General features: G+C 39.2%; 2 protein-coding genes across 2 annotated transcripts in view; one reads left to right on the top strand and one right to left on the bottom strand.

The window, feature by feature from the left end:
- Positions 1-1,858: 1,858 nt before the first annotated feature.
- LRRC47 (leucine rich repeat containing 47) lies at positions 1,859-96,032 on the top strand. The gene is made up of 7 exons (XM_053690409.1): positions 1,859-2,440; positions 11,157-11,624; positions 16,637-16,753; positions 30,868-30,983; positions 52,006-52,108; positions 68,187-68,276; positions 95,567-96,032. Exons 1-7 carry the CDS (start codon positions 1,871-1,873, stop codon positions 95,810-95,812), a joined length of 1,710 nt encoding a protein of 569 aa, XP_053546384.1. The 5' UTR covers positions 1,859-1,870; the 3' UTR covers positions 95,813-96,032.
- Positions 96,033-142,749: 46,717 nt separating this feature from the next.
- SMIM1 (small integral membrane protein 1 (Vel blood group)) overlaps positions 142,750-144,179 on the bottom strand; it is a 78,503-nt gene continuing 77,073 nt past the window's right edge. The window contains exon 4 of the mRNA XM_053689881.1: positions 142,750-143,238. Within this exon, the coding sequence (XP_053545856.1) occupies positions 143,109-143,238 (130 nt within the window). The 3' untranslated portion in view covers positions 142,750-143,108. The remainder of the gene's footprint in view (positions 143,239-144,179) is intronic.

Consider the following 144,179-nt stretch of genomic DNA (forward strand, 5'->3'; position numbering starts at 1 on the left):
TAAAAACAAAAAACTTTTTTGACTGTGAAACATCAGTCTGCTAGTGTAATCTAATAGCAGTTGCCTGCCTGCCAGCGTGTGTGCCAGGCCCACTTGCCAACTAGTGCCACCACTCATATCTGTTGTAACAGTAGTGTAAATTTAAAAAAACAAACACTTTTTTGACTGTGAAACATCAGTCTGCTAGTGTAATCTAATTGCAGTTGCCTGCCTGCCAGCGTGTGTGCCAGGCCCACTTGCCAACTAGTGCCACCACTCATATCTGTTGTAACAGTAGTGTAAATTTTAAAAAAACAACACTTTTTTGACTGTGAAACATCAGTCTGCTAGTGTAATCTAATTGCAGTTGCCTGCTAGTGTAATCTAATTGCAGTGCACGAGAAGTTATCTGGGAGCAGGCACTGATTGGCTGGACTGCAAGTCTGTCAAAAGAACTGAAAAAAGGGGCAGTTTGCAGAGGCTTAGATACAAGATAATCACAGAGGTTAAAAGTATATTATTATAAATGTGTTAGTTATGCAAAACTGGGAAATGGGTAATAAAGGGATTATCTATCTTTTAAAACAATAAAAATTCTGGTGTAGACTGTACCTTTAAACGGGGAGTTTGGTCTGTCACTGTGAAGCGGGCGTAACCCTTACACTACCTGATCGATACAACATCATACCTGATGTTTTAAAGCACGTTATTCCAAACAATTTAGGAATGTTAGGTGATTTATGCCCTTTATGGCTTAAAACCAGACTCTGCATCAACTATGTAATTTTGCATGGGAGTTTTGCCATGGATCCCCCTCCGGCATGCTACAGTCCAGGTGTTAGTCCCCTTGAAACAACTTTTCCATCACTATTGTGGCCAGAAAGAGTCCCTGTTGGTTTTAAAGTTCGCCTGCCTATTGAAGTCAATGGCGGTTCGCCCGTTCGCGAACAGTTGCGGAAGTTTGAGTCCGCCGTTCGCGAACCGAAATTTTTAGGTTCGCAACATCACTAGTGCTAACTCCTAAATAACTCCCCGGGCATCAGCACAATGTTATCTATTTGGCTCACATGAACTAGCTTGTTGGTTGTTCAAAGCTGTGGAATGGGTAGTAAGGCATTATCTATATGTTTAAACAAACACAATGTTAGTGTAGACTTTGCCTTTAAAGGATCAGTCAACACAGTAGATTGGCATAATCAACAAATGCAAGATAACAAGACAATGCAATAGCACTTAGTCTGAACTTCAAACGAGTAGTAGATTTTTTTTACGACAATTTTAAAAGTTGTGTCTTTTTCCACTCCCCCTGTACCATGTGACATCCATCAGTCATTCACAAATGCATACATACTTATTCTTGCACATGCTCAGTAGGAGCTGGTGACTCAAAAAGTTTAAATATAACACAAATGTGCACATTTTGTTAATGGAAGTAAATTGGAAAGTTGTTTAAAATGGCATGCTCTATCTGAATAATGAAAGTTTAATGTTGATTGAGTGTCCCTTTAAGAGAGTGGATAATTATTGCGAAACTAATACAGAGCAAAAATGCCAAAATTGCCTTTGTCCTTATGAAACTGTTGATTTATTTGCACTATGGTTTAAAATGTCAGAACAAACATCTTAATACAGTTTCACCAAACTCACAAATTATTTTTTCATTGAATAAAGTGCTCAAAAATTATGTCACTGAATGTTGTAAAACTAAAAAAAATCCACTGCGAGGCGCTGTAGCGCAATGATATTGAATTGGCATCCTTGATAAAGCTGATTTAGTTATAGCTGGGTCTGTACCGGTACACAGCGCCCCCTAGTGGATTGTGTAGTAGCTCCTAAAATATGATTGGCTGATTCTCCTGTTCCGGGAGTGCACGTGTAACTGGTACTAAATATGGCTGCGGAACTAACAGAATGGCCCGAGATCCAAAAGGTTGAGAGCGAGAAGCGGCGCGAGCTGGTGTTGCAGGGTCTGGATGAGAAGCTCCGCAAGAGCGATGGGCAGCTCCCCCAGCGTTTATTTAACCTGACCCTCCTCAACTACCTGGAGGTGAGCGGCTGTTCAGAGCTGCGGGAAATCCAGGCAGGGTTGGGCCTTTTGATTAACCTGCAAAGCCTGGTGCTGTGCCGCAATAAGCTAAGAAGCCTTTCCCCAGCTCTGTGCTCGCTGCGCGCCCTGAAGCTACTTGATGTGTCCGGGAACGAGCTGGAGGAGCTGCCGGCTGAGCTGTGTCAGCTGTCCGAGCTCTGCACATTAAATATCAGCTGGAACCGTCTGCGGGAGCTGCCCCAAGGCCTGGAGCGCTGCACTAAACTAGCCGTACTGAATATGTCCCGCAACCTCATCACCGCATTCCCCCAGGGGCTCCTGTGCCCCCAACTCGCTCTACTGGCGACCATCTCTGCTGCAGACAACCATATCCAGGAGCTGGGAGTGGAGATCAGCCACCTGACGGGGCTCAAGGTACAAAACTAATAATGTGTCAGGGACCCTAATGTCAAGTACTGCTGGGCGTGTCATTAACAGACAATTAGACCATGGGGACATATATGGGCTCGATTTATCAAGCCCCTACTGCTGCAAGTTCTCATAAGAACTTGCTCGCCGTAATTTATCAAGCAGCGGTCACCAGACCCCTGCTTCCCATAGCTCTTCGCCACCTCTAAGGTGGCGAAATTCAATCTCAGTGGTCGAATCCGACCGAGGAGATTGACAGCTCCTGCCCGCGCGTGATTGGCTGTGCGCGGACAGGGGGCGGGATTGCACGCCAGCGTAAAATTGCGCTCGTGTGCAATGTTAATTAACTACGGATAATTTCGCCCCACCACAGGCGAGCTGAGGCGTACAGGGGCGCGTATACGTGCCCCTGTACGCCTCAGCTTTGATAAATCTAGCCCATAGAGCTCGATGTATCAAAGGCTTCGCCTGCCTAAGACTGCAGAGAACCTGCAGTCCTTATTTATCAAGCAGCGGTCATCAGCTTCCTAGACTCTTCTTCACCTCTTAGCTCGTGATTGGCAGGGGGCGGTATTGCATGCGAGTGAAAAATAGCGCTCGGGTGCAATGTTAAATTCCGCCAGAGGCGGGCTGCGGCTGACAGAGGTCGAATATGTATGCCCCTGTCTGCCGTAGCTTGATAAATCTACTCCATAGAGCTATATTTGTTAAGCACGGGTGGACAGGGGCGTACATGTTCGCCCTTGGCTTTTACCACTGCACACGAGCGCTCCTGTGTGCTCGCGTGCAACCCTGCCCGCGCACAGCCAATCACATGCGGGTAGGAGCTGTCAATCTCCCCGGTCGAGAGGGAGAACAGGGCAGGGAAGTTTGTGCGAACCTGCAGTCAAAGGGGAGAGAAGGGCTTGATAAATGGAGCCCATTAAGTGACATTGTTTGCCAAGGAGCTTTATCATCCACAGGCGTACATATTTGCCGCTGTCTACCTGGCTTCCCCTATGGCGGGCAGCAAATTGCTGCCTGCATTTACCATTGCATATGAGTGTGCAGCCCCGCTCCCTGCTGTGCACAACCAATCACATGCGGGCAGGAGCTGCCAGTCTCTTCCGACCTAAGAGGCTTGATAAATCCTGACTGCAGGTCCGTTTGTGCGAACCTGCAGTCAAAGGGGAGAGAAGGGCTTGATAAATCGAGCCCAATTGTGTTAGTGCCTTATATTTTTTTCAAGGGACACTCAAAGCCAATATTAAATGCTGTAATATTGTATTGATTAATTATTGCATGAGCCCTTGTTGGCTATTGTGTTGGATTCTTACAAAGGAATAAAACATAATAATAACAATAATCTGAATGCATTTGATAGTTTTTCACAGCTAGAGGGCATTAGTTCATGTGTACCATATATTTAACATTGTGCTCACACCTGTGTAGTTACTTTTGAGAGGGCACCAATTTGCCAAAATGCAAGTCTGTCAAAAGAACTGAGATAAGGGGGCAGTCTGCAGAGGCTTTGATACAAGGTAATTATAGAGGTAAAAAGTATATTAATATAACCATGTTGGTTTATCTATCTTTTTAAACTATAAGCTTATTGCTTATAGTATATTGCTGTAAACAAGATTATTAGTTCAACTCAGCTTGGTTTTATGAGCAATAGATCATATCAAACTAATCTAGTAAACTGTAATTAGATTCTATGAGGAAGTAAGTAGGAATATAGATAAATGGGATCAGTTGGTGTGATACTTTTAGATTTTCCAAAGGCTTAGATTGGACAAAGGTAATTATTGAAGTCCCCAGGGATCATTATTATGGCCTGTTATTTTCCTTATTTTTATTAAAGGGACAGTCTACTCCAGAATTTTTGTTTAAAAACATAGATAATCCCTTTATTCCCCATAAACAACACTTTTTACCTCTGTGATTACCTTGTATCTAAGCCTCTGCAGACTGCCCCCTTATCTCAGTTCTTTTGACAGATTTGCATTCTAGCCAATCAGTGCCCTTTCAGAAGTAACTCCACGGGCGTGAGCACAATATTATCTATATGGAACACATGAACTAACGCTCTAGCTGTGAAAAACTGCCAAATGCATTGAGATGAGAGGTGGCCTTCAAAGGCTTAGAAATTAGCATATGAGCCTACCTAGGTTTAGCTTTCAACAAAGAATATAAAGAGAACAAAACAAATTTGATGATAAAAGTAAATTGGAAAGTTGTTTAAAATTGCATACCCTATCTGAATCATGAAAGTTTAATTTTTACTAGGCTGTCCCTTTTAATGTGTGTGTGTATATGTATGTATGTATATGTGTGTGTGTGTGTGTATATGTATGTGTGTGTGTATATATATATATATATATATATATATATATATATATATATATATATATATATATATATATATATATATATATATATATATTCTTTCATGTAATTAGCAAGAGTCCATGAGCTAGTGACGTATGGGATATACATTCCTACCAGGAGGGGCAAAGTTTCCCAAACCTCAAAATGCCTATAAATACACCCCTCACCACACCCACAATTCAGTTTTACAAACTTTGCCTCCCATGGAGGTGGTGAAGTAAGTTTGATATGCGCTTTGCAGCAGGCTGAAGCCCGGTTTTCCTCTCAGAGTGCAGTGAATGTCAGAGGGATGTGAAGAGAGTATTGCCTATTTGAATACAATGGTCTTCCTCTAGGGGATCTATTTCATAGGTTCTCTGTTATCGGTCGTAGAGATTTCTTCTCCTACCTCCCTTTTCAGATCGACGATATACTCTTATATATACCATTACCTCTACTGAATCTCGTTTCAGTACTGGTTTGGCTATCTACTATATGTAGATGAGTGTCTTAGGGTAAGTAAGTCTTATTTAATTTATGACACTCTAAGCTATGGTTGGGCACTTTATATATATATATGTGTTTAAACTTATATTTGCCATGATTCAGGATAATCAGTATTCCTTCATTCAGACTGTCAGTTTCATTATTTGGGATAATGCATATGAATAATTTTTTCTTACCTTAAAAATTTTCAATTGACTTTTTTTCCTGCGGGCTGTTAGGCTTGCGGGGGCAGAAAATGCTTCAATTTATTGCGTCATTCTTGGCGCAAACTTTTTTTGGCGCAAAATGTTGTCATTTCCGGCGCCATAGTTGACGCTGGAAGTTTGTTCGTAGTTGCGTCCTTTTTTTACGTATGTGTGTTACAGACGGTTTTTTTGCGCCAAAAAATGTGGGCATCGTTTTTGACGTCAGAGGATGTTGCGTCATACTTGGCGTAAAAAAATATGGGCATTGTACTTGGCGCCAATAATGTGGGCGTCATACTTGGCGCCAAAAAATGTGGGCGTCATACTAGTCTCCACCTTTTTTCACATTATTTCAGTCTCACTTTTTTATTGCTTCTTGTTGCTAGAGGCTTGTTTATTTTGCATCTTTTCCCATTCCTAAAACTGTCATTTAAGGAATTTGATAATTTGCTTTATATGTTGTTTTTTCTATTACATATTGCAAGATGTCACAACCTGACCCTGGATCAGAATCTACTTCTGGAAAGACGCTGCCTGATGCTGGTTCTACCAAAGTTAAGTGCATCTGTTGTAAACTTTTGGTAACTGTTCCTCCGGCTGTAGTTTGTGTTAGTTGTCATGATAAGCTTTCTAACGCAGATAGTGTCTCCATTAGTAATAATCCTTTACCTGTTGTTTTTCTTTCAACATCTAATGTTCAGGATGTCCCTATTAATGTAAAATAATTTGTTTCTAATTCTATTAGGAAGGCTCTGTCTGTTATTCCTCCTTCCAGTAAACGTAAAAGGTCTTTTAAAACTTCTCATATTTCAGATTAATTTTTAAGTGACCGCCATTATTCTGACTTATCTGTTTCTGATGAGGATCTATCTGGTTCAGAAGATTCTGCTTCAGATATTGACACTGATAAATCTTCATATTTTTTTAAGATGGAGTTTATTCGTTCTTTACTTAAAGAAGTGTTGATTGCATTAGATATGGAGGAGTCTAGTCCTCTTGATACTAAATCTACTAAGCGTTTAAATTCGTTTTTTAAACCTCATGTAGTTATTCCAGCAGTTTTTCCAGTTCCTGATGCTATTTCAGAAGTAATTTCTAGGGAATGGAATAGTCTGGGTACTTCATTTACTCCTTCTCCAAGGTTTAAGAAATTGTACCCTGTGCCATCTGATAGATTAGAATTTTGGGACAAAATCCCTAAAGTTGATGGGGCTATCTCTACTCTTGCTAAACGTACTACTATTCCTACAGCGTATAGTACTTCCTTTAAGGATCCTTTAGATAGGAAGCTTGAATCCTTTCTAAGGAGAGCTTATTTATGTTCAGGTAATCTTCTTAGACCTGCTATTTCTTTGGCTGATGTTGCTGCAGCTTCCATTTTCTGGTTGGAGGCTTTAGCGCAACAAGTGTCAGACCATAATGCTTATAGCATTGTTAAACTTCTTCAACATGCTAATAACTTTATTTGTGATGCCATTTTTGATATCATTAGAATTGATGTCAGGTATATGTCTTTAGCTATTTTAGCTAGAAGAGCTTTATAGCTTAAATCTTGGAATGCAGATATGACTTCTCAACTTTGCTTTCTCTTTCTTTCCAAGGTAATAAATTATTTGGTTCACAGTTGGATTCTATAATTTCAACTGTTACTGGGGGGGAAAGCAACCTTTTTGCCTCAGGACAAAAAATCTAAAGGTAAATACAGGGCTGCAAATCGTTTTCGTTCCTTTCGTCAGAATAAGGAACAGAAGACTGACCCTTCCCCTAAAGGAACGGTTTCCGCTTGGAAACCTTCTCCAGTCTGGAATAAATCCAAGCCTTTTAGAAAGTCAAAACCAGCTCCCAAATCCGCATGAAGGTGCGGCCCTCATTCCAGCACAGCTGGTAGGGGGCAAGTTACGATTTTTCAAAGATATTTGGATCAATTCGATTCACAGTCTTTGGATTCAGAACATTGTTTCACAAGGGTACAGAATATGTTTCAAGGTAAGGCCGCCTGTGAGAAGATTTTTTCTCTCACGCATTCCAGTAAACCCAGTGAAGGCTCAGGCGTTTCTGAAATGTGTTTCAGACCTAGAGTTGGCTGGGGTAATTGTGCCAGTTCCAGTTCTGGAACGGGGTCTGGGGTTTTACTCAAATCTATTCATTGTACCAAAGAAGGAGAATTCCTTCAGACCAGTTCTGGATCTAAAAATATTGAATCGTTATGCAAGGATACCAACATTCAAAATGGTGACTATAAGGACTATTCTGCCTTTTGTTCAGCAAGGGCATTATATGTCTACAATAGATTTACAGGATGCATATCTTCATATTCCAATTCATCCAGATCACTATCAGTTCCTGAGATTCTCTTTTCTAGACAAGCATTACCAGTTTGTTGCCCTTCCGTTTGGCCTAGCAACAGCTCCAAGGATCTTTTCAAAGGTTCTCGGTGCCCTTCTCTCTGTAATCAGAGAACAGGGTATTGCGGTATTTCCTTATTTGGACGATATCTTGGTACTTGCTCAGTCTTTACATTCTGTAGAATCTCATACGAATCAACTTGTGTTGTTTCTTCAAAGACATGGTTGGAGGATCAATTTACCAAAGAGTTCATTGATTCCTCACACAAAGGTAACCTTTTTGGGCTTTCTAATAGATTCAGTGTCCATGACTTTGTCTCTAACAGAAAAGAGACGTCTGAAGTTGGTTTCAGCTTGTCGAAACCTTCAGTCTCAATCATTCCCTTCGGTAGCTTTGTGCATGGAAATTCTAGGTCTCATGACTGCTGCATCGGACGTGATCCCCTTTGCTCGCTTTCACATGAGACCTCTCCAGCTTTGTATGCTGAACCAGTGGTGCAGGGATTATACAAAGATATCACAATTAATATCCTTAAATCCCAATGTTCGATCTTCTCTGACTTGGTGGTTGAATCACCATCGTCTAATTCAAGCGGCCTCTTTTGTTCGTCCAACCTGGACTGTGATCTCAACAGATGCGAGTCTTTCAGGTTGGGGAGCTGTATGGGGATCTCTGACAGCGCAGGGGGTTTGGGAATTTCAGGAGGCGAAATTACCAATCAACATTTTGGAACTCCGTGCAATTTTCAGAGCTCTTCAGTTCTGGCCTCTTCTGAAGAGAGAATCGTTTATTTGTTTTCAGACAGACAATGTCACAACCGTGGCGTATGTCAATCATCAAGGTGGGACTCACAGTCCTCAGGCTATGAAAGAAGTATCTCGGATACTTGTATGGGCGGATCCAGCTCCTGTCTAATCTCTGCGGTTCATATCCCAGGTGTAGACAATTGGGAAGCGGATTATCTCAGTCGCCAGACATTACATCCGGGCGAATGGTCTCTTCACCCAGAGGTATTTCTTCAGATTGTGGGGACTTCCAGAAATAGATCTGATGGCCTCTCATCTAAACAAGAAACTTCCCAGGTATCTGTCCAGATCCAGGGATCCTCAGGCGGAAGCAGTGGACGCGTTGTGGCTTCCTTGGAATTATCAACCTGCTTATATCTTTCCGCCTCTAGTTCTTCTTCCAAAAGTGATTTCCAAAATTCTATTGGAACGTTCGTTTGTATTGCTGGTGGCTCCAGCATGGCCTCACAGGTTTTGGTATGCGGATCTCGTTCGGATGGCAAGTTGCCAACCTTGGACACTTCCGTTAAGGCCAGAACTTCTATCTCAAGGCCCATTTTTCCATCAGGATCTCAAATCATTAAATTTGAAGGTATGGAGATTGAACGCTTGATTCTTAGTCATAGAGGTTTCTCTGACTCAGTGATTAATACTATGATACAGGCTCGTAAATCTGTGTCTAGAAAGATTTATTATCGAGTCTGGAAGACTTACATTTCTTGGTGTTCTTCTCATAAATTCTCTTGGCATTCTTTTAGAATTCCTAGAATTTTACAGTTTCTTCAGGATGGTTTGGATAAGGGTTTGTCTGCAAGCTCTTTGAAAGGTCAAATCTCTGCTCTTTCTGTTCTTTTTCACAGAAAGATTGCTAATCATCCTGATATTCATTGTTTTGTACAGGCTTTGGTTCGTATCAAGCCTGTCATTAAGTCAATCTCTCCTCCTTGGAGTCTTAATTTGGTTCTGAGGGCTTTACAGGCTCCTCTGTTTGAACCTATGCATTCTCTGGATATTAAATTACTTTCTTGGAAAGTGTTGTTCCTTTTAGCCATCTCTTCTGCTAGAAGAGTTTCTGAGTTATCTGCTCTTTCTTGTGAATCTCCTTTTCTGATTTTTCATCAGGATAAGGCAGTGTTGCGGACTTCATTTAAATTTTTACCTAAGGTTGTGAATTCTAACAACATTAGTAGAGAAATTGTTGTCCCTTCATTGTGTCCTAATCCTAAGAATTCTCTGGAGAGATCTTTACATTCTTTGGATGTAGTAAGAGCTTTGAAATATTATGTTGAAGCTACTAAAGGTTTTAGAAAGACTTCTAGTCTATTTGTTATCTTTTCTGGTTCCAGGAAAGGTCTGAAGGCTTCTGCCATTTCTTTGGCATCTTGGTTAAAATCTTAGATTCATCATGCTTATGTAGAGTTGGGTAAGTCCCCGCCTCAAAGGATTGCAGCTCATTCTACTAGGTCAGTTTCTACTTCCTGGGCTTTTAGGAATGAAGCTTCTGTTGATCAAATTTGCAAAGCAGCAACTTGGTGGTCTTTGCATACTTTTACTAAATTCTACCATTTTGATGTTTTCTCTTCTTCAGAATCAGTTTTTGGTAGAAAAGTACTTCAGGCAGCTGTTTCAGTTTGATTCTGCTGCTTATTATTTAATTTTTTTGATTTGGGTTGTGGATTATTTTTTCAGCGGAATTGGCTGCCTTTATTTTATCCCTCCCTCTCTAGTGACTCTTGCGTGGAAGTTCCACATCTTGGGTATCTGCTATCCCATACGTCACTAGCTCATGGACTCTTGCTAATTGCATGAAAGAAAACATAATTTATGTAAGAACTTACCTGATAAATTAATTTCTTTCATATTAGCAAGAGTCCATGAGGCCCACCCTTTTTTGTGGTAGTTATGATTTTTCTGTATAAAGCACAATTATTCCAATTCCTTATATTTGATGCTTTCGCTCCTTTCTTATCACCCCACTTCTTGGCTATTCGTTAAACTGAATTGTGGGTGTGGTGAGGGGTGTATTTATAGGCATTTTGAGGTTGGGAAACTTTGCCCCTCCTGGTAGGAATGTATCCCATACGTCACTAGCTCATGGACTCTTGCTAATATGAAAGAAATGAATTTATCAGGTAAGTTCTTACATAGATAGATATAGATAGATATATATACAATACTGGTAATTGTAAGATTCTATATTTTGGTTGTAGAAATATGCAGGCAACATTATTTAAATGTGATTAGACTTTGCAAAACAGGAGAAAAGGAATTTGGGCGTACTTATAGATAACAAGCTATGAATCAATGCACAATGCAAGCTTGTAAGGCTAATAAGATATTCAGCATTGATGTTAGGAAGGAAAGTATAATTATATCCCTATATACAGCATACATTTAAAAACAAATTCTGTAAGAATTTAGAGTATTTTATTATCTTACTACAGTGTCTTCTAAAACCTGCAGCCATGGTTTAAATGGACAAATTATTGAACCTAAACTGCATAGTTTTATTCTGTAATAAGTAATTCTATATTTATTTTTTATTTTCAGACTATTGACCTTTCTAACAACCAACTCACTGAAATCCCATGTGAACTTGCAGATTGCTCAAAGCTTAAAGAAATCAACTTCAAAGGCAATAAGCTGAAAGATAAACGCCTGGAAAAAATGGTCAACGGTTGCCAGACAAAATCTGTACTGGAGTATCTACGAGTTGGTGGCCGTGGGGGCGGTAAAGGTAAGGCAAAGACAGAAAACTCGGCAAAAGAGGAAATGAAAGACAAAAAGAAAAAGAAGGAAAGAAAACCGAAAGGTTCCGGAGGTCGAGATGATGAGGAAGAGGTAGAAGAGGTGGATAAAATGATGCTTAAAATCCTTCACATTTCCGAGAACCCAGCTCCACTCACTGTTAAAGTGAGCACCACTGTAAAAGATGTACGTCCGTATATAGTGTGCTGTGTGGTGAAAGGAATGAACATGAAACCAGGAAACTCGCTGAAAAGGTTTTTAATGGCGCAGGTAATTTTTTTTTTTTTTTCTGATTATTTTTTTCTATGAAAATGTGACTCTTACATGCACAGATTTTCACGTACACACGTATATGTATACTAAAAGAAAACATTCCATATTGTGCATAGTGTGTACAGAGTACTGTAGCGTATAGGATGGCAGTTTCTTTAGTTGCTCTGCTGATTATAAAGTGAGAGCACCGTGCAAAAGAGAGAGAGAACAAAGTTACATTCTAAGCTATATCATTGAATTGCGCTACTCAGTACTCCATAGGTGCAGCAGTGTGTAAGGTTAAAGGGACACTAAACCGTGTTTTTTTTCTTTCTTTCTTTCATGATTTAGATAGAGCATGCAATTTTAAGCAACTTTCTAATTTACTCCTATTATCAATTTTTCTTCGTTCTCTTGCTATCTTTATTTGAAAAAGCAGGAAATTAAGGATAGGAGCTGGCCCAGTTTTGGTTCAGCACCTGGGTAGTGCTTGCTGATTGGTTTCCTACATTTAGCTACCAATCGGCAAGCGCTACCCAGGTGCTGATCCAAAAATAAGCTGGCTCTTAAAGTGAAGGTAAACTTTCAAGAATGAGTGCCCGGTTTTTAAAAATACTATTAAAAACGGGCACTTTCATTCATGAAAGTTTACATTTCACCCGTTTTCTTAAAATATTCTTACCTTTTCTTCTTGAAGCCGCTCCAGGGCTTCACCATCCCATCGCAAGCCTCTTCGTACGTCAGCAATGACTATTCCGGCATCCTCCAATGACGGCTCTTCCCCCCCCCTCATTGCCTGAGGCAACGCCTGTAATTGGAGGAAGCCAGTTTTGTCATTGCTAGGTAAGTTAACCAGGAAGAAGCAGGCGGGGCATCGTTTCAGAACGCCGATCCAGCGTTTCAGAAGAAAAAGCCAAGTATTTTTAAAATCCGGTGCAATGTCAATTTTCATGAATGAAAGTGCCCCTGTTTTTAATAGTTTTTTTTTTTTTTTTTTTTAAATTTGGGCACTTTCACAAAAATTGAACTTCACTTTAAGCATAGATTCCTGCTTTTTCAAATAAAGATAGCAAGAGAATAAAGAAAATTTGATTACAGGAGTAAATTAGAAAGTTGCTTAAAATTGCATGCTCTATCTGAATCGTGAGAAAAAAAAAATGTGGGTTTAGTGTCCCTTTAACAGAAGGCTGATGTTCACATATTGATATTTAATCTGTTCAGATCATTTCACAACCTTGTGCAAGAGTTGTTTTTAGCCCTTTGACTCGTTGCATTTACACACAAATTTCAGTATTTTATGTGTGAAGCGCCTACACATTCCATTCCTTGTTTATTTTTCGCAGACCAATCATATTTTAGGAAATAACTTTAGCATTTTTTTTTATTTGAAAGTGCATAATCCTTTCCTTATGTAAAGGGTATTTTGTGTAGGGTTGCAACCTCGGCCATGTTTTTCTAGAAACTTATGAGTTACACATGCTGCAGGGTAAGTGGGGCGGAACATGTATTGTGCCTTTGGACATCACATGAATGATAATGAACAGCACAATACATGTTCCTCCCTGCTTACCCTGCAGCATGTATAACTCATAAGTGTCCAGAAAACATGGCCGAAGTGGCAACCCTTATTGTGTGTGTTTTGTTAGCATTTTTGGGGGATAAGGAATTCTCAAGTCACTGCCTCCAATACAGTAAATGCATTAAGGGATTTTTTTTGAGAATCGCCTATTAATGAGTGGAGTTATGCGACTCCTCTCCTCATATGACAAAATAAAGTTAAAGAAGTTTATTTGTAAAAATGTAATACACTCCAGCAGGAAAAAAAAAAAAGTAACTTGTTTTTGTTTTTGTTAAAAATTGCAGGCCATTTTGTAGTTATCAGTTTTACCACAACTAGTTCAGTAGAATGGTGAGTAGCTGGACTTGCAATATTGTTCTGTCCACCAGGTGGCAGTATGTATGTATCTGTGGTAGGTTTTGATCAATAACTTGTTGACAAAAAATTTTGAACAAAATAATCCTGTTACCGAAACTCTAGACGGTTGTAATTTTATATATTATTTTTTAAAGAAACATTCAAGTATTTATTTTTCTTCATATATCCATAGATTATACCAGCAAATAGTACTGAATTGCTACAGACCTACATACAAGAGAGATCTTTTTTTTTTTTTTTTTAACACTACTTAAAACGCTGAGTTTATATCCTCTCCTTTAAAGGAACATAAAACCCAATCTTTTTTTCTTTAGTGATTCAGATAGATCATACAGTTTTAAACAACATACCAATTCACTTATCTAATTAGTTTCATTCTCTAGTATCCTTTTGTTGAAGGAGCAGCAATGCACACCTGTGAACTATCTGAAAGCCAAACACAAGAGGCATATAAGTGCAGCCACCAATCTGCAGCTCCTGAGCCCACCTAGGTTTACTTTTCAACAAAGGACACAAAGAGAATGAAACAAATTAGAAACTAGAAATACATTGAAATGTTGTTTAAAACTGCATACGCTATTTGAATCATAAAAGGAAAAAAAGAGTGGGTTTCATGTCCCTTTAACTGTGTCCAATTAAGGCAATCTGTAAATTAGTTTGTCAACTGCTCTAATAAATCATAGTTTAGTTTATGCAATTTGCAACATTTTGCAGGAATTTGCTTTTCAGTCTCTCTAAGGAATGTGGGACACGCACAGTATTTACATGAAAGTAGACAAAATAAATAATGAATTGTAAAAATTTTTTTTTTACGATACATAATTAAATATTTACCGTATATTAATATTTCAAAATGTTTAAAAGGACAGCAAATACCTTGAGATTTTAAAGGGACAGAAAACCCCCAAAATGTATTTTACGGTTTGGATAGAACATACAATTTTAAACAAATTTCCAATTTACTTCTATTATCAAATTTGCTTCATTCTCTTGTTATCCTTTGCTGAATGAACAGCATTGCACTACTGGCAGCTAGCTGAACACATCTAGTTAGCCAATCACTAGAGACAAATGTGTGCAGGCACCAATCAGCAGCCAGTTCCCACTAGTGTAGGATATGTGCATATTCTTTTTCAAAGAGGAATACCAAGAGAACGAAGCACATTTGAAAATAGAAGTAAATATAAAAGTGTCTTCAAATTATTTGCTCTATCTAAATCATGCAAGTTTAATTTTGACTTTCCTAACCCTTTGAGTGCTAAACACTTTCCCACCTGGGTGCTAAGATTTTTTTTTTTTTACTTTTTTTTTTTTTTTTTTTTTTTTTTTTTAGACCCCCAAGACTTACACTGTTGGAAAGGTTAGGCGATTACCTTTCCAATGATGCCTGAGATACAGACTTCTAAGCAGCATGCCCCCTGCTCCTATACTTAACATTGTTAAGTATAAATAAAGTTGCGCTGTGACGTCATCACGCAAAACGGGAAGCCCCGGCGTTGCCTGTCACTATGCAGGCCTGATCGCCGGGGTAGGAGCGGGTGGGAGCCCCCAGATCTCCCTCAAGGCGGGAGAGTGCTAGTGACGGCTCTGAGCCGTCATTTAGCACCAGAGTGGGAAACTCTGTGACAACTCAGAGCCGTCATTAGCACTCAAAGGGTTAATATAAAAATGTTTTGTTATGCATAGTTATACATTATTTGATACCTTATATGGTTAACTGCTTACACAGTTACAGGCATCATTTCCCAATAAAGGCACAATAAACACAGATTTTTTCTTTCATCATTCATATAAACCATGCATTTTCAAACAACTTTCTAATTTACTTATTTTATCACATTTTCTTCGTTCTTTTGGTCTCTTCTGTTGAAAAGCAGGAGCACTATATGTGTTTTTTTTGTTTTTTTTTACAAGAATGTTATCCATGTGCAAGAGCACTAGAGGGCAGCATTATTTCCTACCTTTCGGTACTGCAGACGCCTAACTAGGCATCTCTTCAACAAAGAATACCATGTGAACAAACAAAGCAAATTTGATAATAGAAAATTGGAAACTTTTTTTTTTTTATGCATGCTCTGTCAAAATTCATATTTTTTTTGGGCTTCATATGCCTTTAATTATTCAGGTTTATTTAATGTCAATAAAAGTAAGGAACGTTTTTGAAAATGTAAAATATATCTCTAGTATCTGGAAAATAAACACACACTAACCATACCGTGCAAAGCACAATACCATTTTTCTTATGTTTGTTTTATTTTAAAGATTATTTTTATTAAAGTTATGATAATTACAACCAATAAAATGAATAATATAAAAGATATAAAATACAGTTTCTACAGTTCAAACCAGCTTATCGACATATTGGTTCTGAAAGTCCAGTAACTATACATTTATATGAGCCTGCACAGGTCCAAAGGGCTAAATCCTCAGCATTATCAAACCTAGCTGATTCGTAAACAACCTTGTCAATATAAGAAAACAATGAGAAAAAAAAAACGCTCCAAAATGATACTTTATCTACCTTTAATGTTATTAAATACAGAACTAGGGCATGGGCATTCATTTTGTTACAAATGCAATTTCGTCAATGAAACACTGATATTTGTTTAGTTTTCACGAAACGAGTATCTGAAGAAATGCACCACGTAATTTTAAAGAAAATAAATAAATACTGACAATTTGTCAGTATTCATTTGTTTCCATTAAATTACCTTAGGGGTTAAACGTACCTATAGCGCGCTGGAGAGTTCGGGCTTTGTGAAGAAGTGTTAGGATTAGCGCGGCTCTCCAGCGCACTATAGGTAAATATATGCTGTATGTGAACTTTATCGCCTGTAGCAAAGGATCATTTACATTTGTTTACCGAATATAATCGGTAAACTAATTTTTCTGAATATTCGTCCCAAAAGATTTGGCCAAATCTAATTTTTTGCCCTTGCACATATCTAACACAAACGTTGCCAATTTACGAACAGGTTGTTGCAGCTTAGGTGACTGCATGCACAGGGCGCATAGGGAACAAGAGAGGATATGGGGTGGAAATTAAATCACTAATGGTTTTTATATATTTTTTTTATTGTTTCATTATTTTTAGACCAAAATGCACGACGATCTCTGTGAGAAAAGGACTTTAGCAACTATTGCCACCCATGACTTGCGCACGGTGAGAGGACCTTTGTCGTATGACGCCCGCCCTCCTAACGAATTTAAGGTACGTTAAACATTTAATAAACATATAGCAGCGTTTGCTAGATTTGTTAGAAATTGGGAACCATTTTGAAAAAAAAAAGTGATGATATTTTAAATAGGAGTGTTAGAAAAGATCCCAAAAATCGCTGAATATAACAACTTTTAAAGGGACACTAAAGCGAAGTTCTATGATTTATATAAAGCCTACAATTAAAAAAAAAAAAAAAAAAAACTTTCATTATCAAAATATGCACTTTTTTTTTTCTTATGTACACTTACTAAGACTCCAGCTCCTACTAATCAAAAAGTGCATAGTATATACATATATGCATTCTGTTATTGGCTGATGCTGTCACATGATACAGGGGAAGGAAAAATTGGATTGACTTTGAAATTTGCCAGAGAATATTCTACTGCTCATTTCAAATTCAAAGTAAGTGCTATTGCTTTGTCAGTTATTCAATTCTATTGTATTTCATGGTCCTTTTAAAGAAAAGTCCTTTTTTAATAAAATATTTATTCTAGTTTTTTTTTCTTATCCACAATTATTATTTGCTGGACAGAAATGTCAGAAAAAACTAGCTGATTTTTTTTTTTCCCTCCTGAAACCTTCCAATAGTCATTGTGTGTATCTTTTAGTGCACCAAAATTATTTCACAGCTCCCAGCCATCCTTTGTTTTATGGGTTTGTTATAGTTTGAGCTCACCAGGATCTTTATACAACTCGCCGTTGGCCGACGACAACCTAGCCACGCCTCATTCCCATGTGCTCTGCAAGCTTCTTCTAAACTCTGCCCCTAATATAATGAGATTCTGTACCAAGCTTGCTAGAACGCGAACCCTAGATGACCATATCTAAACCACCAGCGTCTCCAAAAATGTTGGGTGGTTTGCTATTGGCCGAACCCATGAGCTCAGAAAACCGCTCTGTAATGAGTCTGAATCTATATGGTAATTAAAGAGTTACCTGATTTAAGGACTGGAACCACTGAAGCAGGAGATGCGTTGCAGGCACCAAATAGAGTTAGGCTGGAGGTTACTCCTGAGCAGGTCATGGAATACACAGGTATACTCGGGTAGATCAGAAGAGTAGTCAATAAGAAGTCAGCACCAGGTAATGAGTCAGTAGCTGTGCATCACAACAGGAGATGGGAAAATCCTAAACCAGAGTACAGTTCCAAAGGTAAAAGAAGCCAAATAACTTGCAAGGGTCGAGAACAAGATGTCCAAGACCCCCCATACAAAATAACCAAGAACTGAATCGGAGACTGAGATAACCTCCCATTCAGACTTGGTGACCAAGACACTGCAGGGTTCACTTCAGATGAAGAATACATATAGAGCTATCATAGTGAACAAAAAGTTGCATAGATGGGTCTCCTGGACTAAACTAAAGGCTTTTTAGTGCCACCCAAGCCTTGAGTGCCACAGTCTTTCCAAGGATTGGGTGGCTACCAGCACTGCCAGTGACTACGGCTCCTAACGAGCTCCTGACACCTGGTTGTAGCACGGTCATTACCGCACCTCTGGGGCCTGATACAAACCCCCATGACCCTAGAATTACCTATTATTATTATTATTATTTAATTTGCCTACAAAACCCTGCTTCTCTAGCTACTATAATCCTACTCCTCACTTTATTTTCTCTACAGAGAGATGTTTTGGTGCATTATTTTTCAATCACTCTTCAATCACACACAATTGAAGAGCAGAGGATCTTCCTTTGTGTAGACCCTGTTCACTTCTTAAGGCTAACTCTGCTACAACTCTCCCTAATTGGCTTTAATTAACGACTACAAAACAATGTACTTTATACTAATTTAATGATCATGGCTAGCCTTGTCTGCTGACTCAAGCCCAGATTGGCTCCACCAACTAAAGCAAATGGCTGCTGGAGTTTGGCTGATGAAAAACAATTGCAGCAAACAAGTTTATTTTAAAAAATTATTTGGAATTGGAAGATATAATATTCTATACAAAGAAAACATAATTTTTTAATTTGTTTTTAAATTAGTTCAGAAGATGAATTTTATTTAACCCCTTAGTGACCGAGGACGTGCAGGGTACGTCTGAAAAAAAAAGGCAGTTAACGCCTGACGACGTACCCTGCACGTCCTCGGCTAAAGTGAGTGCTGGAAGCGATCAAGATCGCTTCCAGGCACTATTACAGTACTGCAGGGATGCCTCGATGTCTGGGCATCCCTGCAGTGCTGTTACGGAGTGCCGGGACCGGAGCGATCACTCCCCCTTGAGTGATCACTTCCGGTTTTGCTCCACGTGGAGCCCGGCAGTGCAGCAGAGCATCGGAAGCGATCGGACACGCTTCCGATGCTCTGCTAGTGTGCTAAGTGCCTCGGTGGGTCGAGGCACTTAGTTAGTGTATAAATTAAATAAAAAATGGGAATAAATAAATAAAATTTAAAATAAAAAAGCCCCACATATAGCGCCCCCCCCCTCCCCCATGAGGCTTCCAAAATGGCGATGCCCGGTGCATCATGGGGCATCTGGGGGTGTCCCTAGCCTGTCTCACCATAGGGGCAAGCTAGGGTCACCCAATCTGAGCCTTCTTAGAAAAAAAAAAAAATAATAATAAAATACCCCATTTGTCTGATCATGTCAATATTTGTAAATATTGACTCTGATCAGTGTGGATCTCCCTCCCTCTCCTCACTTGCCATTTTGTTGGAGAAAGAGAGAGACCTGTATTTTAGCAGAGAGATTTATTTCTTTTATTTGTTAAAAAAAATTAAAATCCAAAGGCTCTTTTCAGAGCCATTAACCCCTAGCTTGCCAGTGATCACTATAAATCACTGGCAGTAGCACAGCTGCACTTTTTTTTGCTGTCTGTGCATTTTTTTAGGGGTTAATTTTTGTTGTATTTTTTTTTAAAAACTCAAAGGCTCCTTTCAGAGCCATTTAGCTAATTTAATTTAATTTAAAGACTATTTAACCCCTAGCTTGCCAGTGATCGCTATACATCACTGGCATTAGCATAGCTGTAATTTTTTGCTGTCTGTGCATTTTTTTAGGGGTTAATTTTTGTTGTATTTTTTTTTAAAAACTCAAAGGCTCCTTTCAGAGCCATTTAGCTAATTTAATTTAATTTAAAGACTATTTAACCCCTAGCTTGCCAGTGATCGCTATACATCACTGGCATTAGCATAGCTGTAATTTTTTGCTGTCTGTGCATTTTTTAGGGGTTAATTTTTGTTGTTGTAATTTTTTAAAAACCTAAACGCTCCTTTCAGAGCCATTTAGCTAATTTAATTTAAATAGTATTTAACCCCTAGCTTGCCAGTGATCGCTATACATCACTGGCATTAGCATAGCCGTACTTTTTTGCTGTCTGTGAATTTTTTTAGGGGTTAATTTGTGTTGTTGTAATTTTTTAAAAAACCAAAGGCTCCTTTCAGAGCCATTTAGCTAATTTAATTTAATTTAAAGAGTATTTAACCCCTAGCTTGCCAGTGATCGCTATAAATCACTGGCATTAGCATAGCTCTACATTTTTGCTGTCTGTGCATTTTTTTAGGGGTTAATTTTTGTTGTTGTAATTTTTTAAAAACCTAAACGCTCCTTTCAGAGCCATTTAGCTAATTTAATTTGATTTAAAGAGTATTTAACCCCTAGCTTGCCAGTGATCGCTATAAATCACTGGCATTAGCATAGCTGTACTTTTTTTTTAAAAAACCCAAAGGCCATTTAGTTAATTTAATTTAAAGAGTATTTAACCCCTAGCTTGCCAGTGATCGCTATAAATCACTGGCATTAGCATAGCTGTACTTTTTTTTAAAAAAACCCAAAGGCCATTTAGTTAATTTAATTTAAAGAGTATTTAACCCCTAGCTTGCCAGTGATCGCTATAAATCACTGGCATTAGCATAGCTGTACTTTTTTTAAAAAAAACCCAAAGGCCATTTAGTTAATTAATTAATTTTGGTTTTCTGTGACAGATACAAAAATGTCACAGAAAAGATATAGTGTTGAGGAGGCGTATGCCATCCTTGCGTCAGAGTCAGATGCCTCTATGTCTGACTCAGACCCCAATTTTGACCCTGCCATATGCTCAGATACATCATTAGATGCAGTCTCAACTGATAGTGATGTATCTGTGGCTGCTAGCCCCCCTGCTAGAAGGAGGCGTGTTGCTGCCATTGCCGCTGAAGAGTGGGTAACGCCTCATCTCCAGAGGCCAGATATCCCACCCTTCACAGCAAATGCTGGCATAAATATAGATGTGGCAGGTTTTAGCCCCCAACAGTTTCTGGAGTTGTTTCTGGGTGATGATGTATTGGGGAACATTGTCGCCCAAACTAATTTATATGCCCATCAGTACCGTGCTGCAAAGCCTGAAACATATTTGGCAAAGCAGCAATGGGCCCCCATCAATGTGCCAGAATTTAAAAAATTCTGGGCATTGACTATGCTGATGGGCATCATAAAGAAACCCTCCGTTCGCTCCTACTGGAGCAGTAGCCCCATCTGCTCTACCCCCATTTTCTCCCAGAGTATGTCGAGGCAGAGATATGAAATGATTCTTCATTTCATGCACTTCAGCGACAACAGCCTGTGCCCCCCTAGGGAGCATCCCCAATTTGACAGGCTGTATAAAATCCGCCCCCTGATTACCCACTTTTCTGCCAGGTTTGCAGAGGCTTATACACCTGGAAGGAATATATGCGTTGATGAATCCCTGATGAAGTATAAGGGAAGGCTGGGATTCAAGCAGTATATTCCTTCCAAGCGCTCCAGGTATGGGGTAAAGGTGTATAAGCTCTGTGAGAGCGAGACTGGGTATACTCAGGCCTTCCGGGTGTATGAGGGAAAGGATAGCCACCTTGACCCTCCAGGTTGCCCAGAACATATGGGAACCACTGGCAAGATTGTCTGGGACCTGATATTACCCCTAATGAACAAAGGGTATCACTTGTACTTAGACAATTTTTATACAAGTGTCCTTTTGTTCAAGCTACTGTATTGCTTTGATACAGTAGCTTGCGGTACTATATTAAAAAGAACCGCAAAGGTTTCCCAGGACAACTTGTACGCACCCGGCTACGAAGGGGGGAGACCTCTGCTCTGCGCCAAGAGGAGCTGTTGGCACTGAAGTACAGAGACAAGAAGGATGTATACCTTCTTACCACCATCCACACAGAGAGGACGGTGGCGGTCTCTGTACGTGGCAGAGCTGAGATCATAAGGAAGCCAGTGTGCATCAAATCTTATAACCGGCATATGGGTGGGGTTGATCTGGCAGATCAGCTGCTGCAGCCCTACCTAATTATGCGGAAGACAAGGGCCTGGTACAAAAAGGTTGCAATTTACCTAATGCAGATTGCAACCCACAACGCTTTTTTGTTGTTCAAAAAAGCAAACCCCGGAATGAAACTGACTTTTTTACAATTTCAGCTCCAGATCATTTCGGGGATTTTGTACCATGATGCACCTGCTCTCCGGGCGGTGATGGGAGAGAGCAGAGTTGGGGCTACTCATTTTATTTTTAAAATCCCCCCTACTGCCGCAAAGCAGAGACCACACAAAAAAATGCAGAGTCTGTACCAAGAGGGGGCAGAGAAGGGACACTGTATATCACTGTCCTGATTGCCCTGGACAGCCTGGACTCTGCATTGGGGACTGCTTCAAGCGGTACCATACAATGGTCAATTTTTAAAAAATAAATAAATTTGCTGTTATTTTTTTTTTGTTATGTTTACTGTTAAATTTTTTGTTATTTTTTTACTTTTAATGTGCCAGATTTTTACATTTCACTAATATATTTTTTTTTCTAAAATGGGGCTGTTCTTTTTTTTTTTTTTTTACAAAAACCCCTGTCAAACCTATGCATGGGGGACATAGGTGTACTCAGGGTGCCTAGCAGAAAACAACCTGTAGTATTTTTTTGGCACTAACTTACAACAGTCTCTCCTAAATCATAGTCAAAAAGCAATGTGTGTGTAAAAATGAAAATTGAAAAAATGCCACCATACACTTTCTCCAATTTTTTTAGCTAAAACAGTTACTTCAAATGCATCAAAGCACACCATATACAATACCTTGGGGTGTCAACATTTCAAAAATATGCACATTCATGGCAATAAATAAAAGTGGGGTTTACAATAGGCCCCAAACTAAAGATAGGCCTATCAGAAGAAATACTCTCACTTAATAACTAAAATCACAAGTCATAAAATTGTAACATAACCTTCCCAAAATCCTGGCAAACCTATGCATGGGGGGCATAGGTGTACTCAGGGTGCCTAGCAGAAAACAACCTGAAGTATTTTTTTGCACTAACTTACAACAGTCTCTCCTAAATCATAGTCAAAAAGCAATGTGTGTGTAAAAATGAAAATTGAAAAAATGCCACCATACACTTTCTCCAATTTTTTTAGCTAAAACAGTTACTTCAAATGCATCAAAGCACACCATATACAATACCTTGGGGTGTCAACATTTCAAAAATATGCACATTCATGGAAACAAATAAATTGGGGTATGTTAAAATACCCCCAAAAAGACAATAGGCAAAGAAAATATGTTAAATGTGAAAAAAAAATCACAAACGCATGTTGGACATTTGGCATTACACCCCCCGAACAAGCCAAGAAACTTATGCATAGGTGGTATCACTGTACTCAGGAGATGTTGGTGAACACATATTGGGGTCTTCTTTGGCAGTAACACATAACAGGAGCTGAGAATTCATGTCTAAAGTACAATGTGTGTGAAAAATAACACACAAAAAATGACTGCCTAATAGTTTGACAAAGAATTAGTGCATGGAAAGTGTTAAAATACCAGCATTTGAAATACCCTAGGGTGTCTACTTTTCAAAAATATATGGTTTGATGGGGGTAATTTACATTGGCCGGCTTCAGAAATGTCCTACATAGGACATGGGTGCATGGGATGTGAAAATTCCAAGTTGAAAAACTGGAATGCGCCCCCTAAAATTAAGGCCTTTTAGCCCCCAGAGAACCCGACACACCTATACATGGGGGGTATCACTGTACTCAGGAGATGTTGTTGAATACATATTGAGGTTTTTTGGCAGTAACACATAACAGGGACTGAGAATATATGCCTAAAGTACAATGTGTGTGAAAAATAATGCAAAAAAATGACTACCTAAAAGTTTGACAAAGACTAGTGGTTGAATTAGTGCATGGAAAGTGTTAAAATACCAGCATTTGAAATACCCTAGGGTGTCTACTTTTCAAAAATATATGGTTTGATGGGGGTAATTTACATTGGCCGGCTTCAGAAATGTCCCAAATAGGACATGGGTGCATGATGACAGATGTGAAAATTCCAAGTTGAAAAACTGGAATGCGCCCCCTAAAATTAAGGCCTTTTAGCCCCCAGAGAACCCGACACACCTATACATGGGGGGTATCACTGTACTCAGGAGATGTTGTTGAATACATATTGAGGTTTTTTTTGGCAGTAACACATAACAGGGACTGAGAATATATGCCTAAAGTACAATGTGTGTGAAAAATAATGCAAAAAAATGACTACCTAAAAGTTTGACAAAGACTAGTGGTTGAATTAGTGCATGGAAAGTGTTAAAATACCAGCATTTGAAATACCCTAGGGTGTCTACTTTTCAAAAATATATGGTTTGATGGGGGTAATTTGCATTGTCCGGCTTCAGAAATGTCCCAAATAGGACATGGGTGCATGATGACAGATGTGAAAATTCCAAGTTGAAAAACTGGAATGCCCCCCCTAAAATTAAGGCCTTTTAGCCCCCAGAGAACCCGACACACCTATACATGGGGGGTATCACTGTACTCAGGAGATGTTGTTGAATACATATTGAGGTTTTTTTTGGCAGTAACACATAACAAGGACTGAGAATATATGCCTAAAGTACAATGTGTGTGAAAAATAATGCAAAAAAATGACTACCTAAAAGTTTGACAAAGACTAGTGGTTGAATTAGTGCATGGAAAGTGTTAAAATACCAGCATTTGAAATACCCTAGGGTGTCTACTTTTCAAAAATATATGGTTTGATGGGGGTAATTTACATTGGCCGGCTTCAGAAATGTCCCAAATAGGACATGGGTGCATGATGACAGATATGAAAATTCCAAGTTGAAAAACTGGAATGCGCCCCCTAAAATTAAGGCCTTTTAGCCCCCAGAGAACCCGACACACCTATACATGGGGGGTATCACTGTACTCAGAAGTTGTTGTTGAACACATATTGAGGTGTTTTTGGTCAGTAACATATAACAGGAACTGAGAATCCATGCCTAAAGTACAATGCGTGTGAAAAATAACACACCAAAATGACTACCCAAAAGTTTGACAAAGACTGGTGGTTGAATTAGTGCATGCAAAGTGTTAAAATACCAGCATTTGAAATACCCTAGGGTGTCTACTTTTTAAAAATATATGGTTTGATGGGGGTAATTTACATTGTCCGGCTTCAGAAATGTCCCAAATAGGACATGGGTGCATGTCGACAGATGTGAAAATTCCAAATTAAAAAACTGGAATGCGCCCCCTAAAAATAAGGCCTTTTAGCCCCCAGAGAACCCAACAGACCTATACATGGGTGGTATCACTGTACTCAGGAGATGCTGCTGAAGACATATTGGGGTGTTATTTGGCAGTAACCCTTAACGTTCTCAGTAAATGTATTCTTGAATTGCTATTTTGTCAAAAAATCACCATTTTTTTTTTTTTTTTTTCAAACTTTGGCATAGATTGGTGGTAAAATAGTTGCATGGAAAGAGTCAAAATACTCCATGTTTAATACCTTAGGTTGTGTTCTTTTAAAAAATATATATATGTGAAGGGTTAATCAGGGATTCCTGACAGATATCAGTGTTCCAATGTAACTATCGCTAATTTTTTTAAAATTTTTTTGGAAATAGCAAAGTGCTACTTGTACTTATTGCCCTATAACTTGCAAAAAAAGCAAAGAACATGTAAACATTGAGTATTTCTAAACTCAGGACAAAATTTAGAAACTATTTAGCATGGGAGTTTTTTGGTAGTTGTTGAAGTGTAGGAGATTTTGAGGGTCAAAGTTAAAAAAGTGTGTTTTTTTTCAATTTTTTCCTCATATTTTATAATTTTTTTTATAGTAAATTATAAGATATGATGAAAATAATGGTATCTTTAGAAAGTCCATTTAATGGCGAGAAAAACGGTATATAATATGTGTGGGTACAGTAAATGAGTAAGAGGAAAATTACAGCTAAACACAAACACCGCAGAAATGTAAAAATAGCCTTTGTCCCAAACGGACAGAAAATGGAAAAGTGCTGCGGTCATTAAGGGGTTAAAGGTATAGTAAATACCAAAATCGTTATTGTTTAAAAAAGATAGATAAACCCTGTATTTACCATTCCCCAGTTTTGCATAACCAACACTGTTATAGAAATATATACTTTTTACCTCTGTAATTACCTTGTATCTAAGCCTCTGCTGACTGCCTCCTTATCTCAGATCATTTGACAGACTTGCATTTCAGGCAATTAGTGCGGACTCTTAAGTAACTCCATGTGAGTGAGCACAATGTTATCTATATGAAACACATTAACTAATGCCCTCTAGCTGTGAAAAACTGTCAAATGCATACAAATTAGAGGCGGCCTTTAAGGGCTTAGAAATTAGCATATGAGCCTACATAGTATTAGCCTTCAACTAAGAATAGCAAGAGTACAATGCAAATTAGAAAGTTGTTCAAAATGATATGCCCTATCTGAAACATGAAAGTTTAATTTGGACTTTACTATCCCTTTAATGCTGCTATTTAGGCTAATTTGCAGGGTAGATTTGTTTTAAATCACTAATCGGTAAGGCTGATTTAAAGGGACACTGAACCCAAATTCTTTCTTCAGTTACTCAGAGCATGCAATTTTTAAGCAAGTTTCTAATATACTCCTATTATCAATTTTTCTTTGTTCTCTTGCTATCTTTAATTGAAAAAAAAGGAATCTAAACTAAGGAGCCAGCAATTTTTTAGTTCAGAACCATGGACAGCACTTGTTTATTGGTGCTGTCCAATCAGCAAGGACAAATCCGTTTGTTCACCAAAAATGGGCCGGCATCTAAACTTACATTCTTGCATTTCAAATAAACATACCAAGAGAATGAAGAAAATTTGATAATAGGAGTAAATTAGAAAGTTGCTTAAAATTGCCGGCGCTATCTGAATCACAAAAGAAAAAAATTTGGGTTCAGTGTCCCTTTAAGTCAATTTAAATTATGGTTGTTATTACTGATTTGGTTATATATCATTAGAAAGGGATAGTTAGATCATTGAAATAAATGAATGTAATTATTGGGAGGTGAACTATCTCCAGTTTAATAGGTTAATCGTTCATATTTGATCAACTTTTCAGCTGTACTTTATTGGAAGGAGAAAAATAAAGATTACCTTTTTAATAATAACAATTTAAATAGTTTTATTTAACTAAAGAAAAATAACTTACCTTAATAATAACAAATTAAATTGTTTTATTGAACTAAAACCATAACATTATATTTAATTTTAATGCTTACCCCTCCCACCTCACACTTAGGTCCTTGTGCAGATCTATTCCACATCAAACAATCTTCTATTCAGGGAGCTTCTTGATACATAGGAGCCGATTAATCAAGCTCCTTCCGCGCGAGCCTTCAGACTCGCTGGAAACAGGAGTTAAGAAGCAGTGGTCTTAAGACCGCTGCTCCTTAACTCGTCCGCCACCTCTGCGGCAGACAGCAATGCGATTGGGTGGATTGACACCCCGTGCTAGCGGCAGATTGGCCGTGAATCTGCAGTGGTCGGCATTACACAATTAGTTTACCAGAACTGCTTGTGCAATGGCATTTATTGATGTGCGGCAGACATGATCGCTACAGCGGATCATGTCCGTCCACACTTTCATAAATCGACCCCATAGTATGGGTTGATTCTGTGTACATAGATTTGCAGGGGATCAATGGCGTTAAAGTGATAGTAGTCAAAATTAACCTTTCATGATTCAGAAAGAACATGCAATTTTTAACAATTTTTTTTCAATGTATTTCTATGATTTGCTTTGTTCTCTTGTTATCCATTGCTTAAAAGCATACATAGGTAGGCGCCGAAGCAATGCACTACTGTGAGCTAGCTGCTTGTTACTACTGTCTCACCCAATGTGTTAGGCCCCAGTAGAGCATTGCTCTCCTTCAACAAAGGATACCTAGTGAATTAAGCAAATTTGATAATACTGTATAAGTAAATCTGAAAATTGTATGGTGTCTGAAACCCAAATTTCTTCTTTCATGATTATGTCCAATTAAGGTCTATTTTTTCATCTCTTTTTGCTTTGAAGCAGAGCCATGTTATTTCTAAGGACAAATGTTCACAGTTTTGACAACTACAGAACTAATATATGATCATATATTCAGGATGCATTCAGATTAGAGGCGGCCTTCAATGTCTAAGAAATTAGCATATGTGCCTACCTAGGTTTAGCTTTCAACAAGAATACCAAGAGAACAAAGCAAAATTGTTGATAAAAGTAAATTGGAAAGTTGTTTAAAATGACATGCCCTATTTGAATCATGAAAGTTTATTTTGGTCTTGACTGTCCCTTTTAAGATTGCAGGCGAGCACTATTTTGCGCTCATGTGCAATTCCGCCCCCTGCACAAGCATAGCCAGTCACGCGTGGGCAGGTGCTGTCAATCTCCCTGGTCGGACGAGATCAGGGAGATTTAAATTCTCCACAGAAGAGGCTTAGGAAGCAGCGGTCTGATGACCTCTGCTTGATGAATAGGGACTGCAGGTTCTCTTGTGAGAACCAGCAGTCGTAGCGAGGCGAAGCGAAGGGCTTGATAAATCGAGCCCAAAGTGTAACACAATTTTGGGACACCTATAAAACTATTTGCAAAGGTCATATCTCACATGATAAAGAGCTGTTATAGCTCTAAAGACCCAGTGATCTAAAACTCTCAGCTCTGGCGAGTAGATCTAAGTCTGGTCAGTACAGTAAGGTCACTCAAAGAATTTTACAAACAAATTTTGCAGTGAGAGATTTTTATCTCACTATGCAGGGTTCTGTATGTAAAGAAGAGACTCCTATTTTGCTATATACATTCTAAAAAAAATCTCAGATTTTGTGTAATTTCTCTCCATGCCAGCGAGTTTTTGATAATGCCTTAAAGGGACACAAAAGCCATATTCTTTCGTGATTTAAAGAGCATGCAATTTTAAACAACTTCCCAATGTATTTATTTTATCTTATTTACTTCATTCTCTTGATATCCTTTGTTTAAAAGTATATCTAGATATGCTCAGTAGATGCAGTTTGGTGGCTGCACATAGATGCCTCGTGTAATTGGCTCACCCATGTGCATTGCTATTTCGTCAACAAAGGATATCTATAGAATGAAGCAAATTAGATAGTAGAAATAAATTGAAATGTTGTTTTTAAAATTGTATTCTCTATCTGAATCATTAAAGCAAAAATTTGGCTTTCATGTCCCTTTAAGACACATGCTGTATATATAAATATCCTAGGCAAACTCAAACTTCTTCAAAAGATATTTTATTCCACCTAGCATTATATATATATATATATATATATATATATATATATATATATATATATATATATATATATATATATATATATACACATACATACATACATACATATACATATATATATATATATATATATATATATATATATATATATATATATATATATATATATATATATATATATATATATATATATATATACACATACATACACATACATACATACATACATACATACATACATACATACATATATACACACACACACACACACACATATACACACACACACACCATCCAAGGACTTTTATTTCAGCTTCTAAACTCACTCTAGAAAAGTTCATGGTTTTTAACACCGTTGTAAGCGATTTTCATTAAAATTTTAAAATTGTCAACAAATAACACTTTTTAACTATTAAACATTTTACTAAATAAATTATTAAAGGAATATGTTTTTCAGACAGAGCAAACAATTTTTTTAAGTTTCCAATTTACATCTATTTCTATTATCTAATTTCCTTGGTCCTATGATATTCTGTGTTGAAGAGGTACCTAGGTAGGCATCTGGATCGCTACATAGCAGGGAATACTGCTGCCATCTAGTGCTCTTGATAACATTCTTTTAAAACTGCCGCTATATAGTGCTCCAGGCATGGGCTTTTTAACTAAAGATCAGAAGTGAACAAAGAAAAATTGATAATTGAAGTGAATTAGAGCATGCAATTTTAAACAACCTTCTATCTGAATCTCAAAAGAATATCTTTGGGTTTCATATCCCTTTAACATTTTTAAAAAAATGTGTCATAAAGGGACATAAATTGGAAATATTATTTTATTTAATGTGAACATTTAATTAATCGCACTATTACTTGAATAGAACTGTGTGATCAACCACCGTTTGCTTGAGATTCTGTCTTGCCAGGAAGGTTCCGCAAATTGTTTAGTCTAACAAATAAAATGTATTTTTTAACAGAATTTGTTTGATCTCCGTGTTTTTCTTTTGTTTTGTTTACTGCTTTTGTTTTTGTTTGGTAAGTGCTAGTAGGGTAAGCCAGGATAAACAATTTAATACTTACTGTCATTTCCAATATCTTGGCAACATTTCTCAGTGTGGTATAAAGTTAGTAAAGAGGAATCTTATACCTGCCCACATTTTTTTTTAAAAGAGCTATGTGTTGGTGAGTGCTTCATAGGAAACTGAGCCGTGAAAATTACGTTAAGTTCAATTTAATTTTCATTGTGAAGCAGTATTTTTATAGGCTATGATTGTGTCTTTCTTGTGCCAGTGATGAGATTAGTACCCATTTTACAAATAGAACCTAAATACTATTCCAATGTTTTGAGATGCACTCACTAAATGTTGAATCAGAGCTTATGAAAGTCATGTACCTGCCAACCAAGCACAATCAAAATGAAAATCCAAATGTATACAAAGCTTATTAGTTTTATTATGTCATCTGGTAGTTTTTATTTAACAAGTAATTCCACAACGCGGTTTGTTTTATATAGACAGACTTGTATTGTTATGTATCCATAATCACATTTGCAGGAATAATACATAACTGAGATTTATGTCCTTGTTCAAATATGTATATAGGTGGTACCATTGGGTCGCAATGAGATAAAGGCAAATGAACTTGTTCGGCAACTTCAGTTTGAGGCAGAGGAGCAAAGGAAACAGAAAAAACGTCAAAATGTGTCTGGCCTACACAAGTTAGTAGTTTTGTTTTTTTATGTCTTGGAAGGAAAAAACATAGCTAAAATATTTATATGCAAATGGAACATAAAACAACCCCCCCCCCATATCATTTAAACAAATTCTGTTAGCAATTTTGCATTATTCTTTTGGAATCCTTTTATTGAAGAAGCAGCAATGCACTACTGGGAGCTAGCTTAAACACATTGGTAAGCCAATGACAAGAGGCATATATGTGCAGCTACCAATCAGTAGCTCCCAGCTCCCGAGCCTACCTAGCTATGCTTTTCCAGAAAGGACACCAAAAGAATGAAGCAAATTATATAATAGAAGTATGTTGGAATTTTTTTTTTTTAATTCCACGCTCTCTGAATCATGAGAGAAAATGTTGGTGTCTCATGAACCTTTAAAGCGACAGTCAACACCAGAATTTTTGTTGTTTAAAAAGAAAGATAATCCCTTTATTACCCATTCCCCAGTTTTGCAAAACCAACACTGTGTTATTAATATACTTTTTACCTCTGTAATTACCTTGTATCTAAGCTTCTGCTGACTGCCCCCTTAATTCAGTTCTTTTGACAGACATGCAGTTTAGCCAATCAGTGCTCAGTCCTAGGTCACTTTACGTGCACGAGCTCAATGTTTTCTATATGAAACACATGAACTAATGCCCTCTAGTGGTCAAAATGTATTCAGGTTAGAGGCAGTCTTCAAGGTCTAAGAAATTAGCATATAAACTTCCTAGTTTTAGCTTTCAACTAAGAATACCAAGAGAACAAAGCAAAATTGGTAATAAAAGTAAATTGGAAGTTGTTTAAAATTGCATGCCCTATTTAAAACATGAAAGAGATTTTTTTGGACTTGACTGTCCCTTTTAACACATGCTGAAAAATGAGCTCTTGGTAGGTTTCATATTTCACTGATTTATGGTTACATTTTTTTTTTTTTGTCTATTTTGTGTGTGTGTATACGTTATATGGAATGTATAAACGTAACAGAAAAAAAATTGTGTAGGTGGGGGAATTACAGTACATCGGGCTTTACCAACAGCCGCTTGGGTAATGTCAACACTGAGCAGTTTTATCTCCAAATACAGTGTGTATACAGATTTTATATATATATATATATATATATATATATATATATATATATATATATATATATATATATATATATATATATATATATATATATATATATATATATATATATATATATATATATATATATATATATATATATATATATATATATATATACACACACACACACAACCTTGTAGAGGTAAATAATTGCAATAATTACAATAAGTGGCTTTCCAAGCAAGTAAGCAGAGAACAGAGTATATAACTGGCTGTCCACAGTAATGTTCGATTATTTCAATATGTGACAGTTACCAAAAAAAAGCCTGCACTCTCGGCTGCTTCATCCAAGGTGGGATTATCCTCTTCAAAGAAAAAGATCCTCTCCAATTGATTACTGAAAAAGATAGAGGGTGGACAAGCGCACAAGAAGGCACTCCTAGTGCAGATCGTTAAGGTGAATTAAATCACTATATGAAGATATACAGATTGCACACTCACATGATATAACCTCAATTTATGAGGTATCAATAGGGCACAGGTGTTAAAGTTGGTCACCGGTCCTTGTAGCTGCTGCTCCAGACTTGTATCCTCCTGTTGGAACTCCTTCAGATAAAACTGCATGTGCTGCAAACCTTTTTAGGGAATAATCCAGGAGGTGTATAGGGACCAAGTGGAGTCATATATAGGTGCAAAAAGTAATTGGGTATACACAATATACCAATATAATAAAAGAACACAGCTGCATTCATATAAAAGTTACCATAACAATAGTAAAAAACACTAAAATAGAAGCACAGGCAGCAGTAAAAACGATTCTCTTATAGGTTTGGGTTATCTATTTCTGCCTAACAATGGAACCGTTTTACTCTTTGCTGGTAGTGCTTGTGTATTAAACACTGTGTGGAAGCAGATGCAGTTACTTTATTTCACTGATGGCACTGTTTGCTGTGCGATCCTGTCTTTCACCTGCTCTGCTTATATTCACAGTAATGTGTTGCAGGGGGCGGATACTGACGCGTTTCGCAGTGCTATTGGCTGCTTCATCAGTGGTAGGGGCCGCCCCCTCCTATCTGATTTAAATAGCATTATGTCTTATTGGTTTAACAGTTTGGTCCTCCATATTGGAACCTGGCAAGTGCCCTTCTTATGCTGGTTTTACATTAGTAAAAAACGGATTTGCATAAATCTTTGTACAATTTGCTATTTATTTTTTGCTTTATGAGCTAAAAGTTTGCTAGCAGTCTAAGAGTGAATATATGTAAGTTGTTAAACTTTTTACACAGGTTTATTCAGGAATATGTACTAATACTAATGTAAAACCAGCATAAGAAGGGCACTTGCCAGGTTCCAATATGGAGGACCAAACCGTTAAACCAATAAGACATAATGCTATTTAAATCAGATAGGAGGGGGGCGGCCCCTACCTCTGATGAAGCAGCCAATAGCGCTGCGAAACGCGTCAGGCTCCGCCCCCGCAACACATTACTGTGAATATAGCAGAGCAGGTGAAACCACTTAATTTATTAAGTGGTCTTAATAAATAAGAATTATTTTATCCAAATCCAGTGAGTGCAGTCCCTGCTTGAAGAAGAATCTATGGATATACTGACTTTGAACCCTGGTCGATGACCTACCTGAATTGCGAGTGCAAATACACATGGAGGATAGGAGATAATGGGTTAACATTATCATTCTCTACATTATAATTTGTCCTTTTTTTTTTTTTTTTAAGTGGGATCTGATTCTGTGTAGCTATGGATCAATTTAATTCCATGGATAAATCTTTACTTTTTTTAGAGGCCCAAATTGTCCTTCCTATGCAATTCTGTTCCTCATGTTTATCTAAAACTTTAAAATTTATAGACAAGTTACTCCCTTCTGAGCCAAGTGTGTCTCTCAGAATGCTGTGCGTGACATGCCTCAGCTTTCTCCTCAAATGTCCCAAGCCTTAGTAGTTTCTCATACTGTGTCTTCTGTGTCCTCTCAACCTCCTGGGGGTGTTTATTTACCTGGGTATTTTGCCGATCTGATTACTTCTGCAGTATCTGCGGCTTTGTCTGCTTTCCCTACTTCGGGTAAGCGTAAGAGGAAATCTAAACATTTGTCTGCTAGCAAGGCTTCTGACTCTAGATCTGTGCTGTTCAACCTTTCACTGATTTCTGAGGAGGAGGATACTTCAGCATCAGACTCTGAGACTATGGGAGAAAAATCTTGTGAATCTGAAGAAATTAATTTCATATATAAGCTTCAACATCTCCGGTTACTACTGAACGAGTTTCTAGCTACTTTAGATGACTCTGCACCTTCAGTTTCTGTCACAGCTAAACGGTCATCTAAGCTTAACAGAATTTATCATACTTCCTCTTCTAAAGATGTTTTTCCTGTTCCAGACAAGATGTTTGAAATTATAGCTCAGGAACAGGAAAAACATCTTTAGAAGAGGGAGAATCATAAATTCTGTTAAGCTTAGAAGACTGTTTAGGGTAAGCCAGGGGTTCCTTTTTCCCCTTCCCCTGTTTTTAAAAAGATGTTTCCTGTTGCTGACTCCATTCATGGCGCACTGTGCCTAAAGTAGAAGAAGCTATCTCCACTCTAGCTAAGAGAACTACCATTCCTATAGAGGATAATTGTTCCTTTATGGATCCAATGGATAAGAAGCTGAAGGCTTACTTAAAGAAGGTGTACATCCATCAATGATTACAGTGGCAACATGCGGCAAGTATTGCTACGGTTGCGGGTGCAGCAACTTATTGGTGCGATGCCCTGTCTGATCTGACTGATCTCAGAGGAGACTACGATTGAGGAGATCCAAGATAGGATCAAGGCTCTTAAATTAGCCTATACCTTTATCTGCGATGCAGACATGCAGGTAATTAGACTGGGAGCTAAGATATCTAGCTTCAGTGTCTTAGCTCGTAGAGCTCTGTGGTTAATATCTTGGTCGGCTGATGTTTCTTCAAAGGCCAAGCTTTTGGCTTTAACTTATAAAGGTAAAACTCTATTCGGTCCTGGTCTGGTGGAAATCATTTCAGAGTTTACGGGTGGAAAGGGACCTAAGGGTCATCAGACTTCTAATTTTTTTCCTTTCGCAACTTTAAGGGACAGAAGTCTTTTTCTTTTTCTTCCAAACCAGACCAATTCAAGTCCTCTTGGAAGTCTAGCCAGCCTTGGAATAAGGGAAAACAAAACAAGAAACCTTCCACTGACTCTAAATCGGCATGAAGGATCTGCCCCTGATCCAATTTTGGATCAGGTGGGGGCAGACTTTCCTTGTTTTGCCAGGCTTGGATATGCGATGTCCCAGATCCGTGGGCTGTGGACATAGCATCCCAGGGTTACAAAATAGGATTCAAGTCTTGCCCTCCAAGGTACAGATTTCTCCTATCAAGACTATGCTCAAACTAGGTAAAGAGGGAGGCCTTCTTAAATTGTGTAGAGGACCTTTCCTCCCTGGGAGTTATTGTACCAGTCCTTCTATTGGAACAAGGTCTAGGATTCTATTCAAATCTATTTCTGGTTCGCAAAAAAGAGGGAACTTTTCATCCAATCCTAGACTTAAAGTGCCTAAACAAATTCCTCAGGGTCTCGTCCTTCAAGATGGAAACTATTCGTTCTATTCTTCCATTGGTTCAGGAAGGTCAGTTCATGACGACTATAAACCTGAAGGATGCATATTTACACGTTTCCATTCACAGGGATCATCACCAATTTCTAAGGTTTGCCTTTCTGGACAAGCATTTCCAATTTGTTGCACTTCTGTTTGGTCTTGCCACGGCTCCCAGAATATTCACAAAGGTTCTGGGAGCTCTATTGGCTGTGATCAGATCCCAGGGAATTGCTGTGGCGCCTTATCTAGACGACATCTTGGTTCAGGCATCATCATTTCTACTAGCAAAATCTCATACAGAGATGTTATTGTCTTTTCTACGTTCCCACGGGTGGAAAGTGAATCTGGAAAAGAGTTCTCTAGTTCCAGCAACAAGAGTTTCATAGGGACAATCATAGATTCCCTGTCCATGAAGATTTTCCTGAAAGACATCAGAAAAGCCTTTCTCTCCAGTCTGCTATTCGTCCATCAGTGGCTCAATGCATGGGGGTGATTGGTCTGATGGTGGCTTCCATGGACATCATTCCTTTTGCTCTGTTCCATCTGAGACCTCTGCAACTATGCATGCTCAGTCAGTGGAACTGAGACCATTCAGATTTTTTGCAGGGGGTAGGTCTGGATCCCCTAACAAGGTTCTCTCTCGTGGTGGATTTCTTAGGAAAACCTGGCTCGGGACACTTACTTCCTGATACCCTCCTGGGTGATTGTGACTATGGATGCCAGCCTATTAGGTTGGGGAGCAGTTTGGGGCTCTCTAAAAGCTCAGAGCCTGTGGACTCGGGAGGAGTCTTCTCTCCCCATAAACATCTTGGAGTTGAGAGCAATCTTCAATGCCTTGGTAACTTGGCCTCAATTATCTTTAGTCTGGTTTATCAGATTCCAATTGGACAGCATCACCTCAGTGGCTTACTTTAACCACCAGGGAGAAACTCAGAGTTCCTTGGCTATAAAGGAGGTGACTCGCATTCTGCAGTGGGCGGAAGCTCACGATTGTCTCATCTGCCATCCACATTCCAGGAGTGGACAACTGGGAGGCGGATTTTCTGAGCAAACAGACTTTTCATCCCAGGGAGTGGGCTCTCCATCCGGAAGTGTTCTCTCAGATAACCCTCAGGTGGGGGGTTCCAGAGTTGGATCTGATGGCGTCCCCTCAAAACGCCAAGGTTCCAAAGTACGGTTCAAGGTCAAGAGATCCTCAGGCCGCTCTGATAGATGCTCTAGCGGCTCCTTGGATCTTCTCTCTGGCATATGTTTCCTCCGCTTGCTTTCCTTCCACAAGTCATTGCTCGTATCAAACAGGAGAGAGCATCGGTAATTCTAATAGCTCCTGCATGACCTCGCAGGATTTGGTTCGCGGATCTAGTAAGGATGTCATCTCTACCTCCTTGGAGGTTATCTCTGAGGAAGGACCTTCTAATTCAGGGTCCATTCCTCCATCCATACCTGAATTCTCTGAAGCTGACTGCTTGGAAATTGAACACCTAGTTCTTTCTAGACGTGGTTTTTCTGAAGCGGTCATTGATACTATGCTCGCAAACCTGTTACTTGCAAGATTTACCATAAGATATGGCATAAATATCTTTATTGGTGCGAATCTAAGGGTTTCTCCTGGAGCCGGATGAGGATTCCTCGTATTTTAACTTTTCTTCAGGATGGCCTGGAGAAAGGTTTGTCAGACATTACTCTGAAGGGTCAGATTTATGCACTGTCTATTCTTTTGCACAAACGTCTGGCAGATTTACCAGATGTTCAAGCTTTTGTTCAGGCCCTGATCAGAATCCGTCCTGTGTTTAAACCTGTGGCTCCTCCTTGGAGCCTTAATCTTGTTCTAAATGTTTTGCAGCCGGCTCCGTTTGAGCCGATGCATGTTGTTGATATAAAATTGTTATCTTGGAAGGTTTTGTTTCTTCTTGCCATTTCTTCCACTCACCGAGTTTCTGAGCTTTCAGCTCTGCAGTGTGATTTCCCCGTACCTTATTTTTCATGCTAAGGCAGTCATTCGTACTAAATTGGGTTTTCTCCCTAAGGTGGTGTCGGCTTGAAACATTAATCAGGAAATTGTTGTTCCTTTTTGTCCTAATCCTCCTCCCCATAAGGATCGTCTTTTGTATAACTTGAATGTGGTGCATGCTCTAAAAATTTACCTACAAGCTACTAAAGATTTTCGGCAATCTTCTGCCCTGTTTGTGACTTTCTCTGGAAAGCGTAAGGGTCAGAAAGCCACTTCTGCTACCCTTTTCCTCTAGTATGATTTCGTTTGCTTATGAGACAGCTGGACAGCAGCCTCCTGAGAGAATTGCGGCTCATTCCACAAGGGCTGTCTCCTTGACTTAGGCTTTCAAAAATGAAGCTTCTGTGGAACAGATTTGCAAGGCAGCAACATGGTCCTCTTTGCATACCTTTTCTAAATACTACAAATTTGATACTTTTGCCATGGCTGAGGCCTCTTTTGGGAGAATGGTTCTTCCAGCGGTGGTACCTTCTGTTTAGGTCCTCCTGCCTTGTCCTGCCTCCCTTTTCATTCCGTGTCCTCTAGCTTGAGTATTGTTTCCCACTAGTAATTGGAATAACGTCGTGGATTCTCCATGCCATAGGGGAAAAAAAAAATGCTTACCTAATAAATTTCTTTCCGGGCATGGAGAGTTCACGACCCCGCCCTCCTTTTTTTTTTTTTTTTTTTTTTTTTTTTAATAATTCAGCAGTTTATTTTTGTTTTTTAAAGTAACCGCAGGCACCTCTATAACCTTGTTTCTTTTTCCATTTTCCTCGGCTGAATGACTGGGGATTATGGGTAAGGGAAGTTACACTTAACAAATTTGTGGGGTGCTCTTTGCCTCCTGCTGGCTAAGAGTTGAATATCCCACTAGTAATTGTAATGACACTGTGGACTCTCCATGCCCGGAAAGAAAGACATTTATCAGGTAAGCATGCATTTTTGTTTTTTACCTCTGTGATTACCTTTTTATCTAAGCCTCTGCAGACTGCCCCCTTATTTCAGTTATTTTGACAGACTGGCATTTTAGCCAATCTGTGCTTACTCATAACATTGTGCTCACTCCTGTGGAGCTATTTATATATATATATATATATATATATATATATGTCACACATGAACTAGCAGTGTTTAACTTTGAAAAACTGTCAAAATGTACTGAGATAAGAGGCAGCCTTCAAGGGCTAAGAAATTAGCATATGAGCCTACCTAGGTTTAGCTTTCAACTAAGAATACCAAAAGAGCAAAGCAAATTTGATGATAAAAGTAAATAGGTAAGATGCTTAAAGTTTGCATGCCCTATTGGAATCATGAAAGTTTAATTTTGACTAGACTGTCCCTTTTTAGGATACATATAAACAAGTTTTTTTTTTAAACTTGGTCCAACTTGTTCTGGAGATCTTATGAGTTAATGATTGTGTAATTTTCTGGGATTCATTTAACTGTTCTCAGTTAGGAACATACATAACATTTTGACTGTCTGGGGGTCCCAAGTTGCAAGGTTAACAAACCTTCATTAAAGTGAAATGTCAATTTTGATGCTTAACCCCTTGAGTGCTAACGACGGCTCAGAGCCGTCGCTAGCACTCAACTACCTTTTTGGTGAGCTGGGGGCTCCCACCCGCTCCTACCCCGGCGATCAGGCCTGCATAGTGACAGGCATCACCGGGGCTTCCCGTTACGTGTGGTGACTTCATGCGTAATGACGTGATGACGTCACCGCGTAACTTTATTTAAAATTGACAATACAAAGTATAGGGAAAGGGGGCATGCTGCTTAGAAACCTGTATCTCAGGGATCTGAGCAGCTACAAACCCCCAAGACCCACCATCGGAAAGGTAATCGCCTAACCTTTCCAATGGTACAAGTCTTGGGGATCTGGGGGGGGGAGTCAAAACATTTTTTTTGTTAAAAATAGTAAAAATCAGAAAAAAAAAAATTGTGATTCAGATAGAGCATGCAATTTTAAGCAACTTTCTAATGTACTCCTATTATCAATTTTTCTTTGTTCTCTTGCTATCTTCATTTGAAAAAGAAGGCATCTAAGTTTTGTTTTTGTTTCAGAACTGTGGACAGCACTTTTTTATTGGTGGATGAATTTATCCACCAATCAGCAAGGACAACCCAGGTTGTTCACTAAAAATGGGTCTGCATCTAAACTTACATTCTTGCAGTTCAAATAAAGATACCAAGAGAATGAAGAAAATTTGATAATAGGAGTAAATTACAAAGTTGCTTAAAATGGCATGCTCTATCTGAATCACGAAAGAAAAAATTTGGGTTCAGTGTCCCTTTAAGTGCCCGTTTTTTGAAAACTTTGATTAAAAACACGGGCACTTAATTCATCAATTTACATTTCACTCCTGTTCAGAATCTTCACAGCAGCTCCAGCTTCCTGCACCCGTTGCAAAGCCTCTTCCTGGGTCTAAAATGAGGAATCCGGCTTCCTCCAATCACGGCGTTGAATCAGACACTGATTCCCCCGGGGGGGGGGAGCTGTGATTGGAGGATGACCTATCCATCATTTCTGACGTCCGAAATGGCTTGCGACGACCGGAGGAAGCTGGAGCTGCTGTGAAGATTTAAAGGTAAGTTTTTTTTTTTTGTTTTTTTTCCATAACAGGAGTGAAATGTAAATTTTGATGAATTAAAGTGCCCCTGTTTATAATCAAATTTTTAAAAACCAGGCACTTTAGCATCAAAATTGACATTCACTTTAATTTACTAAAGGGCCATGATTGTTAAAAAGATACCTGCTCTAATCTATTGGTGCATGTCCTTTTAAGACTATCGACCCAAGAGTACTGTGTGTTTAACCAAAGCAAAGGATTAAACACACAGTGGAAATACCACTTGGGACTCACAGAGCACTGCTGGTCCTGCGCAGAAAACAACTGCTGAATGGGTTAGAGCATGTAATTGTTTTTTATTTGACTATCCTGTCCCCTTAAAAGCTGCCTCGGTCATTTGATCTATTTGCATTCTATTTCTGTGAGCAGAAACCTTATACATTCTCTGGTGTAATGGTATTTAGTTATGGTAAAACAGACAATGCTATCGTCTAGTGCGATCTTGCTACTGGGGAGGCAAAACGCGCACCTTTTTACAAAACGGACACTTTTTATTGATAGTTTATTAAAGGTTTTCGGGTTACTTCTATTAACAAATTTGCTTCATTCCCATGATATGTGTTGAAGAGATACCTAGGTAGGTGTTGCGATCTAGTGCTCTTGCGAATGGCTAACATTCTAGCAAAGCTGCTGTCATATAGTGTTCCAGAAATAGGTCGGCTCCTGAGCATACGTCCCTTTTCAACAAAAGATACCAAGAGAATGAAGAAAATGTGATTAATAGAAGTAAACTAGAGAGTTGTTTAAAAGTCATGAAATCATTTTTTTTTGGTTTCACATCCCTTTACTTTGGGAAATTAAAGTCTCAGCAATGTGCTAGAATTTGCAGAGAACGTTGTCAAGGAAGCGACAATATAAATTTGTCTTTAAACACTCAATAAAACTTTGTTACGTAACGGACCACCAGGAACACCCTGTCTGAATTCCTGCTGCATGACGCAGGGTTCCCTCTACATTCTTTCTGGTAAATCTGCGTGGGGTGAAGCAGAAGACCAAACATAAGTACATTACCTGCTTAAGCTAATATGACCCACTTGATAAAAATAATACAAGTTGCAGCACAGCAATAATCCGTTAAGTAAATGTGGTTCTTGGCATTTCTAGAATAAGCATTTCAATGCTCATTGTGCTCTTACTGTAAACTTGTTGTAGAAGATCATAAGATAATTGTGCAGACGGTAAGATGTTCTACATTATTCTTTGTGCCAGTTTATTATAGGGGCATTATCATATCTTACTAAAAGCGTGCTTATTAACTCCTTAGCTGCTAAGCTTTTTTCATAGCCCTGTGTTGAGCCTTTTCTCTTGTTAAGTGTATCCAGTCCATGGATCATCCATTACTTATGGGATATTCTCCTTCCCAACAGGAAGTTGCAAGAGGATCACCCACAGCAGAGCTGCTATATAGCTCCTCCCCTCACTGCCATATCCAGCCATTCTCTTGCAACTCTCAACAAAGATGGAGGTAGTAAGAGGAGAGTGGTGTATTATAGTTAGTTTTTTAACTTCAATCAAAAGTTTGTTATTTTTAAATGGTACCGGAGTGTACTATTTTATCTCAGGCAGCATTAGAAGAAGAATCTGCCTGCGGTTTCTATGATCTTAGCAGAAGTAACTAAGATCCACTGCCGTTCTCACATATTCTGAGGAGTGAGGTAACTTCAGAGGGGGAATGGCGTGCAGGTTATCCTGCAATAAGGTATGTGCAGTTAACATATTTCTAGGGATGGAATTTGCAAGAAAAATGCTGCTGATACCGGATTAATGTAAGTTAAGCCTAAATACAGTGATTTTAATAGCGACTGGTATCAGGCTTATTGCCAGAGATACATACTCTTTTATAAAAGTGCAATATAAAACGTTTGCTGGCATGTTTAATCGTTTTTATATATGCTTGGTGATAAAACTTATTGGGGCCTAGTTTTTTTCCACATGGCTGGCTTGATTTTTGCCTAGAAACAGTTTCCTGAGGCTTTCAATTGTTGTAATATGAGTGGGAGGGGCCTATTTTAGCGTTTTTCTGCACTGCTAAAATTACAGACAGAGACACTCTGCTTCCCTCTGCATGATACAGGACATCTCTGAAGGGCTCAAAAGGCTTCAAAAGTAGTGTTTGAGGAGGGTAACAACCACAGTAGACCTGTGGCAGTTGTTGTGACTAGTTTTAAAAACGTTTTTTTTCATTTATTATTCCGTTTTTGGTATTAAGGGGTTAATCATCCATTTGCAAGTGGGTGCAATGCTCTAACTTGTTAAATACACTGTAAAAATGTCGTTAGTGTAACTGCCTTTTTTCACTGTTATTTCAAATTTTGACAAAATTTGTTTTTCTTAAAGGCACAGTAACGTTTTTTATATTGGTCGTTTAACTTGATGCAAAGTGTTTTCCAAGCTTGCTAGTCTCATTGCTAGTCTGTACAAACATGTCTGACATAGAGGAAACTACTTGTTCATTATGTTTAAAAGCCATGGTGGAGCCCCATAGGAAAATGTGTACTAAATGTATTGATTTCACCTTAAACAGTAAAGATCAGTCTTTATCTATAAAAGAATTGTCACCAGAGGGTTCTGTCGAGGGGGAAGTTATGCCGACTAACTCTCCCCACGTGTCGGACCCTTTGCCTCCCGCTCAAGGGACGCACGCTAATATGGCGCCAAGTACATCAGGGACGCCCATAGCATTTACTTTGCAGGACATGGCTTCGATCATGGATAATACCCTGTCAGCGGTATTAGCCAGATTGCCTGAATTAAGAGGCAAGCGCGATAGCTCTGGGGTTAGACGAGATACAGAGCGCGTAGATGCTGTAAGAGCCATGTCTGATACTGCGTCACAATATGCAGAACCTGAGGACGGAGAGCTTCAGTCTGTGGGTGACATCTCTGACTCGGGGAAACCTGATTCAGAGATTTCTAATTTTAAATTTAAGCTCGAGAACCTCCGTGTATTGCTTGGGGAGGTGTTAGCTGCTCTGAATGACTGTGACACAATTGCAGTGCCAGAGAAATTGTGTAGACTGGATAAATACTATGCAGTGCTGGTGTGTACTGATGTTTTTCCAATACCTAAAAGGTTTACAGAAATTATTAGTAAGGAGTGGGATAGACCCAGTGTGCCGTTCCCCCCCCCCCCCTCCTATATTTAGAAAAATGTTTCCCATAGACGCCACTACACAGGCCTTATGGCAGACGGTCCCTAAGGTGGAGGGAGCAGTTTCTATTTTAGCAAAGCGTACCACTATCCTGGTTGAGGACAGTTGTGCTTTTTCAGATCAAATGGATAAAAAATTAGAGGGTTACCTTAAGAAAATGTTTATTCAACAAGGTTTTATTTTACAGCCCCTTGCATGCATTGCGCCTGTCACTGCTGCGGCGGCATTCTGGTTTGAGGCCCTGGAAGAGGCCATCCATACAGCTCCATTGACTGAAATCATTGACAAGCTTGGAACACTTAAGCTAGCTAACTCATTTGTTTCTGATGCCATTGTTCATTTGACTAAACTAACGGCTAAGAATTCCGGATTCGCCATCCAGGCGCGTAGGGCGCTATGGCTTAAATCCTGGTCAGCTGACGTGACTTCAAAGTCTAAATTACTCAACATTCCTTTCAAGGGGCAGACCTTATTCGGGCCTGGTTTGAAAGAAATTATTGCTGGCATTACTGGAGGTAAGGGTCATACCCTTCCTCAGGACAGGGCCAAACAGTCTAATTTTCGTGCCTTTCGAAATTTCAAGGCAGGTTCAGCATCAACTTCCTCTGCTTCAAAACAAGAGGGAACTTTTGCTCAATCCAAGCAGGCCTGGAAATCTAACCAGTCCTGGAACAAGGGCAAGCAGGCCAGAAAGCCTGCTACTGCCCCCAAGACAGCATGAAGGAACGGCCCCCTATCCGGCAACGGATCTAGTAGGGGGCAGACTTTCTCTCTTCGCCCAGGCATGGGCAAGAGATGTTCAGGATCCCTGGGCGTTGGAGATCATATCCCAGGGATATCTTCTGGACTTCAAAGCTTCTCCTCCACAGGGGAGATTTCACCTTTCAAGATTATCTGCAAACCAGATAAAGATAGAGGCATTCCTACGCTGCGTGCAAGACCTCCTAGTAATGGGAGTGATCCATCCAGTTCCGCGGACGGAACAAGGACAGGGTTTTTATTCAAATCTGTTTGTGGTTCCCAAAAAAAGAGAGAACCTTCAGACCAATTTTGGATCTAAAGATCTTAAACAAATTCCTCAGAGTTCCATCATTCAAGATGGAAACTATTCGGACCATCTTACCCATGATCCAAGAGGGTCAGTACATGACCACAGTGGACTTAAAGGATGCCTACCTTCACATTCCGATTCACAAGAATCATCATCGTTTCCTGAGATTTGCCTTTCTAGACAGGCATTACCAATTTGTAGCTCTTCCCTTCGAGTTGGCTACAGCCCCAAGACTTTTTACAAAGGTTCTGGGCTCTCTTCTGGCGGTTCTAAGACCGCGAGGCATAGCGGTAGCTCCTTATCTAGACGACATCCTGATACAGGCGTCAAGCTTTCAAATTGCCAAGTCTCACACAGAGATAGTTCTGGCATTTCTGAGGTCGCATGGGTGGAAAGTGAATGAAGAAAAGAGTTCTCTATCTCCTCTCACAAGGGTTTCCTTCCTAGGGACTCTTATAGATTCTGTAGAAATGAAAATTTACCCGACTAAGTCCAGGTTATCAAAACTTCTAAATGCTTGCCGTGTTCTTCACTCCACTCCGCGCCCTGCGGTGGCTCAGTGCATGGAGGTAATCGGCTTAATGGTAGCGGCAATGGACATAGTGCCATTTGTGCGCCTGCATCTCAGACCGCTGCAATTATGCATGCTCAGTCAGTGGAATGGGGATTACACAGATTTGTCCCCTCTACTAAATCTGGATCAGGAAACCAGAGGTGGTTATCTCGGGTCCATCTGTCCAAGGGTATGACCTTTCGCAGACCAGATTGGACGATTGTAACAACAGATGCCAGCCTTCTAGGTTGGGGTGCAGTCTGGAATTCCCTGAAGGCTCAGGGATCGTGGACTCAGGAGGAGAAACTCCTCCCAATAAATATTCTGGAGTTAAGAGCAATATTCAATGCTCTTCTAGCTTGGCCTCAGTTAGCAACACTGAGGTTCATCAGATTTCAGTCGGACAACATCACGGCTGTGGCTTACATCAACCATCAAGGGGGAACCAGGAGTTCCCTAGAGATGTTAGAAGTCTCCAAGATAATTCGCTGGGCAGAGTCTCACTCTTGCCACCTATCAGCAATCCATATCCCAGGTGTAGAGAACTGGGAGGCGGATTTTCTAAGTCGTCAGACTTTTCATCCGGGGTAGTGGGAACTCCATCCGGAGGCGTTTGCTCAATTGATACATCGTTGGGGCAAACCAGAATTGGATCTCATGGCGTCTCGCCAGAACGCCAAGCTTCCTTGTTACGGATCCAGGTCCATGGACCCAGAAGCGACGCTGATAGATGCTCTAGCAGCTCCTTGGTTCTTCAACCTGGCTTATGTGTTTCCGCCGTTTCCTCTGCTCCCTCAACTGATTGCCAAAATCAGACAGGAGAGGGCATCAGTGATTCTGATAGCGCCTGCGTGGCCATGCAGGACCTGGTATGCAGACCTAGTGGACATGTCATCCTTTCCACCATGGACTCTGCCTCTGAGACAAGACCTTCTCATACAAGGTCCTTTCAATCATCCGAATCTAATTTCTCTGAGACTGACTGCATGGAGATTGAACGCTTGATTCTATCAAAGCGTGGCTTCTCCGAGTCAGTCATTGATACCTTAATACAGGCACGAAAGCCTGTCACCAGGAAAATCTACCACAAGATATGGCGTAAATATCTTCATTGGTGTGAATCCAAGAATTACTCATGGAGTAGGCTTAGGATTCCTAGGATATTGTCCTTCCTCCAAGAGGGTTTGGACAAAGGTTTATCAGCTAGTTCTTTAAAGGGACAGATTTCTGCTCTGTCTATTCTTTTACACAAGCGTCTGGCAGAAGTTCCAGACGTTCAGGCATTTTGTCAGGCTTTAGTTAGAATTAAGCCTGTGTTTAAACCTGTTGCTCCTCCAGGGAGCTTAAACTTGGTTCTTAAAGTTCTTCAAGGGGTTCCGTTTGAACCCTTCATTCTATCAATATCAAACTTCTATCATGGAAAGTTATTTTTCTGATGGCTATTTCCTCGGCTCGGAGAGTCTCTGAGTTATCTGCCTTACATTGTGATTCTCCTTATCTGATCTTTCATTCAGATAAAGTAGTTCTGCGTACAAAACCTGGGTTTTTACCCAAGGTGGTTTCTAACAAGACTATCAATCAAGAGATTGTTGTTCCATCATTATGTCCTAATCCTTCTTCAAAGAAGGAACGTCTTTTGCATAATCTAGACGTAGTCCGTGCCTTGAAGTTTTACTTACAAGATACTAAAGATTTTCATCAAACATCTAACCTGTTTGTTGTTTACTCTGGACAGAGGAGAGGTCAAAAGGCCTCGGCAACCTCTCTTTCTTTTTGGCTTCGGAGTATAATCCGTTTAGCCTATGAGACTGCTGGACAGCAGCCCCCTGAAAGGATTACAGCTCATTCCACTAGAGCTGTGGCTTCCACCTGGGCCTTTAAAAATGAGGCTTCTGTTGAACAGATTTGCAAGGCTGCGACTTGGTCTCCGCTTCATACCTTTTACAAAATTTTACAAATTTGATACTTTTGCTTCTTCGGAGGCTGTTTTGGGGAGAAAGGTTCTACAGGCAGTGGTTCCTTCCGTTTAAGTTCCTGCCTTGTCCCTCCCATCATCCGTGTACTTTATCTTTGGTATTGGTATCCCATAAGTAATGGATGATCCGTGGACTGGATACACTTAACAAGAGAAAACATAATTTATGCTTACCTGATAAATTTATTTCTCTTGTAGTGTATCCAGTCCACGGCCCGCCCTGTCCTTTTAAGGCAGGTCTAAATTATAATTAAACTACAGTCACCACTGCACCCTATAGTTTCTCCTTTCTCGGCTTGTTTCGGTCGAATGACTGGATATGGCAGTGAGGGGAGGAGCTATATAGCAGCTCTGCTGTGGGTGATCCTCTTGCAACTTCCTGTTGGGAAGGAGAATATCCCATAAGTAATGGATGAATTGTGGACTGGATACACTACAAGAGAAATAAATTTATCAGGTAAGCAAAAATTATGTTTTTTTGAATTTATTTTACTACTTTAAAATTTAAAGGCATATGTCAGTGAGTGACCCACACAAATAGTATATGTGTGTGTGTATATATATATGTGTGTGTGTGTGTGTATATAATATATATATATATATATATATATATATATATATATATATATATAATGTGTGTATATAATATATATATATATATATATATATATATATATATATATATATATATATATATATATATATATATATATATATATATATATATATATATATATATATATATATATATATATATATACATACATACATACATACATACTATTATCTTTATATTTTATTGCACGTGAGAAGGCTGTAACCAACATATAGTTAATCACTGTCACCACCTGGCTATACAGAGAAAACGCATATTTATTTTTTTATTATTATTGTCCACTATTAAAAGTCAGATTTTTTTATTTTTGAGGTTTTGGGGCTTTTAAATATCACCACAGAAAGAGCAGGTAATTATCTTATCTTTTGAATGAGAAGCCTTGATCGTTTGTAGATACTAAGGAAGTTGTGATTAAGGAGTTCGAATAATCTCACCCCTTCCATCTCCCTTGTAGATAAATTGGCACCCCCTTTTCTTTTAACATCACCACACGTTTAACGTCACTGGGCGTACCATTGAAGGCTGGGGAGTGCCACAAATGATCCACGGTCTGTAGTGCAGCGGATCACTGGAAACCGTTTCTGATCTGCAATCACTTTTACATGACGCTCCACCCCATAACATTCTAAATTCTGCACAGTTTTAAAGGGATACTAAACCCATATTTTTTTCTTTCATGATTCAGATAGAACATGCAATTTTAAGCAACTTTCTAATTTATTTAAAGGATTACTTTCTGTTATAATTTTTAAGCTAAACAACTAACATATTAAAGTTAATAAACATTAATTAAAACCTACTGACCTATATTTTCTCCAAAACGAAGTTTCATAACGTTCTAAAAGTTATATCTTTTATTCGCCGATGATGTCACGTTATCCTGCCCACTATTTTCAGCACTGCATGTTCAAAATACTTAAACCAATAACTTTGTGTTTAAAGCGCCATTTTGAAACCTAGGTATTGTAAACGGATTGGTACAGAGCAAAGGATACCCACGGAGTGGGTTTGGAAAACAATTAAATTTGCAGACAAGATTTCTGTTATACGGTAGAGATATGTTAATGAAATGCTATTGATAAAAAGCGTATTTGGGGTAGTTAGTTAGTAACAGGCATAGAAAATATTTACTTACAGTGGCCCTTTAAAGGACCAGTCAACACATTAGATTTGCATAATCAACAAATGCAAGATGACAAGACAATGCAATAGCACTTAGTCTGAACTTCAAATGAGTAGTAGATTTTTTTATAACAAATTTTAAAGTTATGTATATTTCCACTCCCCTTGTACCATGTGATGGCAATCAGCCAATCACAAATGCATATACGTATAGTCTGTAAATTCTTGCACATGCTCAGTAGGATCTGGTGACTCAAAAATTGTAAATATAAAAGACTGTGCACTATTGTTTTAATGGAAGTAAATTGGAAAGTTGTTTAATATTACATGCTGTATCTGAATCATGAAAATGTAATTTAACCTGAGTGTCCCTTTAAATTATAAATTTTTCTTTGTTCTCTTGATATCTTTATTTTTTTAAAAAAAAGCATTTAAGCTAAGGAGCCAGCAAATTTTGTGGTTCAGAACCATGGACAGCATTTGTTTATTGGTGCTGTCCAATCATCAAGGACAACCTAGGTTGTTCACCAAAAATGGGCCGGCATCTAAACTTACATTCTTGCTTTTCAAATAAACATACCAAGAGAATGAAGAAAATTTGATAATAGGAGTAAATTGGAAAGTTGCTTAAAATTGCATGCTCTATCTGAATCACAAAAGAAACAATTTGGGTTCAGTGTCCCTTTAAGAAAAAAACATTCTGTAGTGTACTTTACATTATCTACCCCCCTCTGCTTTTTCTGTAATTTTAATTTTTCATGTTCTCCACTGACCAAGAAAGGCTGGAGTGGATCCTGCAGAACTGGCTCTGTAACATTCCACCCAGTAATTTCTTGATCAGTAAAGGGAGTTAGTCGTGTTTGTCCCTAATTTTCCATAGCAAAGGCTTTTCAAGGGGTATGTGCCTTGAGTGTAAAACAATTCAAAATCTGTCTTACATGCTTTATTTTTTTGTGTGAAAATGTCTTGCAATGCAGTTATTTGCTGATGCATACTGAGGGCAAAATTTTTCATCCTTGCAGGCGGACAACAAAATTTTAACATTGGACAAGAAGGTTCTTGTGCAATGCCGCCCCCGCTCCAGTATAACCGATTGCGCAAGAGCGGGGCATGTCAATCATCCCGAGCGAGTGTCCGGGTGATTGATCTCGCCACCTCTAAGGCGGTGGAGAGGGGGGAAAAAAAGTTAATGCTTCTTAAATTTGTGAACTCAGAATCTACACCTATATGTACATAAAACTATGACTTTAAAGGGACAAAGAAACCCCAACATTTTCATTCATGATTTGGTTAGAACATACAATATAAACAACTTTTCAATTTACTTCTATTATCAAATTTGCTTCATTCTCTTGTTATTCTTTGTTGAAGGAACATCATTGCACTACTGGCAGCTAGCTGAATATATCTAGTTAGCCAATCACTAGAGACAAATGTGTGCAGGCACCAATCAGCATCTAGCTCCCACTAGTGTAGGATATGTGTGTATTCTTTTTCAACAAGGGACACCAAGAGAACGAAGCACATTTTGACAAAAGAAGAGAATTTAAAAGTGTCTTAAAATGACCTGCTCTATCCGAATCATGCAAGTTTTTAATTTTGACTTTGCTATCCCTTTAATATACTGTGCATCAGTAATTGTCTTCTCTTTGTTTCCTTCTCCTCCCCCCTCCCCACTGACTCCATATTCTGAATCACTGTTTCCTACCTACAATATCAATACACTAACGTCTCTCTGCCTATCCTAGTGTCGCCCAACAAATGGCCCTGGGTACAATATGGGCAACTTTTTAGTACTGTGACAATTTAAAAAACGAACATATTTGAAAATCTAAACCTTGATTTATAAATGCATCAATCTATTAAAAAGGTATCGCATTTTACAAGTTAACAAACTAGGGAAGAATTTGGGCTCATGTCAATTTTTGAAACTTAAAGCTTTTAAAAGGACTTGAAACTCATTTTGTTTCTTTCATGATAGAGAGAGGGAGAAAGAGAGAGAGTATGGCAACAGCTTTCTGATTAACTTCTATTATCAAATTTTCATTGTTCTTTTGGTATCTTTTTGTTTAAAAAAGATCACCAGCTGGCCCATGTTTGGAACACTATATGGCAGAAGTTTTGCAAGAATGTTATCCATTTCCAAGAGCACTAGAGGGCAGCACTATTTCCTGCCATTTAGTGCTCCAGACACCTACCTAGGCATCTCTTCAACAAAGAATATCATGTGAACAATGCAAGTTTCATAATGTAAGTAAATTGGAAACTTTTATTTATGTTCTGTCTGAATCACAAAAATAAATACATTTTTGGGTTTAATCTCTTTAAGCATTTACCGCTAGAGAAGATAATGCATATAGAAAAAAGATAGAACATTGTTTGTGTGGGGCTGTACAATAGATCTGCTGCATCACTACATATTGTTGCCAGGCAAACACTGGCACTTGAGCGAGCCAAAGCCGTGACCTAGTTCATCACTACAGCATTCCTTATGTGAAGTTTATAGATAGAGAGAGAGAGACTTAATTGTTCTTTTTTGTTATTAGTATTTAAAAAAACAAAAAAACTCTTCCACCATGAAGAGTTTACTTAAAGGGCAGTCTACTAAAAATTAAACTCTCATGGTTCACATATCATCAAATTTGCTTTGTTCTTTTTGTATTCTTTGTTGAAAGCTAAACCTAGGTAGGCTCCCCCTTATTTCAATGCATTTGGCAGTTTTTCACAGCTAGAGGGCGTCATTTCATGTGTGCTATATAGTTAACGTGACCACGCCTGTGGATTTACAAGTGAGAGGGCACTGTAAATGCCCTCTTGAAAAGAACTAAAATAAGGGGGCAGGCTGCAAAGGCTTAGATACAAGGTAATCGGAGAGGTAAAATGTATGGTTATGCAAAACAGGGCAATGGGTAATAAAGGGATTATCCTTTTTAAATAATAACAATTCTGAGGTAGACTGTACCTTTAAGTGATCTCTTGCAATTGTCAAGCAATTTCTTTGTAGCGTGTTGCAGGGTTTGGGTTCTGAATTCTACAGGACACAATCCTGCCTCTCTGGGGGACAATGGGGGAAAAACAAATTTTTCAAAGTTAAATTACAATTAAAGGAAAAAAAAAAAGAACAAAGAAAATCGATGAAGAAAGTAGATGACACAGTTTTTGCTTTTCTTATATTTAAAGGTTTATTATAATATTCCTCCTATGTTAAAATGAACTATTCAAATGTTTTAAGTCTCATTTCTTTAACTTTAAAAGGTATCTCCATTTATTGGATGGCAAAGAAAACTACCCCTGCTTAATAGACGCTGAGAATATCGTCATCTCCTTCCCACCAATTACCAACAGTGAAAAGACAAAGGTGAAAGCTTTCATTGGATATTTACATTATTGATGTAGAGTACTGAATAATTATTCATGTAGGTCATCAGTTAACAGAATAAAACAGGAGATGAAAAAGTTTCCAGTCTTCAGGTTCCGTATTTACTGTAGCATTATTTCCCTTTGTTGTGGCTTTTGTTTGTGTGTGTTTAAAGGGACACTGTAACCAAAAATTTTCTTCCGTGATTCAGATTGAGCATGAAATTTTAAGCAACTTTCTAATTTACTCCTACTATCAAATTTTCTTCATTCTCTTGGTATCTTTATTTGAAATACAAGAATGTAAGTTTAGATGCCGGCCCATTTTTGGTGAACAACCTGGGTTGTCCTTGCTGATTGGTGGATAAATTCATCCACCAATAAAAAAGTGCTGTCCAGAGTACTGAAACCAAAAAAAAGCTTAGATGCCTTCTTTTTCAAATAATGATAGCAAGAGAACGAAGAAAAATTGAAAATAGGAGTAAATTAGAAAGATGCTTAAAATTGCATGCTCTTTCTAAATTACAAAAGAAAAAAAATTTGGGTTCAGTGTCCCTTTAATTATGCTATACGGTTCTGGCGTATTTTAATCAGAATTTATCTGTTTACAAGGGCAAAAAGTATTTTACATGTAATGTATTATATATATGTGATGGTTTTTGTAGAATATTTTTTCTACACAAACTGATATTTACGGTATGTAAAAACTGTAATACATTTGGGGATTTTTATACACTTTTTTTTGTACAATATTTAATGGGACATAAAAGTGCAAAAATGAAAATATTTGTATTACACGATTGTCAGCTCCAAGCAATGCACTACTGGGAGCTAGTTAAAAATGTCTGGTAAGCAAATGACAAGAGGTATATATGTGCAGCTAGCTCCCAGTAGTGCTGCTGAGCCTACCTAGGTATGCTTTTTTAAACAAAGGATACATACCAAGAAAACAAAGGGAAATTTGCTAAAAGAAATACAGTAAAAAGTATTTTAAAATTGCTTGCTCTCGTTGAACCATAAACGTTTTTAATGGGACATTTTAATGCTAAATGCATTTCATGCACCTCCCTCTTATTATGGATGCCGCCATTTTGGAAACTAGATTACTCTGTAGGTATCTGGATGAGAGTTCCCAAGACAAACTGGATTACTGGAGTCATTTGATGATCATCAAACTACTTTAGAAGCCATTTGCACAACATCAGACATCATCAAACTTGTAAAGTCATCAGCTAAGGTAACAAATTCTGGGTGATGACTTCAGAATGATTAGCAGATTACGTTACTGATCCTCTCATTTTAAAATGTAGGCCCGTATGCATACTTCAGGATGGCTTCTGATGACTAGACTGGAGTCATTGATTACTTAAAGGAATAGTCTAGTCAAAATTAAACTTTCATGATTCAAATAGAGCAGGCAATTTTAGGCAACTTTCTAATGTACTCCTATTATCAATTTTCTTCATTTTCTTGGTATCTTTATTTGAAAAAGCAAGAATGTAAGGTTAGGAGCTGGCCCATTTTTGGTGTCTGGGTAGCACTGGCTGATTGGTGTCTAAATGTAGCCACCAATCAGCAAGCGCTACCCAGGTGCTGAAATAAAAATCTTAATCGTGAAAATGTAGTTTTGACTAGACTATTCCTTTTTAAGAATGACTCCAGGAAGATCATCCTTTTTGATTAGGGTGACTGCACAGTTGCAAACACATCAGCCCTGGAATGCAGCGCTCGCTAGATTCCAACAAGGCGGCACCAATGATGACTGGAGGGAGAAGGGGAATAACATCAATGCTATGCTTTTAAAATTTATTAAAGTGAATGTAAATTTTGATGATAAAGTTCCCGGTTTTTAGAAATTAGATTAAAAACAGGGGCACTTTAATTCATCAAAATTTCCATTTCACTTGTGTTGTGAAAATGCTTACCTTTTAATCTTGACACCCGCTCCAGCTTCCCCCGGTCGTCGCAAGCCTCTTCTTACATCAGAAATGACGGATCGGTCATCCTCCAATCACGGCTTTCCCTCCGGGGGAATCAGTGTCTGATTCAACACCTTGATTAGAGGAAGCCAGATTCTTCATTTTAGACCCAGGAAGAGGCTTTGTGACGGTATTTTCACAACCACGAGTGAAATGTAAATTTTGATGAATTAAAGTGCCCCTGTTTTTTGTTTTTTTTAAATCAATTTTTTAAAAACCGGACACTTTATCATCAAAATTTACATTTACTTTAAGTGTATTTTAATTTTGACTTTCATGTTCCATTAAAGTGAATGTAAAGTTTCATCAATTAGTGCACGTTTTTTTAAAATTTTTTAATAAAAACAGGGGCACTTTCATTGATGAAACTTTACTTTGCACCGTATTTGTAGAAACACTTACCTTTTACTTCTCCAAAGCTGGATTGTCGATCCCCCGCCTGTTTCTTCCTGCTGTACTTACAAAGCAATGGCGAAACCGGCTTCCTCCAATCACAGCAGGGCATCGTGAGGAGGATGCTCTGGGGGGGAAGCCATGATTGGAGGAAGCCGGTTTCTTCATTTCTGACGTAAGTACAGAGGAACTGAGGCTGGGATCAGCGATCTAGCTTTGGAGAAGTAAAAGGTAAGTAGTATTTCTACAAATACGGTGCAATGTAAAGTTTCATCAATGAAAGTGCCCCTGTTTCTTCTGTTAAGTGTGATCAGTCCACGGGTCATCATTACTTCTGGGATATTAACTGCTCCCCTACAGGAAGTGCAAGAGGATTCACCCAGCAGAGCTGCTATATAGCTCCTCCCCTCTACGTCACCCCCAGTCATTCTCTTGCACCCAACGACTAGATAGGATGTGTGAGAGGACTATGGTGATATATTTAGTTTTTATATCTTCAATCAAAAGTTTATTTTATAATAGCACCGGAGTGTGTTATTCCTTCTCTGGTAGAATTTGAAGAAGAATCTACCTGAGTTTTTTCTATGATTTTAGCCGGAGTAGTTAAGATCATATTGCTGTTTCTCGGCCATCTGAGGAGAGGTAAACTTCAGATCAGGGGACAGCAGGCAGATTAATCTGCAAAGAGGTATGTAGCAGTTTATTATTTTCTGACATGGAATTGATGAGAAAATCCTGCCATACCGTTATAATGTAAACTCAGCCTTGAATGCAGTAGATGTAGCTGATATCAGGCTGTCATGTATGTATATTTTACACTTCAGTTTTCTGGGGAATGGTACTTCTCTGGTTTTTAGACTGTATACATAGACTTAACCTAATTTGCAGGGACTTGCAATAGGTTTTAAATGACAATTAATTATTGAGGTAAAACGTTTTTTTGCTGGCATGTAAAAACGTTTTTTTCTCTGAGGTACTGGGTGAAAAAATGTTTTGGGCACTATTTTTCCACTTGGCAATAGTTTTGATTTAAATTAGAGCAGTTCACTGATCCCTCTCACTGTTATGTGTGTGGGGGAGGGGCCATTTTTGGCGCTTTTACTATGCATCAAAAAAACTCAGTCAGAGGTTCATTTTCTTCCTGCATGATCCGGTTCATCTCTACAGAGTTCAGGGATCTCCAAAGCCTTTTTTGAGGGAAGTAATCATTACAGCAGAGCTGTGCTGATTGTATTGACTGTGATAAAAAAACGTTTATTTGTGTATTTTTTTCTGCTGCCTGGGTTAGTTATCATTGCTGAGGGGAACAATCCTTTGCTAAAACTGTATATTCTGACAAAGATTGATGCTATAACTTAATTATTTTAACTGTTATAATTTTTTTCTGTGCTTCTTAAAGGCACAGTTCGTTTTCATATTATTTGTAAATTACTTTGAAAAGTATTTCCAAAGTTGCTGTTTATTTGCTAGTGTGTTAAACATGTCTGATTCAGAGGAATATCTCTGTGCTATATGTGTTAATGCCAAAGTGGAGCCCAATAGAAATTTATGTACTAAATGTATTGATGCTACTTTAAAAAACAGTCAATCTGTACAAATTGAACATATTTCACCAAACAACGAGGGGAGAGTTATGCCGACTAACTCGCCTCACGTGTCAGTACCTGCATCTCCCGCTCAGGAGGTGCGTGATATTGTAGCGCCGAGTACATCTGGGCGGCCATTACAAATCACATTACAAGATATGGCTACTGTTATGACTGAAGTTTTGGCTAAACTACCAGAACTAAGAGGTAAACGTGATCACTCTGGGGTGAGAACAGAGTGCGCTGATAATGCAAGGGCCATGTCTGATACTGCGTCACAGTTTGCAGAACGTGAAGACGGAGAGCTTCATTCTGTGGGTGACGGTTCTGATCCAAATAAACTGGACTCAGACATTTCAAATTTTAAATTTAAGCTTGAGAACCTCCGTGTGTTACTAGGGGAGGTATTAGCGGCTCTGAATGATTGTAACACAGTTGCAATCCCAGAGAAAATGTGTAGGTTGGATAAATATTTTGCGGTACCGACGAGTACTGACGTTTTTCCTATACCTAAGAGACTTACTGACATTGTTACTAAGGAGTGGGATAGACCCGGTGTGCCTTTCTCACCCCCTCCTATATTCAGAAAGATGTTTCCAATAGACGCCGCCACACGGGACTTATGGCAAATGGTCCCTAAGGTGGAGGGAGCAGTTTCTACTTTAGCTAAGCGTACCACTATCCCAGTGGAGGATAGCTGTGCTTTTTCAGATCCAATGGATAAAAAATTAGAGGGTTACCTTAAGAAAATGTTTGTTCAACAAGGGTTTATATTGCAACCTCTTGCATGTATTGCGCCTGTCACGGCTGCAGCAGCATTTTGGTTTGAGTCTCTGGAAGAGACACTTCAATCATCCACACTAGATGACATCACACACAAACTTAAATTCCTTAAGTTAGCTAATTCATTTATTTCAGATGCCGTAGTACATTTAACTAAACTTGCGGCTAAAAATTCAGGATTCGCCATTCAGGCACGCAGAGCTCTGTGGCTGAAATCCTGGTCAGCTGATGTTACGTCTAAATCTAAATTGCTTAATATTCCTTTCAAAGGGCAGACCTTATTCGGGCCCGGCTTGAAAGAGATTATTGCTGACATTACAGGAGGTAAAGGTCATGCCCTGCCTCAGGACAAGGCCAAAGCCAAGGCTAGACAGTCCATTTTTCGTTCCTTTCGTAATTTCAAAGCAGGAGCAGCATCAACTTCCTCTGCACCAAAACAGGAAGGAGCTGTTGCTCGCTACAGACAAGGCTGGAAACCTAACCAGTCCTGGAACAGGGGCAAACAGGCCAGAAAACCTGCTGCTGCCCCTAAGACAGCATGAATTGAGGGCCCCCGATCCGGGACCGGATCTAGTGGGGGGCAGACTTTCCCTCTTCGCCCAGGCTTGGGCAAGAGATGTTCAGGATCCCTGGGCGTTAGAGATCATATCTCAGGGATACCTTCTGGACTTCAAATCCTCTCCCCCAAGAGGGAGATTTCATCTGTCAAGGTTGTCAACAAACCTAACAAAGAAGGAAGCGTTTCTACGCTGCGTACAAGATCTTTTATTAATGGGAGTGATCCATCCAGTTCCGCGGTTGGAACAAGGACAAGGGTTTTACTCAAATCTGTTTGTAGTTCCCAAGAAAGAGGGAACCTTCAGGCCAATCTTGGATTTAAAGATCCTAAACAAATTCCTAAGAGTTCCATCGTTCAAGATGGAAACTATTCGAACAATTTTGCCCATGATCCAAGAGGGTCAGTACATGACCACAGTGGATTTAAAGGATGCTTACCTTCACATACCGATTCACAGAAGTCATTACCGGTATCTAAGGTTTGCCTTTTTAGACAGGCATTACCAGTTTGTAGCTCTTCCATTCGGACTGGCTACGGCTCCAAGAATCTTCACAAAGGTTCTGGGCACTCTTCTGGCGGTACTAAGACCGCGAGGAATTTCAGTAGCTCCGTACTTAGACGACATACTGATACAAGCTTCAAGCTTTCAAACTGCCAAATCTCATACAGAGATAGTACTGGCATTTCTAAGGTCGCATGGATGGAAAGTGAACGAAGAGAAAAGTTCTCTCTTTCCACTCACAAGAGTTCCCTTCCTGGGGACTCTGATAGATTCTGTAGAAATGAAGATTTACCTGACAGAGGACAGGTTAACAAAACTTCAAAATGCATGCCGTGTCCTTCATTCCATTCAACACCCGTCAGTAGCTCAATGCATGGAGGTAATCGGACTAATGGTAGCAGCAATGGACATAGTTCCTTTTGCACGCCTACATCTCAGACCACTGCAACTGTGCATGCTAAGTCAGTGGAATGGGGATTACTCAGATTTGTCCCCCACTCTAAATCTGAATCAAGAGACCAGAAATTCTCTTCTATGGTGGCTTTATCGGCCACATCTGTCCAGGGGAATGCCATTCAGCAGGCCAGACTGGTCAATTGTAACAACAGACGCCAGCCTACTAGGTTGGGGCGCTGTCTGGAATTCTCTGAAGGCTCAGGGACTATGGAATCAGGAGGAGAGTCTCCTTCCAATAAACATTCTGGAATTGAGAGCAGTCCTCAATGCTCTTCTGGCTTGGCCCCAGTTAACAACTCGGGGGTTCATCAGGTTCCAGTCGGACAACATCACGACTGTAGCTTATATCAACCATCAGGGAGGGACAAGAAGCTCCCTAGCAATGATGGAAGTATCAAAGATAATTCGCTGGGCAGAGTCTCACTCTTGCCACCTGTCTGCAATCCACATCCCGGGAGTGGAGAACTGGGAGGCGGATTTCTTAAGTCATCAGACTTTTCATCCGGGGGAGTGGGAACTTCATCCAGAGGTCTTTGCCCAAATACTTCGACGTTGGGGCAAACCAGAGATAGATCTCATGGCGTCTCGACAGAACGCCAAGCTTCCGCGCTACGGGTCCAGATCCAGGGATCCGGGAGCGGTCCTGATAGATGCCTTGACAGCACCATGGACCTTCAGGATGGCTTATGTGTTTCCACCTTTCCCGATGCTTCCTCGATTGATTGCCAGAATCAAACAGGAGAAAGCATCAGTGATTCTAATAGCGCCTGCATGGCCACGCGGGACTTGGTATGCAGATCTGGTGGACATGTCATTCTGTCCACCTTGGTCGTTACCTCTGAAACAGGACCTTCTGATTCAGGGTCCTTTCAAACATCAAAATCTAACTTCTCTGAAGCTGACTGCTTGGAAATTGAACGCTTGATTTTATCAAAGCGTGGTTTTTCTGAGTCAGTTATTGATACCTTAATACAGGCTAGGAAGCCTGTTACCAGAAAGATTTACCATAAAATATGGCGTAAATACCTATATTGGTGCGAATCCAAAGGTTACTCTTGGAGTAAGGTTAGGATTCCTAGGATATTGTCTTTTCTACAAGAAGGTTTAGAAAAGGGGTTATCCGCTAGTTCCTTAAAGGGACAGATCTCAGCTCTGTCCATTCTGTTACACAAGCGTCTGTCAGAAGTTCCAGACGTTCAGGCCTTTTGTCAGGCTTTGGCCAGGATTAAACCTGTGTTTAAAGCTGTGGCTCCACCATGGAGTTTAAACCTTGTTCTTAACGTTTTACAGGGCGTTCCGTTTGAACCCCTTCATTCCATTGATATAAAGTTGTTATCTTGGAAAGTTCTATTTTTAATGGCTATTTCCTCGGCTCGAAGAGTCTCTGAGTTATCAGCCTTACATTGTGATTCTCCTTATTTGATTTTTCACTCGGATAAGGTAGTTCTGCGTACTAAGCCTGGGTTCTTACCTAAGGTAGTCACTAACAGGAATATCAATCAGGAGATTGTTGTTCCATCCTTGTGCCCAAATCCTTCTTCGAGGAAGGAACGTCTTTTGCACAATCTGGATGTAGTTCGTGCCCTTAAATTTTATTTACAGGCAACTAAAGATTTTCGACAAACGTCTTCCCTGTTTGTCGTTTACTCTGGTCAGAGGAGAGGTCAAAAAGCTTCTGCTACCTCTCTCTCTTTTTGGCTTCGTAGCATAATTCGTTTAGCTTATGAGACTGCTGGACAGCAGCCTCCTGAAAGAATTACAGCTCATTCCACTAGAGCTGTGGCTTCCACTTGGGCCTTTAAGAATGAGGCCTCTGTTGAACAGATTTGCAAGGCTGCAACTTGGTCTTCGCTTCATACTTTTTCCAAATTTTACAAATTTGACACTTTTGCTTCTTCGGAGGCTATTTTTGGGAGAAAGGTTCTTCAGGCAGTGGTTCCTTCTGTATAAAGAGCCTGCCTATCCCTCCCGTCATCCGTGTACTTTTGCTTTGGTATTGGTATCCCAGAAGTAATGATGACCCGTGGACTGATCACACTTAACAGAAGAAAACATAATTTATGCTTACCTGATAAACTCCTTTCTTCTGTAGTGTGATCAGTCCACGGCCCGCCCTGTTTTTTAAGGCAGGTAAATATTTTTTAAATTATACTCCAGTCACCACTACACCCTTGGCTTCTCCTTTCTCGTTAGTCCTTGGTCGAATGACTGGAGGTGACGTAGAGGGGAGGAGCTATATAGCAGCTCTGCTGGGTGAATCCTCTTGCACTTCCTGTAGGGGAGCAGTTAATATCCCAGAAGTAATGATGACCCGTGGACTGATCACACTACAGAAGAAAGGAATTTATCAGGTAAGCATAAATTATGTTTTTTAATAGTATTTTTAAAAATCGGGCACTAATTGATGAAACTTTACATTCACTTTAAGATTGAAGAAAAATGAAATATCCTATAGCGATAGAGCATTTTATTCATAGTCAGCACAACAAATAACTATTTTTTTTTTAAAGGAACACTAAAGTCAAAATTAAACTTTCATGGATCTGATCAAAATCAGATTTTGGTTTTAAAGGTAAAGTATACACCAGAATTTTTATTGTTTAAAAAGATAGATAATTCCCTTATTTCCCAGTTGTGCATAACAAAAACAGTTATATTAATACACTTTTTACCTCTGTGATTACCTTGTATCTAACCCTCTGCAGACTGCCCCCTTATTTCAGTTCTTTTGATTTTAGCCATTCAGTGCTGACTCATAAATAACTCCACAGGAGTGAGCACAATGTTATCCATATAGCACATGGAACTAGCGTTGTCTAGCTGTGAAAAACTGTCGAAATGTACTGAGATAAAATGCGTCCTTCAAGGGCTTAGAAATTAGCATATAATCCTATTTCTTTCATGTAATTAGCAAGAGTCCATGAGCTAGTGACGTATGGGATATACATTCCTACCAGGAGGGGCAAAGTTTCCCAAACCTCAAAATGCCTATAAATACACCCCTCACCACACCCACAATTCAGTTTTACAAACTTTGCCTCCTATGGAGGTGGTGAAGTAAGTTTGTGCTAGATTCTACGTTGATATGCGCTCCGCAGCAAGTTGGAGCCCGGTTTTCCTCTCAGCGTGCAGTGAATGTCAGAGGGATGTGAGGAGAGTATTGCCTATTTGAATGCAGTGATCTCCTTCTACGGGGTCTATTTCATAGGTTCTCTGTTATCGGTCGTAGAGATTCATCTCTTACCTCCCTTTTCAGATCAACGATATACTCTTATTTATATACCATTACCTCTGCTGATTTTCGTTTCAGTACTGGTTTGGCTTTCTACAAACATGTAGATGAGTGTCCTGGGGTAAGTAAATCTTATTTTCTGTGACACTCTAAGCTATGGTTGGGCACTTTATTTATAAAGTTCTAAATATATGTATTCAAACATTTATTTGCCTTGACTCAGGATGTTCAACATTCCTTATTTTCAGACAGTCAGTTTCATATTTGGGATAATGCATTTGAATCAATCATTTTTTTCTTACCTTAAAAAATTTGACTCTTTTTTCCCTGTGGGCTGTTAGGCTCGAGGGGGCTGAAAATGCTTCATTTTATTGCGTCATTCTTGGCGCAGACTTTTTTGGTGCAAAAAAATCTTTTCTGTTTCCGGCGTCATACGTGTCGCCGGAAGTTGCGTCATTTTTTTTACGTCCTTTTGCGCCAAAAATGTCGGCGTTCCGGATGTGGCGTCATTTTTGGCGCCAAAAAGCATTTAGGCGCCAAATAATGTGGGCGTCTTATTTGGCGCTAAAAAAAAAATATGGGCGTCGCTTTTGTCTCCACATTATTTCAGTCTCATTTTTTCTTTGCTTCTGGTTACTAGAAGCTTGTTTATTGGCATTTTTTCCCATTCCTGAAACTGTCATTTAAGGAATTTGATCAATTTTGCTTTATATGTTGTTTTTTCTCTTACATATTGCAAGATGTCTCACTTTGCATCTGAGTCAGAAGATACTTCAGGAAAATCGCTGTCTAGTGCTGGAACTACCAAAGCTAAGTGTATCTGCTGTAAACTTTTGGTAGCTATTCCTCCGGCTGTTGTTTGTACTAATTGTCATGACAAACTTGTTAATGCAGATAATATTTCCTTTAGTAATGTACCATTGCCTGTTGCAGTTCCTTCAACATCTAAGGTGCAGAATGTTCCTGATAACATAAGAGATTTTGTTTCTGAATCCATCAAGAAGGCTATGTCTGTTATTTCTCCTTCTAGTAAACATAAAAAATCTTTTAAAACTTCTCTCTCTACAGATGAATTTTTAAATGAGCATCATCATTCTGATTCTGATGACTCTTCTGGTTCAGAGGATTCTGTCTCAGAAATTGATGCTGATAAATCTTCATATTTATTTAAAATGGAATTTATTCGTTCTTTACTTAAAGAAGTACTAATTGCTTTAGAAATAGAGGATTCTGGTCCTCTTGATACTAATTCTAAACGTTTAGATAAGGTATTTAAATCTCCTGTGGTTATTCCAGAAGTTTTTCCTGTTCCTAATGCTATTTCTGAAGTAATTTCCAGAGAATGGGATAAATTGGGTAATTCATTTACTCCTTCTAAACGTTTTAAGCAATTATATCCTGTGCCGTCTGACAGATTAGAATTTTGGGACAAAATCCCTAAAGTTGATGGGGCTATTTCTACCCTTGCTAAACGTACTACTATTCCTACGTCAGATGGTACTTCGTTTAAGGATCCTTTAGATAGGAAAATTGAATCCTTTCTAAGAAAAGCTTATCTGTGTTCAGGTAATCTTCTTCTTAGACCTGCTATATCATTGGCTGATGTTGCTGCAGCTTCAACTTTTTGGTTGGAGACTTTAGCGCAACAAGTAACAGATCATGATTCTCATAATATTATTATTCTTCTTCAGCATGCTAATAATTTTATCTGTGATGCTATTTTTGATATTATCAGAGTTGATGTCAGGTTTATGTCTCTAGCTATTTTAGCTAGAAGAGCTTTATGGCTTAAAACTTGGAATGCTGATATGGCTTCTAAATCAACTCTACTTTCCATTTCTTTCCAGGGTAACAAATTATTTGGTTCTCAGTTGGATTCTATTATCTCAACTGTTACTGATGGGAAAGGAACTTTTTTACCACAGGATAAAAAATCTAAGGGTAAAAACAGGGCTAATAATCGTTTTCGTTCCTTTCGTTTCAACAAAGAACAAAAGCCTGATCCTTCATCCTCAGGAGCAGTTTCAGTTTGGAAACCATCTCCAGTCTGGAATAAATCCAAGCCTTCTAGAAAGGCAAAGCCTGCTTCTAAGTCCACATGAAGGTGCGGCCCTCATTCCAGCTCAGCTGGTAGGGGGCAGGTTACGTTTTTTTCAAAGAAATTTGGATCAATTCTGTTCACAATCTTTGGATTCAGAACATTGTTTCAGAAGGGTACAGAATTGGTTTCAAGATGAGACCTCCTGCAAAGAGATTTTTTCTTTCCCGTGTCCCAGTAAATCCAGTGAAAGCTCAAGCATTTCTGAATTGTGTTTCAGATCTAGAGTTGGCTGGAGTAATTATGCCAGTTCCAGTTCTGGAACAGGGGATGGGGTTTTATTCAAATCTCTTCATTGTACCAAAGAAGGAGAATTCCTTCAGACCAGTTCTGGATCTAAAAATATTGAATCGTTATGTAAGGATACCAACGTTCAAAATGGTAACTGTAAGGACTATCTTGCCTTTTGTTCAGCAAGGGCATTATATGTCCACAATAGATTTACAGGATGCATATCTGCATATTCCGATTCATCCAGATCATTATCAGTTCCTGAGATTCTCTTTTCTGGACAAGCATTACCAGTTTGTGGCTCTGCCGTTTGGCCTAGCTACAGCTCCAATAATTTTTACAAAGGTTCTCGGTGCCCTTCTGTCTGTAATCAGAGAACAGGGTATTGTGGTATTTCCTTATTTGGACGATATCTTGGTACTTGCTCAGTCTTTAGATTTAGCAGAATCTCATACGAATCGACTTGTGTTGTTTCTTCAAGATCATGGTTGGAGGATCAATTCACCAAAAAGTTCATTGATTCCTCAGACAAGGGTAACCTTTCTGGGTTTCCAGATAGATTCAGTGTCCATGACTCTGTCTTTAACAGACAAGAGACGTCTAAAATTGATTTCAGCTTGTCGAAACCTTCAGTCACAATCATTCCCTTCGGTAGCCTTATGCATGGAAATTCTAGGTCTTATGACTGCTGCATCGGACGCGATCCCCTTTGCTCGTTTTCACATGCGACCTCTTCAGCTCTGTATGCTGAATCAATGGTGCAAGGATTACACAAAGATATCTCAATTAATATCTTTAAAACCGATTGTACGACACTCTCTAACGTGGTGGACAGATCACCATCGTTTAATTCAGGGGGCTTCTTTTGTGCTTCCGACCTGGACTGTAATTTCAACAGATGCAAGTCTCACAGGTTGGGGAGCTGTGTGGGGTTCTCTGACGGCACAAGGAGTTTGGGAATCTCAGGAGGTGAGATTACCGATCAATATTTTGGAACTCCGTGCAATTTTCAGAGCTCTTCAGTCTTGGCCTCTTCTGAAGAGAGAATCGTTCATTTGCTTTCAGACAGACAATGTCACAACTGTGGCATACATCAATCATCAAGGAGGGACTCACAGTCCTCTGGCTATGAAAGAAGTATCTCGAATTCTGGTTTGGGCGGAATCCAGCTCCTGTCTAATCTCTGCGGTTCATATCCCAGGTATAGACAATTGGGAAGCGGATTATCTCAGTCGCCAAACGTTGCATCCGGGCGAATGGTCTCTTCACCCAGAGGTATTTCTTCAGATTGTTCAAATGTGGGAGCTTCCAGAAATAGATCTGATGGCGTCTCATCTAAACAAGAAACTTCCCAGGTATCTGTCCAGATCCCGGGATCCTCAGGCGGAAGCAGTGGATGCATTATCACTTCCTTGGAAGTATCATCCTGCTTATATCTTTCCGCCTCTAGTTCTTCTTCCAAGAGTAATCTCCAAGATTCTGAAGGAATGCTCGTTTGTTCTGCTGGTAGCTCCGGCATGGCCTCACAGGTTTTGGTATGCGGATCTTGTCCGGATGGCCTCTTGCCATCCGTGGACTCTTCCGCTACGACCAGACCTTCTGTCGCAAGGTCCTTTTTTCCATCAGGATCTCAAATCCTTAAATTTAAAGGTATGGAGATTGAACGCTTGATTCTTGGTCAAAGAGGTTTCTCTGACTCTGTGATTAATACTATGTTACAGGCTCGTAAATCTGTATCCAGAGAGATATATTATAGAGTCTGGAGGATTTATATTTCTTGGTGTCTTTCTCATCATTTTTCTTGGCATTCTTTTAGAATCCCGAGAATTTTACAGTTTCTTCAGGATGGTTTAGATAAAGGTTTATCCGCAAGTTCTTTGAAAGGACAAATCTCTGCTCTTTCTGTTCTTTTTCACAGAAAGATTGCTAATCTTCCTGATATTCATTGTTTTGTACAAGCTTTGGTTCGTATAAAACCTGTCATTAAGTCAATTTCTCCACCTTGGAGTTTGAATTTGGTTCTGGGGGCTCTTCAAGCTCCTCCGTTTGAACCTATGCATTCATTGGACATTAAATTACTTTCTTGGAAAGTTTTGTTCCTTTTGGCAATCTCTTCTGCCAGAAGAGTTTCTGAATTATCTGCTCTTTCTTGTGAGTCTCCTTTTCTGATTTTTCATCAGGATAAGGCGGTGCTGCGAACTTCTTTTGAATTTTTACCTAAAGTTGTGAATTCCAACAACATTAGTAGAGAAATTGTGGTTCCTTCATTATGTCCTAATCCTAAGAATTCTAAGGAGAAATCGTTGCATTCTTTGGATGTTGTTAGAGCTTTGAAATATTATGTTGAAGCTACTAAGTCTTTCCGAAAGACTTCTAGTTTATTTGTTATCTTTTCCGGTTCTAGAAAAGGCCAGAAAGCTTCTGCCATTTCTTTGGCATCTTGGTTGAAATCTTTAATTCATCTTGCCTATGTTGAGTCGGGTAAAACTCCGCCTCAAAGGATTACAGCTCATTCTATTAGGTCAGTTTCTACTTCCTGGGCATTTAGGAATGAAGCTTCGATTGATCAGATTTGCAAAGCAGCAACTTGGTCCTCTTTGCATACTTTTACTAAATTCTACCATTTTGATGTATTTTCTTCTTCTGAAGCAGTTTTTGGTAGAAAAGTACTTCAGGCAGCGGTTTCAGTTTGAATCTTCTGCTTATGTTTTTCTTTAAACTTTATTTTGGGTGTGGATTATTTTCAGCAGGAATTGGCTGTCTTTTTATTTTATCCCTCCCTCTCTAGTGACTCTTGCGTGGAAAGATCCACATCTTGGGTAATCATTATCCCATACGTCACTAGCTCATGGACTCTTGCTAATTACATGAAAGAAAACATAATTTATGTAAGAACTTACCTGATAAATTCATTTCTTTCATATTAGCAAGAGTCCATGAGGCCCGCCCTTTTTTTGTGGTGGTTATGATTTTTGTATAAAGCACAATTATTCCAATTCCTTATTTTATATGCTTTCGCACTTTTTTATCACCCCACTTCTTGGCTATTCGTTAAACTGAATTGTGGGTGTGGTGAGGGGTGTATTTATAGGCATTTTTAGGTTTGGGAAACTTTGCCCCTCCTGGTAGGAATGTATATCCCATACGTCACTAGCTCATGGACTCTTGCTAATATGAAAGAAATTAATTTATCAGGTAAGTTCTTACATAAATTGTTATTTATCTTTTAACAAATAATAAGAAGAGAACAATGCAAATTTGATGATGAAAGTAAATTGGAAAGTTCTTTAAAATTGCATTCCCTGTCTGAATCGTGCAAGTTTAATTTGGATGTGCAAAAAACACAGGAATTTGTACTTAGAAGTACAAATTACAAAGCGTTATTGTTGTTTTTTTTTTTTGTTTTTTTTTTAAATGGGGTGAACATGAGCCTTCTATGGGCATATATGAAATTCTCTACAATCCCAGCGTAATTCTATAAACCTTTTCGCCCTACAGCTCTCACTGTTTTGTTTGTTTCTCTCACAACCTAAAATGTGGCTAAAACACTAATTACTCTGAAAGGAGAACCTATGGGGCCGATTTATCAAGGGCCATATGGCCTCTGATGCCCCTAGTCTTAAGACCCCTGCTCCTTTACTGGTCTTCCTGCTCTGAGGCTGCGGACATCAATCCGCCCAATCTCACACAATCGGGCAGATTGACACCCTGCAGGGGGCGACATTGCACAAGCTGTTCACAAGAACTACTTGTGCAATGATAAATGGCGACAGTGTATGCTGTCGGCATTCATCGATGTCTGTCGGACATGTTCCGCTGAGCGGATCATGTCGGACAGACCGATAATAAATCGGCCCCTATGCCTCCAAGAATAACAATGATTTTAAGGTACAGTGCACTGAAAATGGAGTAATTTGAATTGTATTAGGCATAATATTAAAGTTTAAGCATAAGCCTGGTTCTCTCATGTCCTTTGTCCTCCATTGTTACCTTCACAAAGCAGAGAGCTCTTATTATTTCTATGGGAGGCAGATCGTCTCTTGCAGGGACAACAGCCCATTTTTAAAAAAATAGAATTTTATGAGTGTGTCTGCGTGTAAAAGTCTAGACCGGCATATCTTTTAGAATCGTCCCCATAGTGCTTTTGTATTGTCTCTATGATTTGTGATTATGCAATCCTACTGTATATAATGTTCCTTTAATAAAGCCTATAAGTCTTATGATTACTGGAGTGTATAATATATAGTCCTTCTTTCCTAGATCCGTAAAACCACTCAGAATTTGCTTCTAGAAGTAACCAGTTCTGTTAGCCTGCAGACCTGCAAGGATGTCATGGACGCACTTATTATAGTAAGTATTAATTCCTAACTGTACGATCATTTCTATACATTGTTAAAGCGTTGTCACATACACAGTTTAGTTAAATTATTTACAATTAAACAGACATGAAACACAAAATTTTTCTTGCATGATTCAGATAGAGAATACAATTTTAAACAACTTTCCAATTTACTTCTATTTAATTTGCTTCCTTCTCTTGTTATCCCTTGCTGAAATGTTTATCTAGGATAGCTCAGGAGCAGCAAAGAACCTAGGTTCTAGCTGCTGATTGGTGGCTGCAGATCATTCAACAAATCATACAAAGAGTACAAAAATTGAAGTACATTAGAAAGTTGCTTAAAATTTCATGCGCTATCTGAATCATAAAATAAATAATTTGGGTTTCATATCTCTTTAATGTATATGGTTTGCATTTAAAAGGTAGTTAAAATGATTATAATAATTTCATTAGAAATATGAAAAGTGCTTAATTTATATACTCCTTTTTACTAGTAGGAAACGTACTCCACATTTTCTACATAAAAAAATTAAGTTATTAATAGTTGTAATTTTTATAACCAAATTATTGCTAAGTATGTAAATTGATTTTATTCAGTCTATATTATAGCTGTTTGAAGGGATTTTAAACTTGGGGAAAAAGTCTGTTCCCATTGCGTTTTTGGATATAGATTTTTCTGTGCTGACTAAAACCAAATTTTTTTCAGGATGAGTTTCCCTATTAGCCAATGAGCATTAAAGTCCTGGGACTCTATTCTCATGCACTTCCTATTTCACATAAAAATATATATATTTTTTTACATGAAAAAATTAGGTTTTTTTTTTTTTAATTTTAACATGTCTAGCTCCAGCTTTTTCATATGCAAGGAAGACGAAAAAAAAATATTACCTTCCTTTAAGTGCTACACAAAGCTCAAATATAACGGATACCATTTTGAAAGCAGTTGGAGTCACAATATAATAACAGTGCATATGACTAGACCAGTCTGGTCACCAAATGTGACTAAAATTCCTTGCGGGCGAATAAAAGCTAAAAGTTGTTGACCCAACTGGAGATTTAGACCTTTTTCCTTCTGATCACAATTGTTGATGGGACAGTTGAATATTCTTAGCTATGAAAAAAAAAACATTGCTCGTTTTTGCAGTAAATATTTTCCTGGTGTTTTTATTTCTAAGCAAAGCTACGTTGCTAGGTTACCGACAATACTTCAGTTTTGTGTTCAGATGCTTAGCTTTTCTTTCAACTTGGCACTGAATAATATAAAAGGATATCTTAATGTCAGTGAACCCTTGACAAAAAGTAAATGATGCACAAAAGAAAGAAAGAGACAGGTAATATGCAAAAAAAAAAACACCAGAGACAGCAAAAACAGAAAGATAATTAATAAGGTGAAGAACGTGGCTGTGTACAACAGCTCAAAACAGATTATGCTGTATAGTGTATGTCAGGCCTTTAAAAATAAATAGAATCTTGTAAGCTTTACTTTGCCTTGTTCAAAGCCATTCCCCAGCTTTGCACAACCAACACTGTTATATTAATATAATTTATAACCTTTAAACCTCTTACATTTCTGCCTGTTTCTAAGCCACTACAGACAGCTTCTTATCACATGCTTTTTTATTTGATTTTCACAACAAGACACTGCTAATTCATGTGGGCCATATAGATAACATTGTACTTAAGCCTGTTGAGTTATTTAAGAGTCCACACCGCACTTATTGGCTAAATGCAAGTCAATAGATAATAAATAAAAAGTCATGTGATCAGGGGGCTGTCAGAAGATGCTTAGATACAAGGTAATCACAGAGGTAAAAAGTATATTAATATAACTATTGGTTATGCAAAACTGGGGAATGGGTAATAAAGGGATTATCTATCTTTTAAAACAATAAATTCTGGTGAAGACTGTCCCTTTAAGCAACAGCCAACGTACCCTGTATTGTCGGCTGCCATTTTCTATTCAAGGCGTTAAATAGTTTGGTTCTCATTGACAGGACTGCACTATAACATGATGCCCGCAAGAGTGAGGCAGGATGTAATATTACAAGGTGAAAAGAGATTACCTAAAGGGTCTGTCCATGTTGTTAAGGGGATAATAATATAATATACACAGAGAGGCACCCATGCAAGTTTATTCGTTTTTGCAGTTACTTGCTCATTGGGCATTTGATTTCTTCTGTTAAGTGTGATCAGTCCACGGGTCATCATTACTTCTGGGATATTAACTCCTCCCCAACAGGAAGTGCAAGAGGATTCACCCAGCAGAGCTGCATATAGCTCCTCCCCTCTACGTCACTCCCAGTCATTCTCTTGCACCCAACGACTAGATAGGAGGTGTGAGAGGACTATGGTGATTATACTTAGTTTTATATCTTCAATCAAAAGTTTGTTATTTTAAAATAGCACCGGAGTGTGTTATTACCTCTCTGGCAGAGTTTGAAGAAGAATCTACCAGAGTTTTTGCTATGATTTTAGCCAGAGTAGTTAAGATCATATTGCTGTTTCTCGGCCATCTGAGGAGAGGTAAACTTCAGATCAGGGGACAGCGGGCAGATGAATCTGCATAGAGGTATGTAGCAGCTTTTATTTTCTGACAATGGAATTGATGAGAAAATCCTGCCATACCGATATAATGTCATGTATGTATACTTTACACTTCAGTATTCTGGGGAATGGTACTTCACTAGAATTACACTGTAAGAAGTACATAAAGCTGTTTAATAACTAGAAATTATGTTTAGCGTTTTTGCTGGAATGTAAAATCGTTTTCATTTGCTGAGGTACTGAGTGAATAAATGTTTGGGCACCATTTTTCCACTTGGCAGTTGCTTGATTTTTTTTTTTTTTCTGACAGTTTCTGTTCTCTCTCACTGCTGTGTGTGAGGGGGAAGGGCCGTTTTTTGGCGCCTTTTCTATGCATCAGTTATTTCAGTCAGCAACTCATTGTATTCCCTGCATGATCCGGTTCATCTCTACAGAACTCAGGGGTCTTCAAACTTATTTTGAGGGAGGTAATTTCTCTCAGCAGAGCTGTGAGAATTATAGTTGACTGTGATAAAAAACGTTTATTCTGTAATTGTTTCCTGCTTTCAGAATTTGTTATCTTTGCTATTGGGATTAAACCTTTGCTAAAGTTGTGTTGTTTACAAGGATTGAGGCTATAACTGTTTCAATTTATTAATTTTCAACTGTTATAGATTTTCTGTGCTTCTTAAAGGCGCAGTACGTTTTTAATTGAATTGTATTCCAAGTTGCAAGTTTATTTGCTAGTGTGTTAAACATGTCTGATTCAGAGGAAGATACCTGTGTCATTTGTTGCAATGCCAAAGTGGAGCCCAATAGAAATTTATGTACTAACTGTATTGATGCTACTTTAAATAAAAGTCAATCTGTACAAATTGAACAAATTTCACCAAACAACGAGGGGAGAGTTATGCCGACTAACTCGCCTCACGTGCCAGTACCTGCATCTCCCGCTCGGGAGGTGCGTGATATTGTAGCGCCGAGTACATCTGGCCGGCCATTACAAATCACATTACAGGATATGGCTTCTGTTATGACTGAAGTTTTGGCTAAATTACCAGAACTAAGAGGTAAGCGTGATCACTCTGGGGTGAGAACAGAGTGCGCTGATAATATTAGGGCCATGTCAGACACTGCGTCACAGGTTGCAGAACATGAGGACGGAGAACTTCATTCTGTGGGTGACGGTTCTGATCCAAAACTGGATTCAGATATTTCATATTTTAAATTTAAACTGGAAAACCTCCGTGTATTACTAGGGGAGGTGTTAGCGGCTCTGAATGATTGTAACACAGTTGCAATACCAGAGAAAATGTGTAGGTTGGATAAATATTTTGCGGTACCGACGAGTACTGAGGTTTTTCCTATACCTAAGAGAATTACTGAAATTGTTTCTAAGGAGTGGGATAGACCCGGTGTGCCGTTCTCACCCCCTCCGATATTTAGAAAAATGTTTCCAATAGACGCCACCACACGGGACTTATGGCAAACGGTCCCTAAGGTAGAGGGAGCAGTTTCTACTTTAGCTAAGCGTACCACTATCCCGGTGGAGGATAGCTGTGCCTTTTCAGATCCAATGGATAAAAAATTAGAGGGTTACCTTAAGAAAATGTTTGTTCAACAAGGTTTTATATTGCAACCCCTTGCATGCATTGCGCCGATCACGGCTGCAGCGGCGTTCTGGATTGAGTCTCTGGAAGAGAACATTAGTTCAGCTACTCTGGACGACATTACGGACAGGCTTAGAGTCCTTAAACTAGCTAATTCATTCATTTCGGAGGCCGTAGTACATCTAACTAAACTTACGGCGAAGAATTCAGGATTCGCCATTCAGGCACGCAGGGCGCTGTGGCTAAAATCCTGGTCAGCTGATGTTACTTCTAAGTCTAAATTGCTTAATATACCTTTCAAAGGGCAGACCTTATTCGGGCCCGGGTTGAAAGAGATTATCGCTGACATTACAGGAGGTAAAGGCCATGCCCTGCCTCAGGACAAAGCCAAATCTAAGACTAGACAGTCTAATTTTCGTTCCTTTCGTAATTTCAAAGCAGGAGCAGCATCAACTTCCTCTGCACCAAAACAGGAAGGAGCTGTTGCTCGCTACAGACAAGGCTGGAAACCTAACCAGTCCTGGAACAAGGGCAAGCAGACCAGGAAACCTACTGCTGCCCCTAAAACGGCATGAATTGAGGGCCCCCGATCCGGGATCGGATCTAGTGGGGGGCAGGCTTTCTCTCTTCGCCCAGGCTTGGGCAAGAGATGTCCAAGATCCCTGGGCGCTAGAAATAATATCTCAGGGATACCTTCTGGACTTCAAATACTCTCCTCCAAGATAGAGATTTCATCTGTCAAGGTTGTCAACAATCCAGACAAAGAAAGAGGCGTTTCTACGCTGCGTACAAGAGCTCTTGTTAATGGGAGTAATCCACCCAGTTCCACGATCGGAACAGGGACAGGGGTTTTACTCAAATCTGTTTGTGGTTCCCAAAAAAGAGGGAACTTTCAGACCAATCCTGGACTTAAAGATCCTAAACAAGTTCCTAAGAGTTCCATCGTTCAAGATGGAGACTATTCGGACAATTTTACCTATGATCCAAGAGGGTCAGTACATGACCACTGTAGATTTAAAAGATGCTTACCTTCACATACCGATTCACAAAGATCATTACCGGTACCTAAGGTTTGCCTTCCTAGACAGGCATTACCAGTTTGTGGCTCTTCCATTCGGATTGGCTACAGCTCCAAGAATCTTCACAAAGGTTCTGGGTGCTCTTCTGGCGGTACTAAGACCGCGGGGAATCTCGGTAGCTCCATACCTAGACGACATTCTAATTCAAGCTTCAAGCTTTCAAACTGCCAAGTCTCATACAGAGTTAGTACTGGCATTTCTAAGGTCACATGGATGGAAGGTGAACGAAAAGAAAAGTTCACTCGTTCCACTCACAAGAGTTCCCTTCCTGGGGACTCTTATAGATTCTGTAAAAATGAAGATTTACCTGACAGAGGACAGGTTAACAAGACTTCAAAGTGCTTGCCGCACCCTTCATTCCATTCAACACCCGTCAGTGGCTCAATGCATGGAGGTAATCGGCTTAATGGTAGCGGCAATGGACATAGTACCCTTTGCACGCCTACACCTCAGACCACTGCAACTGTGCATGCTAAGTCAGTGGAATGGGGATTACTCAGACTTATCCCCTTCTCTGAATCTGGATCAAGAGACCAGAAATTCTCTTCTATGGTGGCTTTCTCGGCCACATCTGTCCAGGGGGATGCCATTCAGCAGACCAGACTGGACAATTGTAACAGATGCCAGCCTTCTAGGTTGGGGTGCCGTCTGGAATTCTCTGAAGGCTCAGGGACAATGGAGTCAGGAGGAGAGTCTCCTGCCAATAAACATTCTGGAATTGAGAGCAGTTCTCAATGCCCTCCTGGCTTGGCCCCAGTTGACAACGCGGGGTTTCATCAGGTTTCAGTCGGACAACATCACGACTGTAGCTTACATCAACCATCAGGGAGGGACACAAAGCTCCCTAGCTATGATGGAAGTATCAAAGATAATTCGCTGGGCAGAGTCTCACTCTTGCCACCTGTCAGCAATCCACATCCCGGGAGTGGAGAACTGGGAGGCGGATTTCTTAAGTCGTCAGACTTTGCATCCGGGGGAGTGGGAACTTCATCCGGAGGTCTTTGCCCAAATACTTCGACGTTGGGGCAAACCAGAGATAGATCTCATGGCGTCTCGACAGAACGCCAAGCTTCCTCGTTACGGGTCCAGATCCAGGGATCCAGAAGCAGTCCTGATAGATGCTCTGACAGCACCTTGGGACTTCAGGATGGCTTACGTGTTTCCACCCTTCCCGATGCTTCCTCGTTTGATTGCCAGAATCAAACAAGAGAGAGCATCAGTGATTCTAATAGCACCTGCGTGGCCACGCAGGACTTGGTATGCAGATCTGGTGGACATGTCATCCTGTCCACCTTGGTCTCTACCTCTGAAACAGGACCTTCTGATTCAGGGTCCCTTCAAACATCAAAGTCTAACTTCTCTGAAGCTGACTGCTTGGAAATTGAACGCTTGATTTTATCAAGACGTGGGTTTTCTGAGTCAGTTATTGATACCTTAATACAGGCTAGGAAACCTGTTACCAGAAAGATTTACCATAAGATATGGCGTAAATACCTATATTGGTGTGAATCCAAGGGTTACTCTTGGAGTAAGGTTAGGATTCCTAGGATATTGTCTTTTCTACAAGAAGGTTTAGAAAAGGGTTTATCTGCTAGTTCATTAAAGGGACAGATCTCAGCTCTGTCCATTCTGTTACACAAACGTCTGTCAGAAGTTCCTGACGTCCAGGCTTTTTGTCAGGCTTTGGCCAGGATTAAGCCTGTGTTTAAAACGGTTGCTCCACCATGGAGTTTAAACCTTGTTCTTAATGTTTTACAGGGCGTTCCGTTTGAACCCCTTCATTCCATTGATATAAAGTTGTTATCTTGGAAAGTTCTATTTTTAATGGCTATTTCCTCGGCTCGAAGAGTCTCTGAGTTATCAGCCTTACATTGTGATTCTCCTTATTTGATTTTTCATTCGGATAAGGTAGTTCTGCGTACTAAACCTGGGTTCTTACCTATGGTAGTTACTAACAGGAATATCAATCAAGAGATTGTTGTTCCTTCTTTATGCCCAAATCCTTCTTCGAAGAAGGAACGTCTACTGCACAACCTGGATGTAGTCCGTGCTCTAAAATTTTACTTACAGGCAACTAAGGAATTTCGACAAACGTCTTCTCTGTTTGTCGTTTACTCTGGGCAGAGGAGAGGTCAAAAAGCTTCTGCTACCTCTCTTTCTTTTTGGCTTCGTAGCATAATTCGTTTAGCTTATGAGACTGCTGGACAGCAGCCTCCTGAAAGGATTACAGCTCATTCCACTAGAGCTGTGGCTTCTACTTGGGCCTTTAAGAATGAGGCCTCTGTTGAACAGATTTGCAAGGCTGCAACTTGGTCTTCGCTTCATACTTTTTCCAAATTTTACAAATTTGACACTTTTGCTTCATCGGAGGCTATTTTTGGGAGAAAGGTTCTTCAGGCAGTGGTTCCTTCTGTATAAAGAGCCTGCCTATCCCTCCCGTCATCCGTGTACTTTTGCTTTGGTATTGGTATCCCAGAAGTAATGATGACCCGTGGACTGATCACACTTAACAGAAGAAAACATAATTTATGCTTACCTGATAAATTCCTTTCTTCTGTAGTGTGATCAGTCCACGGCCCGCCCTGTTTTAAGGCAGGTAAATATTTTTTAATTTATACTCCAGTCACCACTTCACCCTTGGCTTTTCCTTTCTCGTTGGTCCTTGGTCGAATGACTGGGAGTGACGTAGAGGGGAGGAGCTATATGCAGCTCTGCTGGGTGAATCCTCTTGCACTTCCTGTTGGGGAGGAGTTAATATCCCAGAAGTAATGATGACCCGTGGACTGATCACACTACAGAAGAAAGGAATTTATCAGGTAAGCATAAATTATGTTTTTTTTTTGTGTGGTAATTATAGGCCCTGAATATGTAAACAAAGTTCAAACAAAGTTTAAAACAAAACTTTGGCTTTAACCCTTTCGTGACAGGGTTAAAGTGCCTACATCGGAACAACTGTTCCGATGTAGATAAATTGAAACTACGCGATCGTGCATACGATCGCGAGATTTCAATTATTGGATCGCATCTGGGGGGCGTCCCTACAATCCTAGGAAGCACAGAAGGCTTCAGGACAGCCGTTAGCTATGACGTTCTATTCCGTCATAACGGCTTTAAAGCCCAGTCTAATAATGACGGAATAGAACGTCATAACGGCTTTAAAGCCCAGTCTAATTATGACTGAATAGAACGTCATAACGGCTTTAAAAGGTTAAGAATCTTAGTGTTCAGCTATAAGAACACAAGCTGTAAATATTTTGATCTTTAGAGCCTTGTGGTACATTCAATATTCTCGTATCATGTGTTAAAGTGCCATAAAGCAGGTTGAGATCTGTGCATATCCTAAAATGGCTAATTAAAGGGACACTAAATCAAAATTAACCTTTCATTATTCAGATAGAGCATGCCATTTTAAACAATTTTCAAATTTACTTCCATTAACTAAATGTGCACAGTCTTTTTATATTTAAACTTTTTGAGTCACCAGCTCCTACTGAGCATGTGCAAAAATAAGTGTGTATGCATTTGTGAATGGCTGATGGCTGTCACATGGTACGTGTATGCATTTGTGATTGGCTGATGGCTGTCACATGGTACAGGGGGAGTGGAAAAAGACATAACTTTTAAAATTGTCAGAAAAAAAAATCTACTACTCATTTGAAGTTCAGACTAAGTGCTATTGCATTGTCTTGTTATCTTGCATTTGTTGATTATGCCAATCTACTGTGTTGACTGGTCCTTTAATAATTGTTTGCATAAAAAAAAATGTTTAGAAATTGCTGGCAAGTAATTTTAAATAATTTTCAAAAATAAGCAAAATGAATTGCATAGCTTTAAAAGAAAGGGTTAATGGCGAGGCACTGCACTATAAATTTGCAGGTAAAGTAATTAAAGTACATATATTTTGTCTCTATCCCGACTCTATCTATCACTATGGAAATACAATATTATACTGCTTTTAGTAATACTTAAAGGGACAGGGAATCCAAACATTTTATTTAATCATTCAGATAGAGCATCTCGTTTTTAACAACTTTCCAATTTATTTTTATTATCTAATTTTCTTTGTTCACTTGGTATCCTTTCTCGAAAAGCATACCTAGGTAGGATTAGCAGCAGCAGTGCACTACTGGGAGCTAGCTAATTGATGGCTCCACATATATGCCTCCTTAACCCAATGTGTTCAGATAGCTCCCAATAGTACATTGCTGCTACTTCAGCTAAGGATACTAAGAGAATGAAGCAAATTAGATAACAGAAGTACATTGGAAATCTGTTACGGCACACTCTTAGTATTTATAAAGATTGCTTTGCTTAACATTTACTTTCCCTTTAAGAATGTCAGATTGACTTTGCTGCACAACATTGTAGCTTTATTCTCCAATGTTTAAAGGGACATTCTATCATACAAATAAAATGTTTTGTTAGCGCATTTTATTTTTAAAGCACCATGAAATACTGCAGAATTGTATAATCACTAAGTGCATAATAAAAAGACAATAATCTAACACTTTGATCAGGGCAAAAAGAAAGAAAGGTTAAGCCACTGAGTACCACTTGCCAATGCTCCAGGTACCCCCAGGTGTGAAACAAGGACATGAAGTACTAAAGGGACAGTCCACACCAGAATTTTTGTTCTTGTTTTAAAAGATTGATAATCCCTTAATTACCCATTCCCCAGTTTTGCATAACCAACACTGTTATAATAATACACATTTTTACCACTGTAATTACATTGTGTCTAAGCCTCAGCAGACTGCCCCCTTATTTTAGTTCTTTTGACAGACTTGCATTTTAGCCAATCAGTGCTCACTTTTAGGTAAATTCACATGCATGAACGCAATGTTATCTATGTAAAACACATGAACTAACGCCCTCTAGTGGTGAAAAACTGTCAAAATGCATTTAGATTAGAGGCGGCCTTAAAGGTCTAAGAAATTAGCATATGAACCCCCATAGGTTTTACTTTCAACAATGAATACCAAGAAAACAAAGCAAAATTGGTGATAAAAGTACATTGAAAAGTTGTTTAACCCCTTAAGGACCACAGCACTTTTCCATTTTCTGTCCGTTTGGGACCAAGGCTATTTTTACATTTTTGCGGTGTTTGTGTTTAGCTGTAATTTTCCTCTTGCTCATTTACTGTACCCACACATATTATATACCGTTTTTCTCGCCATTAAATGCACTTTCTAAAGATACCATTATTTTCATCATATCTTATAATTTACTATAAAAAAATTATAAAATGAGGAAAAATTAAAAAAAAAAACACACTTTTTCTAACTTTGACCCCCAAAATCTGTTACACATCTACAACCACCAAAAAACACCCATGCTAAATAGTTTCTAAATTTTGTCCTGAGTTTAGAAATACCCAATGTTTACATGTTCTTTGCTTTTTTTGCAAGTTATAGGGCAATAAGTACAAGTAGCACTTTGCTATTTCCAAACCACTTTTTTTCAAAATTAGCGCTAGTTACGTTAGAACACTGATATCTTTCAGGAATCCCTGAATATCCCTTGACATGTATATATTTGTTTTTAGTAGACATCCCAAAGTATTGATCTACGTCAATTTTGGTATATTTCATACCACCATTTCACCGCCAAATGCGATCAAATACAAAAAATCGTTCACTTTTTCACAAACTTTCAGTTTCTCACTGAAATTATTTACAAACAGCTTGTGCAATTATGGCATAAATGGTTGTAAATTCTTCTCTGAGATCCCCTTTGTTCAGAAATAGCAGGAATACATGGCTTTGGCGTTGCTTTTTGGTAATTAGAAGGCCACTAAATGCCACTGCGCACCACACTTGTATTATGCCCAGCAGTTAAGGGGTTAATTAGGGAGCTTTTAGGGAGCTTGTAGGGTTAATTTTAGCTTTAGTGTAGTGTAGTAGACAACCCCAAGTATTGATCTAGGCCCATTTTGGTATATTTCATGCCGCCATTTCACCGCCAAATCCGATCAAATTAAAAAAAACGTAAAATGTTTCACAATTTTAGGTTTCTCAATGAAATCATTTACAAACAGCTTGTGCAATTATGGCACAAATGGTTGTAAATGCTTCTCTGGGATCCCCTTTGTTCAGAAATAGCAGACATATATGACTTTGGCGTTGCTTTCTGGTAATTAGAAGGCCGCTAAATGCTGCTGCGCCTCACACGTGTATTATGGCTAGCAGTGAAGGGGTTAATTAGGGAGTTTGTAGGGAGCTTGCAGGGTTAATTTTAGCTTTAGTGTAGAGATCAGCCTCCCACCTGACACATCCCACCCCCTGATCCCTCCCAAACAGCTCCCTTCCCTCCCCCACCCCACAATTGTCCCCGCCATCTTAAGTACTGGCAGAAAGTCTGCCAGTACTAAAATAAAAGGGTTTTTAAAAATAATAAACTTTTTTTTTTACCATATTTACATATGCTACTGTCTAGGATTCCCCCCCCCTTAGCTCCCAACCTCCCTGATCCCCCCCGAAACCGATCTCTAACCCTCCCCTCTGCCTTATTGGGGGCCATCTTGGGTACTGGCAGCTGTCTGCCAGTACCCAGTTTGCCAAAAAATATGGGTTTTTTTTACTTTTTGCCCGTTTTTCTGTAGTGTAGCTTCCCCCTCCCCACAGACCAACCCCCACCACCTAACTGATTTCTTTTTTATCCGATTTGTTTATTTTTTTTAATACAATTTTTCCTTTTTGCTACACTTTTTTTTTCTGTGTGTAGCGGTTCCCGCCCGCCCCCACCCTCCCGTGCACGTGCGCGCGTCAGTGCGCGCCCCCTGGCATCCCCGCCCACGATCCCACCCCCCTCCACACCACTAGGGCCATTGATGGCCGCCTCCCGGTCCGGCTCCCACCCACCAACGCTGTAAGCTACCGATCTCCGGTGCAGAGAGGGCCACAGAGTGGCTCTCTCTGCACCGGATGGCTTAAAATGGTTATTGCAGGATGCCTCCATATCGAGGCATCACTGCAATAACCGGAAAGCAGCTGGAAGCGAGCAGGATCGCTTCCAGCTGCTTTCCACACCGAGGACGTGCAGGGTACGTTCTCAGGCGTTAACTGCCTTTTTTTTGAGGACGTACCCTGCACGTCCTTGGTCGTTAAGGGGTTAAAATTACATGCCCTATCTGAATCATGAAAGGTTGTTTTTTTTTTGGACTTGACTGTCCCTTTAATATGTATGTATGTATGTATCTGGACCAGTGTATGTATCTGGACTTCAAGAACAGCCACTAGTTATAGCTGTTGGGGAAAGTAAAAAGTAAGGAAGAGGTATATTGCACTGTGGAGGGCTTTGTAGATTAGATTTAAAATGCTGAATTTGATCTTGGAAGATAATGCTGTGTAGTCCCAAGGACCTATTTAATGGGCACACCGCCCAGATGAATTTACTGACCACCCAGCTATAATTTAAGTCGATATGAAGTTAAATTTGCTACTAATATATTTTTTCCCCAATGTTTTGTTGAAATCAATTTATGGCTAAGTATGCAATTTTCTTGTGCTTTGTTTAGCTTAAAGGGACAGTCAACACCACAATTATTGTTGTTGTTGTTGTTGTTTTAAATAATAGATAATCTCTTGAGTTCCATTCCCTAGTTTTGCATAACCGACACAGTAATAATAATACCCTTTTCTCCAACATAGGTGTGTCCGGTCCACGGCGTCATCCTTACTTGTGGGATATTCTCTTCCCCAACAGGAAATGGCAAAGAGCCCAGCAAAGCTGGTCACATGATCCCTCCTAGGCTCCGCCTACCCCAGTCATTCTCTTTGCCGTTGTACAGGCAACATCTCCACGGAGATGGCTTAGAGTTTTTTAGTGTTTAACTGTAGTTTTTATTATTCAATCAAGAGTTTGTTATTTTAAAATAGTGCTGGTATGTACTATTTACTCTGAAACAGAAAAGAGATGAAGATTTCTGTTTGTATGAGGAAAATGATTTTAGCAACCGTTACTAAAATCCATGGCTGTTCCACACAGGACTGTTGAGAGGAATTAACTTCAGTTGGGGGAACAGTGAGCAGTCTTTTGCTGCTTGAGGTATGACACATTCTAACAAGACGATGTAATGCTGGAAGCTGTCATTTTCCCTATGGGATCCGGTAAGCCATTTTTATTCAGACAGTAAATAAGGGCTTCACAAGGGCTTATTAAGACTGTAGACATTTTCTGGGCTAAATCGATTCATATATTACACATATTTAGCCTTGAGGAATCATTTAATCTGGGTATTTTTGTTAAATAATATCGGCAGGCACTGTTTTAGACACCTTATTCTCTAGGGGCTTTCCCTAATCATAGGCAGAGCCGGTATTGCGCACTTGTTTTTGAGAAGCATGACATGCAGTCGCATGTGTGAGGAGCTCTGATACATAGAAAAGACTTTCTGAAGGCGTCATTTGGTATCGTATTCCCCTTTGGGCTTGGTTGGGTCTCAGCAAAGCAGATACCAGGGACTGTAAAGGGGTTAAAGTTAAAAACGGCTCCGGTTCCGTTATTTTAAGGGTTAAAGCTTCCAAATTTGGTGTGCAATACTTTTAAGGCTTTAAGACACTGTGGTGAAATTTTGGTGAATTTTGAACAATTCCTTCATACTTTTTCGCAATTGCAGTAATAAAGTGTGTTCAGTTTAAAATTTAAAGTGACAGTAACGGTTTTATTTTAAAACGTTTTTTGTACTTTGTTATCAAGTTTATGCCTGTTTAACATGTCTGAACTACCAGATAGACTGTGTTCTGAATGTGGGGAAGCCAAGGTTCCTTCTCATTTAAATAAATGTGATTTATGTGACACTGAAAATGATGCCCAAGATGATTCCTCAAGTGAGGGGAGTAAGCATGGTACTGCATCATTCCCTCCTTCATCTACACGAGTCTTGCCCACTCAGGAGGCCCCTAGTACATCTAGCGCGCCAATACTCCTTACTATGCAACAATTAACGGCTGTAATGGATAATTCTATCAAAAACATTTTAGCCAAAATGTCCACTTATCAGCGTAAGCGCGACTGCTCTGTTTTAGATACTGAAGAGCATGAGGACGCTGATGATAATGGTTCTGAAATGCCCCTACACCAGTCTGAGGGGGCCAGGGAGGTTTTGTCTGAGGGAGAAATTTCAGATTCAGGGAAAATTTCTCAACAAGCTGAACCCGATGTGATTACATTTAAATTTAAGTTGGAACATCTCCGCGCTCTGCTTAAGGAGGTATTATCCACTCTGGATGATTGTGAGAATTTGATCATCCCAGAGAAACTATGTAAAATGGACAAGTTCCTAGAGGTCCCGGGGCTCCCAGAAGCTTTTCCTATACCCAAGCGGGTGGCGGACATTGTAAATAAAGAATGGGAAAGGCCCGGTATACCTTTCGTCCCTCCCCCCATATTTAAAAAATTGTTTCCTATGGTCGACCCTAGAAAGGACTTATGGCAGACTGTCCCCAAGGTCGAGGGAGCGGTTTCTACTTTAAACAAACGCACCACTATACCCATAGAAGATAGTTGTGCTTTCAAAGATCCTATGGATAAAAAATTAGAAGGTTTGCTTAAAAAGATGTTTGTTCAGCAAGGTTACCTTCTACAACCAATTTCATGCATTGTCCCTGTCACTACAGCCGCGTGTTTCTGGTTCGATGAGCTAGTAAAGGCGATCGATAGTGATTCTCCTCCTTATGAGGAGATTATGGACAGAATCCGTGCTCTCAAATTGGCTAATTCTTTCACCCTAGACGCCACTTTGCAATTGGCTAGGTTAGCGGCGAAGAATTCTGGGTTTGCTATTGTGGCGCGTAGAGCGCTTTGGTTGAAATCTTGGTCAGCGGATGCGTCTTCCAAGAACAAACTCCTTAACATTCCTTTCAAGGGGAAAACGCTGTTTGGCCCTGACTTGAAAGAGATTATCTCTGATATCACTGGGGGTAAGGGCCACGCCCTTCCTCAGGATAGGTCTTTCAAGGCCAAAAATAAACCCAATTTTCGTCCCTTTCGTAGAAACGGACCAGCCCCAAGTGCTACGTCCTCTAAGCAAGAGGGTAATACTTCTCAAGCCAAGCCAGCCTGGAGACCAATGCAAGGCTGGAACAAGGGAAAGCAGGCCAAGAAACCTGCCACTGCTACCAAGACAGCATGAAATGTTGGCCCCCGATCCGGGACCGGATCTGGTGGGGGGCAGACTCTCTCTCTTCGCTCAGGCTTGGGCAAGAGATGTTCTGGATCCTTGGGCACTAGAAATAGTCTCCCAAGGTTATCTTCTGGAATTCAAGGGGCTTCCCCCAAGGGGGAGGTTCCACAGGTCTCAATTGTCTTCAGACCACATAAAGAGACAGGCATTCTTACATTGTGTAGAAGACCTGTTAAAAATGGGAGTGATTCATCCTGTTCCATTAGGAGAACAAGGGATGGGGTTCTACTCCAATCTGTTCATAGTTCCCAAAAAAGAGGGAACGTTCAGACCAATCTTAGATCTCAAGATCTTAAACAAGTTTCTCAAGGTTCCATCGTTCAAAATGGAAACCATTCGAACAATTCTTCCTTCCATCCAGGAAGGTCAATTCATGACCACGGTGGATTTAAAGGATGCGTATCTACATATTCCTATCCACAAGGAACATCATCGGTTCCTAAGGTTCGCATTCCTGGACAAGCATTACCAGTTCGTGGCGCTTCCTTTCGGATTAGCCACTGCTCCAAGGATTTTCACAAAGGTACTAGGGTCCCTTCTAGCGGTGCTAAGACCAAGGGGCATTGCAGTAGTACCTTACTTGGACGACATTCTGATTCAAGCGTCGTCCCTTCCTCAAGCAAAGGCTCACACGGACATAGTCCTGGCCTTTCTCAGATCTCACGGATGGAAAGTGAACGTGGAAAAGAGTTCTCTATCTCCGTCGACATGGGTTCCCTTCTTGGGAACAATAATAGACTCCTTATAAATGAGGATTTTTCTGACAGAGGCCAGAAAAACAAAACTTCTAAACTCTTGTCAAACACTTCATTCCGTTCCTCTTCCTTCCATAACGCAGTGCATGGAAGTAATAGGTTTGATGGTAGCGGCAATGGACATAGTTCCTTTTGCGCGCATTCATCTAAGACCATTACAACTGTGCATGCTCAGTCAGTGGAATGGGGACTATACAGACTTGTCTCCGAAGATACAAGTAAATCAGAGGACCAGAGACTCACTCCGTTGGTGACTGTCCCTGGACAACCTGTCACAAGGGATGACCTTCCGCAGACCAGAGTGGGTCATTGTCACGACCGACGCCAGTCTGATGGGCTGGGGCGCGGTCTGGGGATCCCTGAAAGCTCAGGGTCTTTGGTCTCGGGAAGAATCTCTTCTACCGATAAATATTCTGGAACTGAGAGCGATATTCAATGCTCTCAAGGCTTGGCCTCAGCTAGCAAAGGCCAAATTCATACGGTTTCAATCAGACAACATGACGACTGTTGCATACATCAACCATCAGGGGGGAACAAGGAGTTCCCTGGCGATGGAAGAAGTGACCAAAATCATTCAATGGGCGGAGACTCACTCCTGCCACCTGTCTGCAATCCACATCCCAGGAGTGGAAAATTGGGAAGCGGATTTTCTGAGTCGTCAGACATTACATCCGGGGGAGTGGGAACTCCATCCGGAAATCTTTGCCCAAATTACTCAACTGTGGGGCATTCCAGACATGGATCTGATGGCCTCTCGTCAGAACTTCAAGGTTCCTTGCTACGGGTCCAGATCCAGGGATCCCAAGGCGACTCTAGTAGATGCACTAGTAGCACCTTGGACCTTCAAACTAGCTTATGTATTCCCGCCGTTTCCTCTCATCCCCAGGCTGGTAGCCAGGATCAATCAGGAGAGGGCGTCGGTGATCTTGATAGCTCCTGCGTGGCCACGCAGGACTTGGTATGCAGATCTGGTGAATATGTCATCGGCTCCACCATGGAAGCTACCTTTGAGACGAGACCTTCTTGTTCAAGGTCCGTTCGAACATCCGAATCTGGTCTCACTCCAGCTGACTGCTTGGAGATTGAACGCTTGATCTTATCAAAACGAGGGTTCTCAGATTCTGTTATTGATACTCTTGTTCAGGCCAGAAAGCCTGTAACTAGAAAAATTTACCACAAAATATGGAAAAAATATATCTGTTGGTGTGAATCTAAAGGATTCCCTTGGGACAAGGTAAAGATTCCTAAGATTCTATCCTTTCTTCAAGAAGGATTGGAGAAAGGATTATCTGCAAGTTCCTTGAAGGGACAGATTTCTGCCTTGTCTGTGTTACTTCACAAAAAACTGGCAGCTGTGCCAGATGTTCAAGCCTTTGTTCAGGCTCTGGTTAGAATCAAGCCTGTTTACAAACCTTTGACTCCTCCTTGGAGTCTCAACTTAGTTCTTTCAGTTCTTCAGGGGGTTCCGTTTGAACCCTTACATTCCGTTGATATTAAGTTATTATCTTGGAAAGTTTTGTTTTTGGTTGCAATTTCTTCTGCTAGAAGAGTTTCAGAATTATCTGCTCTGCAGTGTTCTCCTCCTTATCTGGTGTTCCATGCAGATAAGGTGGTTTTACGTACTAAACCTGGTTTTCTTCCAAAAGTTGTTTCTAACAAAAACATTAACCAGGAGATAGTCGTGCCTTCTTTGTGTCCGAAACCAGTTTCGAAGAAGGAACGTTTGTTGCACAATTTGGATATTGTTCGCGCTCTAAAATTCTATTTAGATGCTACAAAGGATTTTAGACAAACATCTTCCTTGTTTGTTGTTTATTCTGGTAAAAGGAGAGGTCAAAAAGCAACTTCTACCTCTCTCTCTTTTTGGATCAAAAGCATCATCAGATTGGCTTACGAGACTGCCGGACGGCAGCCTCCTGAAAGAATCACAGCTCATTCCACTAGGGCTGTGGCTTCCACATGGGCCTTCAAGAACGAGGCTTCTGTTGATCAGATATGTAGGGCAGCGACTTGGTCTTCACTGCACACTTTTACCAAATTTTACAAGTTTGATACGTTTGCTTCTTCTGAGGCTATTTTTGGGAGAAAGGTTTTGCAAGCCGTGGTGCCTTCCATTTAGGTGACCTGATTTGCTCCCTCCCTTCATCCGTGTCCTAAAGCTTTGGTATTGGTTCCCACAAGTAAGGATGACGCCGTGGACCGGACACACCTATGTTGGAGAAAACAGAATTTATGTTTACCTGATAAATTACTTTCTCCAACGGTGTGTCCGGTCCACGGCCCGCCCTGGTTTTTTAATCAGGTCTGATAATTTATTTTCTTTAACTACAGTCACCACGGTATCATATGGTTTCTCCTATGCAAATATTCCTCCTTAACGTCGGTCGAATGACTGGGGTAGGCGGAGCCTAGGAGGGATCATGTGACCAGCTTTGCTGGGCTCTTTGCCATTTCCTGTTGGGGAAGAGAATATCCCACAAGTAAGGATGACGCCGTGGACCGGACACACCGTTGGAGAAAGTAATTTATCAGGTAAACATAAATTCTGTTTTTACCTCTGTAGCTAAGCCTCTGCAGACTGCCCCCTTATTCCAGGTCTTTTGACAGACTTGCATTTTAGCCAATCAGTGCTCACTCCTCGGTAAATTCACATGCATGAGCTCAATGTTATCTATATGAAACACATGAATTAACGCCCTCTAGTGGTCAAAATGCATTCAGTTTAGAGGTGGCCTTCAAGGTCTAAGAAATTAGCATATGAACCTCTTAGTTTTAGCTTTCAACTAAGAATACCAAGAGAACAATGCAAAATTAGTGATAAAAGTAAATTGGAAGGTTGTTTAAAATGACATGCCCTATTTAAATTATGAATTTTTTTTTGGACTTGACTGACCCTTTTAAGTAACATTTATAAAATGTAGTAATATTGCAAATGACAGTGCCCCCAACCCGCTACTTCATAATGCCACCTGACTGGTAACATTTTCTGTGAAGAACACTGTAATGGATGCCAGCGTGGGGACTGGTGTATTGCAGCAGTGGACAAGGAATAATGAGTGAGGTGAATAAACCTGGTGACAGCCATCAGGATAAATAGAAGTATATATACTTTCTGGAGAGGTAGATCAATTGTAGTAGTGACCTAAGTGAATGGGTCAGAATTTATGTAGAGTTCCACAGGTGGAAGTGTCTGGATTTGGTTAGAGATTAGATGTGGAATTGTGATACAAGCACCATAGTGGAGTTTTAATTCCTGGTGTTGATTAAAGAGAAATTAAGTACAATTTCAGTCTTAAATATGTTAATTTTGAAGAAATGGGAAGACATGCTAAAGAGTCTGTTACAAGATTTAGAAATTAAAGTGGTGACTATTCCGTAGGATAGGTTGTTGGTATTATTGAAAGCAGAAGAGAGACAGACGTCAAGTAGTACTGAGAACAGTGAGAAAGTCATTTCTCACTTTAGTGAGAGCAGTGTACTTAGAGTGCTGTGGGAAAAATCTAGACTGCAGATGGTCAAACAGGGAGGAGGATAAAAAGTCTGTACAACAGATGTAGACTAGCTTTCATGTAGTTTAGCGCTATGAAGCAGCAAAGAGCTATAAAGAAATTGGACTGTAGTTTGAGAGAGAAGCTGGGTCAAGTCTTCTTCAAGATGGGAGTGCATGCTTGCTCTGGCAAGCAGAGGTTAAAAGTATATTATTATTATTATTTTTGTGTGTTTTGTTTTAAATAAAAATAATAATAATATACTTTTAACCTCTGTGATTATCTTGTATCTAAGCCTCTGCAAACTGCCCCTTTTTTCAGTTCTTTTGACAGATTTGCAGTCTAGCCAATCAGTGCCTGCTCCCAGATATCTTCACGAGCACAGTGTTATCTATATGAAATACGTGAACTAACACCCTCTAGTGGTGAAAAACTGTTAAAATGCAATCTGAAAAGAGGTGGCCTTCAAGGTCTAAGAAATTAGCATATGAACCTCCTAGGTTAAGCTTTCAACTAAGAATACCAAGAGAACAAAGCAAAATAGGTGATAAAAGTAAATTGGAAAATTGTTTAAAATGACATGCTCTATCTGAATCATGAAAATTTATTTTGGCCTAGACTGTCCCTTTTAATCCTCCCCCTAAGGAATCTGCTTCCAATTGGAAGCCTTCCTCAAATTGGAATAAATCCATGAAGGTGCGGCCCTCATTCCAGCTCAGCTGGTAGGGGGAAGATTAAGGTTTTTCAAGGATATTTGGATAAAATCTGTCCAAAATCAATGGATTCAGAGCATTGTCTCTCTCAAGGGTATCGAATAGGATTCAGAGTAAGACCTCATGTGAGAAGATTTTTTTCTCTCGCGTATCCCAGCAAATCCAGTAAAAGCTCAGGCTTTCCTGAAGTGTGTTTCAGACCTGAAGTCTTCAGGGGTAATCATGCCAGTTCCTCTTCAGGAACAAGGTGTGGGGTTTTATTCAAATCTATTCATTGTCCCAAAGAAGGAAAATTTATTCAGACCCGTTCTGGATCTGAAAATTTTGAATCGTTATGTAAGAGTACCAACTTTCAAGATGGTGACTATAAGGACTATTCTGCCTTTTGTTCAGCGAGGACATTATATGTCAACATTAGATTTGCAGGATGCATACCTTCATATTCCGATTCATCCAGAACATTATCAGTTTCTGAGATTCTCTTTTCTAAACAAGCATTACCAATTTGTTGCTCTTCCATTTGGCCTAGCAACAGCTCCAAGAATCTTTTAGAAGGTTCTGGGTGCCCTACTCTGTAAACAGAGAACAGGGTATTGCGGTGTTTCCTTATTTGGACAATATCTTTGTCTTTACTTACTGCAGAATCTCACACGAATCAACTAGTGTTGTTTCTTCGGACACATGGTTGGAGGATCAATTTACCAAAATGTTTGATTCCTCAGACAAGGGTCATCTTTTTAGGTTTACAGATAGATTCAGTGTCCATTACTCTGTCTCTAACAGACAAGAGACGTTTAAAATTGGTTGCAGCCTGCCGGCACCTTCAGTCTCAGTCATTCCCTTCAGTGGCTATGTGCATGGAAGTTTTAGGTCTCATGACTGCAGCATCGGACGCGATCCCCTTTGCTCATTTTCACATGAGACCTCTACAGCTTTGTATACTGAATCAATGGTGCAGGGATTATACAAATATATCACAATTAATATCCTTAAATCCCAATGTACCACACTCTCTGACATGGTGGATAGATCACCATAGTTTAGTTCAAGGGGAGTTTTCTTTTGTTCGGCCAACCTGGACTGTGATCACAACAGATGCAAGTCTTTCAGGTTGGGGAGCTGTTTGGGGATCTCTGACAGCACAAGGGGTTTGGAAATCTCAAGAGGTGAGATTACCAATAAATATTTTAGAACTCCATCCAATTCTCAGAGCTCTTCAGTTTTGGCCTCTGTTGAAGAGAGAACCGTTCATTTGTTTTCAGACAGACAATATCACAACAGTGGCATATGTCAATCATCAGGGTGGGACTCACAGTCCCCAAGCTATGAAAGAAGAATCTCGGATACTTACTTGGGCAGAATCCAGCTCCTGTCTAATCTCTGCGGTACATATCCCAGGTGTAGACATTTGGGAGGCTGATTATCTCAGCCGCCAGACTTTACATCCAGGGGAGTGGTCTCTCCATCCAGATGTGTTTTCTCAGATTGTTCAGATGTGGGGTCTTCCAGAGATGGATCTCATGACCTCTCATCTAAACAAGAAACTTCCCAGATACCTGTCCAGGGATGTTCAGACGGAAGCAGTGGATGCGCTGACACTTCCTTGGTGTTATCATCCTGCTTACATTTTCCCGCTTCTAGTACTCCTTCGAAGAGTGATCTCCAAAATCATCATGGAACAATCATTTGTGTTGCTGGTGGCTCCAGCATGGCCACACAGGTTTTGGTATGCGGATCTGGTTCGGATGTCCAGTTGCCCGCCTTGACCACTTCCGTTACGGCCAGACCTACTATCTCAAGGTCCGTTTTTCCATCAGGATCTCAAATCATTAAATTTGAAGGTATGGAAATTTAACGCTTAGTACTAAGTCATAGAGGTTTCTCTGACTCAGTGATTAATACTATGTTACAAGCTCGTAAATCTGTCTCTAGAAAGATTTATTATAGAGTTTGGAAGACTTACATTTCATGTTCCTCTCATATATTCTCCTGGCATTCTTTTAGTTTCTTCAGGATGGTTTATATAAGGGTTTGTCTGCAAGTTCCTTGAAAGGACAAATCTCTGCTCTTTCTGTTTTATTTCACAGAAAGATTGCTATACTTCCTGATATACACTGTTTTGTACAGGCTTTAGTTCGTATTAAGCCTGTTATTAAATCAATTTCTCCTCCTTGGATTCTTAATTTGGTTCTGAAGGCTTTACAGGCTCCTCCATTTGAGCCTATGCATTCTTTGGACATTAAACTACTTTCTTGGAAAGTGTTGTTCCTTTTGGCCATCTCTTCTGCTAGAAGAGTTTCTGAGCTATCTGCTCTTTCTTGTGAGTCTCCTTTTCTGATTTTTCATCAGGATAAGGCAGTTTTGCGGACTTCTTTTCAATTTTTACCTAAGGTTGTGAATTCTAACAACATTAGTAGAGAAATTGTTGTCCCTTCCTTGTGTCCTAATCCTAAGAATTATTTGGAAAGATCCTTACATTCTTTGGATGTGGTAAGAGCTTTGAAATATTATGTGGAAACTACTAAAGATTTCAGGAAGACTTCCAGTCTATTTGTTTTATTTTCTGGTCCTAGGAAAGGTCAGAAGGCTTCTGCTATTTCCTTGGCTTCTTGGTTGAAACTTTTGATTCATCAAGCTTATTTGGAGTCGGGTCAGACCCCGCCTCAGAGAATTACAGCTCATTCTATTAGATCAGTCTCCACTTCGTGGGCTTTTAAGAATGAAGCTTCAGTTGATCAGATTTGCAAAGCGGCAACTTGGTCCTCTTTGCATACATTTACTAAATTCTACCGTTTTGATGTATTTGCTTCTTCGGAAGCAGGTTTTGGTAGAAAAGTTCTTCAGGCAGCTGTTTCAGTTTGATTCTTCTGATTTTGATTTAAGTTTTTTTCTTTCAAATGGAAATAAACTTATTTTTTTGGGTTGTGGATTAATTTTTTCAGCGGAATATGGCTGTTTTTATTTTTATTCCCTCCCTCTCTAGTGACTCTTGAGTGGAGATCCACATCTTGGGTATTGATATCCCATATATCACTAGCTCATGAACTCTTGCCAATTACATGAAAGTAAACATAATTTATGTAAGAACTTACCTGATAAATTCATTTCTTTCATATTGGCAAGAGGCCCACCCTTTTTTATGGTGGTTATGATTTTTTGTATAAAGCACAATTATTTCCAAATTTCCTTTGTTGATGTTTTCTACTCCTTTCTTTATCACCCCACTGCTTGGCTATTCGTTAAACTGAATTGTGGGTGTGGTGAGGGGTGTATTTATAGACATTTTGAGGTTTGGGAAACTTTGCCCCTCCTGGTAGGATTGTATATCCCATATGTCACTAGCTCATGCACTCTTGCCAATATGAAAGAAATGAATTTATCCGGTAAGTTCTTACATAAATTATTATCTGTATGCTTTATCAAAAATCTCAATATTGACCCTTTGAGTGCTAAGCACTTTCCCACCTGGGTGTTAAGTAGGGGTGTGCATGACTATTTTTTTAACAATCGACTAGTCGAAATCACCCCCTCCTGCCAGAAAATAGGTAAATGCAAAATATTTTTAATGTAATTGTAATCTTTTTTATTTAATTTTAAAACATATGTCATAGTCGACACAACAACCCTTATATGGGAACAAAATCTGCAAAGCGCGTCCATGCAAGTTTTTATTTAACAAAAACATCAACTATTTGGCAATGCCCATATTATTTTAATTATATCTATTGTTCTTAAGAAAAATGAGCATGTCCACGTGCTCCGGGAGTAGACAATTACGTAGTCTGTTGACTATCAGGCCCGCAGCTGAGAAAACTCTTTCAGCCGGTACAGATGTTGCTGGGATGCACAGGTATGCTTTCGCTAGCCGTGATAATTTCCTGTACTTGCATTCATTTGCCTTCCATAATGCCAGAGGGTCTTCAAATGGAGGAATGCACTCATCTTGCATGTATTTGTCCAGCTCAGTTTGCAGAGACATTGTGTCCTCTGTGTAGTAGTCATCTCCGAATAATGTTGCCATAGCAGTAACAGTGCAACGTTGCTTTTCGGGTGGTCTGCTTACCACTGTACTTGTACTACTTGGTTCACCTTCTGTGACAACACCACCGTTCCGTAAGATTAAAGCAATTCCGCTACTTTATCTGTGACTGTCTCTTCTGTAAACTTAAGGTGTTTGTGCCTGGGATCTAGAAATGAAACGATGAGCGCCACATTATGTAATTCTTCTGTGCCTGTAGGTGAAAAGCGGGGCTTGAGGGACTCCAATACAGTTGTTTTAAACTGTGATACTTTTGTTGACTCTCCTGTGGTACTAATGAGATGCTTGGACAGGAGAGTGGCTGTGACAGGGTAAATCATAGATATTGATACCCCAGACTCTCCGCACAAAGCAGTCGTAGCACATTTCAAGGAGCTTAACACTGGCAGTAGCTCTTCGATAGCTACCCAACTGTCGTCAGCCAGGTCAAGTGTGCGGGCATCTGTCAACTTTGTGTACACCCTGTCAGACAGGACTGCGACAACTGCACATCTCTGTAACAGTACGCGGTCAAACATGTCGTAGATGGAATTCCATTGGGTACGGCAGTACTGCACAAGGCAGTGCTCAGGCAGAGATTGTTGTTTTTGTTTCATCTTCAGCGCCTGAATAGCTGTTGGTGCTGTGATGAAAATGTGATACAAGACGACTGGCCGCACCCACTACATGCTGTATGACACCAAGTTTAATGCCATCGTTGACAGCGAGCTGCAGAGTGTGTGCAAAGCACAGATTTGACTCCCATTCTAATGCCGAGTTTGTGAAGACGATATTGCTTGCGTTGTCATGAACACAAGCAGTGATTTTGCCCCGCAAATCCCAGTGGTCTACCGCAGTGTTCAACACATTTGCGAGATTCTCTGCTGTATGCCTCTCTGGCATGGCACGGGTCTGTAGAACCACGCTTTTCATTTCCGAGTCTTTTATGAAATGACAAGTTATGGTAACGTAGAACTCGGTAGTTAGTGCTGTCCATGCGTCAGTTGTAATTGCAGCCTTCTCGACTTTTGCCAAGGTGTTGTGGACAGAACTAGCCGAATCTACGTGCATTTTTCTCAAGCCGAATTGTAATTGTTTTTCGTGCAGGGACAGTGCATTCGGGCTCGACATATTTCATTCACTCCCGAAAACCCTCTCCTTCAACAAAACTTATAGGAAGCATGTCCTTTGCTACCATATTAGCTATCAGTCGACGTTGTTTCAGCACGCACAATGTCACATTGCCTATGTCTTACTGTAAAACCTGCAATGGATGTTTGTTGCTGTCCTTTTTCTTTCTCTGTCGCTACCAATATAGAAGGGTGTTTTTTAGGTGGCTTAACATGGAAGTCGTGGATTTGTTGTACTGCAATTGCACGCCGCAAATGTTGCACTTAACTGCCTTTTCATGTAGTTTTTCAAAATATTTCCAAGCAGGACTTTTTGTTGAAGATGCCATTTTTTGCAAAATTTGTTTTGTCTACTATGAGTACAAAATAACACATCATCAAAACTGCCGCCAAGTGTGACAATGCGCAATCGGTAGTAGGCTAAGGCTACGGGCTGGTAGGCTGGCTATGGGCTGTTTTTGACTATCAAAATATAATATATCCGTAATCGACTAATGCCGTACTAGTCGAATGAGAGACAGCTTGATTAATCGACTAGTCTAACTCGGCCCTAGTGCTAAGATTTAAAAAAAAAAAAAAAAAGTTATCTTTTGAACAAATTTTTTTTTAACTTTTTTTTTTTTTCCAGACCCTCAAGACTTACACTGTTCGAAAGGTTAGGCGATTACCTTTACAATGGTGGGTCTTGGGGGTCTGTAGCTGCTTAGATGCCTGAGATATAGGCTTCTAAGCAGCATGGCCCCTGCTCCTATACTTAACATTAAGTATAAATAAAGTTGCTCAGTGATGTCATCACGTTAATACACGTGACGTTGCCACGCAAAACGGGAAGCCCCAGCGATGCCTGTCACTCTACAGGTACGATCGCCGGGGTAGGAGCGGGTGGGAGCCCCCAGATCTCCCTTAAGGTGGGAGAGTGCTAGTGACGGCTCTGAGCCATCATTAGCACCAGAGTGGGAAACTCTGTGAAGGCTCAGAGCCGTCATTAGCACTCAAAGGGTTAAAAAAAATATTTATTCTAGCACACAATGTGTGTTTCGCCTTCATATCAAGAAGTCAGCTTAGTGAGATAAACCGCTCTCAAATTTCCCTTTGTAAACATTGTTTTGAAGGACCTTATAATACTTCTTAGGTAATCTTGCAAGACCACAGAGCTTTAGAGAATCAGGGCCTTCACCTTTCTATGCACACAAACCTCTAGGTGTATCACTGCTTCCAATCCCCCCCCCCCCTCCAAAAAAAAATACATAAATAACAAGACTCTTAAAGACATACACACACATCCCATGGAGTAAGCAACCTTTCATCTGTTTTAATTTATATTCCATATCAAGACAGCTTACTATTTTTAGAAGTGTAGTATGGGTATATCCAGAAATGTAAAATATTGTTAAAGTATGGTGAAATTCTTGAGATTACTTCTAAAGTTTGTCTTTAAAGTGATTGTTAACTTTAACAAATTACTGGCCAGTATATAAAAGTAAAACAGGGCACTTTCATTCATTAATATTTTGAAAGACGCTTCGTTTTTAAAATATTTACCACTGGGTTATGATAAACATACCGCCGTTCCTCAGCCCGCATCTCATACTGTATTTAGCAGATTGATGGCCGACTCCGGCTTCCACCAATCGTTGTGTGCCCCACCAGCTGGATGCCAGATGGGGCACACAACGATTGGAGGAAGCCGGATTCATCAATCACTTACAATCACTTTAAATATTGCCATGTTTTGCCTTAATAAACTAGTATTGTATTTTTTTTCTTTTGAAAATGTTCTTATTTATCTATTTTATTTTCAGAAAATGGCTGAACTCAACAAGTTCACAATGGAAAACAAGGAGCCAGAAATACTTTCAGACTCAGAGCTTGAAATAGAAAGTAATCTGCAAGAACCTACAGCAAATCAAAACCCTGAAACAGAGACTGGTTCTCAACTAATTTTAGAGCAAGTGCGTGTTACAGATGCTGAAGGAAATCTAAAAGTTGTATATCCCTCTAAAACTGACCTGCAGATGAATTTGTCAACTTGCATAATTGTGCGTTGATTGCAAAGCCCTGCCCATGAAGGATTACACGAGCTTTTCTCATTATGGTTAAATAGCACTTCCATTGTTTAGTTTAAAAATATTTATTTTCTTACTGTTTTATGTGAGTCCTGTTGCTGCTTTTTATTTTCATAATATGTGTAAATGCTCAGAATGTTTCCTTAATTGTTCCAAAAATAAATTTTTGGACAATAAATTTAAGAACCTCTTTGTAAAAGTCCAGATTGTTATGGTAATCATGAAGTGATTAGTAGTTTGCTTCTTTACAGCCACTCACAAATTGATATTGGCCGCTTAAAGGGACATGAAACCCAAAATTTTTCTTTCATGATTCAGATAGAGAATACAATTTTAATCAACTTTCCAACTTTCTTCTATTTAATTTACTTCCTTCTCTTGTTATCCTTTACTAAAATGTTTATCTAGGCAAGCTCAGGAGCAGCAGATAACCTAAGTTCTAGCTGCTGATTAGTGGCTGCATTTATATATCGATTGTGATTGGCTCACCCATGTGTTCAGTTAGAAACCATTAGTGCATCACTGCTCCTTCAACAAATTATACCAAAAGAATGAAACAAATTGGATAATAGAAGTAAATGTGTGTGTGTATATATATATATGTGTGTGTGTTCATGGGGTATTTGCACTCTCCCCTCACAAAATTAGTGTCAAGAACATCAGTATCCAAGCATAAGTAAAAGATCCGCACTCACTGGACTTGCAAAAGTTAACAAATTTATTGTGACGTTTCGGGGCTCAAACCGTCCCCTTCATCAGACCAAAGTGAAAGAAAAAAAGCTGTGCTTAAAAAGCCCATAACCCCACCTCCAGGAAGTGACACAATTATAGTATCCATAACCATCAAAATAAACTAAACAGAATGCATAGACTAATTGATCGTAGCATTAAACCTAATTAGTGAAGTAAGTGAATATTATCACGGATTGACCTCACTACTGACAAAAAAAATGCATAAAACATGTATGTTATAAAGCAGATCTAAAATTACAGCTAATAAAGCACATACAAAAGGAAATGATCTATTGAGCATATGGGAACGAAAACCTAGTCATGATGAGATCTGAGAGGGTGCTTGTATATTCACAATGTGTGTAGTAAATATAATTTGTAACATTGCTTCTCCTACCTTATAGCTCCGTATCGGATGCATGTAATGGTAGTGCCCTAACACTGCAAGTTCCGCTAACAAAATCTTAAGTGACACCCCCCCCCTCCATGACTAGTAGGGAAGCAGAGAAGGAACTGACCCAGTGTCAGCAACCAATGACTAGCTAAGTCTAAACTTACAGCCACATCCATTTCACGCACTGAACCACCAATAGCGGTGCTGAAAGAATAAGCACAATGTTTATAAACAATTGTATAGTAAAGTACTTGGTGTATTCACAAGGATGTTGAATCCTGAATACACTGGACGAAATAAACCTGTTAAGATCTAATCTCTCTAAGGAAGAGGGGATGTCAATGTGAACATTGAGCCAAGATCCATCTATAATCATCCGACCTGTAGACATGGGCGGAGCCCTTGTGGTTATGGATTACAACCAATATAATACTGAGATATAAATCAACTACATGATGTGAATGTCTATCAACCTCTAGATGAAAACCTTTAAAACAAGGATTGACTCTATAACTACTGAAGGATTCCTGAATGGATACATAGACAAAGACACACATGATTTCCTGACTACTCCATATCCGATTTGTCCCATACTATATACCTTACCAAAGGTGCACAAAGATCTACACAACCCTCCAGGATGCCTGATTGTCTCGGGTGGAGGGTCACTTCTACAACCTATTGCAATTTTTTTGGATTGTTTGCTACAACCAACTACGATTTGTATTGCACATGAAATCATTCCTAAGGGACTCTATCCATATGATTACTATTTTTCATTCCTATGGTACAGTACATGATGAGATCCTTGCCACTCTCAATGTCAAAAGCCTTTATACCATAATTCCACATCTTGGTGGATTGGCAGCAGTAGAAGCAGTCCTAAACAGTTATCCTTACATTGCCCCCCCCCGGGTGACTTTAGACTGGTTAATCTAAGCCTGACTTGCAACTTTTTTCATTTGGAAAACATGTATTATCTCAAGATCCCTGGCATGGCGATGGGTTGGAACATGGCCACGGCATATGCCAATATTTACATGGGGAAATATGAAAAAGAAGTCATGCAAGTATTTGAGCATCCACATGTCAGCATATATAGGCGCTACATTAAAGACCTGTTTTCTTCTTAAATGGAAAGAGTCCACAGCTGCATTCATTACTTTTGGGAAATAAGAGCCTGGACACCAGGAGGAGGCAAAGACATCCCAGCCAAAGGCTTAAATACTTCTCCGACTCCCCTCATCCCCCAGTCATTCTTTGCCTTTTGTCCCAGGAGGTTGGCAGAGAAGTGTCAGAATTTTAGTTTTTTGTCTCTTATGGAGGGTAGTACTCTTTGGCATGGGACAGGAGTTTTAAGTAGTCCTGCCAGTCTCTCAGTGAGGGCTTGGATGAAAGTCAGAGTCCGAAAATGCAGGGAGAGTCTTTCTGTGAAACCATCCCAACTCATATTAACAGCTCCTCAAGCAATCAGCGTTGTCTAACTTCGCTCCGCTGCCTGCTTTCTTCTCTCAAGTTCATGGCGGAGGCGATGCCACTATTCGTCACACTTGAAATGCGGTGTTCCTGTTCCACAGCGTAGATTCCGGTAAGATTGTTGCATTTTACTTTATCGTCAATGTACTGTAATGTGAATGTTTTCCTGAGAGGCTGCATACCTTTGCGGGTCTAACTATATGACATAAGGGTCTCGGTGAGTCTCTGTTAGTTTTGGAATCGAGGGTTAATATCTCCTGAGGGGGGTTATTGACCAGGGGGTTTTATAATTATGTTTATGTGATTCAACCTGCTTATGTGTGATGTTTATGGGCTCGTGATTGGAACTTTAAGGCCTTTGGATGTGACGCAGCCTTTTGGTTGGGCGCACTTTTTTGGACTGTACGGTTCACCTTGTGTTCGGGCGCGGTTACGCTCCGTTCCACATTTCCGCATTCCTGACCATGTGGCGACTGAGATATTCTAGTCCGCAAGGGTCTGGTCATAGGAGGTGGTGAGTGCCGTTTTTGTTTTAATACTTTAGTCCATATTGATATTTCCTCTATCCAGTTATGGAGGATTCTGATGCGAAGACTGTGTGCTCATTTCAGATTCAGTTATGGAGGATTCTGATACAGAGTCCGGTGATGACTCCGGATTGGCCTCGTTGACACATGTCAACCAGTTTTGTTCCGTATGCCATATGAGAGCACCTGGTTCCTCGGACTCGGGGAATCGGGGGACTGCTGCGCCATCTGTCTCTGGGGGCCACGTCCTCCAAGAGGCGAGTTCCCTACCAATTCATACTTCTACACATGCGGGCAACCCAGTTTTGGTTCCTCCATGCGGGGTGGAGTGTTCCACCCGGAGGTTGCAGCACTGGTGGTGGGTGTCGTGCTCAGTCGCCACTGGTTGAGTGGTTTGGCCTTCAGTTTTCAAGCTCCTGGATGGTCCTATGGGGCTTGATCCAACAGCTTTTATGGATAGCTGTCCAGCATGCGGAAGGTTTTGCATTTTGAAACCTATTGCAGCTTTTAGCACTTTTAAAGAGGTGTGTGTCAGCTGTTTCTAGTGTATCTAGATATGGCTCTTACTCTAGGCCGCGTAAGGTCTGTCTGAATTATGAGACTGGGTCTTCTTCCATTGTTCCTGGTGGGTTAGATCTCCTTTTGTGGATCAGTGTTCCGGACGATGGATGGTCCCTGTGGGGATTTGTTTAGCTCGGGTTTTCCCGGAGCTGGGAAGGTTTAGTACCTTTTCCCTCCCCTGGGTCCTCTGCCTGTGTGGAGGTGATGGGGAGACTAGCCCTGCTAGTAAGGTTTTGTGAACTTCGAGGTATCCCTTCTGTTGTCCTGTGGCCTGTGGCCTTGTGAAGTCTCTTAATTTGACTTCAAGCCTTGCTCCTTGGAGAGTTGGACTTTATCTAGGGGTGGTTCCTTCATTTTGTCAGAGCTTTTCAGTTCTCTGCGCTGTCTGGAATTTCTCGATTTGCTCCATTACTTTTGCCTGAACTATTAGGTACCCGGACCTGTTTTTTCTTCCCGAGTCTTCCTCTTCCGGGGCTTCGCTCCTGTCCCAGTTTTGGGGTGTTTGGATCTCAGGGCTGGTCGGGATGTTACACAGTGGTGGAAACTGGGGTTATGTCCTTGCTCCATCTACTGGACCGGGTCAGGGTTGTCCCGGTCTATCAGAGTATTTATTACTCCTTGCCACAGAGTAACCCCCCTCTCATCTGGAGTTAGCTGGGTGGCTTGCGCCTCAAGAATGGTGGGTTTCTACCCAGCTGCTGGCGCTTCCAGTCTTCTGGTGTGCCTTAGGGTTGCATTCCCCTGTTAGTTTGCCAGGGTACCCGTGGATTCTCTGCTCTGCAGGCGAATGGGTTGGCTGTGCCTCTGTTGGGTGATGTACTTGTGTGGGGTCCTTTCTAGGATATTTGCGGGGGGGGGGTTCTTCCCGTTTAGCCGGTGGCTTCGGGCTTTGAGGGCGGTTATTGTTCTTCCGGTTTCTTCCCTTTTTTCTTTAGGGAATATTCGCTTCTTCAGGAGAGTCCTTACTAGGGGCTTCTCCTGGTCGGGAAGTGGAAGGTGGACTTGGTTCCACCTGGAATCTTGCTGGTTCCATGCCAGACTGTGGGGCCTTGTTTTGATAGATCCTTGGGTCTCTAGCCTTGTCTGTTTTCAGAGTTGTACTTGTACTCTGGGGGGATGGCTCTGCCATCTTTATGCTTGTTCCTGTGCCAGTTTCGGGATTCTTTGTTCCCTTGTATTGGTGGCCCAGCTTGGTCTGCTGTTCAGGATGCCGGAGCGGTCTCTGGGTCACAGTATCCTTTGGGATGTGTGTGCTTGCTGAGTCTATTCTGTTAGCTCAGTCTGCTAGGAGATGGGTTTCCCTATTTGGGGCTTTTTGTTCCCTTTTTTAGGGACCTGCGAGTAGGTCTGGTGGCTTTGGTTGCCTGGAGCGTGCCCTCTGCCGGGGACTGTTTCTTGATGACTGCTGCTTCTTCCTTGCAGCTAGCTGGACAGCTAGCTCAGTGTACTAATGCACCATGGCTGCTCTGTGTTATAGCAAACCGAGGGTTGCAAGTTCGATCCCTGGCGAGGTCTACTTGGCCTTCTTCCTTTCGAGGTTGATAAGATGAGCAGCGCCTGGAGTTCCTTAAGGGGGATAAGCCGCGCTTTACAAGAACATTCCTGTTTTAGCTCCCTCTGTGTTCTCAAACTTGGGGTTTCGCCTGGGTCTTTTACACACTTTTTCATGGTCGAATACTTGGATATTCTATGGGTAGGCGCTGAGAGGACTTGCCTCTTTAGTTGCGTTCCACTCTTGCAGGATATTGGGGAGATGTCTCTTCGTTCTCCGTGCCTGGTATTATCCCGGGTTTTGCCTGGTATAGGTGTGGCCTCCTTCCCTGTTTAGGTTCCTTTGGGTCTCTGATTACTGGGCCCACTTTTGGAGGTGCTGTTCTTGCATTGAGGGACTTTCTGTTCCTCTGTCCTCCTTCACCTTGTTCCCTTTGGGGATTTCGGCTGGTTTACCCTTCATTTTTGAGAGGTGAGTGGTGGGGGACCGCCTGTTGGGCGAAGGTGTCTCTTGGCGGACTGTTGGCTCAGTCGAGTCTGTTTTGCGGTCTCTAATTTGGCTCTGGACTGGCTGTGAGTCAGTGTCACTGGGGATTTTCCTTTGAATTGTTTTCTCAGCTTTTTCTTATTGGGTAGAGGTTCAGGCCTGGTGCCCTCAGTGTGGGCCTCCTAATGTACCCTCCTGTCTTGGCATTCAGTGTCCTCTATAGCTTGGGTTTTGTTTTCCCAAAAGTAATGAATGTAGCTGTGGACTCTTTCCATTTAAGATGAAAACCATAAATTATGCTTACCTGATAATTTCCACAGCTCCCCACCCGTATTTTTATGTGGGGTATCCTTATTCTTCTGGCACCTTTCACTCTGATATTTCTTCTACTGTTCCTTGTTTCTCGATAGAATGACTGGGGGATGAGGGGAGTGGGAGGAGTATTTAAGCCTTTGGCTGGGGTAATGGGGAAACAAAAAAGGAGGCTCCACAATAGTGTGAATACGTCAAATATTGTTGCCCCTGCACATATCAAGTTATCACTTACTAGATGTAAAGCACTTGATAGGTGCCACAAGTGCGAGCTGGACCATCAATAGCTGCCCAGCGATCTATCCTCCCGAGATATGTGTTTGCTCACTCGATACTGATGAGAGGATCCAGTCAAATGGATAGGACAAGAGATTCCTCTCAGAGTGATATGTCAGCAACCACTCGTGAAATGTCCATATATAAATAATAAATTGTAGCTGAATAAAAACTTTGATGTCCAAGAGTGAAATAAAATAGGTAATTTATTTGATACCCAATCCACTACGTGTTTCTCGGTATAACAACCGTTTCATCAGGTGTATAATTCACATATAAACATCACGTCTTATAAAACAAAACTTGGCGTCTAAAGCTGATAACTGCGCATGCGCGCATAAAACCATGAACCAATAGCAGCCTTCGGCTGAGCCGGCTAGATACTGATACGTTAAAAATAGAGGTGTGTGCAGACCCAGCTACTACATTGGTGATAAATCAGTCGGTATAAAAAATAAGAAAGAAAAAATCAGATAGAAAAAAATCGTCACTTAAAGGGGAAGTAAATATTTTCTATGCCTGTTACTAACTAACTACCCCAAATACGCTTTTTATCAATAGCATTTCATTAACATATCTCTACCGTATATCAGAAATCTTGTCTGCAAATTTAATTGTTTACCAAACCCACTACGTGGGTATCCTTTGCTCTGTACCAATCCGTTTACAATACCTAGGTTTCAAAATGGCGCTTTAAACACAAATGTATTGGTTTAAGTATTTTGAACATGCAGTGCTGAAAATAGTGGGCAGGATAACGTGACATCATCGGCGAATAAAAGATATAACTTTTAGAAAGTTATGAAACTTCGTTTTGGAGAAAATATAGGTCAGTAGGTTTTAATTAATGTTTATTAACTTTAATATGTTAGTTGTTTAGCTTAAAAATTATAACAGAAAGAAATCCTTTAAATAGCGAACAGAACAATGCGTAAAAACTTCCCAGACCTAAATAAATAATAGGGAAGTAACCCATACATGTTAGCATTATGAGTTAACGCACAAACAACGAACAATATATATTGATGTATTCTAAATAAAAAAAGACAATAGCGAGATTCTTATTGAAACCATAAATTAACTTCAAAGAATGTTAAACCTTAAAGACTGAGGTTTGGGTCTATCCAAATCCCAACAATCGTGTATAGCCAATAAGAGTGAAATGGCATATAAATAGAATCGGGATATTAAAACGTTAACAATAATGGTATATGCATATCTAACCCCTACAATGTGTATAGCCCATCAATAATGAATAATACTAAGGAGGAACAATGTATAATATCTCTACTGGCTGCCCGTCAGTCAAAGAAGGAGTACAGCAGCCACTTCATCTCCGGATTATACAAACTGTAATCGGAACTGCACCCCGGATGGTGTTTTGGTTCGATATCACCTGTTGTGTATTAGATATTGTGTGTTTTTGTGCTATCATCACTTTATACACTGTATCATTGTTGTTTTTATATGTGCTATTTTGATACTTCACACACTGTATCATTCTCAGCAGTTTTCACATTGCACAAGTTGTGAGTATATTGCGTATATTGTTATTAGGCATATAGTGCCCCTAATTGGCATTTATTTGGTCCACATTACATACTGTGGCACGATAACTATTACACCCTCTTTTTTTTGAGTATGCCGTATATTAAATAGGCGCCTATCACTCTTATTTACGACTTTGGCTGGGGTGTCTTAGCCTTCTCCTGGTGGCTAGGTTCTTATTTCCCAAAAGTAATGAATGCAGCTGTGGACTCTATCCATCAGAAGAAAAGGAAATTGTCAGGTAAGCATAATTAATGTTTTATCCTTTGGAAGGGATCTATGGAAAATCTGATGATTTGGATTAGACCTCTCAATGACTTGGACCACCCTTTGAAATTTTAGATTACAGACCAACAAGTCTGGGGGGGGTGGGGTTATGGCACACACACACACACTCTTACATTTATTGTATTGTAGGAAGTGTTACTGCCCATTACTGGAGGATCACACTATCCCTCTAACAAGACTGTGCTGCAACCACCAGCAGCAGCAGTGTTTACTGAAGTGTTTCTGTCCAGAGGGAACTTAGTTCTTCCTGCAAAAGTAGTGCAGGAACTCCGTTCCCATGCGTTCCTGCTCAACTTGATACCTGAATTTTGGATTTGAACCTTTAAAAAAAAAAAAGTTTGATCTTTCAGTTTGATAGACAAGCCTTTGTCAAAGCTAGTATTAAACCCAAAAACTGCAATTGAATGAAGAGTTATGTCCAAGAATATTGAATACATTAACCCCCTCCTTCTGCACCGTAGTAACACAATAGAAACCGTTCAATCTATAATTTCATTCTAATTACCCAATATATAATTAATAATATTCTCATTAGACATCAAATGATCTTCAGCATGTATGGTTAAAGGGACAGTCTAGTCAAAATTAAACTTTCATGATTCAGACAGGGCATGCAATTTTAAACAACGTTTCAATTTACTTTTAGCATCACATTTGCTTTGTTCTCTTGCTATTCTTTTATGAAAGCTAAACCTAGGTAGGCTCATAAGCTAATTTCTAAGCCCTTGAAGGCCACCTTATCTCATTTTGACAGTTTTGCATAGGTCGACAGCTCTAGTCCATGCTTGTCATTTAGATAACATTGTGCTCACTCCTGTGAAGTTACCTAGGAGTCATCACCGATTGGCAAAAATGCTAGTCCTTTGAAAAGATTGATATAAGGGGGCAGTCTGCAGAGGCTTAGACACAAGGTAATCACAGAGGTAAAAAGTATATTAATGTAACTGTTTTTATTATGCAAAACTGGGGAATGGGTAATAAATTGATTATCTATCTTATTTTAAAACAATAAAAATTCTGGAGTAAACTGTCCCTTTTAAAGTATTATTTTTCTTATTTTTTTAATGGGGTGTGGTCTAGAAAATAGCCCTTGGAGTTTGGGGAAATGCCCATTAGTCATGGTATTTAAAGGGACACTGAACCCAAATTTTTTCTTTCTTCTGTTAAGTGTGATCAGTCCACGGGTCATCATTACTTCTGGGATATTACTCCTCCCCAACAGGAAGTGCAAGAGGATTCACCCAGCAGAGCTGCATATAGCTCCTCCCCTCTACGTCACTCCCAGTCATTCTCTTGCACCCAACGACTAGATAGGATGTGTGAGAGGACTATGGTGATTATACTTAGTTTTATATCTTCAATCAAAAGTTTGTTATTTTAAAATAGCACCGGAGTGTGTTATTACCTCTCTGGCAGAGTTTGAAGAAGAATCTACCAGAGTTTTTGCTATGATTTTAGCCGGAGTAGTTAAGATCATATTGCTGTTTCTCGGCCATCTGAGGAGAGGTAAACTTCAGATAAGGGGACAGCGGGCAGATGAATCTGCATAGAGGTATGTAGCAGCTTTTATTTTCTGACAATGGAATTGATGAGAAAATCCTGCCATACCGATATAATGTCATGTATGTATACTTTACACTTCAGTATTCTGGGGAATGGTACTTCACTAGAATTACACTGTAAGAAATACATAAAGCTGTTTAATAACTAGAAATTATGTTTAACGTTTTTGCTGGAATGTAAAATCGTTTTCATTTACTGAGGTACTGAGTGAATAAATGTTTGGGCACTATTTTTCCACTTGGCAGTTGCTTAATCTGTTTTCTGACAGTTTCTGTTCTCCCTCACTGCTGTGTGTGAGGGGCCGTTTTTTTTGGCGCTTTTACTACGCATCAAATATTTCAGTCAGCAACTCATTGTATTCCCTGCATGATCCGGTTCATCTCTACAGAGCTCAGGGGTCTTCAAAACTTATTTTGAGGGAGGTAATTTCTCTCAGCAGAGCTGTGAGAATTGTAGTTTGACTGAGATAAAAAACGTTTATTCTGTAATTTGTTTCCTGCTTTCAGAATTTGTTATCTTTGCTAATGGGATTAAACATTTGCTAAAGTTGTGTTGTTTACAAGGATTGAGGCTATAACTGTTTCAATTTATTAATTTTCAACTGTCATAGATCTTCTGTGCTTCTTAAAGGCACAGTACGTTTTAATATTATTCTAATTGAATTGTATTTCCAAGTTGCAAGTTTATTTGCTAGTGTGTTAAACATGTCTGATTCAGAGGATGATACCTGTGTCATTTGTTGCAATGCCAAAGTGGAGCCCAATAGAAATTTATGTACTAACTGTATTGATGCTACTTTAAATAAAAGTCAATCTGTACAAATTGAACAAATTTCACCAAACAACGAGGGGAGAGTTATGCCGACTAACTCGCCTCACGTGTCAGTACCTACATCTCCCGCTCAGAGGGAGGTGCGTGATATTGTAGCGCCGAGTACATCTGGGCGGCCATTACAAATCACATTACAGGATATGGCTACTGTTATGACTGAGGTTTTGGCTAAATTACCAGAACTAAGAGGTAAGCGTGATCACTCTGGGGTGAGAACAGAGTGCGCTGATAATATTAGGGCCATGTCAGACACTGCGTCACAGGTGGCAGAACATGAGGACGGAGAACTTCATTCTGTGGGTGACGGTTCTGATCCAAACAGACTGGATTCAGATATTTCAAATTTTAAATTTAAACTGGAAAACCTCCGTGTATTACTAGGGGAGGTGTTAGCGGCTCTGAATGATTGTAACACAGTTGCAATACCAGAGAAAATGTGTAGGTTGGATAAATATTTTGCGGTACCGACGAGTACTGAGGTTTTTCCTATACCTAAGAGACTTACTGAAATTGTTACTAAGGAGTGGGATAGACCCGGTGTGCCGTTCTCACCCCCTCCGATATTTAGAAAAATGTTTCCAATAGACGCCACCACAAGGGACTTATGGCAAACGGTCCCTAAGGTGGAGGGAGCAGTTTCTACCTTAGCTAAGCGTACCACTATCCTGGTGGAGGATAGCTGTGCTTTTTCAGATCCAATGGATAAAAAGTTAGAGGGTTACCTTAAGAAAATGTTTGTTCAACAAGGTTTTATATTGCAACCCCTTGCATGCATTGCGCCGATCACGGCTGCAGCGGCATTCTGGATTGAGTCTCTGGAAGAGAACATTGGTTCAGCTACTCTGGACGACATTACGGACAGGCTTAGAGTCCTTAAACTAGCTAATTCATTCATTTCGGAGGCCATAGTACATCTTACTAAACTTACGGCGAAGAATTCAGGATTCGCCATTCAGGCACGCAGGGCGCTGTGGCTAAAATCCTGGTCAGCTGATGTTACTTCTAAGTCTAAATTGCTTAATATACCTTTCAAAGGGCAGACCTTATTCGGGCCCGGGTTGAAAGAGATTATCGCTGACATTACAGGAGGTAAAGGCCATGCCCTGCCTCAGGACAAAGCCAAAGTTAAGGCTAGACAGTCTAATTTTCGTTCCTTTCGTAATTTCAAAGCAGGAGCAGCATCAACTTCCTCTGCACCAAAACAGGAAGGAGCTGTTGCTCGCTACAGACAAGGCTGGAAACCTAACCAGTCCTGGAACAAGGGCAAGCAGGCCAGGAAACCTGCTGCTGCCCCTAAAACAGCATGAATTGAGGGCCCCCGATCCGGGATCGGATCTAGTGGGGGGCAGACTTTCTCTCTTCGCCCAGGCTTGGGCAAGAGATGTCCAGGATCCCTGGGCGCTAGAGATAATATCTCAGGGATACCTTCTGGACTTCAAATACTCTCCTCCAAGAGAGAGATTTCATCTGTCAAGATTGTCAACAATCCAGACAAAGAAAGAGGCGTTTCTACGCTGCGTACAAGAGCTCTTGTTAATGGGAGTAATCCATCCAGTTCCACGATCGGAACAGGGACAGGGGTTTTACTCAAATCTGTTTGTGGTTCCCAAAAAAGAGGGAACTTTCAGACCAATCCTGGACTTAAAGATCCTAAACAAATTCCTAAGAGTTCCATCGTTCAAGATGGAGACTATTCGGACAATTTTACCTATGATCCAAGAGGGTCAGTACATGACCACTGTAGATTTAAAAGATGCTTACCTTCACATACCGATTCCCAAAGATCATTATCGGTACCTAAGGTTTGCCTTCCTAGACAGGCATTACCAGTTTGTGGCTCTTCCATTCGGATTGGCTACAGCTCCAAGAATCTTCACAAAGGTTCTGGGTGCTCTTCTGGCGGTACTAAGACCGCGGGGAATCTCGGTAGCTCCATACCTAGACGACATTCTGATACAAGCTTCAAGCTTTCAAACTGCCAAGTCTCATACAGAGTTAGTGCTGGCATTTCTAAGGTCACATGGATGGAAGGTGAACGAAAAGAAAAGTTCACTCGTTCCACTCACAAGAGTTCCCTTCCTGGGGACTCTTATAGATTCTGTAGAAATGAAGATTTACCTGACAGAGGACAGGCTAACAAGACTTCAAAGTGCTTGCCGCACCCTACATTCCATTCAACACCCGTCAGTGGCTCAATGCATGGAGGTAATCGGCTTAATGGTAGCGGCAATGGACATAGTACCCTTTGCACGCTTACACCTCAGACCACTGCAACTGTGCATGCTAAGTCAGTGGAATGGGGATTACTCAGACTTATCCCCTTCTCTGAATCTGGATCAAGAGACCAGAAATTCTCTTCTATGGTGGCTTTCTCGGCCACATCTGTCCAGGGGGATGCCATTCAGCAGACCAGACTGGACAATTGTAACAACAGACGCCAGCCTTCTAGGTTGGGGTGCCGTCTGGAATTCTCTGAAGGCTCAGGGACAATGGAGTCAGGAGGAGAGTCTCCTGCCAATAAACATTCTGGAATTGAGAGCAGTTCTCAATGCCCTCCTGGCTTGGCCCCAGTTGACAACTCGGGGGTTCATCAGGTTTCAGTCGGACAACATCACGACTGTTGCTTACATCAACCATCAGGGAGGGACAAGAAGCTCCCTAGCTATGATGGAAGTATCAAAGATAATTCTCTGGGCAGAGTCTCACTCTTGCCACCTGTCAGCAATCCACATCCCGGGAGTGGAGAACTGGGAGGCGGATTTCTTAAGTCGTCAGACTTTTCATCCGGGGGAGTGGGAACTTCATCCGGAGGTCTTTGCCCAAATACTGCGACGTTGGGGCAAACCAGAGATAGATCTCATGGCGTCTCGACAGAACGCCAAGCTTCCTCGTTACGGGTCCAGATCCAGGGATCCAGGAGCAGTCCTGATAGATGCTCTGACAGCACCTTGGGACTTCAGGATGGCTTACGTGTTTCCACCCTTCCCGTTGCTTCCTCGATTGATTGCCAGAATCAAACAAGAGAGAGCATCAGTGATTCTAATAGCACCTGCGTGGCCACGCAGGACTTGGTATGCAGACCTGGTGGACATGTCATCCTGTCCACCTTGGTCTCTACCTCTGAAGCAGGACCTTCTGATACAGGGTCCCTTCAAACATCAAAATCTAACTTCTCTGAAGCTGACTGCTTGGAAATTGAACGCTTGATTTTATCAAGACGTGGGTTTTCTGAGTCAGTTATTGATACCTTAATACAGGCTAGGAAACCTGTTACCAGAAAGATTTACCATAAGATATGGCGTAAATACCTATATTGGTGTGAATCCAAAGGTTACTCTTGGAGTAAGGTTAGGATTCCTAGGATATTGTCTTTTCTACAAGAAGGTTTAGAAAAGGGTTTATCTGCTAGTTCATTAAAGGGACAGATCTCAGCTCTGTCCATTCTGTTACACAAACGTCTGTCAGAAGTTCCTGACGTCCAGGCTTTTTGTCAGGCTTTGACCAGGATTAAGCCTGTGTTTAAAACTGTTGCTCCACCATGGAGTTTAAACCTTGTTCTTAATGTTTTACAGGGCGTTCCGTTTGAACCCCTTCATTCCATTGATATAAAGTTGTTATCTTGGAAAGTTCTATTTTTAATGGCTATTTCCTCGGCTTGAAGAGTCTCTGAATTATCAGCTTTACATTGTGATTCTCCTTATTTGATTTTTCATTCGGATAAGGTAGTCCTGCGTACTAAACCTGGGTTCTTACCTAAGGTAGTTACTAACAGGAATATCAATCAAGAGATTGTTGTTCCTTCTTTATGCCCAAATCCTTCTTCAAAGAAGGAACGTCTACTGCACAACCTGGATGTAGTCCGTGCTCTAAAATTTTACTTACAGGCAACTAAGGAATTTCGACAAACGTCTTCTCTGTTTGTCATTTACTCTGGGCAGAGGAGAGGTCAAAAAGCTTCCGCTACCTCTCTTTCTTTTTGGCTTCGTAGCATAATTCGTTTAGCTTATGAGACTGCTGGACAGCAGCCTCCTGAAAGAATTACAGCTCATTCTACTAGAGCTGTGGCTTCCACTTGGGCCTTCAAGAATGAGGCCTCTGTTGAACAGATTTGCAAGGCTGCAACTTGGTCTTCGCTTCATACTTTTTCCAAATTTTACAAATTTGACACTTTTGCTTCATCGGAGGCTATTTTTGGGAGAAAGGTTCTTCAGGCAGTGGTTCCTTCTGTATAAAGAGCCTGCCTATCCCTCCCGTCATCCGTGTACTTTTGCTTTGGTATTGGTATCCCAGAAGTAATGATGACCCGTGGACTGATCACACTTAACAGAAGAAAACATAATTTATGCTTACCTGATAAATTCCTTTCTTCTGTAGTGTGATCAGTCCACGGCCCGCCCTGTTTTTAAGGCAGGTAAATATTTTTTAATTTATACTCCAGTCACCACTTCACCCTTGGCTCTTCCTTTCTCGTTGGTCCTTGGTCGAATGACTGGGAGTGACGTAGAGGGGAGGAGCTATATGCAGCTCTGCTATATGCAGCTCTGCTGGGTGAATCCTCTTGCACTTCCTGTTGGAGAGGAGTAATATCCCAGAAGTAATGATGACCCGTGGACTGATCACACTACAGAAGAAAGGAATTTATCAGGTAAGCATAAATTATGTTTTTGTGATTCGGATAAAACATGCAATTTTAAGCAACTTTCTAATTTACTCCTATTATCATTTTTTCTTCGTTCTTTTGCTATCTTTATTTGAAAAAGAAGGCATTTAAGCTTTTTTCTTAGTTCAGCACTCTGGACAGCACTTTTTTATTGGTGGATGAATTTATCCACCATTTAGCAAGGACAACCCAGGTTGTTTACCAAAAATGGTCCGGCATCTAAACTTACATTCTTGCATTTCAAATAAAGATACCAAGAGAATAAAGAAAATTTGATAATAGGAGTAAATTAGAAAGTTGCTTAAAATGTCATGCTCTATCTAAATCACGAAAGAAAAAAAATTGGGTTCAGTGTCCCTTTAATCTAGTAAACATACATGTCAAAACTCGCTTCTTTACAATTGCACCACCCATGTGCTTCATGTGCCTGCAGCAGCCAGTCTTAAAGAGACAGTCTAGTCAACATTAAACTTGTTGTTGGAAATTTTAAACAACTTTCCAATTTACTTTTATTATTAAACTTGCTTTGTTCCCTTGGTGATATTTTTTAAAAGCTAAACCTAGGTAGGCTCAAACTTATAAGATATAGATAACACTGTGCTCACTGCCATGGAGTTATTTAGGAGTATGCACTGATTGGCTAAACTGTATGTCGCTCAAAAGCACTGAGATAAGGGGGCAGTCTGCAGAGGCTTAGATACAAGCTAATCAAAGAGGTAAAACATATATTAATATAACAGTGCTGACAGGGCTATCTTTAATATTGACTGGACCCTAGGCAAACATTTTCTTGCCCCACCATGCAATTTCACTCTCCACCCCAAAATCCCAAAAATCAACTAAATCGATTTATTTTATAATTTTATTAAAATTATTAGCCCAGTAGGGGATCATCCACTGTTGGGCTAATCCATTTAAAAAAAAAAAATGAAACAAATTGCAATATGTGAAACTGGACCTAAGCAATACTAATAAGTAAATACATATATAAATTCCTCCACTGTGGATTAATTTAATATGCTTTTGAATGTGATTCTGGTGTGAGGTTAGCTGGTTAAAGAGATTTAGGGTGGCCAACAGGAGCAAAGCAAGGTAAAGACTGAGGAGGAAGCATGGAGGTGCAGACAAATATAAGTTAAATATATATATATAAAAGAGAGAGGAAAAAAACTATAAAAATAAACCTTACCTTAATGTGTGAAGTATCAGCATGACACTATACATCAGCCACAGCAGCACATGTCACTTATTTGCTAGGAACAAGTTCCCTCTCACCCTGCACTAGACAATGCTGCATGGGGAGGGGCGTGTGTGCACTCATTCTTCCCACTGACACCTTTCTACAAAGCACTGTTCCCCTAACAAACTTCAGTTAGTTGATCTTAGGGCCACAGCAGAAAGAGCAGGGCTAAGGGGACCAGTCAAGTGGATGCTGTCTGCCCAAGGCTGCATGGATACAGTGTGAGACAAGTCACACAGCCTCAAGAATGAAGAGAGCAGTGTGTGCAGCTGCACATATGCTCAAATCCTCACATGCCTGCCGCTCTAGCTTTCTGCTGCATGCGCCTACAGTCAGCCCTACCCAGAAACAATCCCCAGCACCAGAGCAGTTACCTGGTTACAGTGGTAACCCCAGCAGGACCTTTTCTGATGCAGTAGGATTGGCTGGATTCCAAGTTAGGGCTTAGCATTCAGTGCTGCACAGAGCACAGTGCACATCTAAAACAGCACATGGCACTAGCTTGGCATGTCACATGACACCGGCACGGTCTGGCACAGTTTCTCACAAATAAATATAGGCAGAGAACATTTGACCGTGACAGTATTAGGATTGACTGTGTGCGCCCCCCATGTCACATGACATGAGCATTATGGCGTTTTTTTGTTGTTGTTTTTTAGGACTCTTGGGCCCCTCAACAAAGACTTTTGTCCTGTATTAAAGACGGTCCTGAGTGCTGGTTATGCAAAACTGGGGAATGAGTAATAAAGGGATTATCTATCTTTTTAAACAATATAAATGCTGGTGTAGACTGTCCCTTTAATTGTTTCCCATCCCCTTCAACTAATCTTTGGTGGTTGATCCGGTCCAAGAACTACAAAAAAAATTGGATAAATAAAGGGTTAAAGGGACATGAAAAGCAAAAATGTTTTTTTTTGTTTTAAAGGAATCGGCATATACAGTGGGTATTGAAAAGAATCACCCCCCTTGAAAATAATCATATTTTGTTGCTTTTCAGCCTGAAATATAAAGACACACACACCGTTTTTGTTTATCCAGTTGCAATTACTCAGTGTAACTTATAACAGCCAAGTAACTCAGAAGCAGTTGCAGGAATTTATGACAAAGAGTGGTCATTGTGTGCATGTGACCACAATATCATGTATTCTCCACAATTGTGGCTTGTATGGGAGGTTTGCAAGAAAAAAAAGCCACTTTTAAAGAAAGTCCACATGCAGTCACGACTGAGCTTTGTCATAACACACCTAGGAGATTCTGAGGCCAAATTGAAAAAGGTGTTATGGTCAGATAAGACTAAAATTTAATTATTTGGCCTCAACACCAAACGATATGTCTGAAGGAAATCCAATACAGCTCACCATCCAAATAATACCATACCTACAGTAAAGCATGGAGGTGGTAATATCCTGTTATGGGGGTGTTTCTCTGCAGCAGGTACTGGAGCACTTGTCAGGATAGAAGGGATAATGGTTGGGACAAAATACCGTCAAATTCTTGAGGAAAATCTGCTGCCCTCTGCCAGGAAGTTGTCAATGGAGAAGAGGGTTTACCTTCCAACATAACAATGACCCAAAGGCAGCACACAGCAAAAATTACCACACAGTGGTTGAAGGAGAAAAAGGTGAATCTCCTTGCATGGCCTAGTCAGAGCCCAGACTTTAACCACCATTAAATATCTGTGGCATGACTTGAAGACTGCAGTCCACAAATGGTCACCATCAGATGTAACGGAACTGGAGCAGTTATGCAAAGAAGTTCAACAAAATACTGACACAAGGGGGTGATCCTTTTTCCAACTCAGTGATTCTGTTTTTGAATTGTCTTTATTTTTGCCTGACATGTTGGTGTTATATATTTCACTTGGATGTTATAAGTTGCACTGAGTAATTACAACTGGATAAACAAAAACTGTGTCTGTCTTTATTTCAGGCTGCAAAGCAACAATATGTGATTAAAATTACAGTGGGTATTGAAAAGAATCACCCCCCTTAAAAATAAACAGCTTTCCATTTTACTTTTATTATCAAATTTGCTTCATTCTCTTGGTATCCTCTTGAAAGAGCAGCAATGCATGACTGGGAGCTAGCTGAGCACATCAGGCGAGCCAATGATGAGGTATATCTGTGCAGCCTCCAATCAGAAACTAGCTCCCAGTAGTGCATTGCTGCTCCTGATCCTACCTAGGGCAAGCTTTTCAACAAATGATACCAAGAGAACAAATCAAATTAAATAACATAAGGTTCATGCCCCTTAAGTAACTGTTTGATATGAGCAATGTTTGGCCCTTAGATTTTGAACATATGTTGCGCCCTGGTTTAAAGAACAGCAGAATAATACTTAGCAAATACACAATAAGACGACAATGCAATTGCACTTCGAATTTGAAATGAGCAGTAGAATATTTTCTAGCAAATTTCAAAGTTAATTCAAATTTCCCTGCCCCTGTATCATGTGATAGCCATCAACCAATCACAAAATGCATATACGTTTACTTTGGCACATGCTCAGTAGAAGCTGGAGCCTCAGAATGTGTGCATATAAAAAGATTCTGCACGTTTTGATAAAAGAAATATACTGAAAAGTTTTGTTTTTTTTTGTTTTTTTTTTAAATTGAATGCTTTATCTGAATTGTGAAACTTTTATTTTTACTTGATTGGCCCTATAAAGGGACACAAAGCTCAAATTTATTCTTTCATGATTTAGATAGAGAATACAATTGCAATCAATATTCCAATTTACTTCTATTATTTAATTTGCTTTATTCTTTAGAAATAGCAATGCACATGGGTAAGCCAATCACAGGAAGCATCTATGTGCAGCCACCAATCAGCAGCTACTGAGCCTATTTAGATATGCTTTTCAACAAAGGATATCAAGAGAAAGAAGCAAGTTAGATTAAAGACATAAATTGGAAAGTTGTTTAAAATTGCATGCTCTTTCTTCATCATGAAAGAAAAAAAAAGTGTTTCATGTCCTACATTGTACTACAATAAATATTTTCTTTAGTTGTCTTCATAAATTTTATTTTGTTTGACATGTTCTGTATAAATAAATATCCAGTTAATCTGTTAATACTTTTAAAATGTGTTCATTATAGATGTAAACTATAATTACAACTTCAGGAAGCCAATAATCAGTGGGAAACAACCTAGAAAATACTAATGGTTTACATAATCAAGGAAATGGGTCAAGCTGAAGAGCGCACATAGCAAACTGCCTTTCTAACAATGGCAAAAGTGAATGATTCAAGTTGTGTGATATTGTAACCATGACGTGTGTAAACTATTGTCTCAAAAAGAAATGAATACTTAAAGGGATAGTAAACACCAAAAATGTTATTGTTTAAAAAGATAGATAAACCCTTTATTTACCATTCCCCAGTTGTGCATAACCAACACTGTTATATTAATACACTTTTTACCTCTGTAATTACCTTGTATCTAAGCTTCTGCTGACTGCCTCCTTATCTCAGATCTTTTGACAGATTTGCATTTCTAGTGCTGACTCTTAAATAACTTCATGTGCATGAGCACAATTTTATCTATATGAAACACATGAACTAATGCCCTCTATCTGTGAGAAACTGTCTAATTCAGATGCAGCTTTCAAGGGCTTAGAAATTAGCATATGAGCCTACCTAGGTTTAGCTTTTAACTAAGAATAAAAAGAGAACAAAGCACATTTGATGATAAAAGTAAATTAGAAAGGTGTTTTAAATTACATGTCGTATCTGAATCATGAAAGTTTAATTTGGACTTTACTATCCCTTTAAGATATTTGTATTTAAATACCAGGGGGGGGGGGGAGGGGAAGGGGAAGGCAAATTTGTTTATATAACAGTTGTGCCATGTATAGGAAAGTGAAGCTGTAAAATTATTATTGGGTATGAAACAGCTTATTAACATAGGGTTTGGAAAATGCTGGGTGTCAGGTTGCCATAGCAATTAAATACTTGAATTTGTCCCAGTGGTCCTGTCTCATCTATTCCAGCTGTCACTGAATCTAGTAGCTGGTTGGAAGCTACCTCTGGGCTTTGACTTGGAAGTGCAGATACACCACTCCTTATGTAGCTTCCTTGTAAATATGATTGAGTACCCTTAAAGGGACAGTAAACACCTGTTTTGTTGAAATAAGCTTTAGTAGATTCATATAATAAACAATAAAATTGTCTTGCTATCTTTATTTCACAAGATAGTTGGTTATTCCAAAGTCATCGTTTTTTTAATACTTAAAGGGACATGAAACCCAAACATTTTCTTTCATGATTCAGATAGAGAATGCCATTTTAAACAACTTTCTAATTTACTTCTATTATCTAATTTGTTTTATTCTCTTGGTATCATGTGTTGAAGGAACATCAATGCACTACTGGTTTCTAAATGAACACATGGGTGAGCCAATGAAAATCAGTAAATTTATGCAGCCACCAATCAACAGCTGGAACCTAGTTTCTCTGCTGCTCCTGAACTTGACTAGATAAACATTTCAGCAAAGGATAACAAGAGAAGGAAGCAAATTAAATAATAGAACTAAATTGGAAAGTTGTTTGAAATTGTGTTCTCTATCTGAACCATGAAAAAAATATTTTGGGTTTCATGTCCCTTTAAATTAAAAAGGTATCTGGTGTAAAGCAACACATGAATACGACTGGCACTCTTGTTAAAGTGGTAGTATGTGTATTTATAGAAAAAGTGGTGGAGATAAGCACTAAAAAGGTATCTAAATCTCAGCTTATATTGTTACTCTCTATTTCCTCTTCTCATGGTGGGAAGATTCATAAGTGTAAGGTCCAGATGGGGGGTGCCATAAGGAGGCCCTCGCCCATCAAGCTAGGAGGGTAAATTCATTCACCATGTACCTAGTAAAGTAATACTCATGGTCATGGACCTCCACAATTCTTTGAATCAATATACAGTTGTAATCAAAATTATTCAACCCCCATTGCGAATCATTTATTGTCAACATTTATAGAATTTAAATGGACAGTCTAGGCCAAAATAAACTTTCATGATTCAGATAGAGCATGTAATTTTAAACAATTTTCCAATTAACTTTTATCACCAATTCTGCTTTGTTCTCTTGGTATTCTTAGTTGAAAGCTTAACCTAGGAGGTTCATATGCTAATTTCTTAGACCTTGAAGGCCACCTCTTTTCAGAATGCATTTTAACAGTTTTTCACCACTAGAGGGTGTTAGTTCACATATTTCATATAGATAACACTGTGCTCGTGCACGTGAAGTTATCTGGGAGCAGGCACTGATTGGCTAGACTGCAAGTCTGTCAAAAGAACTGAAAAAAGGGGCAGTTTGCAGAGGCTTAGATACAAGATAATCACAGAGGTTAAAAGTATATTATTATAACTGTGTTGGTTATGCAAAACTGGGAAATGGGTAATAAAGGGATTATCTATCTTTTAAAACAATAACAATTCTGGTGTAGACTGTCCCTTTAAGCTGTTTGCAATGAACAAATCAAACAAAAGCAACTGAAATAGCTCAAGACAACGAATGCTTCAAGTGGTTTACCCAAATTCAACTGAAAATGAATTATGCAGTCTCAAATGTATTCACCCCTCTGAATAGAATCCCTCACAACAGCACAAATATGCAGAACAGGGGTTGTCTCAAGCACACCTGATGCAACTAATCAAGGGCTTCATTTGTTGCACCAGCTAGAACACATGAAATACCTGAACTGGTGGCCAGGGGTTTGTTGAGTATCACATTTGACTCTATGCTAAAGATATATCAAAGGAACGGTCCAAAAAGTTAAGTGAAGAGATCATCACCCTTCAGAAAGATCTGGAGGCCATTGCTCATGAGGAATGGACTAAGATTCCTCAGGAACGTGGCCAGAAGCTGGCATCTGTCTATGCTTCTCATTTGCAGCAGATCATAACAGCAAAATGGTGCTCTACTAAGTACTAAAGATGCTTGCCATGAAGGAGTTGAATAATTTTGAGACTGCAGAATTCATTAATAGTTGTATTTTCAGTTGAATTTGGGGAAACCACCTAAAGCAATCGTTGAGTTGAGCTTTTTAAATTGCTTTTGTTGATTTGTTCATTGCAAACAGCTTAACGTCTGTCCATTTTGAAAATAAACCTGATTTGCAATGGGGGTTGAATAATTTTGAATACAAGTCCACCACATATGGATGTAGGTGCCCTGTTCTCTTCAACCACGAGAACACATTTTTCTCCATGAGATTCTTTAAAATATAGCCTAGTAGGATAAATATAACAACTGAATGCCACCTTTAGATAATTTTCTAGAAGGTTTGCACAAACTGAAAAAGAAAGGCCTCTTTTAATCGTGGAGATCCACTTAGTTAATGATAGTTTAGTTGAAGTATCTGTTTGCCATTTGGCTTTACTAGGAGTATTGCGATTATTAAAGTATGGGTACAACCCTGAAATTGCCTTTTTTGGTCCTGATTTTTGTTAAGCAGAGGTGATTTAAATATCTTTTGATCCCATCTCTTCCCTCTTTGAAGATATCATTAACTCTAGATCTTGTAAAGTTGAATGATTTAAAGCCAAGTGTTTAAAATACTATTAAAAACATGGGCACTTTAAGTCATTAAACAATTACGCTTCTTTTTAAAAATACCTTTTTGCTACTGTAAACTTACAGCAGATTCTCCGCCCGCATCTCCTTCAGCATATCGATGAAGATCCGGCTTCCTCCAATTATTGAGTGCCTCACATGCTGGACGCCAAAGGGGGCACACAACGATTGGAGGAAGCCAATTTTTTTTTAGCATTATATTGCAATGTATATGTGTCAGCTTCACATACAGATCTCTGCATAGCAAGATAAACAGCTTTCAATATAAAATTTGCTTTTCTAAAATTGTTTGCGAGATCTCTCAGTATTGATGAGACTTCTTAGATAATCTCGCCGGAATAGAGAGCTTTAGATCACGTCACATTTACAAATGTACTAGGAACAATTACTGCAGTATAAGACCATTATAATAAATATAAAATTTGAATATTTTTTATTCAATTTAGCTATAAGTAAAAAAGTATTACCTTGATGAGATAAATGCTACGTAGATTTCTGGGCCCTAGTAAGAGATGTGATCCTGTACAACAAAACAAAATGATAAAATCATGTCTGCTAAATAATAGGAAACAAAGGAAAAATAAGTAAACTAATCGGCTTAAAGGGACATTAAACCCAAAATATTTCTTTCATGATTCAGATAGCGAATACAATTTTAAACAACATTCCAATGTACTTCTATTATATAATTTGCTTCATTCTTCAGATACCCTTTGTTGAAGAAATAGCAATGCACATGGGTGAGCCAATCACACGAGGCATCTATGTGCAGCCACCAATCAGCAGCTACTGAGCCTATTTAGATATGCTTAAACAAAGGCTATCAAGAGAATTAAGCAAATTAGATAATAGAAGTAATTTAAAATTGCATGTTCTTTCTAAATAAAAAAAATAAAAAAATTGGGTTTCATGTAACTTTAACCCTATCCTGGAGGACCTTCCTGTATTGTGTGTAACCCATTTTATAGAGAAATCTCATATGTAAATATTAAGACCACCTTTGAGATGTAAAAAAATGAAGAGAAACAGAGGGGCGTCTTATGTGTGGTATCGTCAAGTAAAGACACAGAGCAAATGACAATATAGACAAATGGGTACTCACATACTCCAGAAGCACACTTATGTGCTGGTAGGAACAGGCTGCAGAATTATACAGGTGTGACAGCTCACCCGTCCAACAACGCTCTCAATGCTGTGATGCTGGAAGTGGAGTGAATACACAGAAAGAGAAAGCACTACATGTGCAGACCATTAAAGATATAACCAACGGTATTTTCTTAGTTGCATAAATGGGTACTCACATACTCCAAAAGCACACCAATGTGCTAGTAGGAACCGGCTGCAGATTTAGGCAGGTGTGACAGCTCACCCAAGGGTACGGTCTCTTGATGTTGAAGTGTTGTTATACAATAGGTACAATAATCCAATAAACTGCACCAGTTTTCAAAGAGCCTCTTGTATATCAGTAAAGGCAATAGGTAGGTAGAGAGATCCACTCGAGTTTAAAAAATGCAAATTTATTAAAAACAAAAGTTAAAATAAACAACACAGCAGTTGTTATAAGAAGTGGATAAAAGGGTTTCCAATGTTACCCCAATAATTGCAACGCGTTTCTCGGTTTACAAACCGTTTTTTCGACCGTTTATTGTTGATGGTCACTGTGGGCTGTTTATTTATATCCTTACAGGCTATATACCATTGATAGAAAATACACATAAGGGTATAGACCTAATCATGTAGAATTCAACATAACAGTGTGAGAATTAAAAATCTTTATAGAGTGTGATCGGGTAAAATGTAGTTCGACATGTTGTATTTAGTGCGGTGGTGGGTTACCAGCGCATTTAGGGTAGTCGATTATCCCTTGGTCAATGAAGCAGTTCTCTCGGTTATGTTGTCATCACCTTAGACTATAAGACGGGTTGCACTTACTGAATATACATCAACACACTGTGGGATCATGATCGATCAGGAGGCGTATACTTTTATTAGAACCACATGAATGCAACCAATAACAAAACATATACACTCACGATAATATATGAGAGCCAATAAGAATCTAATGTTAGTCATAGCATATAAACAAATTGCTTGTACACAGTTACAAATTTAAGATACATCCGTTTAGGAACAGAGAGTCTGCTTGACATTTATGTAAAAAACTAACAACGGTAAGAAAATATGTTCATTATTACCACTGCTCAGACTTTATACGTCAACTTTGCATTACTTTCATTGTAAGCCGACAACGATAAGGAGTATTCCTTTCTAGATTACTAACATTGTTGGGTAGCGTAAATCCTTTTTCTGACATGTATGTATACACAATCATCAATCACAAATTGTAAAATATAATAGCTTATCAGCTTACAGTGCTAACTGTCCCATTAACTGATCTGTTTAATCAGTCACTATTAACAGGAGCTGTCCCAGATGATTGGAGAATAGCAAATGTAATACCTCTTCATAAAAAGGGCAGTAGAGAAGAATCTGGCAACTACAGGCCAGTTAGTTTAACTTCATTAGTAGGGAAATTAATGGAAAGCCTCTTAAAAGAAAGAATTATGACTTACATAAGGACAAACAATTTAGAGGACCAAAATCAGCATGGTTTTACTTCAGGGAGATCATGTCAGACTAATCTAATTGACTTCTTTGATTATGTAACAAAAGTATTAGACAAGGGTGGAGCAGTTGATGTAGCATATCTAGATTTCAGCAAAGCATTTGACACCGTCCCACACAATAAGCTAATTCACAAACTATATCTCCTTGGTCTAGATTAAAAAATTGTGAACTGGGTGGAATGCTGGCTTAAGGACAGAAAACAAAGTGTCTTAGTAAATGGAGTTCATTCAGCAGAGGGGGCTGTTACTAGTGGTGTTCCTCAGGGGTCAGTTCTGGGGCCTGTTTTGTTTAACATATTTATCTGCGATATCAGCAAAGGGCTACAGGGGAAAGTATGTCTCTTTGCAGATGATACAAAAATTTGCAACAGAGTGGATGTTCCAGGGGGGTAGACAAAATGAGAAGTGATATACAACAATTGGAGGATTGGACAAATGACTGGGATCTAAAGTTTAACACAGCAAAGTGTAAAATAATGCATTTAGGAAAGAAAAATCCAAATGTTAATTACAGACTCAATGACACTTTACAGATTTAAAACTTAGTAAACAATGTAGTAATGCAGCGAGTAAGGCTAGCAGAATGCTTGGATGTATTGGTAGAGGTATTTGCAGCAGAAATAGTAAGGTTCTTATGCCACTTTATAGATCATTAGTTAGGCCTCATCTTGAGTATTGTGTGCAGTTCTGCAGGCAATATCTTCAGAAGGATATTAACAAACTTGAATCTGTGCAAAGGAGGGCTACCAAAATGGTACATGAATAAAGAGAACAAAAAAACAAACAGAGTCTCTATAGAAGTGCGCAAATGATCACAGCATGTGGCAGATGGCGGATTCGGCAACCAGCAATCCAGGCAGCTCTCTTAGAAATAGTAGATGGACAACGGGAACCTGTGGATAACAGATGGAAGAGGCGCCTCATGGGACAAGTATCGTTTTAGGCAACAGAGGGAAACACAATAACAGCAGGACCCCCCACACAGAGTGTTACTCACAAGAGCGGCGGTACAAACATGTACCCAGACAAGCAGGACGGAACCAAAAGTCGCCCGTCAGACAGGCGTAAGCTCGGTACGCTAAGGCAGACGTCACTCAGCAGGCAGCGTCAGAGTCGACCCAGCAGGGGAACCAATGGAGTAGAAGGAAAACCGACACAGCGGACCTCCAAAGGGGAATCAGGAACGTAACCAAATTGCTCCAGCGGCAATAATAATAGAAAACAGGCAGGTGTGATGTACTCAAGGATATATTTATTGAGTACAAACAGATAAAAACATGCGTACAGCAACGCGTTTCTCAACAAATAGTCGTTTCATCAGGCTGATACTAATACATGGATGTACCTGCTCTATTTATAACACACCTGTGTCAATCACAGAGCTCCAGCTGCCGACACACCCCCAAGTAGGATAACTAGGTGATAGGATGTGAATCGAATAGGAGGTGTCTCAGAAGCCGGAGCTGAGGATGGACTGCGAACAACAAATGACATGCACCAATATTTCTAACATTCTGAATTTGCATTACATGTTCATAATTGATCTATCCTTACAGAAAATATACACATTCATATCATACATATAATAGATATTTCTGTAACAGCATACAACATGTGAAATTAAAGAGAATTACAACGCTCACGAATTAAGATCATAGTTTAATATATAAAAATAATAATAATAATAATATCCCAGTATCATTAAAAGACTCAAAACAGATAAATAAAATGATAATGGTCCAGTTTAATAAAAGGGGCTGAATAATAATTGTTAAAAATTATTAGATAGAGAGTGAGAGAATTGTTTATAAAAAGGGGGACGATCCTTGGAAGAACAGGGAATAAGACTAAAAGGACCAGTATATAAAAAAGACAATTTCTAAGTCCTATAGATAAAAGGGGTCCTAAAAAAGCCTATTAATAATAACTAAAAGCACCAGAAATTAATAAATCAGACAATATTATTCTTAGTCGCTGACTATACTAGGTGCTCAGATGTAAATATAAAAATATAAAATATATGGGTTGAGTGACTGAAAACAGCTCTAGTGGATGGCCCTAATTAGTGGAAGGCTGCTAAGTCAATACACAAGTTTAACCCATCAGGATGCATACATTTCAAAACGTGGATCCAATACGTTTCTCTTTGTCTTAGTCTAAAATACCTGTTATAGATATAAGATTTAGGTATATGTTCTAAAGGGGTCACGGAGAAGCAATTAGTATCACCATTGTGCATGATGTTGCAGTGTCTAGAGACACTATGGTGCTTGTAATTCTTCCTCATATTACGTTTGTGTTCAGACCACCTTATGCTGAACCGCCTACAGGTTCTACCCACATATTGGATGCCACACAAACAGGTGAGTAGATATACAACATAAGTTGATGCACAGGAGATATGTCCAATGATCGAATAAGATCTATTAGTGATAGTAGATCGAAAGGTTTTTTGTTTGGTGTCAATCGAATGACACATCTTGCATCTGCTCGCTCTACATCTGAAAGCACCAAACTTTGGTGCAATAGACTTCGGTGTTGTGAGGGCAGGTTGTCTCTTATGTTTGACTATCTTGCTGGGAGCAAGCAGGGTCTTTAAAGTAGGAGCTCTCCTGTAGACCACTTTTGGTTTGGTACCTATCGACTTACCCAAAATGGGATCCTTAGTTAGAATGTCCCAATGTTTAGCCAGCACATTTCTAATCAGTGCATGATTAGAGTTAAATTGCGTAATAAAAAGAGGATTTTCATTATAGTTATTAGTTACTTGTCCAAAATGTTTATTTGAGTTGATAAAATAACCGTTCCTATCATCTAATCTAGCCCTTCTGTAACCTTTGTCTATAATACTGAGTGGATAGTTCTTTTCCAAAAAACGTTCCCTCAAGACCTAACTTTGGGAATCATAGTCAGTTAACGTGCTGCAGTTACGGCGAATACGTTTGAACTGACCATATGGTACGTTTTGTTTCCAGGCATGAAAATGACAACTTTTGAAATCCAGATAGCTATTACAGTCAACCGTCTTGAAATGGGTTGTACTAGTCACCTTGCCTTCATTAAAACTCAAGTTCAGGTCTAAGTATACAATTGATTTATTATTTATTGAACTAGTGAAGGTCAAGCCCCTGTCGTTGGAATTCAAATAATCCACAAAAGAAGTGGCTGAGTCCTCATTGCCCCTCCATATAAATATCAGATCGTCAATGTATCTGCCATAGAATACCAGGCTCGCCCCATAGTGTGAGTCATATATATAACGATTTTCAAAATGACCCATGAACAAATTCGCGTAACTAGGGGCGAACCTGGTACCCATGGCAGTACCTTTTGTTTGAAGAAAAAATTCATCCTGGAACACAAAATAGTTGTGCTCCAGGATGAAAGAAATGAGCTGTAAAATAAACTCTTTCTGGTTAATAGAAAGATAAAAATCTTGGTCCAGAAATTCAGACACTGCCTCCATACCCAAATTGTTTGCAATATTTGAGTACAAAGCCTGAACATCACAGGTGATCCACACCAGGTCAGGTGTGATATTCAGTCCCTCTAATTTCTTGAGGAGGTCTGTGGAGTCTTGAATATAAGATTCAAGACCCCGGACATATTTCTGTAGAAAATGATCGACGTATGAGGACACGTTGTCAGTTAAGCTGCCTATCCCCGCTATGATAGGTCGACCTGGTGGGCATGAGGAGTTTTTGTGTATCTTGGGCAAATGGTAATAAAATGCCAAATTGGGCTCATCAGTTACCAAAAAATCCCTCTCTTTTTTATGGAGTATACCTTCTTTGAAGGCAGAATCAACAATATCCTTAAGAGATGATTTAAACCTCGTAGTGGGGTCAGAGTTCAATTTCATATAGTAGTTAACATCAAATAGAATTTTCCGGGCCTCTGTTAAATAATCAGCTAGGTCTTGAAGCACAACCCCTCCGCCCTTGTCGGCTTGTCTTATGACAATAGATTTGTTGTTTTTAAGACTTTCCAAAGTTTTTTTCTCATTTGGAAAAAGATTATTTTGTCCATGTATCTTTTTAGTTATTTTATCAAAATTGTCACTAACAAGTTGCCTGAAGATTTCGATATGGGCATTGTTTTTCAGTTGGGGCACAAAATTAGATTTATTTTTAAAGTTGGTATGTATATACCCCTCACACAGTTGGTCGATAAAAGTGTCAGGTTCAATAACCGGAACCATTTCTTGGTTGAGTCTGGCTCCCATGGAGTCTGTCAGAATAGGCAACAATGTACTATTCTTAAGTGTCTTTTCAGCAAAGTATTTTTGCAATGACAGTTTTTGGGTGAACCGGTTTAAATCCACAAAAAGTGAAAAAACATTGTGCTTGTTGGTAGGACTAAAAGAAAGACCTTTGCCCAATTTTGAAAATCGTTATATATATGACTCACACTATGGGGCGAGCCTGGTATTCTATGGCAGATACATTGACGATCTGATATTTATATGGAGGGGCAATGAGGACTCAGCCACTTCTTTTGTGGATTATTTGAATTCCAACGACAGGGGCTTGACCTTCACTAGTTCAATAAATAATAAATCAATTGTATACTTAGACCTGAACTTGAGCTTTAATGAAGGCAAGGTGACTAGTACAACCCATTTCAAGACGGTTGACTGTAATAGCTATCTGGATTTCAAAAGTTGTCATTTTCATGCCTGGAAACAAAACGTACCATATGGTCAGTTCAAACGTATTCGCCGTAACTGCAGCACGTTATCTGACTATGATTCCCAAAGTCAGGTCTTGAGGGAACGTTTTTTGGAAAAGAACTATCCACTCAGTATTATAGACAAAGGTTACAGAAGGGCTAGATTAGATGATAGGAACGGTTATTTTATCAACTCAAATAAACATTTGGGACAAGTAACTAATAACTATAATGAAAATCCTCTTTTTATTACGCAATTTAACTCTAATCATGCACTGATTAGAAATGTGCTGGCTAAACATTGGGACATTCTAACTAAGGATCCCATTTTGGGTAAGTCGATAGGTACCAAACCAAAAGTGGTCTACAGGAGAGCTCCTACTTTAAAGACCCTGCTTGCTCCCAGCAAGATAGTCAAACATAAGAGACAACCTGCCCTCACAACACCGAAGTCTATTGCACCAAAGTTTGGTGCTTTCAGATGTAGAGCGAGCAGATGCAAGATGTGTCATTCAATTGACACCAAACAAAAAACCTTTCGATCTACTATCACTAATAGATCTTATTCGATCATTGGACATATCTCCTGTGCATCAACTTATGTTGTATATCTACTCACCTGTTTGTGTGGCATCCAATATGTGGGCAGAACCTGTAGGCGGTTCAGCATAAGGTGGTCTGAACACAAACGTAATATGAGGAAGAATTACAAGCACCATAGTGTCTCTAGACACTGCAACATCATGCACAATGGTGATACTAATTGCTTCTCCGTGACCCCTTTAGAACATATACCTAAATCTTATATCTATAACAGGTATTTTAGACTAAGACAAAGAGAAACGTATTGGATCCACGTTTTGAAATGTATGCATCCTGATGGGTTAAACTTGTGTATTGACTTAGCAGCCTTCCACTAATTAGGGCCATCCACTAGAGCTGTTTTCAGTCACTCAACCCATATATTTTATATTTTTATATTTACATCTGAGCACCTAGTATAGTCAGCGACTAAGAATAATATTGTCTGATTTATTAATTTCTGGTGCTTTTAGTTATTATTAATAGGATTTTTTAGGACCCCTTTTATCTATAGGACTTAGAAATTGTCTTTTTTATATACTGGTCCTTTTAGTCTTATTCCCTGTTCTTCCAAGGATCGTCCCCCTTTTTATAAACAATTCTCTCACTCTCTATCTAATAATTTTTAACAATTATTATTCAGCCCCTTTTATTAAACTGGACCATTATCATTTTATTTATCTGTTTTGAGTCTTTTAATGATACTGGGATATTATTATTATTATTTTTATATATTAAACTATGATCTTAATTCGTGAGCGTTGTAATTCTCTTTAATTTCACATGTTGTATGCTGTTACAGAAATATCTATTATATGTATGATATGAATGTGTATATTTTCTGTAAGGATAGATCAATTATGAACATGTAATGCAAATTCAGAATGTTAGAAATATTGGTGCATGTCATTTGTTGTTCGCAGTCCATCCTCAGCTCCGGCTTCTGAGACACCTCCTATTCGATTCACATCCTATCACCTAGTTATCCTACTTGGGGGTGTGTCGGCAGCTGGAGCTCTGTGATTGACACAGGTGTGTTATAAATAGAGCAGGTACATCCATGTATTAGTATCAGCCTGATGAAACGACTATTTGTTGAGAAACGCGTTGCTGTACGCATGTTTTTATCTGTTTGTACTCAATAAATATATCCTTGAGTACATCACACCTGCCTGTTTTCTATTATTATTGCCGCTGGAGCAATTTGGTTACGTTCCTGATTCCCCTTTGGAGGTCCGCTGTGTCGGTTTTCCTTCTACTCCATTGGTTCCCCTGCTGGGTCGACTCTGACGCTGCCTGCTGAGTGACGTCTGCCTTAGCGTACCGAGCTTACGCCTGTCTGACGGGCGACTTTTGGTTCTGTCCTGCTTGTCTGGGTACACGTTTGTACCGCCGCTCTTGTGAGTAACACTCTGTGTGGGGGGTCCTGCTGTTATTGTGTTTCCCTCTGTTGCCTAAAACGATACTTGTCCCATGAGGCGCCTCTTCCATCTGTTATAAAATGGTACATGGTCTAAAAAATAAAACTTACCAGGATAGGCTCAATTACCTAAATATGTATAGCTTAGAAGAGAGAAGGGAAAGAGGTGATATGATAGCAACTTTCAAGTACATTAAAGGGCTTAGTAAAACTGAGGCTGTGGGTATTTTACATAAAATGGAAAATTCAAGAACAAGGGGTCATGATCTCAAGCTAAAGGGTAGTAGATTCAGGAGTAATTTGAGGAAGCACTTCTTTACAGAAAGAGTGATTGATTTATGGAATAAACTTCCTCCAGAGGTAGTAGCGACAAACACTGTGGGGGACTTTAAAAATGCATGGGACAAGCATAAGGCTATCCTACACTTTGAAGGGGTGTGAATGTTTGTTAATCTGTTATATAAGGCAGAGGTAGGAATGAGAGTTATTATGTCTGATGAAACGGTTTGTAAACCGAGAAACGCGTTGCAATTATTGGGGTAACATTGGTAACCCTTTTATCCACTTCTTATAACAACTGCTGTGTTGTTTATTTTAACTTTTGTTTTTAATAAATTTGCATTTTTTAAACTCGAGTGGATCTCTCTACCTACCTATTGCCTTTACTGATATACAAGAGGCTCTTTGAAAACTGGTGCAGTTTATTGGATTATTGTACCTATTGTATAACAACACTTCAACATCAAGAGACCGTACCCTTGGGTGAGCTGTCACACCTGCCTAAATCTGCAGCCGGTTCCTACTAGCACATTGGTGTGCTTTTGCAGTATGTGAGTACCCATTTATGCAACTAAGAAAATACAGTTGGTTATATCTTTAATGGTCTGCACATGTAGTGCTTTCTCTTTCTGTGTTTTCACTCCACTTCCAGCATCACAGCATTGAGAACGTTGTTGGACGGGTGAGCTGTCACACCTGTATAATTCTGCAGACTGTTCCTACCAGCACATAAGTGTGCTTCTGGAGTATGTGAGTACCCATTTGTCTATATTGTCATTTGCTCTGTGTCTTTACTTGACGATACCACACATAAGACGCCCCTCTGTTTCTCTTCATTTTTTGTAGCTACACCCGGTCCAGTCGTTGAGGAGGAGGCAGCCATTGCAGAAAAACAGTTCTTACCATCATAAGGACATTGTCTCTACATTTCTTCTTTTTAAGGGATTTATACTAATTAGAACCCACTTTTTGAATTGTATACTTCCTTAATATTTATTATTTTTTATTCATATATAGATGTTTACTATTCTACTATTGACTATCTTGCGCCCCCTTTTTGTGATCAGGATACACATTTTACACCTTTGAGATGTGTATGACTGTGATTGGTCACCTGTAATATGCATACGTTTAATAATGAATAATAAAGAGAAACGTAATCTGGTTTTAAATCCCTTTTTTATCCATTAATTTAAGGTGTTGCTATTTTTCTATTATGAAACAAGATAACTTTAATATTGTATAATTGAATGTCCTTGTCACTCTCGTGAATAACATGCCACACCTGTGGTTTTTATCATGGATATCAATTTACTAAACTAACCTTGGGCAACCAGTATCCATGGGTTCCTTATCATTTTCCCATGAGAAAATTTCAAATGGACATAACATTTAGAATTTTGTGATGATTCTTGTACCAGTGAAAGCAAGAAATAGAAATCTATTTAACTCCTGATGCTAAATGTATGAATGTAACATAGGAATATATATATGATGAAAAGAAAACAATCTGATTATATGCATCACTTCATAGAATAGGATATCTTTCCTGTTTTTTTACCTCAGAATTCCCTGACAATGATTTGATATAGACTGAAAGAGACATAAAGGTATAAATCAGTATTCTATAGAGCAGGGTTCTTCAAACCATGGGTCGGGACCCATTAATGGGTCGCAGCGCCATGTTTACTGGGTCGCGACTTGCGTTTATATTGTAGGAGAGAGTGTGCTGTGTGTGTATTGTAGGAGAGAGTGTGCTGTGTGTGTATTGTAGGAGAGAGTGTGCTGTGTGTGTATTGTAGGAGAGAGTGTGCTGTGTGTGTATTGTAGGAGAGAGTGTGCTGTGTGTGTATTGTAGGAGACAATGTGCTGTGTGTGTATTGTAGGAGAGAGTGTGCTGTGTGTGTATTGTAGGAGAGAGTGTGCTGCGTGTTTATTGTAGGAGAGAGTGTGCTGTGTGTGTATTGTAGGAGAGAGTGTGCTGCGTGTTTATTGTAGGAGAGAGTGTGCTGTGTGTGTATTGTAGGAGAGAGTGTGCTGTGTGTGTATTGTAGGAGAGAGTGTGCTGTGTGTGTATTGTAAGAGAGAGTGTGCTGCGTGTTTATTGTAGGAGAGAGTGTGCTGTGTGTGTATTGTAGGAGAGAGGGTGCTGTGTGTGTATTGTAGGAGAGAATGTGCTGTGTGTGTATTGTAGGAGAGAGGGTGCTGTGTGTGTATTGTAGGAGAGAATGTGCTGTGTGTGTATTGTAGGAGAGAGTGTGCTGTGTGTGTATTGTAGGAGAGAGTGTGCTGCGTGTGTATTGTAGGAGAGAGTGTGCTGCGTGTTTATTGTAGGAGAGAGTGTGCTGCGTGTGTATTGTAGGAGAGAGTGTGCTGCGTGTGTATTGTAGGAGAGAGTGTGCTGCGTGTTTATTGTAGGAGAGAGTGTGCTGTGTGTGTATTGTAGGAGAGAGTGTGCTGTGTGTGTATTGTAGGAGAGAGTGTGCTGTGTGTGTATTGTAGGAGAGAGTGTGCTGCGTGTTTATTGTAGGAGAGAGTGTGCTGTGTGTGTATTGTAGGAGAGAGTGTGCTGTGTGTGTTTTGTAGGAGAGAATGTGCTGTGTGTGTATTGTAGGAGAGAATGTGCTGTGTGTGTATTGTAGGAGAGAGTGTGCTGTGTGTGTATTGTAGGAGAGAATGTGCTGTGTGTGTATTGTAGGAGAGAGTGTGCTGTGTGTGTATTGTAGGAGAGAATGTGCTGTGTGTGTATTGTAGTAGAGAGTGTGCTGTGTGTGTATTGTAGGAGAGAGTGTGCTGTGTGTGTATTGTAGGAGAGAGTGTGCTGTGTGTGTATTGTAGGAGAGAATGTGCTGTGTGTGTATTGTAGGAGAGAGTGTGGTGTGTGTGCGTGTGTTTTATATGAGTTTGTTTGGTGTGTGTGCATGTGTTTTATATGAGTTTGTGTGGTGTGTGTGCGTGTGTTTTATATGAGTTTGTGTGGTGTGTGTGCGTGTGTTTTATATGAGTTTGTGTGGTGTGTGTGCATGTGTTTTATATGAGTTTGTGTGGTGTGTGTACGTGTGTTTTATATGAGTTTGTGTGGTGTGTGCGCATGTGTTTTATATGAGTTTGTGTGGTGTGTGTGTGTTGTATGAAAGTGTGTGTCTGTGTGGTATTGTTGTATATTACTAATTAATTAAAGGACCAGTCAACACATTAGATTTGCATAATCAACAAATGCAAGATAACAAGACAATTCAATAGCACTTAGTCTGAACTTCAAATGAGTAGTAGATTTTTTTATAACACGTTATGTATATTTCCACTCCCCTTGTACCATGTGATAGCAATCAGCCAATCACAAATGCATATAGTATAGTCTGTGAATTCTTGCACATGCTCAGTAGGATCTGGTGACTCAAAAATTGTAAATATAAAAGACTGTGCACATTTTTTTTAATGGAAGTAAATTGGAAAGTTTTTTAAAATTACATGCTGTATCTGAATCATGAAAATGTAATTTAACCTGAGTGTCCCTTTAATAAATCTTCAGACCAAGTATAAAATAGGGTGGCAAAGGTATGTGGTATCATAGCACTGGGTATTATGGAAAAGATATAGAGCAGCAGTTTCTGCTAAAAAGAGTTTTAAACTGGTTAAACTTTTTGTTTTGCTACTTTAAATGGACAGTAAAGTCAACTTTTATGATTCAGATAGAGGATGCAATCAATTTTGCTTCTCCTGGTATCCTTTGTTAAAGAGTAATCCTAAGTGAGCTCAGAAGCGTGCACATTATATATATATATATATATAGCTACAAACTCTGCTGCCATAGAGTGTCTGTAGAATTATATGGCAGCAGTGTTTGTAACTATGTATAACATTGCTATAAACATTGTTGCAAACACTGATGCTAGATAACTAAAGACACATGCACGCTCCTGAACTCCTCTAAGGTTACTCTTTAACAAAGCATATTAAGAGAACTAAGTAAAACTGGTAATAGAAGTAAATTGGACATTTGTTTAAAATGCCATGCTCTATCCAATCCATATACGTTTCATTTTGACTTTACTGTCCCTTTAACATAGCCCCAGTATACTATTGACTTACATGCCCCTTTAAATAATATCTGTATTGTTATAATGTTTAACTAATGGAAGTCACATTTTTGAACTTTGAATCCTTCCGTTTCTCATACTAATTTACTAAAGACATAATGTAACTTGTTAGGTGTCAAAATACCTTTTAAGGATTTAATAAAATTCACCGGGAAGCTTTAAAGAGTAGTAAATATAAATGTCTATCGTTTAAAGGGACATGAAACCACACATTTCTCTTTGATGATTCCGATAGTTTACTATTTTAAAAAACTTTCCAATTTACTTCTATTATCTAATTGTAGCACTACAGAATTTTGCTGCGCTATACAAATAAATAATAATAATATTTGGTTTCATTGTCTTGGTATCCTTTGTTGAAGTTCAAGGAACAGCTATGTACTACTAGTATATAGTTGTGTTTATCAGGTGAGACAATGACAAGATGTATATATACGCAGGCCCAATCAACAGCTATCTCCCAGTAGAGCAATACTGTTCCTGAGCCTACCTAGGTATGCTTTTCCACAAAGGATACCAAGAGAACAAAACAAATTAGATAACAGATGTAAATTGGAAATTTTTCTAAAATGATATGTTCTGTCTGACCCAGGAAAGAAAAATGCTGGGATTCACGTCTCTTTAAGATTTCAGCTTAATTTGAGCAGAGAAAATTTAGAATTAAAGCGCATTTTAAATAACATTATGAAATGGCAATGATAACAATGTGTTTTTTATAAAAACTTTCCTATTCACTTCCATTATCAAAATATGCACAATCTTTTTATATGCACACTTTCTGAGGCACCATCTCCTGCTGAGAATGTGCAAGAGTGCACTTTTATATAGGTATATGCATTTTGTGATTGGCTGATGACTGTCACATGATACAGGTGGAAAGAAAAATTGAACAAACTTTGACATTTGTCAAAAAAAATCTATTACTCATTTGAAATTCAGACTAAGTGCTATTACATTGTACTTTTATTATGCATCTGTTAAGTAGGCAGACATACTGTATTTAAATGGCCATTAAATATAAAATATCCTTTATAAACATTGAAGGGAAGAAGTGAGCTTTTGCCTGTGTAATGGAGTGTAACAGTAAAACTTTTTTTATTAATAAAGTATTCACAGGTACATTCTGAGCAGTCACAAAGCAGGAACACATTGCAATAAATCGTCTAGAGTTGTTGTTTTTCTTTCTATTTCACAACCTCTAAGTTGACATCTTCTGTTTGTCCTACAGTACTTGCTTTGCATTAATCATGATACGTGCTACATTATGCAAGCCAAACAAAGGCTCTTGAATTTCCGCTTGACATCACAAAGAGGATATAAAATGAAAGGACATATTGTGCAATGCTCATTGCACAGACAAGCTTGGAGATAGAGAGACTGTTTACAGTTTCCCTACTAAACTAAATCGCTTTTTAATGAGTTATAAAATGCTGGAGCACAGTATCATGCAGCAGAGAAAGCATGCGTGGACAGACTGGAAGAAAAAACCTTCAACTGTTCCTGCTACAAGGAAATGTGGACTAACCTCTGGAAAAATATCTTATTATTCTGGTAACAGGTTCCCCAAGCCTTCGACCTATGGACAAGAGGAAACTAACAGGTTGTCTTACTCCACTGTTACATACAATAACCTACGAATGAAGAGGGCTTTAACCAGCAGTAGCAGAGCTTATCCAAAAAATGCTAAACCACAAAGCCAAGTTCTGCCCCCAGTCTTTGGAAGCTCAGGAGTTGGTACATTGACTACCCAGACCAGGCAGTCAGGCAGTCTAGAAAGAGCAATGAGGGGGGAACTGGGAATTAATCCCTCAAGAACAGAAACAATATCTGAGTATCCAGAGAAAGAACATCAGATGTCTACTGATCAAAAAGCTGTCTCAACCCCTGGTATGGTGATTAGATTAGCTCAAGCTCAGTCAGTATCTAGCTGCTGTACACAGAAAACATTTGAATTTGAAGGCATTGAGGACATTTCCCAAACCGCTGTAAATAAGACCCACAGCCCATACTTATATAGGTCATGTATGCTGGTAATTTCTTCAAGGAAAGTAGAGAACTACATCCAAGCTGTTCAGACCCTGAGGAACACTATGGACGGCAAAACACAACATCAATTAGTTCAAAAAAGCAAGGTGCCCTGCAGGGACATCTTAACTAAGAGAAGCACCAGGGAGGTCCAGGAGAGGACAAAAGCTGAAGAGAAATTGTCTTCTGGAGACTCTGCATTTGGCACTGATACTTACAGTGAATCAGATGAAGTAGAAATAGAGTTTGAGTGGGACGGTTGTAATGTGGATATGGACCATTACACTCAGCAGCGGATTATTACCTGGATCATACAAGTAAATCTTGCCTTATTCTCTCCTCACATCAACAAGTCGCAACAAAGTCTACTCACTGAGCAGGACACTTCAATAAAAATTGTATACGAAGGGGACTAAAAAAAACTTGTGAAAATCACTTTTCAATGTGTTTTAAAATTGAAACCACTGCCACAAGAGCAGCAGAAATATTAAATGTAAATATTGGACAAGCTAACTCCAAAACTGTCATGTGCATAAATATTGTTAGGATATAGATTCTATTTATGGATAGTCTGCAAATGTGCAGTTGACAGCTTCATGTCTTCTAGAATGACATTTTTTTTAAACATACCATATTTTAGGAGTTCTACTTAGTTGGAATCTTTAGCATTTACTTTTTTTGTTGTACTTGTGTAATGCTGTGCTTGTGAAATTCTGAACAGAAACTATTTATTGTAATATACCAATTGAATAATGTTTATATATATATATATATATATATATATATATATATATATATATATATATATATATATATATATATACAGGTGGCCCTCGGTTTACAACGGTTCAAATTGCACCGTTTCAGAATAACAACCTTTTTTTTTCAGTCATGTGACTGCTATTGAAAAGGATTGAGAAGCAGTGCACTGATTAAAATAGCCAGTAGGTGGAGCTGTCCACTTGTGTTGCAGCAAAGATATGCAAGCCAAGCAAGCTAAAATTAATCAGTTTAACCAGACCTGAGCTATTGAGCAGCTTGCAAAGGAACAAGATCTTTCTGTCTATAAATCAGTCCAGATTGGAATGCATAGAAAGAACTGTTTGCAGAAAAATTCAAGTAAAGTCTGTGTTGTGTGATTATTTTATTAGGTTTATAATGCTGTTTAGCAAATGTTTTTGTTCATTTAACTTAGTTTAATTATATATTCTGTGTTGTGTGATTATTTTATTAGGTTTATAATGCTGTTTATCATTTAAAGTCTTCATTTCAAAGCTTTAAAAATAATGTATTAGGTGTTACTTATGACAATTTTGAGAGGGGCCTGGAATCTAACTCCCTCACTTCCCATTGACTTACATTATAAACTGGGTTTCAATTTACAACGGTTTCGATTTACAACCATTCCTTCTGGAACCTAACCCCGGCGTAACTGAGGGCTACCTGTATATATATGTATACATCTCCAATGCTTTAACTGGTTAGGTATATCTATACAAAGTAAAGAGATATAAAAACCCAAAACAATTCTTTTGTGATTCAGACAGAGCATAATATTTTAAAAAGGTTTCCAATTTACTTCTAGAATCAAACTTGCTTCGTTCCTATTGTATTCTTTGTTGAAAGATACCTAGAAAGGTGTGAGGAGCCCAACATGGCAGGAAATAGTGTTGGCATCTAATGCTCTTGCAAAAGATAACATTCTTGCAAAACTGCTGTTATATAATACTCCAAACACGTGCACGCTCCTGAACCTATGTTTCTGATTTACAACAAAAGATGCCAAGACAACGAAGAAAAATTGATAATAAAAGTAAATGATAAAGTTGTTTAAAATTGCATGCGCTATCTGAATCATGAAGGAAAAATGTTGGGGTTCATATCCCTTTAAACTTTTGCTTTACTTATATACCAGTTGATAATGTACTTTAAAAGCAACATATGTTGTTGTCTAGACTATTGTGTAATTGTTTTCATTAATTGTCTGTTAATATTGGTTTAAAAATTAACTACTGTTCCTTTGAAAAATATTTTAGCTACTTGATTTTTTTTTTTATTTAATAGTTTTATGTAAATAGGTTACATAAAATATTACTGAAATTGGCGAAGATTCATTTGTTGGAACGTTTACTCCTCAGAACTGTGTCAGTTAATTCAGCTTTAAGCATAAAAGCATCATGAAAATAATCTGTTATAGACAAGCAAATATATATAAAAACATATGTTAAGGTACAAATATATAACAAGATTAATTTGTAGGGTGACCATATCGCCACTTTAAAAAGGGACACATGGAAAATACATATGTCAGGGTTCTTATACAAAACATTTCTTTAAAAAGCCCTGACATATGTATTTTTCATATGTGTCCCTTTTTAAAGCGGCAATATGGTCACCTTATGCTTTTCAATAAAGGATACCAAGAGAATGAAGTAAATTAGATAATAGAAGTAAATTAGAAAGTTGTTTATAATTGTATGCTCTTTCTAAATAATGGAAGAAACAAAATGGGTTTCATGTCCCTTTAAGTATGGTGAATGGAATTCAACATCAAAGTGTGTAATTAGTGTGGCAGGGGGTTTTATACTTTCAAAAATGTTTTTAAAAGGGGCAGGAACCCCAAAAATCTTCTTTCATTATTTGGATAGAGTACAATTTTAAACAACTTTCCAATTTACTTATATTATCTAATTTGCTTCATTCTCTTGGTATCCTTTATTGAAAAGCACATCTAGGTAGGCTCAGGGCCAGCAATGCACTAAAGAGAGCTAGCTGCTGATTGGTGGCTGCACACATATGACTCTTGCTATTGGCTCATCAGATGTGTTCAGCTAGCTCCCAGTAGTGAATTGCTACTCCTTTAACAAAGATTACCAAAAGACTGAAGCAAACTTGATAATATAAGTACATTTGAAAATTGTATGTTATATCTGAAACTCTATCTGAGTTTAATGTCCCTTTACACATTCATGATGTTGGAGATAGCTGCTGATTGGTAGCTGAACTTGTATGCCCATTTTAATTGGCTTACAAATATGTTAAGCTAGCTCCAAGGAGTGCATTGCTTCTTCAATAAAAGATACCAAGAGAATGAAGCAAAATTGATAACAGAAGTAAATTGGAAAGATGTTTAAAAATGTATAATCTATTTGATTCATGAAAGAGAAATTTTGGATTTTATGTCCCCTTAAAAGTGTGCAGCCTCTTATATGTCAGTTGTATCTTATATGCTGAAATACATAAAAGTGGGAGCCTTGCAGGTTACCATTTCCTGTTTTTTTTACATCATTCCCCCCCCCCCCCCCCAGGCTATAATTCAGCGGCTTAATCTGTTATTTCTAGTTTAGGGTTTAATGCGCTGTAGGCAACACTTTAAATGTTAGGTTCAGCACCCTGGATAGCGCTTGTTTATTGGTGGCTACATTTAGCTACCAATAAGCAAGCATAACCCAGGTTCTGAACCAAAAATGGGCAGGCTCCTAAGCTTTACATTCCTGCTTTTTAAATAAAGATAGCAACAGTAAAGAAAAAATGACAATAGAAGTACATTAGAAAGTTGCTTAAAATTGCATGCTCTATCTGAATCATTAAAGAAAAAAATGGGGTTTAATGTCCCTTTAAGATAAAACAAAACATGATATAAAACGTGAAACAATTTATATCAGGCCATAACTGTTATATATGAAACATGATAAAATATCTGAACCAGACTATTCCTAGCCTTGGGTGATGTGTAAGAAGAATGCACCTTACAATATACATCCAAATAAACCCACTGAAATGACTCAGTAAATGCATAATCATAATATAATCAAAAGTGCTGCACATAACAGTTAAAATAATAATAATAAAAAAAAACTTTATTTAAAAAAATCAAATAAAAACAGGAAAAACTGAAGAGATGCAAAGAAAACCGAGACTCCGGTGAAAACAAATGGTTTTGTGCATGTCTAGCTGGGCTTTTCTTTGATAATTAAGATAAAGCATTACAATTTTAAACAACTTTCCAATTTACTTCTATCAGATTTACTTCATTCTCTAAATATTCTTTGTTGAAGGAGCAGTAATGCGCTGCTAAGAACCAATAACAGGAAGCATTTGTATGCATAATACAGAGGGCGAGGTTATAATACAAACAGGGGGAGGTTTACATTTTTGCCGCAGCTGCATTGCGTTATATTATTCATATAGCCTTTTTATAAGGTTATGTAACTTTTCAACTGTGTATAAAAACTACAAAAAAAACTGCAGTTCTATATTGTGTGTGATAACTCAAAGCACACAATACAACCAGTACCTGTGAAAGGTTAAAATAAGAAAATGGCTTTGAAGAGATCTACAAGGAGAAAAACCAATAGCATGATAAGTATAAACCATTCTGATAAAGCAGTTTCATGTCCCTTTAAAGGGACAGTAAACTAAAAAAAATCTTTCATGATTTAAATAGGGCATGTATTTTAAACAACTTTCCAATGTACTTTTATTACCAATTTTGCTTTGTTCTCTTGGTATTCTTAGTTGAAAGCTAAATCTAGGAGGTTCATGTGCTAATTTCTTAGACCTTGAAGACTGCCTCTAATCTGAAAGCATTTTGACAGTTTTTCACCACTAGAGGGCGTTAGTTCATGTGTTTCATATAGATAACATAGAGCTCAGGCACGTGAAGCTCCTAGGAGTCAGCACTGATTGGCTAAAAATGCAAGAATCCTAGAATTTTACCCTGTCTCCTAACTTTTTGGGTTATTCTCCATATATCTATATATATATATATATATATATAAACCACGGTCTGGCTCCTAAAAGTTTGCCTGACTCCTAAATAGTATTACTGGGTTTTAAATTTTAAACAGATTTACCAACCGCCTGGCAATAGAGGGATAAAATTACTTTATTCCCAAAACGACTTGATTCATGAGACAAAAATATGAAAAAATACATTAATTGATTGTACCAGAACAAGCTGTGGGTATATTAACATATAGAAAGGGTAAGTTTGCTTTTGGGGCGCGATCACATATATGGCGCAGGTTTCGGCGCAAGCGTGGGAACCTGCGCCGGCTGTAATTTCACCTCGCACATCGGGGTATTACATATACTGCGCCATTAGATGCTAAACTGGCGTAAGTAGGACAAACTGGCGATCTTCTGAAATGTGCGCAAATACACATTTCAGTCGTCGTAACTTACACCAGTATTTTGTCCACGGAAAGTGTCAATAAAGAGTAGTTTTATGCAAATTAGGCTAACACTCGTAAAAATGAACCACGATTTCAAATATAAATGTGACACGTAATTACGCTATTCAAAATTCATATATAAACCCATGCGCAGCCGCCATTTTCTTCAGTGTGTTTGGATTGTTCGTTGAGCTACAGCACACTACACTGAAGTGGAGGATTAGTCAGAGTAGAGAGAGAGAGGCGCAAACAGAGGAGTTAGTTAGGTCGCAAACAGAGGAGTTAGTTAGGTCGCAAACAGAGGAGTTAGTTAGGTCGCATTGTTGTTTGATTAAGCTTGTACACTTACACATATTTTGTTTGACACACTTGCAGGGGCAGGAATAATAAATGCTTAGAAGAGGTTTAACTGTTTGAGATTTGCGGCTGATATGTATGTGATTGCCCATGCGTTTGTTAGGCCTTCAGGGAGTTACGTTGCTTTTTTAATCAGTGCAAGGGTTACTGCGCCTGCAATTTGTGGCGAGATAAGAATGGAGTAGATTCTCTGAATTCTAAGCGCGTAAGTCCTTACGCTGTATATTGGATACCAAATTGCGCGGCTGTTCTATGTTAGTCTATGGGTAAAAAAAATACGTCCGAAGGGTGAAATATACCCGCGTAACTTGTATGCTACACCGCATATGTAATACCAAAATCGCGTAAAATCTGGCGGTGGAGGATTTTGCGGGCGACGCTGCATATGTAATGGAGGCCCTGGTGTCTGCATATTAACTACATTATCTGCACATCACTCATTAACAATCTTTTTTTTAAATCATATGTGTTCCTTTAATGGTTATGAATGTAGGGATAACATCCCTGTGAAAATGAACTCTGCTATTCAATGAATACATAACCAAGCTAAATGGACATTGTACTGAATTATTTTATCTTCGTTAAAGGGATAGTCTAGTTAAAATTAAATTTTCATGATTAAGATAGGGCATGCAATTTTAAACAACTTTACAAAATACTTTTATCATTAAATTTGCTTTGTTCTCTTGGTATTCTTTGTTGAAAGCTGAACCTAGGTAGGGTCATATGCTAATTTTAAGCCCTTGAAGACCGCCTCATTTCTCTGTGCATTTGGACAGTTTTTCACAGCAAGACAGCATTAGTTCATGTGTGCCATATAGATAACATTGTGCTCACTCCTGTGGATTGACCTAGAAGTCAGCACTGATTGGCTAAAATGCAAGTCTCTCAAAAGAACTGAGATAAGAGGGCAGTCTGCAAAGGGTTAGATACAAGGTAATCACAGAGGTAAAAAGTTTATTAAAATAACCATGTTGGTTATGCTAAACTGGGGAATGGGTAATACATGGATTATCTATTTTTTTAACAATAACAATTCTGGAGTAGACGTTCCCAATTATCTGTTTTACACACTGGAGTTAAAGGGATAGTCTAGTTAAAATTAAATTTTCATGATTAAGATAGGGCATGCAATTTTAAACAACTTTACAAAATACTTTTATCATTAAATTTGCTTTGTTCTCTTGGTATTCTTTGTTGAAAGCTGAACCTAGGTAGGGTCATATGCTAATTTTAAGCCCTTGAAGACCGCCTCATTTCTCTGTGCATTTGGACAGTTTTTCACAGCAAGACAGCATTAGTTCATGTGTGCCATATAGATAACATTGTGCTCACTCCTGTGGATTGACCTAGAAGTCAGCACTGATTGGCTAAAATGCAAGTCTCTCAAAAGAACTGAGATAAGAGGGCAGTCTGCAAAGGGTTAGATACAAGGTAATCACAGAGGTAAAAAGTTTATTAAAATAACCATGTTGGTTATGCTAAACTGGGGAATGGGTAATACATGGATTATCTATTTTTTTAACAATAACAATTCTGGAGTAGACGTTCCCAATTATCTGTTTTACACACTGGAGTATATCACATTTTTTTAAAAAAAACATCATTTACCTTTTTGTCATTTAAAATAGTTGTTTTTGCTTGTTGAAACCACCACCTATACTGAAAAATATGAATACTTAAGTATTCTCTATAGAAAGCATATGTAAACAAGAGGCAGCAAGCAGCAATCAAATTCCCAGTGATATGGAAGAGATAGTTAAAACAATTTTCCTTTCAATTTCTTTAAGTATAGATAAGAAAACCTTAATGTATAGAGAGATAGATAAGATTAATAATTCTGCTATTTATGCAGGCTCAGCCCCTTTATATGGACATGTGATTAAGGCTTCACTCAGCAAATAGTGAAGCAAATTGTTCAAGAACAAAAATGGATGACAAAATTCAATAGTACCAAGCAGGCTTTGTGATTAGGCAGCTGTAGGCTGGTCAAGTAATACAGTACATTTGCTTAGTAACTAACTGCTTATCTCAGTAAATCTCAAGTGGTACTAAGGCATTTATATTTAATTCCTAGGCACACATATGCCTGTAGTGAATGCACATGCTGGTATGGCATGAATAGGCACTAAGGGGAAGAAAGAAATCTGAAGATGTGAAGTGTTGATCTGCAGATTTAAAAGTAAAAAAAAAATTGGATATAAACTTAAAGGGACAGCAAACCCCAACATTTTCTTTCACGATTTGGATGAATTTTAAACAACTTTCCAATTTACTTCTATTATCAAATTTGCTGCATTGTTAACTTTTGCTGAAGGAACAGCATTGCACTACTGACAGCTAGCTGAACATATCTAGTTAGCCAATCACAAGAGACAAATGTGTGCAGACACCAATCAGCAGCTGTATTAGGGACCCAGATTTTGGAAGAGACCTTGACGTGGTACCTAGCCTTGTCCCATTTAGCCAGATGCGGTAACTAACTCTTCCAGATTTGCTTTTAATCTTAGCTGAGAGCTTGTAAGCGAGTGTTGGACTTTCTCTCTATATATATGCGATATATTTTCTTTATCTGCAATGTATGCCTATATGTGTGGCCTATAATCAGGTTTAAAACACCATATACTATTTGGTTGATAATCAGGGATATCACATGAACTTAAAAAAAAAAAGTATGAAAGTCTGAGATCTGTTGCATTGAACCAAAAAAATAACTACATTTGCATAATGTTATTTGAGAGACCTGGAGTTCTTCCTTTAACATATTTTTTAATTTTCTTTTTCTCAAAACAAAAGCTGTTAACATTTATTGCACTTCATATAAATTACACTATAAAGTACTGTGCTCGTCCATAATTATCTGTGTATTATTTTAGCTATTATTATTAATTCATATAATCTAAGAATATATAAATGTGCTACAAGTTTGAAAGACTCAGTAGTTTTTTTTCCATTTGATCATCATAGTGTTTCCATGTGTCATATTCAATTTCCAGCTTCTTTGAATACAATAGTCCCAACTCTTCGCTCTTTGCTGTGATGACAAAGACCTTACAACGTTGTTAGTCAGTAAGTTGCTTTTCTCTACTGCTTGCATTTGTGAACATAATATCCAGTGACATATCCAATAATGAAGATGATCCAAAACAAGGCAAGACCACCCACTACTTTCAGAGCTACCCCAATCTTTCCTGTGCACAACACATTGTAAACCCTGGAAAAAAAAAAAAAACAATAATTACAACTTAAAGGGACACACAGGTCAAATTAAATTTTCATGATTCAGATACAGCATGCAATTTTAAACAACTTTCCAATTTACTTCCATTAAAAAAATGTGCACAGTCTTTATATTTACACTTTTTGAGTGACCAGCTCCTACTGAGCATGTGCAAGAATTCACAGACTATACGTATATGCATTTGTGATTGGCTGATTGCTATCACATGGTACAGGGGGAGTGGAAATATACATAACTTTGAAATTTGTTTGAAAAAAATCTACTACTTATTTGAAATTCAGAGTAAATGCTATTGCATTGTCTTGTTATCTTGCATTTGTTGATAATGCAAATCGACTGTAAAAAAATACATGTTAAAGTTATTTATTCAATAATTAAATCTTGTCATTTATAATTAAAATACCTTAGATGCAATTCTCTTAAAGGGACACTAAACCCAAATAGTTTATTTTATGATTCAGATTGAGCATGCAATTTTGAGCAAATGTCTAATTTACTCCTATTATCAATTTTTTTTTTAAAACAAAGCAGTAATGTAAAGCTTAGGAGCCAGCCCATTTTAGGTTCAGCTCACTGGATTATTGGTGGCTTAATTTGGCTAACCAATAAGCAAGCGTAACCCAGGTACTGAACCAAAAATGGGCTGGCTCCTAACCTTGCTATAAACATAGCAAGAGAACAAAGAAAATTTGATAATAGGACTAAATTAGAAAGTTGCTTAAAATTGCATTCTCTATCTGAATCATTAAAGAAAGAATTTGGGTTTAGTGTTCTATTAAATAAAAAAAAAAGTGTTGTAAAACTTTACAAGTACATTTTTGTTCATTTTTGTACACTTTTTTTTAGTTATTTCTTTTTTTTTTTTGAGAGATTTCATTTATAATAATCCTTCAACACCCTGTATGTAGGCTCTT

Source organism: Bombina bombina, chromosome 8, assembly GCF_027579735.1.
Source record: "Bombina bombina isolate aBomBom1 chromosome 8, aBomBom1.pri, whole genome shotgun sequence".
Taxonomy (NCBI): domain Eukaryota; kingdom Metazoa; phylum Chordata; class Amphibia; order Anura; family Bombinatoridae; genus Bombina; species Bombina bombina.

Excerpts from the sequence above, each read along its gene's own strand:
- LRRC47 (XM_053690409.1), top strand. The coding sequence starts at position 1,871 with ATGGCTGCGGAACTAACAGAATGGCCCGAGATCCAAAAGGTTGAGAGC. Across the intron at positions 2,441-11,156 it reads GCCACCTGACGGGGCTCAAG|ACTATTGACCTTTCTAACAA; the intron begins GTACAAAACTAA and ends TTTTATTTTCAG. Across the intron at positions 52,109-68,186 it reads CCAACAGTGAAAAGACAAAG|ATCCGTAAAACCACTCAGAA; the intron begins GTGAAAGCTTTC and ends CTTCTTTCCTAG.